Below are 121,896 nucleotides of genomic sequence, written 5' to 3'. Positions count from 1 at the left end.
TTATTATTATTATTATTATTATTATTAATATCAATAATATCATTATTATTATCATTATTATTATTATTAATTTCAATATCAATATTATTATTATTATTATTATTATTATTAATATCAATATTATTATTATTATTATTATTATTATTATTATTATTATTATTATTATTATTATTATTATTATTATTATAGTACGCTTTCCCAGTATTATGTCCACAAAATAACTGAACACGACACACATTATAAAGGCGCTTTGGTTTGACCTAGGCTTTCACTCCAATTAGAAATCAAACGTATACATCTGGCAACCCACATCTGTCGAAAGAGACGCGGCTAAAACGCACGGAACGGTGCGGAACCGCGGCAGTGTGTTCTGTCCCTCTCACTGGATAATCCTCACCTGCTTTTTTCCCCGCATTCTTTCCCCCGACCTTTTATTTCGTCTTATTTTATGGACACATTTGAGAAGACATGATCTATGCGAGCCATGGCAACCCGCCGGACTGATTAAAGAATTTATAGGAAGGGTCGGGGCTTTGAATTCGGAAACACCGGATGCCTCCTTGCGCTGGTTGTCTTTAAGATTGGACATACAGGGAGACAGACGGACAGACAGGGAGACAGACAGGGAGACAGACAGACAGTGGGGTGAGAGATGGCTCTGGCGCTCACCATCCTGCCGTTTTTGTGCGCGCTGGCGGCGTGCGTACGCGCGGACGGCGGCACCGCGGGCGGCAAGGCGCGCAGCTGCGCGGATGCGCGGCGCTTCTACAGCGGCAAGGGCTTCACGCTTAACGGCGTTCCGCAGTCCGAGATCTCGGGTAAGAACAACGCCGGGTGCTGCTTGCCGGCTGCCGGTGGTGGCTTCACAGCCGGTTGCGCTGCGCCCTTAGAGCGCACATTTTTCTCAAGCTGTGGTTCGGCACCGGCACCGACAACCGGGGCGACATCCCTAAAATCAGACTACCGTGTATTCAACCACCAATACGCTTATTCGCCAATACTACTTCATAATATTTAGTCTTTTCATTTATACATTTGTTTATATAATCTCTAATTGTGCCAATTAATTCTGTTTGGTGATAAACAGGTTCACGTGTTTGACACTCTATTGTGATACTGTATGCGGTTGCCAGATTGTATCCTCCCCATGCTTTTTTCAACCAGTCTCTATTTTCTTCTAACTTCCCCAAATCATATATAATCCAAACCGTACACGACCAATGTTGCTCTCATTCTATGAATTCTTTCTCATCTGAATGACTAATTTTTTTTTGCTCCCAACTCCACATCAAACTTACAAATATTAAAGTGCATTAAGGAGATTATGTATCCTTTGTTCTAGAAAGTTCCCCTAGTTCATTATAGAGTGCGATAGACCAAAGAGATAATAGGGTGTAGTTCAAGATGGTATAAAAGAACAGCACATTTGGAAAGGTATGTGACCTAATCTGGCAACCCAGCCTCAAGTTCAGCATGTGTAGTCCATGCAGTGTCCCAAACAAAGACAGCAGAGCACAAAGCACCAGCGTAGAAGAAATCCGAGTTCCTCACTTGAGTGCTGTGGAGTTCATGTGGTTTCTTTATAATATTAATAATAATGGGGATGATGATGATGAGGAGGAGGAGGATAGTGATGAAGAAGATGATGATGATAATAATAATTGCACCTTTTACAATAATCAAGGCCATAAGATCAGTCAACACAAAGCTAGCCCACGTAAATATTTGAAAAGAAAAGAAAAAAAAAAAGACTTGGAAATGTCTCAAAAGAGACCGATTTCTGTTCTTCTGTTCTTTTCTGTGAAGACAAAAATGCAATAATTATTGAAGACTGTTGAGTCGTTGTTGCTGTGAGTGAACACAACCTGGGTAGACAGCAGCTTTTGCACCGCACCTCTGAACTGAAAGTGTTCCAGAATATCGCTTTCATTCACTAATTATCACGACTTAATCCCTGTGAGAAATGATAAAAAAAAAATCAATGCATAATCAAACATGTTATTGAGGCGATGAGACATGGTGCAGCCTCAGCCCTGACGAGCTCCTTGTTTTGACAGGATGTGTGTTTGTGTTGGAAGTCCAAGAGGAGTTTTGGCATGCACCACTGCAGCGCCTGTCTGCTCATGTTCTGCAGTCACTAAATCCCCTGTATCACTTGTGTTCAGACAACTATCAATCAGACGGGCAGTATCGATGCGTGTGATAACTCTGTGATAACACTGATAGCGAGTAATAAAAGTGGATTGTAAAAGGCCATGAATCTCTCAACATAAATTTAATGCACAGTCGGGAATTTTGCACAAACCAGCTGTTTTCACTCGCATTGTCTGCAAGGCGAGGAAGCGTATTTTTCTATTGATAAATGATGAAAATAAATGGTCACAGATGTGCATGTCTGCACAGGAACACACACACACACACACACACACACACACACACACACACACACACACACACACACACACACACACACACAAACACACAGATGAATGTCAGTGTCTGATCTTCAGGCTTGTGCTGTTAAGGGGTGTAAAAATGCTCAACTCAATAATGCTGATTCAGCTGCATTGATTTTGTAACGCTTGAATTCAATTCTAATTGATTGTAATCTGATTCAACAAAGTATGCACTCATTTTTTGGGGCTAAAATCGAATTCCCAGGGAGGAAAAACACTAAATATAGATAACGACTCTACTTCAACACTTTATGTACAACATTGCAGAAGGATTCTTAAAAAAAAAAAAAAAAAGTTTACATTATTAAAATAATCTTTATTAATTAATGATCAAACTACAAATTTCAGAATACTGCCCTACTATAATAAAATAGCTAATAAAAAATATAATAAAAGCCAATAACAGGCCATGACATTAATTAATACATTAATTAGGACTTTATAATTTTATTGAAAAATGATAATTCTTTATTGATTGAATGAAAACATTTGCAAAAATATAAATCGTGCTGCATTGGTAATTACTGTAGCTATAATGGACTATGGTGCAATTAGTAATTAAGAAAAATTAAAACAAGGATGAAGATTTCCTGATCTTCCTGACAAGCAATTTTCACAGCAGACTAACATTAAATTTTCTAAAACAATTAAAAAAAAGGTTTTAAATAATTTTTTGGATATTTAATACGTCTTTAACATCTTACACTATTCATTGTGTCCACAAAGGCGTCCTTTATATCTCGGACCTCCTCATATTAATGGGTATATCATGGCGTCCTTTCCGTGTGTCCTCAGCAAAATGGGCATTATGAGGACATGGCAGAGAGCCCGATGGCCTTGGTGGAGATTTTCAAGGTCACTGTGTCTGTTTCAATGACACCACACATAGCAGGGGAGCCGAGTCGAGCATGTTCCCTCGCCACCCGCCCGTGCCTAAACCATGCAGGACCGTCGTCATGTTTTATTCATTCACTAAACAAGGCACAAGCATCTGCAGTGCAAATACGGGAGTGTTTAGCTCTCTCTCTCGCTCTCTCTCGCTCTCTCTCTCTCTCTCTCGCTCTCTCTCTCGCTCTCTCTCTCGCTCTCTCTCTCTCTCTCTCTCTCTCTCTCTCTCTCTTTTTTCTCTGTCTTTTTTTTCTTCTATTTATGCCAGCTGTAATTTATGCAAATTACAGTTTTCAAGCTTCTGCATGTGGCTGGTGTTCACTGCTGCCGAAGACTCGAATTTGGGAAAATGTGTCATTCATGTGCATGTTGCATGTTGGGCGTATGCGTGTTTTTTTTTTCTGTGTGTGTGTGTGTATAATTGTGAGAACTGAGGTGGAATGGTGTATAAAATTGGTCTCAGGTATCATTTCATTACTTGTGTTACTTCAGGGAGTCTGGCAGCAACCTCACCTAAGGTTGGCATTAAGTGGCGAAGTGTATTACAGAAGCAAAAAAAGAGGATTAAATTGCACCAATAATTTGCTTGGGCAAAGCGTTCAAATAGTTTTTTACAAGAGATTTGTGAAGAGAATTGCTTTTAGCGTTCAGCTCCTCAGATTGAGAATATGAATAATTAATATATTATGCAGCAGTAAGACAATAGTTTGCAAAGGCTGCAAGATCGTGTCAGTGTTTCTCTCCGCGCTGCCCGTTTGAGTGTTTCCTTGCTCTGACACAAAGTCATTTATTGGAACAGTTCAGCCAGAAATATAAGTTCCACTTTGCTGCAAAAGAATACTTACTTTTATTGGCATGGAGTAAGAGAGGACTACCAGTTTAGCATCATTCAAACTGCATTAATACATCAAACTATATGAATTATCACATTGGTAAATCAATTTGCACTTAAGCAATACATAAAACAGGTGCACACTTATGATCACACTTATGATCAAACTCTTGATGTCACCCAAATGAGGATGGGTTCCCCTTTTTGAGTCTGGTTCCTCTCAAAGTTTCTTCCTCATAACATCTAAGGGAGTTTTTCTTTGCCACAGTCGCCATGGCTTGCACGGCTTGCTTGGATAAATACACACAATTCACCTTGACTGTTGATTTCTTTAAAGCTGCTTTGAGACATTGTCTGTTGTGAAAAGCGCTATAGAAATAAACTTGACTTGACTTGACACTTGCAGGTTTCTGGCGATTTATATGACTAATTGTATGTAAAAATCTAATATGAATTATATGAGTATGAGTATATATAATATGAGTCTAATGTGAGTTGTGTTTTTTTAGTACAGTGATAGATTCAGATTTGCTGCACAGTTAGCTCAGGTATCCATCCTGAATTTCAGTCCATCACGTTGTAATGAGCAAAGAAAAAGTAACATTGCTAATGTTATTTTCTAATATGTTTGTATGTGCATGTTAATGTATGTGCAAAAATCACACCCAGTTAAATAGACTTCTAATGTATGCAATAAGCCACACAGAAATCAGTGCTAGTGGTAAGTCAATGGTTAAGTTGGATTTCTGATTGAAACGTTGTGGGTCACTGCACCACCAAGCTGCCCTGAACTGCTCAGAATATCTCTTCATCATGGCACCTGTCAGTGTGTGGATATATTTATTAGGCAGCAAGTGAACCATTGATCCTCAAAGTTGACTTGTTGGAAGAAGGAAAAATGGGCAAGAGTAAGGATTTGAGCAAGTTTGACAAGGACCAAATTGTAACGTCTAGACGACTGGGTCAGAGCGTCTCCAAAACTGCAGCTCTTGTGGGCTGTTCCCAGTCTGCAGTGGTCAGTATCTATCAAAAGTGGTCCAAGGAAGGAACAGTGATAAACCGACAACAGGGTCATGGGCAGTCAAGACTTATTGATGCACATGTGATCCAATCAAACAGACAAGCTCCAGTAGCTGAAATTGCCGAAGACCTTAATGCTCGATGGGCCAGGACTGTTTTGGCAGCAAAAAAGGGGGACCAACACAATATTAGGCAGGTGGTCATAAAGTCATGCCTGTATGGTATTTACATATATGAGATGTTGTAAGTTGTCCTGGATAAGGGCGTCTAACAAATACTGTAAATCAGTGAGATTTAGAGACCTCTATAACCTGCACATCTCTGTCCTTATTTTTTGACAGACACAAATTGTTTGATGCTGAAAGATTTGCCTTTTGTTAAACACCGAACCTTTAAAAAAAAGACAGGAGCAAATTATATATATAAAAAAATGGCCCAGTCATTTCTGATGATTTAACACTGACTCACCGAACAAGAGAGCAATAAATCCCGGTCATGAATGAAAGATCCGCCTTTTTTAACATTGATCCATTGAACAACAGAGAAGCAAATCTCAGTCACACCCGATAGAGTCTCTGGTTGAAACAATGCACTAGTAAGAATGCAAGAAAAGCAGGCGGTATATAAGGAAGACTTTAAAGTGACAAATAACTGATAGATATATAAAATAGCCCTGGGTATAGTCCGTGTTTCATAACGATTTTTTTTACCTCAGTGACTAATTTCCGAAAAGACCAAATCATTTGCCAAGTCATCTACATCCATCTCCTCAATACAAAGGTACTGATTGATGCATGTACACACACACCCACACATGCTTGAACACGTTCAATGAAACTTTATGCACAATTTACTGCTGTTCAACCACCAAAAGTGTAGTCTTTTTTAGATTATGGATAATTCTTTTGCTGTAACACATATTTAGTGTACAGGTCAATGCTGCACTGTGACTGTATTTATTGTCTCATTGTGTTGTGCTGTTTGCACAAATTTGTACACGTGCATTTTGTCGTATTGTGTGTACACCTGTAGTTAGGTTTGTTTCATTTAGTGTTTATTTATGTAGTTTTATGTAGAACATTGGAACTGGAGGAACATTGCTTTGTTTCACTGTGTACTGTACTGTACTGTACTGTATATGGTTGAAATGACAAATGACTTAAATACATGCTGAGGAAGGAAAAATAGCTGTTTGATACAGTGATAGAAACCAAATTAAAACGTAAAGAATGCACGCAAAACTGTAAGCGTCCCACGATATTCAATCTACAATTCCAGTTTTGTCCAAATCATATTCATATTTATTGAAGCACTGGGTAATGAGCTGCTGAACCGAGTCAGGAGCATTGAAGAGCTGCACAACATCGCAGCATGGGCACACCAGACAATCTGTGATTTTTAGATACGACTCTTTGTGCCATTTACCAGACAAACTGGGCACCATGGTGACTGTGTAAAATGTGTCTAGTGCTAGGCAGCTGCTGCATTTTTAAATGTCAGTCATGATATCGTTTTGTTACCTTTTGGATTTTTGGCCTTGGATATTATCATGAGAATGACAATGCAGTAGCGCACAGTCAAGCCCTGAGCACTTCTCACTCAGTGCTAATGAATTTAGCATTGATAGCATGCTAACATGGAGATGCAGAGACCGTTGTCTTGCCTGCTGCTGGGTAACGTGTAAAACACTCAGTGTAACAATGCAGAGAGAACAGTAGTGTCAGTGTGTAGTGAGGTTTCATATAACAGCTGATTTTTTGACAAAGTTGACTGAAGCAGGTAAGACTGTGGTCGTGTGTGTGTGTGTGTGTGTGTGTAGGTGTGTGTGTGTGTGTGTGTGTGTGAGAGAGAGAGAGAGATTTTGTGTGTGAGTCAGTGTGTGTGTGTGTTTTAGTAAACATAATTTTGGCAGTCAGAACTTATAGGGCAGTGTATTGTGCAATAAATAAATAAAAATCTTTCTTTCTTTCTTTCTTTCTTTCTTTCTTTCTTTCTTTCTTTCTTTCTTTCTTTCTTTCTTTCTTTCTTTCTTTCTTTCTTTCTTTCTTTCTTTCTTTCTTTCTTTCTTTCTTTCTTACCTGCCTCACATCCCACTGCTTCCCTTCTTTCTTTCTTTTTTTTCTTTCTTTCTTTCTTTACCTGCTTCACATCCCCCTGTTTCCCTTCTTTGTTTGTTTGTTTGTTTGTTTGTTTGTTTGTTTCTTCTTTTTGATACCTGCCTCACACCCCCTCCTTCTTTCTTTCTTTCTTTCTTTCTTTCTTTCTTTCTTTCTTTCTTTCTTTCTTTCTTTCTTTCTTTCTTCCTTTCTTTCTTTCTTTCTTTCTTTCTTTCTTTCTTTCTTTCTTTCTTTCTTTCTTTCATTTTTTTCATTTACTTCCTCGATTTATTTTCTTTCATGCCTCCTCTTTCTTCCTCTTTTCTTTCTTCATCTTTCTTTTTCCTGCAAGCCCAGTGTAACTCTACCGAGGCGCATTCTTTAGCGGCAGTGTGAATGGAAGAAGGTACTAATTGACCATCGAGGTCTCTGACGTATATCGCTTATAATTTGGCTGTAATTTTTTGGGTCATAATTGTGCTTTATATTGGCTCCTTAGTGCTGTAAAGAAATGGAAAGCTGGTGGATGAACAGTGTTTAAAGGTCAGAGAGAAACTGGAGCTTAGTGCATGTCTGAAGTTACCACAGAGACTATAGTGTCAGCCATCTTTAAACCGTGAGGCCTCTTATTGTTAATCAAATACACGCAGAGACTGTCACTGTGCGCCCTGCAGTGATGTTATACAAAGAAAAGATCACATTGCCAAGCATCTGTGTGTCTGTGTGTGTGTGTGTGTGTGTGTGTGTGTGTGTGTGTATGTGTGTGTAGTTAAAGCTCATATTTTCATCTTTTATTATAATCAGCAAGTCATTGAGCCATGTGCTTTTGCTTTGTGTGTGTGTGTGTGTGTGTGTGTGTGTGTGTGTGTGTGTGTGTGTGTGTGTGTGTGTGTGAGAGAGAGAGAGAGAGAGAGAGAGCGAGAGAGAGAGAGAGAGAGAGAGAGAGAGAGAGAGAGAGAGAGAGAGAGAAAATTTTTAATAAATCGGTTTATCACATTTTTCCTGTCTCATGTCCATGTATATAGTGTGCAATAAAGTACACGCCTTTCTTCTTGATGTGTAAATTGTGTAGTGCACACACCCAGTCGTCTGGCCACACACACTCACCCCTTGATCAGCCCCAGATTTGCTTATGTTCACACATTGTGAGCGGCTCCCAACGGAGTGTACAGGCATTTGCTCATTAAACAGCGTATCTAAACATTCGCGCACAGATCCAGCAGTAGTTCCTAATTAGAACCCGGTCTCAGAGGTGCATAATTCATCTTCAGCCGGCTGATAGTGTAACTAGGGCCCTAATTATTAATAAATGTTGGAAAGACAGTCATTAAAGTACGATATTTATTCCTTTAATAAACCATAGACCAGAAAAAGAAGTGGTTTGCAAATAATTCATGGAGAAAAAATAAAAAATTATAGCCATAACGCATAAAAAAGTACTACACACCGACTCAATTTAGGAAAGCACTCTATTTTCTTTTCTCTCTCTCTTTCTCTCTCTCTCTCTCTCTCTCTCTCTCTCTCTCTCTCTCTCTCTCTCTCTCTCTCTTACTTTCTGCGACCTGTGTCTCGTTGTCTGTCATTCTTCTTTTATTTAATTCTTTCATCTGTTTGTCCCACTTTCATTTACTGTTCAAAGCCCTTCCTTTAATCACTTCACATCTACATGAGCTCATTCGTGTCCGTGTTTCAGCACGAGAGCTTTCTATTGACTTATACGTAATTGCTGCTACATTTGTAATCAGTTGTCTGCAGCTCCTGACAAGTGTTCGTCACGTCATGCTGAGCTCTCGCTAACCCAAGTGTTGTAAATAATTCAGCGCAGAGCCGAGCGATCCTGCTGCCACTTTGCTCTGTCAATATTAATCGCATTTTGTTTTTTGTTTTTTTACATCAACCGGTTCTGTGCCAGGTTCCACCGGCCTGAGACACCGGCCATGGGAATGGGAGCGAGGAGTGAATACAGAGCCATGATTGGTCAAGATTAACACTGAAAGTGTCTCTGTTCTCTCAGAGCTTAGAGGAATCAATAGTATCTGTTTGTAAGTCACAGGGAACTGATAATGTTTCCAAAAGTTTCATAATCAGCAATGATGACTAACTGAACGATATCAATACATGATTAATAAGACACCGAAATAAAGTGCTGACAGGATTTTCATATTTAAAACAATAAATGTTAATAAGCGTTATTACAAACACTAGCGAATGAGCTAACCTAATAGAATTTCTCAGTGGATCTATAGATCATAACACGACACCCCTACCCAGCTAGCTACTGACATAACCTGACAAGAATTCAGTTGTATTTGTAAATGTTTGTCACCCTCAATGGTACAACCAGCCAGCAAGTTTACAAGAAAACCTGACTCTATGAGGTCAGCTGGCCAACTGATGGTAAGGAATCTTGAGTTATATATACAGTAGATACCATAATCACAGTTTTCAATAGACAAATATGTAGTTTGAGATAAGTGCCCTTCTGAGGATATTTAACATTTACTCACAGCTAAGACTAAAGAGCTTACAGTAGTTCTAGTAGTTCTTTTTAAGCTGTATTTATAAATAGAGTCTTTAGAAACAGACAGACAGACAGACAGACAGACAGACAGACAGACAGACAGACATAGATAGATAGATAGATAGATAGATAGATAGATAGATAGATAGATAGATAGATAGATAGATAGATAGATAGATAGATAGATGGATGGATGGATGGATGGATGGATGGATGGATGGATGGATGGAGTGCACCTTATAAATGCACCAAAATTGGGATTCCATTTTTGTTTGTGCTTGTCAATTGTCACTTATTTTTTTACAGTGCATGGCGCTTGCTGTTAAAGCTGCATATAGTTGGCTGTGTGCTGATTCAGGCTCACACTGGCCCTTGGCAAAGTGCCTGACATCAAATCATCTCTTTCTTGCTTCCTTAATCAAGTCAGCATTTAGGGGATGAGTGCATTATCTGCTTCTCTTTAACCTGCCCTATGTAACTGGATCGAATAAAAAAAAAAAAGGACTGTCAGAAAGCATTAGGTAAAAGTGTACAGTTCATCCTTTCACCAGATTGCTGGTGGTGGGGATCTGGATTCTATTTTAAACTCACTTCTGGATGTAAATATGATGTACGTCAATGTAATATTGAAAAGAGCCCAGGATGTTGTGTCAGTGCAGAATATGGAAAGCAGAATAGCAGGTGAATAGCTGAGTATCCACTACAACCACGACATGAATCATCACTACTGAAGACAGCCATATGGACTCAGAAATTGTGATATATATATATATATATATATATATATATATATATATATATATATATATATATATATATATATATATATATATATATATATATTATACAAAACATTTCTTATTAAAAAAAAAGGAATGTTATGTATGAGTGAGAACCTTCATAGCCTTGAACCAAGCACATCCGAGAGTAATTGGTTACCAAATACCCTGGATAATTTGCTATGCTAGATTCTGTATAGCAGTGTAACATTTATTTTAAAAAAATAATAATGTAGCTTACCAAAGTTAAAACATTTATTGCAATATTTTTTTTTACTTTTAATTGTTCGTATCTGTTGTTTCATTGTTTGTTTGATTGCTTTTTTAATTGATTGGTAGCTTTCAAATAGCATTCAGTGTTTCTCTGTTGCGGTTTCTAATTAACATTTATAATAGATGTGGAACACAAAAGTGACTCATTCAGACACTGATATAGTCTTTCTGTCTACCGGTAACAAATACGCACTACTTTATTAGGAGCTAGCTTGCAAGTTGCACTCTATGGTCAAAAATATTGTGATACCTGAAATTTCCAGCCATATGTGGTTTTACCCCAAACTGCACAAACTTCAAATCACATGCCTTTGGATGTTAAATCTTTCCTTCACTTGAACTAGGAGATTCAAACCTGTTTTAGCATGACAATGCCCCTGGGCACAAAGCCAGGTACATAAAGATATGCTTTGCATGGGTTGGAGTGAAAGATCTTGGGAGTCCTGACCTCAGCCCTATTAGGATGAAGTGGAATGCTGGCTGCACCCCATGCCTTCTCACTCTACATCAGTACCTGACTTTGCTAATGCACTTGTGGCTGAATGAGCAAAAATCTCTACAAGCACAATCCAATATCTAGTGCAACATCTTCCTAAAAAACTGGAGCTTATTATAACAGAAAATGGGGACTAAATATGGAATGGCACAAACGATTTTTTATAATCGGGTGTCCACAAACTTTTGTCCATATAGTGTAAGATATCTGGATCCAGGATCTATGAATAAAGCCATCAGGAATTAGTTAAGTCAATAGCAGGCATTAAACATGTCAAACATTTCATTATTAAACACATGTCATTAGTAATGGAGAAGAATGGCATGTTTTTGATCATTTCAAGGAGTATCACATTTCTGGTCCATTACACTTATGTGATGTCATTTTGCATATAAAGGTTTAGAGTTCATTCTGAGCATCACACCTAGTTTGCCTTGAGCATCAAACCTAGAGAAGACAGGAGATGATGGATGTTTTTCCTTTTTTTATTCTCCACTACTCTCATTCTTGTGTCGGTGTCATCTGGATTCTCAGTGTATAACATCAAGCTAGATTTGATATATGAGAATTACTTCATGGTATAATGAGGCTGATCAACAAGACGGCACAAGTTATTGACAAGCTGTTTGTCACAGCAGTTTACTTTGGAAAAATGTTTTCTTTGTAATACTGGCGGATGTACTGCGGTGGCCACGCCTGTGTCTCAGAGAAGTTATTAACAAATCACTGCCTTTCACTCACTCTCAACTCTCACTGGCAGCTCCACAGACATAAATCAAATGCTTGGCATTTCTGCTCGTTGGTGATGCTTCACCTAAATTATCTTTGCAGATATTATCAGATGCACTTTTCTTTGTGCGAGAAATATAATGCTTACATTTTCTGACCTCCATTGAACCCGACCACGCTGGGCGTCTCTCATGATTTTCAATAGGACCCGAGCAACATTTTGTCAAGCTGTAAAATATTCTCCAGGTCTTAGTGGGTTTCTATAATGGATAGTGATCTGTTGTTTCAGAATAATCTTGCACTGCAGAATATTGCTTTAAAATAAAATAATAACAGTCATAAAAGCTGCAGATGTTGCCTTTTTATTTTTTTCCTTTAATAGGAAAGAGATAATCCCTTTGCTGGCTGAATTCCAGAAAGTGTCAAAAAATGGTGTTTTGAACTAAATTGAGCTTTCTGCCCATTTATATTTTTATAAAGTTGACATCAAGAAATCATAATATATTATACCAAAATTATGTAGTAATGTTTACATTTTGGTTACTTTCTATCTTAGCCTTGGTGTATGTGTTGGCACAAGTCACTTTCCCATAGGATGATGCTGACAATCAAAGAGAGAGAGAAAGATTTCCCCATGCAAAACATTAACAGTATACAGTAATTAGGTACAACCTGCTAGTAATGTTTTTATACTAGTAGATTTGGATACAAAAGAAAACAGGCTACACCCCTTGACAACTTGCATGAATGACACAGTAATGCAAAAAAAAAAAAAACCCTATAAAGTTAATTAGATAATTTCACATTTCCACATTTGCATTTGCTTGGCAGAGTGATAGACACCTTTCAAAGTATAAATACATCCGCATATTAAAATGGGTGTAGCGCAGTGCGTATAATTAAATAAGACTGAGTCATATTTTAAAATGTTCTTTTAAACACAATGGATCTTTGTACTCTTGCTGACATGTTTGGCTGTTATTGATTCAGTGTTTACCTGTGAGAAAGTTGCAGTGTGACATATTTTCTGCACAGAGCTGTCACAAGTCCAAAGCTGGACTTATAATTGGGCTTGCTATATCCAAACACGATATCCCAATGTCCAAATAAAGTGTGAGAAAAAACACTAGCAGCTGTGTTACATTAATCGAACACACATTGAATTTTAGTTCATTATTTTTAAATGTGGTTGTGTAGAAGTTGCCATTGTAATAGACACTCTACGGGCAATAATAGTGTTGGGACACCTGACATTTCCAGCTATATGTGGTTCTTCCCTAATCCGTATTCATAAAATTGGACACACAATTATATAGAATGTCTTTGGCTTCCCTTGAACCAGTAGAGCCAAGCCTTTTCCAGAATGACACAAAGCCAGCTCCATGAAGATATGGTTTGAAGTTGAAGATGATGATGTGTGTATATATATATATATATATATATATATATATATATATATATATATATATATATATATATATATATATATATATATATATACACAGAAAAAATTATAATAAAAATAAATAAATATATCTATATCTATCTATAGATAGATAGATAGATAGATAGATAGATAGATAGATAGATAGATAGATAGATAGATAGATAGATAGATAGATATATTTATTTATTTATTTTTATTATTATAATTTTTTCTGTAGAAATCTATGATTGGTCATGACATGAAAGTACCACCTGTTAGATAGACTATATTCTATCTATATTATTACTTATTATTATTATTATTTACTTCCTCAAGTCTGTTCTCTAAACCACGGCTGCTTTTCAGTGGGTTTTTTTTTTTCTTTTCTAAAAAAAGGAAGTTGTGCTTACTCATGTCTCTTAAATAAATCCCATGAATATAAAAAAACTCACTGTCTTTTCAATTAGTATCTAGTATTGTTATGGCCATATCTTTATAAGTGGTCTTATTTTTCTTTCACATGCTCTGTACAAAATTGTTGGTTTAATTTTCTTTGTGTGTATGGCACATATTTTATTACATTTTCATTCACTAGTGTAACATTAGACCTTTTATATATACTTGTACTTATTACTAATGTCTTGGTTACCCTTATATATAGTTTATTAGTATTTTGTGCATGGAAATAATTTTAAACTGGATCAGCATATTTAAGGAATGATTGGGCTCCTAAATTAAAAAAAATGTCTTTATAATATTATTTTAATAAACAAACATTTTTCATGGTTTTCTATTCATACATTATGTCCATTTCTAATAGTACTAAGTGAATGAATTTGTATATATTTACTCTATAATTTCTATAGCTTTTGTACACCTGACTATAAGATATATGTTATTTGGACATCCAATTTTTAATTTAGTCTCCATTTTTCTGTTCATAACCTCCACTCTTCTGGGAAGATGTTCCACCAGATTTCGCAGTATGCTTTTGGAGATTGTGCTCATTCAGCACAAGAGTATTAGTGAAGCTAGGTACTGATGTAGTTATCATCAGTCTGACCTCCTGACAATGGCAAGGTCAATAACCCTCTGTCCTTATCCGAGCAAATTTACAATTATCCTATTTATACACCTAAACAGGTGAGGGTTACAGGCGTTGCTCAGGGGCCCAGCAGTGGTAGCTTGGTGATACTGGGATTTAAACTCCAATCTTCTGATCAACCACTGAGCTATTGGTTGAACCACAACATCCACCTAAGATGCAATTTAACATTTTACGTATTTATTAATAGTGTTTCACTTGCTTGTGTTTGTTGTTATTTGTAACTTTTTTCAATCAATGAACTTGTGAAAAATGTGTTTAAATATGTTAATTGAATGCGAGACTTTAACTTTGATGTTAGTCACTGAATTTGAGTGACAGTTACATATACACTATATGCTCAAATGTTTGTGGAAACCTGGTTATCCTTTCTATGCGTGTATTTTAACATCTCATTCTGGATTCCTTTGCTGTAATAATAAGTACCAATTTTCTGGGAAAGATTTTCAGTTGATTATGGAGGGAGACTGTAGGGATTTGCTTATTCATGAGGTCAGGCACTAATGTCAGGTGAGGAGATCTTAATTGTGGTTGGTGTTCCTGTTCATCCCAAAGGTGTTTTTAGCAAGGTTGAAATCAGTGCTCTGTGAAGGCAACCTCAGTTCATCCACTTTAACACTGGGAAACCATGTCTTCAGGGAGCTCACTTTGTGCATTGTGAGGCAGGAACAGGTTTGGGATCGTCCCATTAGTTCTAGTAAAGGGAAACTTTAATGTTACAGCATAAAAAGATATCTTATACAAATGTGTTTTTCCAACTTTATTGGCAGCTTTGGGAAAAAATATGTTAGCTCAAGAGTCAAGAAGCTTTTGTATACAGGTGTGGTAGGAAGGTGTCCACACTGTTTTCAGTATTGAGTGCTGTAGTGAGCTACCATAGTTTGTCTGGCCATTCTCATCTGACTCTTAACAAGATTTTTCCACCCATAACCTGTATGTTTTTAGTTTTTTACACAATTCTTAGTAAAACTGTTGGCAAATGGGGGTCAACCTGAGCAGGGGTCAACCTTGGCACGGTCAAAGATAATTTTTTTCTTATTCTAATGTTTATGTAAAACCCGCATCTGCGTGATTTCTGCAATGTTCCACTGCCACATAATTGGCTAACAAAGTGGATGATGAAACGTATTCAAGAAGTAAAAAAACCAGAAATATTTTAGACCTCTGTGTCTTCATAGCTTACTAATCCTATGCACACCATAGACACTACCACCACAAGCTAGTTAATATCTGCTCAGTGGCGCTCTTGCCGTGTTAATTTTCCCATCCTTCTCTGGAAAATCTTTTTTTCCAAGTCCAAAGTCTGCGGTGGAGTCTCTATACTGTGTGTATATATATATATATATATATATATATATATATATATATATATATATATATATATATATATATATATATATATATATATATATATATTACAAATCCATGTCTTGTTGGAAAGCTTTCCTTTTCGATTATAGCTGTTGCTGGTGAAGGAATTTACAATCCCTCAGAGCACATACACCGATGCACACATGATCATGAGAGCGTGACAAAAGCACATCTAACAACTCTTCCCTCCGGTTGTCTATGAATAGGTACTCAGATTTCAACAGGTCAGAGGTGTAAGACTGGAACATATTTAATAGCAGATGATGTAAAAGTCATGCAAACCCAAGTCACAGCGCTGAAGGGTAATAAAAATGATTTCTGATTGTTAGGGTTTTTGTAATATGATGCTGTGGTACTGTATTTTCCAGTATTTGTGACACGCATGCGTTAAAATGTAATGAGGTGGCGCTATTTTTTGTCCGGGGCACAAGGTGCGGTGCAGTTGTGGTTAATGTCCCAGTGCTGGAGAGTTCAAGCACAAGCAGAAAATAATAGTTATTCACCTGTCCATTAACACCTCCATTATGATTAATGCAACAGTCGATGCTTGACTGACGCCATGACAGGCAATCATCACTCAGTGTGCTTTCCGATCGCTGACTAAGCACAATAAGAGTCAGTGTCTCTCTCTCTTGGGCTTGTGAGTCCGTAAGCGCTCAACGTTTAGAGGGTTTTACCTAATAGCTGAAGAGGATCCTGATCTCTTTCGTTTTATATAGAACCATCTTCATGGTCTCTCTCTCTCTCTCTCTCTCTCTCTCTCTCTCTCTCTCTTTTTCTGCCTTTCCCTCTCTTGCTCCTTTTTCCTCAATGTCAACATATAGAAGCACCAGTTGAATATTTAAGAGCCAGCAACACCAGAAGCGCTGACTAAAAGTATTACTCTGGGCCCTTAAATCCAGAGGAAATAAGAGCATTAGGGAACCCTCGTGGTCTGTTTCTTTTTGAGTTCTGTTTATCCATACTTTTCTCGTCCTCACACAGACATCTACACACAGGTGAAGCAAAGGGTTGAGTCTGAGCAGTGATGTATTTTTGTATTTTTTCCGGCTTGTGATCGACGTGCCAGTCTGCTTTCCCAAGCATTTTTTTTTTTAGACATATATTATAGAATTTCCAGGTTTTAAGGATGCTAAATCTAAACAATCGATAGGGACAGTACCACTGCAACCAGCAGGATGTCATTTTGGGGGGGGAAACTGTTTTATATCAGTCTCAAGACCTTACTGTAAGGTCAAGTCAGGTATCAGACTTTTCCCAGACTGTATAGTGGCCAAAAAGATGCCACACCTCCCAGAGTACACAAGCTCCTGTTGTATGTGTTTTGCGCATTTCTTTTTACTTTTTTAAAATTTTTTTACTTTGTTTCTGCCTCACGTTTTGGATTTGTTTTCCATCTCATACTGCATTAGCCCCCACTTCACTCTGACATTTACAAATAAGATCTTAAATCTGCATGGAGTTGTTTGGTTATTTAATCAAAGCACGAGCCCCAAGCTTGCAGCCTTCATGTACCGTCTTTACATAGAAAAGACGGTTCCAAATTTGCCTTACAGTCACTACGGAAGCTATGTTTGTATGGTTGCCAAATGAGGATTTGTGCATGTTCAGACAACAGCGTTATATTCAGCAGTTATTGCCGAAACGAGTAATCCGCTTGTGAAAAGGTGTGGATAGATTTTTTATTCTCAATGGTATGATTTCGTTTTTTTTCACTGTTTAGTCATCACGTCAAGAATAAATAAAAGAAAATAAATATTATACCTCATGTTTCTAAGGTTAGATTATTTGTTGATGGCGTCCCAATTTCTAGATTTTTCATATTTCTTATCACACATATAACCCTTTCAGAGAGTCTGATTACTTATTACTGAATCCAATTAAGATGATTTTACTTTTCATAAGTATTTCTGTGTCTAGGTTTATTTAGGACCTTCAATAAAAAAAATTCAAAATTAAATACCATATATTTGGAACAATAACTGTTACAGTTAAAGGAAGTGACAGTACATTACGATTTTAGTTGAATAGTAACCGGAGCCAAAGCAATTTCCTGGATACTGCCGAAAGTGTATAATTGAAGACAAAATGTAATAGTACAATTGATCAAATTAATATAATCATTAACGCTTTATTTTTAAAAAATAAACAAACGAACAATACAGTTAAATGTTTAGTTTTTTTCATTTGTTTACATTGCTCTTGATTTCACATATTGCGTCCTGTTGTAGAGAAGAGTCTGTAAAATGAGACGAGTTTAAATGACACCCTAGAAGTGTCATTTTATTTACAAATTATAACCTGCCTGACGAGTACGCCTTGTTCAATACGGCCGAACAACACATGTTCCGAGCTGCCAACATGTTGTTATGAACAAAGCCTCTTTGTGCTCATTTTGCAATTTTATTCTCCTTCTGGAGATCCAATATGGAAAAAATAATGCTGAAAGAGTGCAACATATCCTGCATTGGCTGTAGCTTTTTGAAGTACACAACAAATCTTTAGACGCACAGATCAGTTTCATTCTGAGCCCGAAATAAAGTTGAGTATTTTTCCCCCTGAATGATGTACTGCTTAAATACAGATGTAGGAAGCGACTGAGTAGCGTCAAGGATTGCAAATGGTGCTCTCTTGTGCACAGAGCTAATGTTACAGCCTCCATTACAGGATCAGAAGGGCTCATTAGATAGCTCTGCTAGAGACTTTATATTTCCCATTTCTCAGCTCGGTTTGTATCTGCGCAGGCCATAAAACTGAATAAACGCATATGGGCGCAGGCCACTTGCATTCTAAATCACACTTTTAACTGGACGCTTATCGCCAGACCACAGACACGAACACACATATCGACAGTAAAACCTGGGCACACACCGTCTCATTTGTGGTAGATGCCGTGGCACAAAGCGCTAGATTAACTTGTTAATAGTCTGATGATTCACAGTGCAGACTCCCGAACTCAATTAGAAAGTGCTTTTGCGACATTTTACGAGACACATCCAGTCATGTCTATTAGCACATAAAGCCAACAGATGAACAAAACTTACCAAAGACTTCAGAGGAAAGAGGGGTGAGAGGTCGTAAAGTCAGAGCAATAGGACAGGGGGGCGTCTTAGACACCAAGCCTCCTTAGCAATGAACCCTCTATATAGGGGAGAAAAGGAAACGAGAGACATTTCGAGCAATAATGAGCAGACAAGGCGGTTGAACGAAAGGTCACCATGAAAAAGGAGGCAGGAGGAGGAAGGTGGAAGGAATGAAGACAGACAGAAAATAGTTTTTTTCTGGATCTTTTAAGGCTAAATAATTCATTTTATAAAGTATGAAATATTGTTCATCGATGTCAAAAATATAAATAAATACACTTGTATTATTAGTCTAACATATAAAGAATAAATAGACAAAAAGTATTAGGACGCCTGACTTTTCCAGCCATATGTGGCTCCCTCCTCAAAAACTGCTGGAGGCACACAATTGAACAATATAAGACGTCTTGGAATCGGAAGATCTTGAGTGGCCTGCTATAGCGATCCGAACTCAACCCTATTGAACACCTTTGGGATGAATTGAAATACTGACTTCACCCCAGACCTCCTCAACTCACCTACATACAACACCCTTGTGGCTGAATACAAATCTTCACAAGCACACTCCAAAATCTAGTGGAACATCTTCCTAGAATAGTGGAGGTTATTATTATAACAACAAATGGTAACTAAATGTGGAATAGGATGTTTAAAAAGCACATAAAATGATCAGATGTCCACAAACTAGCTAAGTAATTTAGTTGAATAAAATTTTTGGGTTCAGCGTGCTCTCTCTCACTTTCTGAAACGATGAGTAGAGGAAGAACCCTTTAGAGAAACCAATCTCAAAAGGGAAGCCATCCTCATCTGGGTTACACCACATATTCATTCAACTGTTCACTAATAGACACTTCGTGCCAACGGTAGCCTTAAGTCATTATTGAATAATTAAATAATTGAACAGAAGAATTAAGTCTGCGCGAATAAACATTTGAGGAGAACAAACCCTATTTCCCAGGATTCTCAGCGAACTCATGCAGTACATAACCAGTCACATGATCTGCAAACTCGTTCAAGTTCCCCAGGCCTCTGATCACCACCACCTGTTCTCAATAAGCCTTTTTTCTTCAAATAACCTGAACTAGAGGCAAGTCTTGCTTATAGTGGGGCGGTAGTGATGTTATTGGGCCCTTTGTTTGTGTGTTTACTGTTTTTACTACAGCATTTTTTTTTTTTACTTTCATTTCTTTCTGAATATATAATATGATAGGATGAGTACACAGAAACATCAAGGTCTAATCACTAGAGGTCTGATGGCAAATGCTAGCATGTGCTGTGAATAGAGCTTCACAAATTATACATTTTAATTGGAAATATTTAGTGTGTGGAGATTTACTTTAATTTACATCTGGTCAAAAATTATTAAAAAAAAAAAAGGGGGGGGGGGGTAATTCTCTACTTCCTGCCTTCACTCCCACTTCCTGCCTTCACTTCCACTCCAGCTAAATTCATCTTTAGAAGTGAAACAATTTAACATTCTGTAAAATTGACAGTAAATCCTGCTAATGACAAGCAAATGGTAAATAAACTGCATTGAACCAGAATTTGTATTTAAATTTTTTTATATTAATTTCCCTTTTTACATTTTTTTTTAGAGAGTTCAGAGCGTTTTCATTCTTGCTGCTGGCGCATCTTCCAAAATCTTATTTCATGTATCTGATGTCATATCTTCAGACATATATGAGACAAATTCTCGTCTCTAATTTTGGCCTACTGGGTAAATGTTTAGGATCATGCATTACTTTTCACTTCAACACATTTGAAAACTCTGACATCCTGGAACCAATTCGAGAGATTTTGTTCCTATGATGTTCTTTTATTTGCTCATTTTTAAATAAAATTTTTAATCTCTCCTAGAAGCAATCATACAATATATTATTTACATTTACGGCATTTAGCAGACACCCTTATCTAGAGCGACTTACAACTGTGCAGTAATGGATTAAGGGCCTTGCTCAAGGGCCCAACAGTAGCAGCTTGGTGGTGCTGGGATTTAAACCCATGACCTTCCGTTCCAAAGTCCAAGCCCTTGACCACTGAGCAACAACCTTATTCAACTCATTTAGTTCTTGGGTTTGTGTGTGTTAGCATGACTGTGCTAAAAAAAAAGTAGCTAAAAAATGAATGTCTTACTGACACTAAAACTATAAGAGAAATTGGGCAAAAATGGAATAGACTCAAAGTTAATAAGATTTCTGGGTAATGTAATGGTAAAGAATGTTGGCATGACACAAGGGTACTATACTTCTTTTCCGCCTGGGGCCCCTGTTAAGAAATAGAAATACCTCTAGTGTTGAAACATATTGAAAGTTTGTGAGGAAAAATTCACCAAATATTACAAAAAATTATTCCAAATTTGAATTGTACACTACACTCTATATATACACTATATAGACAAACGTTTGTGGACACCTGACCATATGTGTTTTTTGAACATCCCATTCTACATTTAGTCCCTGTTTGCTGTTATAATAGGAAGATGTTACACCAGATTTTGGAGTGTGCTTGTGGAGATTTGTGTTCATTCAGCCACACTGGTGTTATTAAAGTCAGGTACTGATGTAGGTGAGGAGGCCTGGGGTGCAATCAGTGCTGCGATTTATCCTAGAGGTGTTCAGTAGGGTTGAGGTCAGAGCTCTATAGCAGGCCACTCAAGATTTTCAAACCATGTAAGCAACTCTGTATGTTCATGGAGAATTTGTGCACAAGGATATGTCCTGCTGAAAGAGGTTTGGGTTTCATGGTTCATTAGAAGGGAATATTTAATGTTACTGGATCCAAGAACATAATATATGGTTGAGTTCCAGTACTTTTGTCCATGTAATCAATCTATCAATCTATCTATCAAAGTTGCATGTGTTCCCCTCATATCCAATTCCCTCTTTCTCTTTGACTTCCATGTGCTTTAGATTGATTTGTCATGTCATGATCTTGTCTTGTACACAATCACACACCTGCTCTTGTGCACGTTGCGCAAACCGACGCCTTGGGCTATTGCACCTCTATCTAAGCATAAGGCTTTCAGGATTTGAAAAAAAGAGAGGGAGAGGAAAAATGAGGAGCAGCTTTGAAGATTGTCCTTCACAGGAACTTCCTCCTGAGGTCTGCTTGCTTTTGTGTGTGAATTTTTTTACGAGTGTGTGTGTGTGTGTGTGTTTGTCTTTCTAACAGAGGTTTGTCCAGGTATGTTGTCAGAAGTCAGTCCAAATGATGGGAGGGTAGTTTTATCCGTCTTGTTAACACTCACGAGGATTACTAATCCAATAATCCTCTTTCTCGGTCATCTCCCGTATGCTTTCTATAACTGGAATTGTTGTTGGCTTAGTTGAAAGGAAATTTTAACAGAAAATCTAATTTGTGCAGTTTCTCCCCATGTAGTTAAAGGTTTCACAGGGGAAAAAAATGCTTGCAGTGTAATTATATTTACTGCCATTGTACGATGTCATCAGTAGAACTATTTCTAAATTCATTAACACTCCAGACGAAGATACCATCAGGTATATAGATTAGAACTGCTGAATATTTCTAATTAGAAACATCGCCCATATTCGAGTGGATATTCCTTTTTTTTCCATGAATTCCTTTCTTACTATGTTTTGTGTATTAGCAGCCTGATGACTGCGCTCTGCTCGGCAGGGTCAGACTTGCCTCTCAGTCCTCCTCCAGACGGTCACTCTGTCTGATTAAATAGCCAATAACTCTGCTGTGATTGTATTGGGTGGTCCAAGACTAACGCCGCTGCCAGCTCAGAGCCGAAGATCTTGGCCGCCTCATTATCCTCGCAGAGCGCCACTGAAAACGGCGAGACGGACCGTCTGCCATTTTGTCTGTCTGTCTGTCTGTCTATTTGTCTGTCTAAACAGATCCGTGACAAATAGACTGTCATAAAGGTTTTCCCCTGTGACCGACAGGTGATTTTTTTCCAATTAATCAGACAGTGATCCGGTGTGTCTGGACACCTGACAGGCGCATCATTCACTCGGTGAATGGCCCGAGACTGATACAGTGAAACAAGAAGAGCCACTTCGTCTTGATTTATTCTCGCCTGGCTTAGAGATATTACAGCCACACCTTGGGTTAGGGACGTCTCTCTCTTTCTCTCTTTTTGTCTCTGTTCCTTTCTTTTTCTGTTCCTCTTACTCTCTTACACTCTGATGTCGTGTCTTCGTGAGTCTTTTGTAAGTTGTCACATTGCATCTGATAAAATGTGCAAAGCTCAAATCTGTGTCAGAGTCCTAATGGCTTGTGAGCATGTATCTGTCTCTGCAATAGAGAGAGAAGACAGAAAGTGTGTGTGTGTGTGTGTGTGTGTGTGTGTGTGTGTGTGTGTGTGTGTGTGTGTGTGTGTGTGTGTGTGTGTGTCTGGTCTCGGCTGGGCTGCTGTATTGATATGCAGGCCACACTGCTGCGGTGCTCACGCACTGAAATGAGGATGCTCTGGCGCGGAGGACTGGGATAAGATGTTTTAATGAGATTGTGGTCTCTTTAGCGGCCATGCAGCGCAGCGCAGAATGTGATCTCAGGCTCTGCTTATTGGTTTATGCACGCCTGTGCTCTTGCTAATGTGTTCACCGCTCCCGTGCAGTGCTGCGTCGCCGCAGCGGGCCTGATTTAAACAAATCACCCTCATGATCGAGAGAGACAAAGAAAAAAAAACCTGTGATAACAAAAAGAAGGCGATGATAAACAAAGGAAGGGAAGGAACATAAGACTCGCGTGTCTTTTACACGAGACATTTGCATGCTGTGTAATTTTCCTAGAAAGATTATTGTGTTGATTGTGCATGTTTAAAAAAAATCCCATTACAGTAGTAGCCAATTGTAGAATAATAGTTTGTGTTGTACAGTATCAGGGGAATAGGATCGGGTGTTCTGGGATTGCATTTGGTTTGTCATTGGTTAGTCGTCTCATTATGATTACATATTATTTCTAAAATCATTTAGTATTCAGTCAATTATGGGAAATATTTCTCTTTGTGGTTTTGCCTACCAAAATGGCAGCCAAGCAGAAGTGAAGAATAAAAAAAGAAAAAAAATCAGCTTCTGTGAAAATCTTACCAGATTGAAACATTTAAGTCTCCTACTTCCTTTTGTAAAGTGTCAGTAATGAAGGTAATCTAGCAGAAGCACATGGTGACAAAGCTGAGCTGCGGTTCTGTAATTCAATGTAAATGTAAATCATTTTTAATACAATCTTCATGAAATTCGTTTAACTCTCCGATGTGATAAATCCCACTGACAGACACAGGATCACCCGAGCTTCCTCTTCTAACTTTTCCTGATCGTTTGACTTCCTGACTGAATATAGTTATGATTCATAGTGGCTGTGACGCTAACTGATTTTGCATCCTTCTGTCAAGCCTAAATGGTGGTTTAGACTTATCTCAATTTTTTATGTAAATCATTACATTTTGTAAATTTTTGTGTAAAATCGTTTTATTTTTTTTTGCTAGCAGGTTGGTGATGAATACACAAAGTCACCAAGATAGACGACATAGACTTCTGTAGCCAGAAATCGCAGTAATCATTCTCTAAGTTGAATTTGATAAACAACTTGTGACATTTAGGATGGTCACAATTAAGTAATCATTTTCAAATTAAGTAATACTATGCTCGTGTTCATTTTAGTGTTTAATTAAAGGCTTATTGTATCAGGTGTCATCGCCAAAAGAACAAAGGAATACATTTAGTCTCCATTTGCTGTTATAATAACATCCACTCTTCCTGGAACAAGATGTGTGCTAATTCAGCTGCGAGGGCATTTACCTCAACAATAATAAAAAATGTATGAATTGACATTACGGTGCCACCCAGATGAGGATGGGTCCTTTTTTTGGGACTGGTTCCTCTTAAGGTTTCTTCCTCATAACATCTCAGGGAGTTTTTCCTTGCCATTGTTGCTAATGGGCACTAACATATAATATTTTTAGGGATATTTGGGACAATATCCTTTGTTATACAAATAAAAGTGAATTGAATTCAAATGAACTGAATTAAAGTCAAGTGCTGATGTAGGTGAGGTAAGATGAGGGGGCCTATTCAGTATTCTTAAGGGCAGAGCTCTTTTTTCAGGTCACTCAAGATCTTCCACTTCAAACCTTGTAAACCATATCTTCATGGAGCTTGCTTGATGCCCCTGTGCCCTGTGCTCCTTCCCCCTAGTTAAAGAGAAGGAAAAATGTATACAATATGTATATATGTATACAAGAATGTATATAATTACAATTGTGTGCCTCCAACTTAACTGGTAACAGTTTTGGGAAGAAACATATATGGCTGGAAAAGTATATATTAATTATTATATTTAATAATAATACATTTTTGTAGAATTATTTTGATGCCGCAAGAAAACTGACAATCTGGCCACCACATAGTTTATAGATATATTTCCAGAAAATCATATTTCAGTTAAGAACAGCAGTACCGTATATGATATTGAAAATGAAAGGTGCTTCCATTTACTGACTACTGGAATTGTAACATTATGTGCAAAAGAGTTTTATTCCTCTTATACCGCAATGAATCCACAATTTACAACCAGTCAGGCTCACAGTTTATCACAATTTTAAAGTAATCTTTTTAATGTGTGACATGTTGACAAAGCCCAGTGCTTTTCACACTTTTTTGGTTAAGTCCATCTTGGAACATTTATATCCCATTCTAAAAGTAAGGGTGCTCTCATGGGGAAGTGATCTTAATGTATCTCTCGTCACTTAGCAGCAGATGTATGGAGGACTGTAGAACTGCTCTGTGGGGAAAAAACAGAGGACTTTTTTTTCCCTCGCTCCCTGTTAAAAAAAAAAATAAATATGGTGAACACATTGCCTTCTTTTTCTAGCAGTCTATGAAAAATGCATGACTATGAGCAAGTCTCATGGTTTCCCTCCCCAGGCCCTACAGACGGCCAGACGGCAAACTTTCTCACTAAATGTCAATGAGTCTGACGCCGTCATGATAGCCTTAGTGACCTTCAACAGATAGCATGTGTGTACGTACGTGTGTGTATGTGTGTATGCTGGAAGAACGGGACCCAGAAGGACAATGAAACTGTAATGTCAGATAATCACTTTGGCTGTCTGATTTGCTGAGATTTAACTCGTCAAGCACTGCAGACTGGCATGTAAATTGGGGTTGATGCATATTTAAATGTGTACATGTCTGTGATGGGACTGACAAATCAGAGGTTCTGAGGTTGTCCTTTTTGAAGTATACACATGTTAAAATGTTCTGGTGTTCTCTAGCACAGTATTAAGAATTTATTTAATATTAGTTATATGTGGAAACCAGAATCAGAGCATCAGTTTTGTGAAAGAGGCTTAAGAGGATTCAAAACCAGTGAGAGAGATGTGATTGATGAAGTAAATTCCCTTTAATAAGGTTTGGCATCTATGCTTCAGGCCCAGTGAAGGAGGTGTGGTCTTTCTGTTTCAGGCCTAGTGAAGGAGGTGTGGTCTTTCTGTTTCAGGCCTAGTGAAGGAGGTGTGGTTTTTCTGTTTCAGGCCCAGTGAAGGAGGTGTATTTTATTTGCCTTTCAGATACCAGAAATATTGCAGAGGCATAGCACAAGAAGTAAATATATGAAATACCAAAAAAAAAAGCTAAACCACTTATAAATCCAATGCTTTATACCTTACTGTCAAACCTAAAAATGTTTATCATTTCACTGTTCTGTCAGGTGAGCATCTGCGAGTATGTCCTCAAGGCTACACCTGTTGCACAAGCGCCATGGAGGAGACATTGTCCAACCTGAGCCGCAGAGAGTTCGAGGGCTTGGTGAGAGAAGCAGGACGCTCCATTCAGGCTTCCCTGAACGCCCAATACAGGAGCTTTGACAGTAAGTAAAAGACACACCCACACCCACCCACACCCACAAACAGACTCTCAGAACCAACAACGGGAAACAAAGAGGCTAAGGAGGTGTGAAGGGGCTCTGGAATGACACTGATCTTTATATATTCCGTCATCAAAGCTTTCATCTGTTTTTGCTTAGCATTTTTATGCTCAGCACCTGGCTAAAGGAATAGTAAAGGGTGAAAGGTGAGCACTTTGAAGCACACATGCTCCCCTCGTTCGTGTCACACTAAGTGCAGATTAAAGTGGGGACTAAAATGTTTTTCCTTCTTACCATGTGGCTTTTCATGGCCTTCCCCAGCAGTGACCCATTAAAACATGATCAGCTATGATAGGCAGACCGTATCATATCCGGCCATAATGATCAGAAACCTAGCAGGAGCCTTTATGATGAGGAGCTTTCATGATGCAGAAAGCCATGCTATCATAATATTACGTATATTTTATACATGCAAGTCCTTTAATGGGTGATTATATTCTGTCAGGGGGGACAGGGTCCTCTTGTGGATTATTGGAGCATACTTAAAAAGAGAAAAAGATACAGTGTAGATGAAAAACTTTAATTTGTAAAAGAAAAACCTAAAGATTTTTAATAATTTGTACATATACACTACCTGGGCAAGTGTGTCACACACTTGAATATTTCCTTTCACCACTTTATAGCATGCAGCCTTATGCAATGTCACATTATATATTTCCATCCAGTGCTGTATTTATTTTTTTGCCTTAGGTCTTGTATTGAAGTCAGGAGAGTCAAGACACTCCTCTCAAGCACATCCCTTTTAATGCAGATAAGGTCAGGGCTCCAGGTGACCAATTTATGTGTGAAAAAATGCTCCCTGAACAACTCTTGCATAATTTCAACCTGGTGAATCTTGGCATTCCTGGAATATGCCTGTGCCATCAGGGAAGAAAACCTCAGTTGATGGAGTAACCTGGTCATACAGCACATTCAGTTACTCAGCTGACTTTGTTTTATTGATATATAATGTTGCTGAGCTGAGACCTGACCAACTGAAGCCAATCACAAAACTGCCTTCAGAGGCTTGTACTGGAGGCACTCTGTATGACGAGTGCATTGCTTCATAAGCTTGATTCATACTCTGATGTGCCATTGATTTGGAATAGGGTAACTCTGGATTCTTCAAATAATAGGATTTTTCCATTGATGCACAGTCAATTTTTTTTTCTCCCCAACAAATTGAAGTTGTTTTTTCCAATTAGCCTTGTTAATTGGAAAAACTAAGTGACTTTCTTGTGACCGAACAGCATTCAGTCCCAATTGTTTTCTCATTGCATTGCTCTTACTTTTCAAATTAAACATTATTTTCTGACCACATTTCCACCTTAATGTTGTCTGCTCACCACTCTCCCTCCACTTAAAGCCGATTTCAGTGATTTTAGCAACCTCCTTAAACCACCAAACTTTTTTATTTCCGAGGTTCAAAAACATCACTTCCACAACCGCTGAATATGTCTTCTGACACGCTTGTTTAAGAAATAAAAAAAAGCTCCACACTGTATCTGTTATGGTGAAACGGAATGATTCAATTACAGGCTCTTGAAGGATAAGCTTATTTAAACCCAAAGAGACACTTTTTTGGCCAGGCACTGTATAATATTTAGCTATCTACTTATCTATCTCTCTATGAATCTTTCTTCACTATATGAAAAAAGGATTGAGCCACCAATAGTTTTCCAGCCATGTGTGTTTCTTCCTCAAACGATATATATCTTCCCCAAATGATACCACATTTAAAGCCAAACAATTGTATAAGACATATAAGCTAGACAGACAGACAGACAGACAGACAGACAGACAGACAGACAGACAGACAGACAGACAGACAGACAGACAGATAGATAGATAGATAGATAGATAGATAGATAGATAGATAGATAGATAGATAGATAAAAGTTGTCTGTTTCAGATTTAAATATATTTACATATAATATGCTAATAGATTATACAAAGTAAGTACAATGTAAATCTAACAACCTGTCTAACAAGTAAGACAAGTGACTTGCTTGTGTTAACAGAATAGCCTTTATTTGTCACATATACATATTTTACAGCACAGTGAAATTCGTTCTTCACATATCCCAGCTTGCTCAGAAACTGGGGTCAAAGTGCAGAGTCAGCCATTATATGGCAACCCTGGAGCACAGAGGGTTGAGGACCTTGCTCAAGGGCCTAAGCGTGGCAGCTTGGCGATACTGGGGCTTGAACCCCCAACCTTCCAATCAGTAACCCAGTGCCTTAACCACTGAGCTACTGCTAGCTGGGAAGTGCTGATAGAAAGGAACACACCACTGAGGAAATAAGGATATTTTGCACATTTACTTATCAATTCAGTCAAATAATAAAGGAGCTGGCAGTGGTACGTGAGTCATTTAGCATATACTTTTGTTCATTTTCTCACATTTATTTCAGCCTGTAAAGCATCAGTGTTATTCAGACACCACATTTCTCATCCTCCAAAAAGCTGAACTACTAAAATACCGTCTGAGTCTCAGACAGAAAACAAGTTATGGCTTTGATCTGTTCAAAGCAAGTTTGGCAGTTCGGATCCAGCGCTCACTGTCTCTCCTGCGGGAGTGTGTTTGAACTGGAGGACAAAGCTCACATATTTTTATCTGCTCCCAAGACACACACGTGTATTTACCATGAATACTTAAAAGAAACTTTCCAAGCAGTACCAGTTTGATTTCTGAAGCATTTATTTGAGCGGCACGAGTCCGAGAAAATATTCTATTTTATGTTTGATCAAAGATTCGAACAATACACTTGAGCATTTTGGCGTTTCATAATACAATTTGTTTGAAGGCTGTCGTCAGAAGCGATTTACAACACATGCATAAACATTGCCCTGAACTGCTCATTCATTATTTAGTTATTCATTTCCTAAAATATTATTCTGTAACTACTCTGAAATGTATGTAATTATATGTGTTAGGAATGTACATCTGGACCGGACAACATGTCTTGAGACATTCAATACATTACATTACATTATATTTTTAAAGCACAGCTTGTTGAATCTGATTTTATCTGAATTTTCTGAAACAGCTCTGATGTTTAACTGCAAATCGAAATGGTATACTAATGCACTTATTCTAATACATTATCAATGACTGTGACTTTGGTGTTATAAAAACTAGCACAAATCTTCGATCGGCTGCTCCCGTTAGGGGTCGCCACAGCAGATCATCCATCTTTATACCCCCCCGTCCTCTATATCTGCCTCTTTTTAAGTCAAGTCACCTGCATGTCTTTCCTCACTACATCCATAAACCTCCTCCTTGGCCTTTCTCCTTTTCTCCTTGCAGCTGACTCCATCCTCAGCATTTCCTACTGATATACCTCATGTCCTTCCTCTGCACATGTCCAAACCATCTCAATTGGGCCTGTCTCAATTTGTCTCCTAAACATACAACCTGATAAATTAATAAACTCTAAGAAACTCGTTTGGAATCCTGTCCATCCTCATCAATCCCAATGAAAATCTTCGACTCTGCCACCTCCAGCTTCGCCTCTTGTCTTTTTGTCAATGCTACTGTTTCTAAACTATACAAAAACTAGCACAAATAATACAAATAAAGGATAATTAAATGTAAAGAAACAGTGCTTGGTTCAAGTCAGAAAAGCAGTAAAAAGAAGAATCCTTCTGATTATAAAGCCTTAGTAGCTCAAATCCTTTTGCCTGTCCGTTTTACCTTTCAGCCATTTTAACTTATTGGTGGTTTGACTTGTATATTTTACTTAGTGTTTTTTCCATGGTGTGATGCTCAGACGATTTTGGACTCTTAGGGATATTAGCACACGCATGAGTGCTGATGGATCCTTTTCGAGAGAAAAAAAAAAGTAGCAGATGGAGCCCTTAAAATGATCTGAAACCTCCAGAGATTACATTAGCTGAATTTCAAGTCAGCCTGTTTCTACATCTAACTTCATTTCAGTTCAGCACATAATCAATCTCCATAGAAATGTGGTCAGAATAAAATAGATGTCCTGAGAATTTGATTTTGTACCATCTCAAAGCTCAGTAAATCGAATTGACCCTGAGCCTGGTGACCTTGGGATTCTGAGTGATACGGTTGCTGACTTCATTTTCTTTTCGACAGCGTACTTTCTGGAACTCCTGGACATGTCTGAGAGCTGGCTGGAGGAATCATTTGTGAAGGCCCTGGGACCTCTGTACACACCCAATGCTGGGGTCTTCCGGGACCTCTATAGTGACCTGCGCCGATATTTCCGAGGCACGTCGCTGAATCTGGAAGAGGCCCTGGACGAGTTCTGGATGCGTCTCCTGGAGCGTCTGCTGAAAGCCTCTGACCCGTCTCTGGTTTCTGATGATTTTCTTGAGTGCGCATCCAAACAAACGGAGACCCTGCGTCCGTTTGGGGACGCTCCACGAGAGCTCAGGGTTCGACTGGTGCGCGTGCTGGTCGCTGCTCGTGCCTTCGTGCAGGGACTCAACGTGGCTGGAGAGGTTGTGAGGAAGGTTTCTCAGGTATGGTGGGTAATTTCTTTTCCCTGTAGATAATGATAATGATTTCGCTTTGTTGTGTATTTGACCCACAATTGTCACAATTATACTTCCAGACTTAAATACCATAAAAAGACTAAAAATCACAGACACCACAAATCCTGGTAATGACTACAGATTCCCAATTGTCTGTTTGATATTGATATTATAATGAATTCCTACACCAGACCAAGAACCTTTTTAGGGTAAAGATAATGATAGATGATAGAATCGGGGTTTCTAGTATCTGGGTTGCCAGTTGTGCATAGCAAAATCACCACAATCGACAATAAAAAAAGGCCAATGTCAAAAGATTCCCAGCAAAACCAATGCCAAATGTTTCAATCATTATTAAAGGAGCGGTTTGTAATATTTAGAACCATGCCTACAATCACAGTTAAAGGGGAAACATGCAACTGAGTGCGAAGTGAAGCCAAATTTGAGCCTGCATGAATGAACCTTCTACAATCTACTTGATTAGAGTATTTTATAAATATCTTTTTCTATTGTAACTTTTATATCTGACAGCAGCTTTGAAGAGTAGTGATTGTTCTCATATGTTATTGTTTCTATAGAAACAGCTTAAACACCACAGATTTGATTCAAATGCTTGACTTTTATTACCAAAGTTAGATGTGGCGATGTTTTCTCTAAGAAGAGACAACTTAAACAACCCTAATAATAAAGTATTAAATGTGAACAAACTTAAACAGCTGTAACTGTTTATGAATTATTGTGGTGCAAACAAAAAAACAGATTTCAGAAATGAACTTTTGGAATAGCAAAACAATGTAGAATATTTCGTTCTCGTGGGCTCACCACCTGCAGGGGGGACCGTAAGGGACCGGTGCTGAGAGGATTGGGCAGCAGTCGAAGGCGGGGGCCTTGACAGCCCGATCCCTGGACACGTAGAAGTGTCTGGGGAATCTGCTTAGACTGCTGCCCCCGCGACCCGAATTACGGATAAGCGGGAGAAGATGAAATGAAATGAAATATTTCGCTTTATACACAGTACTGTTCAAAGGTTTTTTTTGCATGTGTAAAAGGATGCTGTAAAGGAAGTGCTTTTAAAAATAAAAATATGAATAGTTTATTTTTTATCGGTGAACAAATTAAAAGTAAATGAACAGAAGATAAATCAAAATCCGTTCAATATATTGTGTTACCAACCTTTGCCTGCAAAAGAGCATCAGTTCTTCTAGGTACACTTGAACACTGTTTACTCGGCAGGTAGGTCATTCCAAACGTCTTGAAAAACTAACCTCAGATTGACTGTGGATGTAAGCTGCTTCAAATTGCCTGAAAGAGAGTCTTCCATTACCCCATGTTAGTAGCACAGTTTGCCTGTTCCTCACCCAGTATAAATCCCCCTACAAAGCTGTTTCTCTTTCAGAGTAATGCCTATGTTTCATCTTACATATGAAATCGATGATCATTAGCACCTGCTGGGTATCACTGGTTAAACATACACCTTGATCTGATCCTACAAAATCCCCGATTTTTTGCATGTGTAGAAAGTGTGGAGTGTAAGAATTGAAAGCCAAAGGGTGGTCACACCGGATATTGATTTGATTTAGATTTTTCTTCTATTCACTCACTTTGCAGTTCGTATATTAATAAAAAATAAACAATTAAAATATATATTTTTGAAAGCGTTTTCTAATGGGCATTTGTTCAAACCTCCTTTCTTAACAAAATCCATCCTACAGTAATTACAAGAACTTTTACGGCTTAGACATTGTTATAACTGCCAAAGCACTCTAGCACTCTAACCACTCAATAATTAGCGATAATGTAAATATTTAAAACTCCAACTCCCATGGTGCAGGAAGATCTAAAAACATAATTCAAAATTAATTGCCATTCTGGGACTGCTGAGCTTGACTATCTGGCAACCCACCTGGGAATACATGTGTTGATTGTACAACTTTGTTTTACACAAATTCTAGTATAAAAATGAAGGCAAATGCACCAGTGTGTCCTATGCCTGCTAGACCTCTCGAGGAAAAATCAAGCTCAGGTCCTCTCAGGCTGTCCTTCCTGCTCTGAACCGGGGCTCACAGCTCCCTTGATGAATGAGAGCAGGCCGCAATGCGACAGCTCTCTCTGCTTTAAGAGACTAGCAAAAAAGCAGCCATGCCAGTCTCTGGAGATTTCCAGCTGCAAGGCCCTCTTTTCACATTGATGAGGTTGGGGGGGGTCGGGGGATAGAAGCACACAATGGTGCATATGTTGTAATAATGGAGCCAAGACTAGGGAAGTTCTTCTGTTGGCCTTCAAACCCTTTCCAATTATGAATCCACCGCATTAGTTTTTTCCTGCGTGGCCATTCGCTGTTACGCATCAGCTCTGTTGTTTCAGCAGCTGCATCATTTTATTGTCTTTTTTATGGTCCGCTATATAATGTGATGTTACTCTCATTAACATGCGCTCTCTTGCACGTCAACAGCTTCCTTCGCTCAGACTGGTTTTGTTTTGTTTTTTTAATTCGGAATGCGTTCTGCTTTAGGCATTTGCAGTTTGACTGCACATCTTTTATTAAAAAAGTACATCAGACTGTTTGCTGTATATTCTAATTTGAATGACATGGGGGAAAAAAGACAATACAAAATACTTAAAATATTTATTTCAATATTTCATTTGGTTCTTGGGGAATTTGGAGCATATGTATACACTTCAGCAAAACAGTCATATCAAGTTTTTACCAAAAAAATCCCCTTAAGAATACTGTGGAAGGAACACAATGGGTTCGGAAAGTGATGAAAGTGATGAAGGAGGAGATTTTTTTTCTTTTTAAAGATCCATAAAAACATCAACCGCTGAATGTGAGGCATAAATAAAATTAAAAAAACTGAGGGAACAAAAAAAGAGTAAAGAAACATAAACTGATAACTTTTGAAGTTGTGAAAGTGTTGATGTTTAATAATATGGCTCACTCCTACTGTGAAATTTGTTTAGCCGTCGATGCTAAGTGCAAAAAGAGTGTAATTTTAGTATTTTTTATAATTATCTCAGCAATTTTGAGGAAAATTTTGTTGTTCCTGATAGTTATTTCTTGTTTTTTTTGCTGCATATTAAAGACAAGGATGCTAAGGCTTGCTAGCCTCAGTGATTAGCTTGGTTATGCTCAGCTTTATCTTCTCTTATTGAAATTACAAATGAATTTGAAGTGTAAGTGGCAAAACTGAGTTACAGTGTTACAAACACATCATATAAAATTACAAAAGACAACGATAATAGAGTAACGATACACACCGTTGTCAAAAGCAAAAGTTACAAGATTAACAGCAAGACACTGATCACCCGAGAACGTATCAGCGGCATTAAATATATCGTACTCGCATACACACTTTAGAAGACAAACCCCATTTGTAAACACTTTCACAGCCGAATCCTCAGGCGTCTCTTGAAGCCTGTGATCGACTCAGTAGAGCGATTGAGATTTTATTTTATTAGCCTGCATTAGCTATTACATTTACAGCCACTATTCCTTCAGGACTCCATATAAAATTTATGGCAACCAAATGGAACGAGGTAAATATGATGCACATAAACTTAAGACAAAACTTTATGACAGCAACACGGCTTTACAAAAACAAAGAAACGTTTCTGGAGCAGTAGTGGAATAAAAGTGCATGACCCTGCCTAATTAATAGAACAAGGTGCTTCCGTGATTAAAATGATATACAGCATCTCATTAGAATAATGATGATTATAATGATCCGTGTGTGTGTGTGTGTCAAGGTACCTCTGAGCCCCGAGTGTAACCGTGCCATCATGAAGCTGGTGTACTGCCCGCACTGCCGTGGTCTCGGCTCCGCAAAACCCTGTGCCAACTACTGCAAGAACGTCATGAAGGGCTGTTTAGCGAATCAGGCCGACCTGGATGCAGAGTGGCAGAATCTCATAGGTAAGTGATCTCACACTCACACACACACACACACACACACACACACACACACACACACACACACACACACACACACACACACACACACACTGGACACTGTAAATCCCGATGCTGCTAGTGCATTTCTCAGCAGCAGCTATTACCTAAAGCTCCATACCTTCTGCATTGTGTTTGACGTCCTGCTATTCTGCACGTCTTACTGATGGGACCTTTAGCTGAAGATTTTTGCTGGCCATTACAGTCATCATAATGTGTATCTTTTATATATTTTTTTTTAATTATAAATGTAATTTTTTTTATGATTGACATTGACAAGAATAATCATGTCTATTTTTTTTACTATTACTATTACTACATTAGTGTAAATTAGATTTTTTTTTTTTTTTTTTTTTGGGGGGGGGGAGTGGGACAAACTCTACAGCTGACATAGATGTTGCAAACAATTGTTGCTAGTTGATTGATTATATTCTAACAAGTATTTTTGTAAAGAAATTATACTAATTTTATTATACAGGTTTGAAACCGGCATATACACTATGAGTATGAACAATAAAAAATAATTATAAATCCAATTATATTGGATGTATCCAATATAATTTTCAAGCCATTCCTCTGCAAACATAATTTCACCGTTATCAACATTTTGAGTGCAGGTTTGAGTAAAAAAAGAAAAAAATTCTTACAAATAAATGGTATTTGTATTTATTCACTCTAGTTAGTGAAACTTTCAAGGTTATGAAAGAAGAAGACATGTATATCATAAAGGCACTAGTGCTATTTATATTATATATTTATGATAAAACTTTAATGAATAGTCAAGATGATGGGTTCCCTTTTGATTCTGGTTCCTCTCAAGGTTTCTTCTTCATACCATCTCAGGAAGGTGGCCTTGCACAGTTTCCAATGGCTCGGTCAAACTTATTGGCACTAATATATAAATTAAAATTTTTATCTTTGTAAAGCTGATTTGGGACAATGTCCATTGTGAAGTGGGCAGAGCCTGTTTAAGGTTGTTCTGTGGTTGTGAGTGGACAAAAAAAAAAAAACAATACAATAAACGAGATTTTTTAAGCATTATTGTCTATACTTGCTATTGTATTGTTATTGTATTGGTATACTGTAAATCTGAAAAATAAAAAATATTAAACTATCAGGGATGTTGGTTTTGGTGACTCTGGTGAGTGTACTGTACATTATGTAGCTCAGTGGTCCCCAACCCCTGGGCCGTGGACTGGCACTGGTCCGTGGGTCAATTGGTACCAGGCCACACAGTAAGAATACATAACATATTATTTTTGTTTTATTTATTATCTGATTCTGAACGGTTTTATTTTGGAAAATTATCGGATTCTCTCCGCAACATCTGTCTATGACTCACTCTTATTGCATGTCAAGATGCCACATGTCTTACCTCCATCCGCTACCTTCTTAAAGGGGCTGCTCCGGCAGCTAACACATAATACGTTACCGCTAAATTGAAACCCCCAAGCTAGAAAAATTAACAAAAAACAACAGTGGATTCACGTTTATTATATATTTAGAAAATACCAGTTTTCATGCCGGTCGTAACATTTTATTTTGTTGTATTTATCCGCCACACCTTAAAGGCCGGTCCATGAAAATATTGTTTGACATTAAACCAGTCCGTGGTGCAAAAAAGGTTGGGGACCACTGTTGTAGCTAGAACAGAAGGCTTGCTTTTGCTGATAATAGATCACAATAATAGTTGTGAAGATGTTCCTACTAAAGCAAAGCAAAGCAACAAGTAGGTTCATCCAGTTTATAATTGAGAGTCGTGACAGGTCAGTACACACACACACTGTAATGAGCTGGGTTATTTACCTTCTCATCCCTTTGAACAAAATGTATTTGGAAGAGAAACTAAAAGTAGGCATTGCAGACATATTGTGCAATCAGAGTACACATGACGCGAAAGGACAGACAACAAAACTCTGAATTTCGGTTTTCTAAGAAAACATGGCGCAAAGCCAACAGAACATCAGATACTCGACATTGCACTGCTCAACCTGAATAGCTTGATTTCAGAGCACTTGACAGACATTTAAATGGATTTCAGCTTCCTATCAAATATCACAGTATAACAATATGACCAAATCAGCAACTAGTGTGAAGCACAATGGTCATCATACTGTAAACTCCAACCCTCCACATTATTTTCTAATGTGTTCATAGATCACATAGTATACAGTGTTGGGAGTTTGGAAACACCTAGTGTTTGATCATATTTGGAACACATGCATGTTCCTTTCGGCAAAGATTTGCACAGTGGATGATTAGAAAAATGTTCTGTGGACAAATGTGTCCAAATGTTACATGTTTGACTCCAACAGAAGAAGTTATATAAGACGGATAACAGGACAGAGAAGATGTTAGCAGACTGTCTCACACCTCAAACATGGAGGTGGAAGCGTAATGGTTTGGGGTTGTATTGGAGAAGAAGGTGTCGGAGACTTATTCCAGGTGAAAGGCAAACTGAACCAACATGGCTACCATTCCATACTTCAACACCATGCAATTCCGTCTGGACTGAGGCTCATTGTAACTGACTTTACCATACAACATGATAATGACCCCAAGCATACGTCTGAACTCTGTAAGCGTTATTTAGAAGGCAAGCAGTCAGCTGGAGTGTTACCTATCATGGAAAGGCCTGCCTAGCCACCACACCTAAATCTGATTGAACTGCTCTGGGATCAACTGAATCACAAGGTCCGAAAGAAATATTCAACTAGTGATACATTTTTTTCAAGTTTCACAAGAGGCATGGGAAAATAACTCAGGTGAACGTTTGGAGAAATGAACTGTCCGTTTGCTGAGAGTGTGTAAAGCTGTTGTTCATGTGGGGGGAGGATTTTTTTAATAGAAAAGGAATCAACATCTGTACATTTAAATATTTGTTTGGCCAAAGTTAATCTGCATGCTATTAAATAACCGTCTTTGTTGCATAGGGGAAAAAAAAAGAACATGCAGGTATCTCTTAAGAACCTTAAAAGTCCAGGTGTTTCCATGCTTTTGACAGACATTGTGTTTTTAAGTTACCAGCTCTGAATTTTGCCCTTTATAATTAATCTTCAGTGATTTTCCGCTTCACTGTATTTATTTTATGTGCCGTACCTCACTCAAAAAAAACAAATTCTACCTATTTTGATTCTTTAAAAATCACATTCTGTGTGAAGAACACGGTCAATTGCAAGCGAACTGACAGTGAAGGATTTTTACTCAGTAATGTAACTGAGACCTTTACAGTCAATGTGTATTCTCACAATATGGTAACGGCAGTTATTGTATGAATCTTTATGCACTTTATGCACAACCCCTGTAGAGTAAATAAAACAACAACTCTTTCTCTCTGTCTGTCGTAAGACACTATGCTGCAGGTGGCTGCCAGCTTCAGCTCTGAGCCCGGCATGGACGTGGTGCTGCACGCCATCCCTGTACGCATCTCTGAGGCTGTGCTGCACATGCAGGAGAACATGGAGGTCTACACACTCAAGGTCAGCGATTCCCAATCACATATTTACATTATGCAGAAAAAAAAGCTTATGTCTTGGACGGGGTTTGAATGTGTTTGTGTGTGTGTGTGTATGTGTGTGTGTCCAGGTTTTGCAGGCATGTGGAGGGCGTGGAGAGGAAGGGACCCAAAGCTCAGTAGCTGATGAGCCCAAAAAGGGGGTAAAGAGTGTAACAGCACTGGAATATAAGGCCAGCCACACAGCGGCTGTCAGACTGGAAGTGCAGGTGTGTGTGTGTGTGTCTTTTGGAACGTTGTTACTCTCGTATCTGTCAATATCCTGACACCTGTGTTTGTGTGTGTATGTGTGGTCTGCAGGTCTCGGATGTATCTAGTAAACTGAAGGAAATGCAGCTGTACTGGATTCAGCTCCCCTCGGCTTTGTGTGACAGTAAAGTAGCATCCGGTTCCTCCAGCGATGACAACTGTTGGAACGGCATGGCCAAGGATCGGTACGATGCAGTAATTACGACTACGAGTGCTGGTGGGACCGTTCCATCATTTTCCACCATACATGAGCCAGTTTTTAAATCATTGAAAGATCTCCATATACATGCATTATATCCAGTTGTGCTTCAGTGATTATCATACATTTGTTAGATGTTCATGTATGTGACATATTATGCAAATGACATGGATTGTACTTTATGCAAATGACATGGATTGTACTTTATGCAAATGACATGGATTGTATGAGTGGCAGAATTATTCACAGAACATTGTTTTTTTTTTTTACATTTTACGTTTACACTGAAACAGCGTTTCAGTTTCTATGCGTGCATCACGTAGTTGCTGTATCAAAGAAAATGACAAGCAACAAAATGCCATTTGATTTCCTCGATTCTGTTTATATTATTCAAGTGGTGATCTAAAAATTCCAGCCAATCCATTGCTAGCATGGTCCAACATCTCCAAGGTTCTTCACTCAAAAAGAAAAATAAAGCTTGCTAGAAAGTGCCAGAAATGTTAGCATTGGTGCCTCTGTTGAGTATACAGTATGTAGCTAGTACTTACTTACAAGTACTTGCCAGCTTTCTTTGATAATGAAGCTAGAAGACACACAATGTACACAGTGGTAGTGGTTGCTAACTGCCTACATGCTACAGTATGTGTGAACACAGGCCCAACATCGTTATGTAGAGTAATACACAAACAACATAATAAGGCATGCAGTAGATTCAAGTAGTGTAATAGTGAATCAGTGTAAGGAAGTGGGAGCTCAGCGATTAAAGTGCTGGACTGATCATAAGGTTGTGGGTTCAAATCCTAGCACTGCAAAGTTGACACTGCTCGGCCCTTGAGCAAGGCCCTTAATCTCTAACTGCTCAGTAGTATAAATACGAAAACTGTAAGTCTCTCTGGATAAGTGAATCTGCTAAACACTGTAAATGTAAGCATCATCTCAGAGTGACACACACTCTAGATATGATCTCTGTTTGGCCTGATATTTACAGCCACATCCATTTATAGATACAGTATTTGGCAGATGCCTTTATGCAGAGTTACTAATAATTATCTTATTTTTCTTCCAAATGAGTATTTAAGGTTTGGGGCCTTGCAAAAGGGCCCAACGGTAGCAACTTGGCGGTGCTGGGATTTGAACTCATAACCTTTTAAGCCACTACTTTCTCAACTACCGATTGTTTCAAATACATCAGCAGCAGCTGACGAGGCATGTGTATAAATATAACAAGTCCATCTATTTGCCCTATGATCGCTTTCAGACAAAAATGCATTTGAAAGAGAAACTAAAAGTAGACAATGCAGACATATTGTGCAATCAGTGTACAAATGGTACCAAACGACAGATAGAACTCTGAATTCAGGTTTTCAAAGAAAACTGGGCATGAAGCCAACAAAGCATCAGATACTCCTTACATTGCATTGCTCAACGTGAAATAGTTTCGAGCACTGCTCAGATTATTATTATTATTTAGCCTTCTATAAAATATCACAGTATGAAAAATATGACCAAACCAGCAGCTACTGTGACAGTAAAATCTAGCATAAGACCTTTATTAAGATCAGTAGATTTAACTGCTGAGATTATGTTGCATCAGTTCCGTTAATTCGTGCTGAAAGCACTGCAGTTCGGGATCAATGCCTGCAGTCCAGAAGCAGCTTCAAAACAAGCTCGTCCCCCTTTTTCACACTTCATATCAATGCATCGATTGTTCTGCAGGGTTCTTGTACTGCTACAGAACTGCCCCTTATTGACTAGACCTCAGACATGATTAATCGTGTCTGATGAGTTTGTTTGTGGATGAGACCGAATGCTATCATCAATAATCTCTCTGAAGGCGTTGTGTGAATTACTGAATTGCTGCACTCCTCATGGATCATTGTGCAAACTTTGACAAAAGTAAGAAAAATTAAAGTGTCAATAGTGCGTGGGGGTGCAGTGTCACACCCAGAGGCACCTGGTGAACAGAATTGTTTCCTGTAACAATGCTAAATGTTTTGGATATTTGAATGCAGATTTACATATGCCATTTATATGACATAGACCTGATTTCTGTGCTCGCTGGCTGTCAAGAGCTTTAAAGTTGCTTTCACATATGTAGCATTAAGTTTAAGGAACCCTAGAGCATTTCCTTCCATAGTTTGGTTCTTCAGGCAGGTAAGAACATAATAATACATAGTAAGCCCAATAATCCTCAGGGTGTCACTTTTTACACCAGCAAGCTACTAAGACTTGTGTAATTTATTGTGTTTTCACAGGTACCTCCCTCAGCTCATGGGAGATGGTCTGGCCAATCAGGTCAATAATCCTGAGGTGGATATTGACATCACCAAGCCTGACATGACGATACGACAACAGATCATGCAGCTAAAGATCATTTCTAATCGTCTGAAAAACGCCCTCGATGGGAACGACGTGGATTTTCAGGACACGAGTAAGTGACACAAGAAACATTAGTGAAGCGGTTTAGTTTGTTTGAATGAGGATAAGAGAATTATCTCTCAGGGTTATGAACAGTGGAAGAAAGATGTTTTTCTGAACCACAAGACTTTGTTCGCCCTCTAGCAAGTGCCATGTATTCTACAGTGAAACACAATACGAAGTCTGCCATGTTCATTTAACAGGGCATTTACATTGAAATGTCAGTCGCATTTTGGCACTATTACAAGAAGTAAAGTTGCGTTGTGTCATAATTATCCCTCAAGTGAAGACATGTCATATTATATACTTTTTTTTAATGGGTAATTATGTAGAACGTCGACTAGACAGGTTCGTTCCTGTTCTCACTTATGCTATAGCAGCTATAAAACAGCCCTTCTCTATTTTAATATGGCAAAAACTTCATATCAATCTTATAGTTATTATTGTCGATACTTAAAGAAAAAATCCAGGCTACTACAGAAGTCATAACGTATTAGAACTATGGGTCAGTAGAAACCTGAGATTTTAATTAGAGCTGTGATTGATGCCAGAGCTGCTGTTATGATTAACATCTTCTACAGCACTGTGATGGATTTAATATCCATGAACCCCTTTAATATCTGCTTATTAATCATTTATCATAAACCATTGAAACCAATAGAGAACTGATGTGAGAAATCCATGAAAAAGAGGATTGGTGTTTTATTATACCTGACCTGAACTGAAAACTGACAGTTCTGGTCCCATTATGCCTCCAGGTGATGACATCAGTGGTTCAGGCAGCGGCATGTGCAGCGAGAACCTCTGTGTCCAAAGTAGTCCTCCAGTCTTTGGGCCTAAACTGGACAGACCCAAAGTCGACGCCTACAGCCCGGAGGAAAAGCAAGTGAAGGGTGGCGGGAGTCGGATTGTACCATCCGCCTTCCTAATCGCGGTGCTGATCGTGATCAATCTGCTGTTCAGACGATAATACAGTCCTGCCAACAAACTGGACCTGGAGGATTTTTGGGTGGGGTGGGGTGCGATGGGGGTGGTGGTGGGATGTGATGGTTTGCCAAATGAAAATAAATCATGTGGCATGTGGCTGATTGGACCTTCATCTGAATCTCTGAGAGACTGAGGAAACGATGTCTTTTTTTGTAATGTATGTACGTTTTCAGCTGATTTTGTCTTTCTCTGTACCTTTGAATGTCCAAACAAAAGCAACAACATCTTGAAGAAGATGTTTTTTTTTTTTTGGTAATGGTGCACACGACTCAAAACCCTCTTAAGCAAACTCTCCAAGCAGCGAGTCTGTGCTTCATTTTACAATGCTAATTTATAAAACTTCCTTTTTTCAGCACTTAAAAAGTAAAAAGTAAAAAAAAAAACTAAAAAAAACCAAAAAAAAAAAAAAAAAAAAAGATCTACATGTTTGGATGCATGGACATGCAAAGAAAACCAACATCTGTCCCAGAATATAAAATGATTAGGTGAGAGGGAAAATCAATAATCAACTAAAATCGGTTGTTCTGCTTTATCGGATCAGACTGTCTTTGGATCTTTCTGTATTTTCATTCTACTTTAAGCTCCTGTTGCTGGTTGACGTGAATTAAAATCAATAAATATCTGTCAACGTGGGTGTAAAGATAGTTGTTTAATTTCATCGGGATTTCTTTAGCAGCTCGGTAAAGTGTGATATTTCTAGACGTATACGCAGCACGAGAGGACCGTGTGGGTAAATGCGTGCATCACGGAAGAGGCTGAAATGTTTTGTAGAATAGAGACCGGTGTGTCACTTTTTGAACTGTATGGAAATGATTGCATGCTTTATGATCGAATCAGTGGATCCCGCTCTTTTTTAATAAGTTATCGCCACCAAAGTTATGGTCTATTATTAGATTTATTTTGGCTGCTTCGATGTTGAAGTATGACCATTCAGCCTCTAGTTGCTTTTTCTTCTACTTGACAAGAGTTTATTACCTAAAAGACTTTGTGTAATTGGTGTAAGTGTCAAACATTTTTGATAAATCGTACTACTGTTTAAATGTCAGTAGCCTGTGGGAAAAGTAATCAATATTTTCGACATTGTGAATAGAGTTGATGAGTTGTACAACACAAAATGAAATAACTAACGTTTAACTCCAGCGTCATTTAACACCATGATCTCTGGTAAACAATATCTTCAAAAGAAACTAAACGTTAGAGTCAGGTAGGTTGGAAGCAGGGTGCTACAGTCCAAAATTTCATTGTTATGATGAAAGTGTCTCCACATCCGTTGCGATGTGTTGAGTCATTCTTTCACCTACACAATCAAATAAAACTGTAATTCTCTTCAGGGTCATGTTGACGTGTGGGGATATGTGATGCTGCCTTGCCCGAGAATGGTTTATCCATCTTGAAATTTAGATCGGTGCCTTTCCTGGAGCTTTTGCTTGAAAGAAGACACTGCAGGTCACCAGACATGTGACTACCCTCAGGACGTCCACTTTCTGTAAAGAAAAAAAAATGGATTAAAGAATTCATCCTGCCCGAAGGAGAAACACATTTTCGGTATCAGATTAGTCTGGAAATATGAATGTTTAAAAAAAAAAAAGGGACCTAATGGTTCTTTGTGTACACTTCACTATCATGTGTGAGCTCTCTGAGAGTTGCAAAATGTCTGACGTCTTTCTTCTTTCTTTACGTCTTTGCTTTAACATATAATACACACATGGTTAATAGTCCTAGAGCTTTTAAAGGTTATCCTGCCCTTAATGTTCTTAAAAGCCTCTCTCTTATTCTTGAGTGGGTCAGATGAATAATCTTTTTTCTTTTTTTTTTTAAGTGAATCATTTTCAACTGGAATTTGTTCTGGAGATGCAGCTTGGAAAGAAACTGATCTATTCGAGGAAGAGAAAAATGAGAAGCTGGTAAGGAAACGATAAGTCAGAAGTGCTGACGGGTTCTACCTTATCGTGGTTAAAAAAAAAAAAAAGCGGTTCAAGAGAAACGAAGACACTTGTGTATTTACTATTATAGTACATAGGATGATAACAGTAAGTGATCACATGATCTGGCATTATGAGGGATATCACTATTGTTATACCGAGGATTTATTAAACACACTCCCGTAATACTTTGGATTAAGTTTCATGTAAAGTTTTTACCATTTTACGGTATGTTGTAACGGTATGTTACGGTTTTTGTTGTAAGTATTACCGGTATACAACTCAGCAACTCAATGTGGTAAAAAAAACCCAAAGGATTGGAATCCGACCTGGCACACGGACACACTCCTCCTTATGGCGTTCGTTCCAGGCCTTCAGCTTACACGTCTTACTGCAGTAGAAGACTTCGTGGCAGCGGCTACAGGGCGTCAGCGCCACCCACGCAGAGCGGCCACATTGGTAACAGTACTTAAACAAGGGTTTCCTAAAATACACCCACACACACACACACACACACACACACACACACACACACACACACACACACACACACACACACACACTGTAAAGTCTTACATCAGCATGTAAAAGCATCAGCTAAAGCTGTTTTTCAGTTGACAGTGTTAAAACATAGTCTTGCCTCACAGTCTTAACTTTACCTTTGCTCAATGGTCTATAAAAAAAAGTGGAATGGGAAGAAAACTACCCTTTCCATATACATGAACTCATGAGTTGCCCATGATTGGATGGTGTCATTGATTTTTATTTTGTTCTCCTGGCCATGAACATGATTCCTTCATCCAAGATCTACTCAGAAACCCATATTTATTTCCTTGAACTGTGTTGCTTATGCGTGTGTGCTCGTGCGAACCTTTTCTGAGCCGTAGACACAGATTCTCTTTGCTCCTCTACTGTTTTATGGACTCTTGCTCTCTCTGCAGGGGGTATGGCTCCTGTTCTAGTGAAGACAAACTTGTCTGTGGGACTATTACCTGTAGGCAACACACACACACACACACACACACACACACACACACACACACAGACCCATGTCGTTGAAACAGTCTTTACATTTGGCCACCAAGTGTTCTGAATTTCATATTGATCATCAGTGCTCTTTTAAGTATATAAGGAAAATGGGGCATAAACAAAAGTTGTTTTTTTTAAATAACAAAACAAGTCCACCTTTCAGATGTCTTCAGCACCAGTCTCCAGTGTTGGATGTAGCCAGATTTTTGTACTTACTTTTAATACCTTGTCTCTTCTCATTTTCCAAACGCTGCTTCTCCATGTTGGTGGCAGCCTGTCTCGTCAGGTCTGCCATCATAGTGAGGAGCTGACGGCGGGCGTTGTAGGCCTCCCTTTCTTGCTGTTTCAGAGCGTGGTATGGGGTATGAGCAACTCGCCAGTCCTGCAGAGAATAAGACTATTAAATTCCACTTGTGATGCTATGAACTATATACATACACATGTACTGTTGAAACTAGGATTGTAATGGTGTCATAATATGAGGTGGTATCAAAAGCACAAGCACAAGGCTGCACTCAAAGTCACGGGGAGCACAGACTTTCAAAAGTCAGTATACCAAAAGACACCGTCCTGTGACTATGTGAACTGGTGCTATTCTGACGTGCATTACCACGTCACCTAGCTCTCCTCACACGTGAGTTTTTTGCCGAAAACATGATCTTGCTTCCGCATCCACCCTACTTCCCAGATTTGGCTCCTGTGGACGCCCTTTTCTTGAAGATGAAGATGCATTCCAGTGGGGATCGCAGAAGGTTCGAAAAGAAGACTTCCAGGACCATATTCCATATCACAGACGTTTCAGGAGCGCTGTATCGCTTTACGAGGGAACTATTTTGAAGGTGACGGCGTGTAAATGCAGATAAATGAAGTAAACAGAGCTAGTTGCGAAACTTTTTGATACCACCTCGTATGTGAATAAAGAGTTATCTTGTGCCGAAATGCTTTAAAATTTTAGGTTAGGTTGTCGTACTATTTAAATTTCAAAAGTAATACTGAACTGGCACCATTCACAAATGTAGTGTGCAGGGTTTATGGCACTATGGTGAAGCTATAAGCTGAAAGAACAGTCACCACTGATCCATGGGTTACTGATGTGCTGCTGTGTAGTGAAGTATTTCTGTAAGCATATCTACCCTGTACCTCATATGTACCTTGTTAAACATATAATATGCATAATCCACTGCTGTTCCTATACCACTCCTGTTTCTTTCCCCAACCATCACAGGCATCAGGATATTAGCACCAGCCTTTATCAGCTTCTCGACCTGAAGGACATAAAAGAAATCAGATGTCCATGTGACAGTGCTCCAGAGCCAAAGATGATAGTATTGATATATTAATCATATACACTGTGTCATTCTGTGTCAGAGTACCAGTTTGATTCTGTTGTGCGGCCGAGACCCAGAGTTGTAGTGGATGTTGGCAACAGCGCACAATGCACTGCCCACTCGGCAGGTGAGGGGCAGGTTAGGATCGGCTCCTACAGCCAGAAGCTCATCCACGGCCTAAGCACAAGAATGTATACACTGTATCGAATCCGAGAATAAATAGTGAAGTTGGCTGAGTAAAAAAACTCAGTCCTTCACCTGCTTCTGCTTCTAACAGGATTATTTAATCAGGATTAAAAGATGGGTTGTAGCCCTAACAGATGTACTGTACTGTACTGTACTAATTGCTTCTTAAGTGTTTAATTATGTCTATGTATGCTTAAAAGGCTTCATCAAAGGTGACTCACAAAGTCGTTGCCACTGGCGATGGACAGGGAGAGGGGAGAATGGCCGCTCCACAGATGGTCGGTGCTTGCTTTGTGGGAGAGAAGAATGGAGACAACATCTCTGGCATTCTGCAAAACAGGACCTTCGTTTTACACACAATGTGTTTTTTCAAAGCACACATTATAAACAGTGAGCATCCATGGCACTGATATAAGAGGAGGTGGTAGCTCAGTGGTTAAGATATTGGACTTCTGATCAGAAGGTCATGAATTCAAATCCCACCACCAACAAGCTGCCACGGTTGGGCCCTAGAACAAGGCCCTTAACAGTCATCAGCTCAGTTTTATGAATAAGATCATTGTTAGTCGCCCTGGATAAGGGAGTCTTCCAAATGCCATAAATGTAAATATAACCAAGTAAATCAGTTTCTTTTCATTGTACAATTATGAAACAATTTACTTATTTATAGTTCTGTTTATTTTAATACATATAAATGACTATTACCTGTAAAAGCCATGTTGGAAATTTGAGCATTATAAGCTTATTAGCGTATTATGAGCTTACTGTGTAATCCGTGTCTTTTTGGCATGCCACGTGAAGTGGAGTCCTTCCCCCTTCCTTAGCTGCCACTATAGAGAAGGTATAAATGCAGGCTGGGGGTCCAGAACCAAGAGATGACGTGCTTACATCACCCACTTGCTCCTCCATTAAAATCTGTGTAAAAAAGTATATATGTTTTTATTTTCTTTTTCAGATATGAGCTCATTCAAAAATGTAATTATTTTTATACCATAGCACAGAAAATCTGATTGGTCAGGTGTGGATTACTTTTTTTTTTTTGTACAAGTGCACTCATTTAAATACAATAAATTCAATATCATAATAATTTACAAAGGGAACATGTCTTTAAAATTGTATTTTCCTTAAGACGAGTCATTCAAAAAAACTACAAATATAATTATTTTCAAATCACTGCGATAAACTATATGTTTGAAGGGATGTGGACATCTTATCATCACATTTCAGATCTTGTTTCACTTTTACTGTTGTAGCAACCTTTACTTCTCTGGGAAACATTTACACTAGATGGAGGGGGGCTGCTGTGGGGATTTGTGCTCATTTGGCAACAAAAGCGTCTGGTTTTGATGTTCAGCGAAGACGCCTAGATTGCAGTCAGTTTTCCTAATCATCCACAAGGTGCTCAATAAGGCTCGGTTCAGCCAAACTGCCACTCTTGGGCCCTTGAGCAAGGTCCTTAACCCTCTGTGTTTCAGGGGTGCTGTATCATGGCTGACTCTGCGCATTGACCCCAGCTTCCTAACATTGCTGGGATATGTGAAGAAAGAATTTCACTGTGTTGTAATGTACGTGACGAAAAAAATGCATTTATTCTATTCTAGTGTAAGGCGCACAATCCAGTGTGACAATCGGGTGTGCACATATTTTTGCCAAGTGGTTGAAGCAGTTGGTCTGCTTTGTCTGGGTTCTGCATCACACCACTTTTTTTGTAATGAATGGTCATTTTCCTATTACCTCACACCCAGTCATGTTTTGTTGCTTAATTATTAACAAAGATTAGCATCAATGAAATTGAAAAGTGCCCTGATTTTTTACTAAATACAATCGTTACAAAAACGCACATAAATCAGCTTGAGACTAAGAGGTTTTTTTCCGTCTAATTTTAATGATTTCATCAGCTCAATAGTTTTCCTTTTAGTTCTCTTGTTATTCAATGTGCACTACTTGACACATGGGCACTGAAGGACCATCGGGGGTAGCAAGTGACTGGAATTCATTTCATCCTGGTAATTTGGATGTTATAATTCCTGCAGCGCTGCTGATTAACCTACTGCGGTAGTTACTGTGTGAATGTTCCAGGAAAAGTAGTCAATGAGTCAGAACGTGGTCACAGAAGTTCCAATTCATTATCTTAGAGGTTCCTAATGAATTTCTAATGAATTACTGGCAAGGACTTTGATCTTAGAACTGGTAGTAACTGTTAGACAGTGTGGTTAATTGGTTTACGAGTGATTGTTTGTTTTCATTCCTTAATATTTTATGTGAATCAGAAACCAAACAACTGCTCAGAATCAGTGATATTTTTTAGATACAATATGCAATAAAAAAAAGGAAGGCCACAGAGAGAAGTGGTTAGCAAATATGAATTTTCATTTTTTGGGACAGTTTGTGCATCACACTTTCTCAATATAAAGCTGGATATCCACATGGCTGAGTCTCCAGCCAATCAAATCAAGTGGTGAATTAAAAAAGGAAAAACCATTTGTAGTGTCATGAAGTCTAACCTTGTCCAGATCATACACTTCGCCGGCATCCTCTGCTTTTACATCAGGGTCTGCAATAGCATGCAGGATCATCGCTGTGATCTTAGGACCTTCTGAGCCAATTAGTCCAGCTGCTACATGAAGCGGGTACAGGCCCTTTTGCTATACAAACCATTAAGGCAAACAGAGTGTATGAAATTTCAAATGTTTTAATGACAACAAAACAAGCATTCTTACATGCACTAGATGTCAGAATCAGAGTAAATCAAGTGTGAATGCATTTAGCTTTCGGGTATATAAAGGTTGCCCAACCAGACTATAGAAACCTGCTCTCCTGCTTAGTTTAACTCCAACCTACATCTAACACACCTGAGCCAGCTGATCAAGGTATGCAACATTTTTATCAGCAGGTGCATTAGATCTTTATGACAGAGACTTGGATAGTAAAGTTAAAGTCTCACCTCGGCTGTTAGGTGCACGTCTGTGCGAGCGCCACACTCCAGCAACCTTCGCACAGCTTCCACATGGCCTGATTTAATGGCCAGGAAAATGACGGGCATCGGAATGCTGGACGCGTTTGGGTCGGCTCCTCGCTCCAGCAGCAGCTTCATGGTGGCCCAGTGGGACTCATTTCTCTCTCACAAACAGCAAACAAGAAAATCATGAATACTGAGCAATTTAAAGTCACTAATTGGTAAAAAATTTAATATTTCACTCGATATCTTTGAGTATATATGTTTTCCACTAAACTGAACCAGATTCACAACTTGCACATTTACAGAAGAACCGATTACATTTAATAATGCCTACATATTTAACAGAGGACTAAAAACAACAAAATATTGACCAAAAAAATTGTCTGAGGTGTATTGTATGCTAAGCGTTCCAGTAACGCAGCTCAGCCATTGCAGCCTACAGACAAACATGACATAGGAAGACATTTCTTCAATGGATTTGTTTTCTTTTAAGTCTTTTCAATACTTTCAACATCAAATGACCAAATCTGTGTCATGTTAAATCTATTGAAATATTCATGAATGATAGGTTTATGTGTGAAAAGCTCCTACAAAAAAAATCAGTGGTGGACAGTAACGAAGTAAATGTCATTTGTTATTGTACTTAAGTGCTTTTTTTTTCCCCCATCTGTACTTTACTCAGATATTCCATTTGAGGAGACTTTTACTTAAACTTTACTAAATTTTTAAGTCAAATATCTTTTTTTTCTCAACTACATTTCGCAAAACCAGTCGTTCCTTTTTATTTATGAGTGAATAAACACTTAACTGGTCAAGCGCCCAGCAGCCACCAAGCAGGTTAGAGCGCACGCTCTGTTATAAACTTCTTTTGATTGACGCTTGGCAGTGGTACATTCAGGCATCGGCGACATGGACATTTATTTATTTATTGAAAATAAGGTTTTAGGATCATGATAATTAATAATAATAATAATAATAATAATAAATAATAATAATAATAATAATAATTAATAATATTTAATAATAATAGTAATAATTCATAATAATAATAAATATCAATGTTTAACAAATTAATATCGTTCTATTAAAAGATTGGTGTGCTTAAAATTGGCAATATGAACATTATAGCCACAATAAATCATAGTACTTGGATACTTAAGTACATTTGAAGGCAAATACTTTTCTACTTAAGTGAAAGTTTAAAGGGAGCACTTTTAGTTTTACCTGAGTGACATTTGAGGTAAATTTCAAAAGTTATATTTATATTAAGTTCGTAATCTAGCGTACCAGTGTAGATTTATTCATTGCTAGAGACTCAAAGCACTTTTGTACGCCGCTCTGGATAAGGGCGTCTGCTAAATGCTGTAAATGTAAATTTCACTACTGTATCTCTACTTTTACTCAAGTACATGCTTTGTGAACTTCGTCCACCACTGCAAATAAATTACAATTAAATCTGTTTGCATCTTCATTAAAGATGCCAAATGTTAGGGGGGAAAAAGCCTTTTAGAGTCTGAGACTCACTTAGTTTTCAGAAATGCCATCCTATAAGGCATCTCTTGAGTTTCTGCAGATGACACCTGACCAGTTTCAGACTTCTGCTGCACAGTGTCCTCTGCAGAGTCAGTGTGTTTGCTGGCCACAGAACTGGCCAAGTCAAAACCAGAGTCACTTCCTGGACGTTTATTTCTGTAGGTTTTTTCCTTTTTCTCAGTGAAAAAAACATTTTCATTGTCATCATCACTTTGGCACCAGTCAGAAGCGTCTGAGAGCTCTGGTAGTTCAGCCTGTAACACTCTGGATTGTTCATAGGGTGCCTGCTGAGAAACCTTTTTATCTTTACTGGGGTTTATAATTTCTTTAGTCTGCTTGGGAGTTACAGGTTCCTGAGCTGTGTTGTATGCTTCAGGCTTCATGGCTGGCAGTTCTGTATCAACCTCATCTTTTGGTTTTTCCTCAGCAGCAGACCCCTGTGGGCTGTTTGCCAGAGTTGAGGACACACTGATCTGTAAAATAAGCCAGAGGACAATATTATAAAGAAATATATATGTATATTACACCAATAAAGAAATACGACCCATTTGACCTATTTATAATTGTTTATTGTTTATGGTCCACTTTCTAGTGTCTATTCTAACGCCATTCAACTTAAACAAGTTTACTTTCACATGAAAAAGCAAACTGAGAGAATCAGATCTTCATCACAGCTGGTCCTCAGATGAGGAGGTCACAATCCAATGTGAGGTCACTTAAAATAATGGCCTCTTTTGTTTTATTCCTATATCCATATCCTGATATACAGGCACTAATTTAGACTACCTCTGCTTCTGTGGTGACATCCTGAGAAGTCTTTTCAGCCACTGTCTCTTGCAAAGAATGGAGTGGGTAGTAAAGGACACTGCACACTGCCAAAGCAGACATCCCTTCATTATTCAGCTTATTCACGTCGACCCCACTGTCCAGCAGGAAGTTGATTACATCGAGATGACAGTTGACCTGCGCAACAACAACAGAATTACTTACATTTTTTTTGCTTCGTATTTGTAACTACGTGTGTGCAAAAGAAAGAGCTAAAGGTTTATAGCTAAAATGTAAAAGAACACAAGCTGTCACACTTGCTCATGTGGAACAATTATTAAAGAGAGATATAAGTGGCGCCATCTACTGGAAACACAATGCTTGCCATATACAGGAAATAGAAGTTAGGAAGTATCTTTATCAAAGTCATGTGAATATAGTTTCAAGAGAGAAGTAAGAAGAAAAAAAAAACATATACCACATGCTTTTAAATGCTGTAATCGGGCAGAAGGTGTTGCTAAAATGTCAGTAGTGCAGCTACAAATAATAGGCTTATATTAATGTTATTAATAATTCTTATGTTAAAATTACTATATTTCTACAACTAACACATGGAATTGCATAAGCGATCCTAACAATAAGCAAAAGAAAATTGATGTAATGTCCATATGATGTTTAATCTGATTAGATGATTATGTTCCTAGAATAGCAAAGTCCACTAAAGGCGGTAGAGCATTTTCACATTTAGCTCCTAAACTCTGGAATAATCTTCCTGACAGTGTTCGGGGTTCAGATACACTCTCCCAGTTTAAGTGCAGATTAAAAACATATCTTTTTAGCAAAGCCTACACATAACACACATCACACACATCACATCACAACCTTGTGCTCCAGAACATCTGATCACATGCACATTATCAACTTGTGCTGTTAATATCATGAACAGCAGCTACGCTAATTCCTCTCCACTGCTTCTCTTTCTCTCCCCATCCCGAGGCTTCCTGAGGTTTGGCCAGCTCCAGTCACGTCCCACCTCGTGAAGATTATGGACCTATGGATGATCATGGAGAAGTAGATGCCGAGTGTTTAAAGGCCCTGGCATGGAGAAGCTGATGCTGGATCTATGATGATCACAAATTGTTCTGTATTGTTGAAAGATTTATGACCAAACTTTTGATGTCACCCATATGAGGATGGGTTCCCCTTTGAGTCTGGTTCCTCTCAAGGTTTCTTCCTCATATCATCTAAGGGAGTTTTTCCTTGCCACTGTCGCCACGGCTGCTCATCAGGGACAAACGCACACCATTCACCTTCACTGTTGTTTTCTGTAAAGCTGCTTTGAGACAATGTCTGTTGTGAAAAGCGCTATACAAATAAACTTGACTTGACTTGACTTGACATGTTGTAGTTTTAAAAGGAGGCTCCAGTATCAATTCTTCATAAAGCTTAGAGGTAAAAGCTCTCACTGCAGGTTTTCTGACTTCTTAAGACAGAACTTTTCATTTCACAGAATTTTCCTGTGATGTAAACAGCTAAATGTATGGCTTTGTTAACGTCAATACAATTAAAGAGGCTGGTGAAAAGTGCTACATGACATTACTATGAGGTAGTATGGGGTTTGCACCTGTTATAAGTGAAAGCCATTCCTTTAATATACTGCACCTTTAAATGCAACAACAAAAATACTATATACAATATATACAGTTAGTCATTATTTATTAAATAAAGAATAAAAAAATTACTGTGGTATAAAATGTAATGTTTTAAGTCATGAATTTATAGAAAAAAAAAAATCAATTTCCGAGTGATACAATTAACTCTGCTTGACACCAACCTGACGTTAAGTGGTTCCTATAGTATCAATATCCAATGTCTTATTGTGTTTTATTGCATACATATTTAATATTGAGGTACTTTAATATTATTTTTAAAAATATATTTTGTATAATTTTACTTTCATCAATCAATTTCACCATGTGTCCCAATCCAAAACCGGTTCACTTTATTCACTAGTCAGTTATGTTTCATAACCACTAAACTACAGTCTAGAATATCTGTCACACTCAAGCAATGCACGTCAGCAGATGAGTGTCCAATTACAAAACACAACTGCTTTCTCAGATTATTGAGAACCAGATTTTATGAATAAAAAAAATGGCACCATCCATAAACCCACATGTACCTTTAAAAAAAAAAATACACAAAATATTTGTATATGCTGTAAGTGTGTTTATCGTACCGTAGCTGCAATTAGTGCAGAGTGTCCGTTCCGATCACCTACATCCGGGTGAACTTTTCCATATCTAAGAATGCTCTGGACATTCTGGAGGTCACCAAGTGATGCCTCTCTAATGAGCCTTTCTGACCTGAGCTCCAGAGGGCCTTTGGAGCCAAAGTTCTCCCGGTTCATAGCCAGAACGGCAGCAACATCCCAGTCCAAGTCTTCAATCTCAAATCTGTATGGAAGCGGATCAGGGCACATTAAGCATTACATATTGCACAATTCCTAAAATCAACATCCTGCATTACATATTCCAAATTCGGATCTATACAGAAGTCATAATGTCGTCTAGTTGCACTGAACCTGTGTGTGTAGATGTGAGCCTCCATTCTCTGCTCAAGCGGTAGTCCTTTAGGGAACAAAGGCGTTCTGATATCGCTTCTGTTGAAGAAATGCAAGTCAAGTTCTTCACGAAGACGCCGGGGTACAGGCAGATGGTCCGAGTCTGTGGAATATTTTTCAATGCCGGGGGGGAGGATGAACTCGTCCACAAGTAGAGAAGACTCGTCAAGCAGGTGAGTGTCAGCTGTGAAAAACTGACTTTTCTTTGTGAATGAAGGCTGGGATTGGATCTAGCCAGAAGACATATTATTAAACAACAGGAATTTATTGATCATATGTTACTCTTTAATTAATAAATATTACAGTCTATAGATGTCCTCCTAAACCTGTCCTAAACTAAAGAGTGCAATTCTAGTTACCTTCGCAAGATGTTGCTGTGGAAGTCGGGCCATGTGTTCTGGGAAGTCTGTTAAAGTGAAGCCTCCCTTAACAGTGGTGCAGAGTCCCAGTAGCCACTGACGGTACCACAGACCCACATCCTGGAAGCCATCATGATACGACATGACTCCAGGTCCAAAACGCTCATCAGCATGGTACAGACCCTAGGAACACATTCTCGTTTGAAGAAATCAGGAAAGGGTTATTGCATCTACATAAAATATGAGCCTTACCAACCTTAAAAATGGTTCCATCAGGGAAAAGATAAACGCCATAGCCCTCTTTACGATTCAGGTAAAACTTTCCAATGAACTGAGAGCCATCCGGCCAAACGTAGGTTCCTCTGCCATGGCGGTAATCTTTGTAGAAGGAGCCTTTATAACACTTCAGAACAAATACATTTTGAACTTTCCTTAATATTTCAAACTGTTGAAAACATTTAGCTATTTCAGTTTATAATATTATGATGATAAATATAAATACAAATATATAATATAAAACAATAATAAGTAGAAAAGTCAGGTTTAATAGGGTTGGTGAGTGCAGGTGCATCATGCACTGTACAAAATTCAGTCAGAAGTCATGTATGTGGTTAAACACCTTGGCTATGCGGAAAAAACAGAGAGACTCATCTTGCACAATAGGGTGCATAAAGTTCACCCATGTAATTTAACTTATCATTTAGCAATATGCTTCAGATAACATATAACATCGCTTATATTAGTTTAAATCTAAGCTTAATACATATAACCATTATTCAGCATTAATATAGTATAACACTCAGCTTCGCAGAGAACTCGGTGTATAAAGAGAATTCAGACAAAATCAATAATAATGCTTTCTTACCTTAGAGTAAATTTATCATATATAAAATTTAGCATACATTATATGATCAAAATGCTTGTAAATGTAATACATGTTATAAAGGCGAGTGAGCGGATACGGCTGATGGATTAGGTTAGGATTAGAAAAGAACAGCAGTTTTAGAACAATAAGGGGAAAAATGTAGAGGCGCCATGAGTATGAACCGGAAGAGATATTCGAGGTGGAAAATAAAGACGCTTATGAGCACCAATAGTCACTCCAGAAAACAGGCCAGTAGAAAGTGGTGACCACGTAAAATAGAAATGGTAAAATAAGCAAGCAGCATGCGGGCAACATGCATTAACTATACTCAAACAGCATATGCACATATATTCAAAGCACAAATAGAAACTTAAGTGGAAAAATCATATACAAATATTTAAAAATATATATAAAAAATGAGAAGATTAATAGGTTAATAGGCACAACACATCATCAGATAATAAAGAACGTAGGAGAGTAGTTGCAAGAATTTGTATAAGAGGTACAATGTCCAAAACACACAGGAAGTAAGATGTTTCTATGAGAGCATGAGCTTAAGATGCAGGCAGGATGAGAGTAAGACAGGAAATGTTATATAAAGAAGTATTATAGCATAAGAAATAAATTTAAGAAGATTTTAAGAAAAACTAAGTCAAAGATGAGAGCTATGAAAAATAGGAAAAGCATTTGGAGAAAAGTGCTGGTGTGTTAAAACTAAAGCCCTGGTTTGTAACACTTCATAAAAAGTAAAACACATTTCTATACCTATAGACCTACCTATATAAGTCTACACAAAACAAAACAAAGGATGATTTGCAGACATAAGAAAAAAACCCAGACTAGATTTTAAGAAAAGGTGTGAATATTGCAACAGATCACTATCAAGATCAGGGGATTTTTTTAAAAACTAGGCCACTATCAAGATCAGGGGATTTTTTTTTTTTGTAGATTAGAATCGAATGGAGGTGAAAGAGGCCTCCTGGAAATGGGTGGAATTTTACTAAGAATAGGTAGAAACTTAGCAGAAATCACGTAAGCAAAACATGGGATATGCAAAGCCCCGTAAAATGATTGGTGTATGTAAATTGTGAGGGAGGAGATTTTAGACAAAATATGTAAATGTTACTAGGTGTGAGATATAAAAAGTAAGGATTGTTTATATCAAATTCGCACTCGCATTTGAAAACTGACGGGTGCCATTGCTGTCAGGATGGTTCTCCTCCGAGAGATCCATGGGATGAGCCTGAAGTGACTGCAATAAAGCTGATTTGCTTCTTCTTATTCATGACTGGAAGATGTCTTCTTTTGGTTTGTTTATGTATTATTTGAAGTTTTGAAACCTATTGGTAATTGATTAGTGAATAGCTGTAACTAATTTGAATATTGAGCCACTTAATTGTAATGTCTACTCGGACACGGGGTTTGAGTTACGACAAAACGCATGTGCAATTCCAGAAAACATGCCCTATTGCATAAACCAGTGGAAGTAAATGCACAATTTCTGAACTCGTAAGGGTGTGATGTCATATTTAAGAAAAAGCATCAGCATTAGAAAATGATTATCATCCCATTATTTTTTATGGGAACAGAGTGCGTGAATTCACGTGACGTTAATATTGCATCCTGGAAGCACCCGTGCCCGCTGAGTGTTTTTGAAATTTTAGTTAAAATATTTACCAGAAAACCAGATTAATTACCAGTTAACCACGTGTGTGTTAAACAGGTTAGCATTACCTCTCCGTTAGGCCAGGTAAAAGTTCCACTGCCGTGTTTTAGTCCACTGAGAAACTCCCCTTCATATCTGGACCCATCTGCCCATTCCTGCACTCCCGGGCCGTTCTTCTCACGCAACCACTCCTTCATCGTTACCACTGTTCCCCGTTAACACCAAGCTCCACCTTCACCTGCATTCTACACACAAACTACAATATTAAACATGTGAGGCAGAATTTTTTTTTTTATATGTATACAAGTATATAATTATATAATATATAATTAATAATATAATTATGTATGTATTTAAAACTAACAGTAGACTACCACAACACAGATACCACCACTGTTACCGCCGCACAGATACCACCGCAGTTACCGCCGCACAGATACCACCACACAGATACCAAAACAGTTACTGCTACACAGATAACAACACACTGTTAATGCCAAACAGATACCGCCACACAGATACCACTTTACAAATAACACCACAGTTACCACCACACTGTTAATGCCACACTGTTAATGCCACACAGATACCGCCACACAGATACCGCCTCACAAATACCGCCTCACAAATACCACTACAGTTACCGCCACACTGTTAATGCCACACTGTTAATGCCACACAGATACCGCCACACAGATACCGCCTCACAAATACCGCCTCACAAATACCACTACAGTTACCGCCACACTGTTAATGCCACACTATTAATGCCACCACTTCACAAATACCACTGCACAGATACCACCGCAGTTACCACCACACTGTTAATGCCACACAGATAACGCCACACAGATACCACCACACAGATACCGCCACACTGTTACAGCCACACAGATACCGCCACACTGATATCGCCACACAAATACCGCCACACTGTTACCACCACGGTTACCGTCACACAGATATCGCCACACAGATACCGTCGCACTGTTACCGCCGCACTTTTACCGCCACACAGATATCGCCGCACTGTTACCGCCACACAGATATCACCGCACAGATACCAACACACTGTTACTGCCACACAGATACCGACACACTGTTACTGCCACAAAGATACCGCCGCACAGATACCACCACACTGTTACCGCCAAACAGATACCACCACGCTGTTACCGTCACACCGATATCGCCGCACAGATAATGCCGCACAGACCACCACTGTTACCACCACACTGTTACCGCCACACAGATACCACCACACTATTACCGTCACACAGATATCGCCACACAGATACCACCACACTGTTACCAACACACAGATATCGCCACACAGATACCACCACAGTTGCCGTCACACAGATATCGCCACACAGATACCACACTGTTACTGCCACAAAGATACTACCCCACACTGTTACCGTTACACAGATATTGCCACACAGATTACCACCACAGTTACTGCTGCACAGATACCAACACACTGTTACTGCCACACAGATACCACCACAGTTACTGCCGAACAGATACCAACACACTGCTACTGCCACACAGATACCACCACACAGATACCACCACAGTTACTGCCGCACAGATACCTGCTGTTTGGTAGGTTTGCTTGATGTTGAATGACCTGTTGTTCGGTAGGTCGGGATGCTGAATAACCTACTGGTCAGTAGGTTGCGCGATGCTGAATGAGACCACTGCTGCTCAGTGTTCTGGTCTTTTATACTCTTGATGGAGAACGGGGCACTGTGATGTCAGAGGTAACTTATCATGAGTGGTAAACTGTGTGTCTGCCTCTAGTGGTGAAACGTGGAAATACAACTGAATGAGAATCCTTTCCTACACAGATACCACCACACAGATACCACCACAGTTACTGCTGCACAGATACCACCACAGTTACTGGCGCACAGATACCAACACACAGAAACCACCACAGTTACTGCCGCATATACCAACACACTGTTGCTGCCACACAGATACCACCACAGTTACTGCTGCACAGATACCAACACACTGTTACTGCCACACAGATACCACCACACAGAAACCACCACAGTTACTGATGCATTTACCAACACACTGTTACTGCCACACAGATACCACCACAGTTACTGCCGCACAGATACCACCACACAGATACCACCACAGTTACTGCCGCACAAATACCACCACACTGTTACTGCCACACAGATACCACCACAGTTACTGCTGCACAGATACCATCATACTGATACCACCACAGTTACTGCTACATATACCAACACACTGTTGCTGCCACACAGATACCACCACACAGATACCACCACAATTAATGCCGCACAGATACCAACACACAAACACACAGTTACTGCTGCACAGATACCACCACACAGATACCACCACAGTTACTGCTGCACAGCTAAAAACACACAAACACACATTTACTGCTGCACAGATACCAACACACAGAAACCACCACAGTTACTGATGCATTTACCAACACACTGTTACTGTCACACAGATACCACCACAGTTACTGCTGCACAGATACCATCGTACTGATACCACCACAGTTACTGCTACATATACCAACACACTGTTGCTGCCACACAGATACCACCACACAGATACCACCACAATTACTGCTGCACAGATACCAACACACAAACACAGTTACTGCTGCACAGATACCACCACACAGATACCACCAGTTACTGCTGCACAGATACCAACACACAAACACACAGTTACTGCTGCACAGATACCAACACACAGAAACCACCACAGTTACTGCTACATATACCACCACAGATACCAAAACACAGATACAGCTACCACCAGGTTGACTTTGAGGTTTATTTTCCTAAAAGCAAACTACTCACTATGTTACCTTGACGACTGGGTTTTACACGGAGCGCGCGTGCGTCGCTAAGAAAGTTTGCGCGTGCAGCGCGTCTCGAGTCCTAAACAGGCAGAGAGGCGGCGGGTGTTTGAGCGCGAGCGGACAGGGGCAGAACCGCCGGTGAGTCTCGGGGCGTTCAAAGCTAAAACAAAGCTGGGAAATAAATCCTCGTCGACCGTGTTTAAGCGACCGTTGGGTTACTGAGTTACAGCTGAGCGGTACTTAGCAACCAGGAATTCCCTCAGTGACTCTCTCTCTCTCTCTCTCTCTCTCTCTCTCTTCAAGTCAAGTCTTATCCAGTCCCCAGTTGTTGTGTAATTCATATATTTTTTACTAAAATAATCTTGGGGACCCCCATGTCATGGGGGGTCCCTGATGCCTTATAGGGGGGTCCAGGATCCCCCTAGCCCCCCTCAATTCGAGCACTGTATCTATCAGACAGATTCATAGATCTGTCTATTTATTGATCAATCAATATATGAATCTTTTATCTATCTATCTATCTATCTATCTATCTATCTATCTATCTATCTATCTATCTATCTGTCTGTCTGTCTGTCTGTCTGTCTGTCTGTCTGTCTGTCTGTCCTCAAAATCTGTCTTCAGAAGTCATTCCTACTCCAAGTGTCTTATGTTTGTCACTTTGCTCTCAAGTCCTTTTGTGCTTTCGTTCTTTCTCTTACTTTTTTTTTTTTTTACCTCATATCTATTTTGAACATTTAACCTCAAAACTGTTTGTATTGTGAGTGTCAGAAAAAACATTTATCTTTTTAAAAATTGCAGTTAATTTGCCTTATTTGCTGGATTTCTTTCTTTCCTTCTTCCTCTCTCCTCAGAGATAGGTTTATAACGAGCCAATTTATTGAATAACTGAGCGTTTTGCACTCGGGTCACGCCATGAGGTCAAAACATGTCCTTTATTGTGTTCGAATTGTGTGACTCTGTTCTCCCAGAGCGAGTTTATGTTACACAGCAGTTATCTGATAGCTCCAGTGGGGTTGCATCCTCCAGCAGAGAGGCCAAAACCTGATCCTCCGCTTCACCGCACCTTTAACTGAGAGGGAATGATTGATGGAGGGCGTACTTACATTTAGGTCTGGAAGAGTTTAGGTCTAAGAAAGTTAGGATGACAAAATTTTCTGTTGCATCAACCAGTATTATCAATTATCAATATTCCTATTAACACTATTACTGCTAAAAATTCACTGATCACTTACATGCTGCAATTCCATGCATTTATTTTTGTTTATTTACGAATTACACATCAGGATTTTAAACCATTTATATTTACAGATGTTGTGAGAAATGAGTGAATCATTTGTACCCTGATTTTAAGACAGGGATACAGATACAGCTCGATACAGTTCATTAATCAGAAACCAGAAAGTCCAACAATCTCTGTAATAGAAACTTTCATGTGTGTGAAAACAAAGTGCTGACACTAGAGACTCCTTCCATTGAAATTAATGATCTGTGTCCATACAAAACTTCATCATATCAACCATGATATACATATATTTTTTGTATAATAAAATAAATGTCCAGCATTTTTATAATCCTTTTAATATAAGATAGAAATTCTATTGGCGCATCCACTTATAAAAACATCTCTGCGTAAGTTGTTACTATAGAGATGAAACTGTAGTAGAAAAAGTGTATTAATGTAAACCTAGTGCTGTTAAAGACAATTAATCAACACCTTCTGACCAATAAGAAATGAGAATTCATCAGTGGTGTTAGATAACATTATAACAGAGCTGGACAGCTTCTAGAAAAGTGGCAAAACAATCAAATACAGTAAATTCTGTCATTGCCTGAAATTAAATCTCAAACTTCTTTTTAATTTGTCTTTTGCCTCATTTTTTAGTGTCCAGGAGCAAACGGAGGTGGGTTTAGGTATTCCAATGGTAATGTTTCAAAAACACCATCAAACTCTTGGTAGTTATTTTCTTCGTCTACTTGCAGTTCAGCAGGTTTCCCAGCAACTTTGGTTTCATTGATTTTCATGTACATAGGCTCCTCTGAAAGGTTCTTTTTCTTCTTAAAGATCTTCCTGCACTGAATCAGGCCAAGGCGAGCGTGCTTCATCTCCGACTTTGGGACTACTTTGTCTTCAGATCTTCTCTTGTCCCAATCTGTTGGTAAACGTGTAGATCGCTCGCCCATAATGATTTTAGCGATTGCAGAGCGCCATCTGCTGTTGATCTCCTGTGGTGTTAGTATGGATTTTGGTTTGGTTTGTGATGCCGTGTTTAGAGAGCTCTGAAACATATAAAGAAGGCCTTGAGATCATGTAATATACTCAGTCCAACATGTAAATTCCACATGAAAAATCTATAGACATTCCCCTATTCAGCTGATTTAGCAATAAAGATTAGCCATGCCCAGATGGAAATTTTCTGCCTAAATAAACATATCTTTTTACTGGGTTTGCAGAATGTGATTTGTAACACTGATATAAATCTATTCTTATGGCAGAATGGTCCTACTCTTGGAGTGAAACACCAGGAGATCCCATAATTAAGGATTACATTTTCTAAAGGGAGAAACCATGCACCCAATACTGGTAGGGCATGATGCTAATTAGAAATGCCTTTGCTTGTGGAGAAAATTGACTAGCGCAAATAGATGTTGCTGTAAATGTGTACTAGTTACAAAATAAAATAATGTGATTTGAATATGCTGATTGTAACTATCTCTGCCCACATATCATTCGGCAGTGGATTTGGCAGATTTGTGCTGATCACTTACCACACTGTCCAGGTTGACAGCACTAAGCTCCAGCTCTAAGCTGGGATAAAGCCTTGGTGGAAATGAACCGTCCAACGGGATGCTTAGGTCCTGGTTTGGAATTGGGGGTTGGGACACCCTACGATATACTGGCAAGGCAGGGGGCGTGTCTTCGGAGATATTTTGGTCAACCTGGATGGAAATGTTTGAACAGACAGTGATTTGAATCAGTGCACAAGTTTATTTACAATACAGCTGGAGCAAGAGTATTTCAACAATGGAGACTCAGTGGGTTTGAATACAACTGAAGGGACAAAATGTACCCTCTATACCTGTTGGTTTAAATAGAGAAAGTATGAATCTGTCAGTTCCAGTTAAGAAGTGTATCCTCTGAGTCTGTAAATTCAGTAAAAGAGGTGTGGCCTCTCTGCTTATTAACCTCAATGAAGGAGGTGTAGCCTCTCTGTCTATCAGTCTTAGTTAAGAAGGTATAGCCTCTTTGTCTACCAGCTCCTGTAAAGAAAGCATGGCCCCTCGTCCTGCCAACCTCTTTGAAGTAGGCGTGACCACTGTGACTTTGAGTCTTACTAAAGGAGGTGTGGCCACTTTGCCTGTCAGTCATACAAAAGGAGGTGAGGCCCCTGTGCCTGTCAATCTCTAAACAAGGTGAGGCCTCAGGGCCTGTCAGTCCACATGGTGAACTGTGACCTCATACCGTTTCTCTTGGGATAGATTTAGGTTTCTATTCGCCAAATTATTAAAAGTTCCCTCTGTAAGTGCCCGATTAGGGTTTTAGTGAATTAAATAATAATGGTTTGCTTGTATATAATAATGTAGATTGAAGAAAAATCTGACCTGATCGCAGGCTACGGTGAGCAGCTCACTGTAGGGATAAATCGGAGTTCTTTGGTAGTAGGCTACCAGATCATGGAGAGATGGATGCCGCAGATTCTCACCTACAATCTCATACTGGTTTCCTGGAAGCATGTCGATCATAAAGTGTCTGCAGACGTCCGCAGATCTAAACATGAAAACATAGAGGTTTGAAGAACTTGGAAACAATGAAGAAGGTGTGGCCCTGTGCCTGTCACTCTCTGAATGAGCTGGGCCAGTTGTAAACTGTGACATTCATACTGTTTCTCTTAGAATAGATTAAAAAAATGAAATCGAATTTGAATAATAAGCACGTTGATTCGTTTATTATGTTAATTTCTTACATTTATGTATTGGAATAGATGGAAAAATAGATGGAAATGGAATTTGTACTGTTGCTTTATTTATTTCATATTACATTTATGGCATACTGGCTTATTAAATGAGTGACTCACCTGTAGGACAGGGTGTATCCAATTCTGCTTTCACTGATCCGAATCAGGAAGTAGCCTTGCGGTTTGCTCATTAGCAGTTCCTCAGACAGTCTGCGAAACATATACAGGATCTGGTTTTTAAATAATAAGGGTTCTAAATGTAGAGTTTGACCAAGTTGTTTTACTCCAAATGTATCTAAGAAACTAACAGTAAGTTTGGTCAAGAACAAAATGTACACTTAAAATATAGTCCATGGCAATGTGTGCCAATGTGTGCATGCCTCTTATGTTTTGTGATGACTCAGACAGTAGTAGTTGTCGATCAGGTACTCAGTGTGTAACCGCTGAATTGAAAACTCATTACGCATTTCGCTAATTATTTTCTTAAGCCTAAAGCAAAATTCAAAAGCACACCTATGGCCTGTTTTCAATTTTTAGCAAATGCTTTTGTTGGAAAACTAAAGTTGGCTGTTTTATTGCATTACTCATATGATTTCACTGCCTCTTTTTAAACCTATGTAATCTGAGACGCCCTGTGCATGTACGAGTACTTTGTGTACAGGTGATCTGTATCAGTGCTATTAACAGTAGCAGTGCTTACTTCCTGGATATAAACCCATGGAACCACTTCGGAATGATGCCATCCTTCATGATTTGGTTCTTCTGGAACTCTGCGAACCAGGCGATGAGTGGGTAGGGTGTTACCGCTTCAGCCATGACTCTGCTCATAAAAACCTGATTAAAAACAACAACTACAACATCATGGTAACGCATGATCATGCTTGCCTGACATATCCTGTGTTTCTGGTTTCAGGTTTTGCTCACCTTGAGCATCTCACCGCATGGCAAAAACAAACGCAGATAAAGAGTAGCATGAAGCGGAGATACTAGAGCAGTGACAGGACATGTTTTGAATACAAAACAAGGGCAAAGAAAGGAAGAAGTCTAACAGGTCTGCTTAGTTCATTTGAATATATTTTGAATACGTAACTTAAAATAAGATACAGAACCATGTGATGAAAGGCAGAATAAATACAGTCGCTGTCTGGAACAAATTTGCTTGCCTTCCTAAAAAGTCTAATGAGTAAAGGTCAATGAGTTTGCAGAATGTCTCGCTGAAGTTACATTCGAAATTAGTTATTTGCTGTAACTGTATTACACATTGCATAAAATTACACTGTATTACACATGCAAATGCATAAAAGAAAAAAGTTCTCTCTACAGGATTAATTGTGTAAAATACAATTTTTAAGAATGTACACAAAAAGGTACATTCCAGCTTTTTTTATCTCAAGGAACAAAACAAGCAGAACACAATGCCACGATGTTGCTGGGGGACACCTCAAAGAAGTTTATTATAATTATTATTATTATATGCAAATTTGTATCATTACTATATAAAAACAAGCTACTAATGAAAAACTATTTCAGACACTTTGCTGTGACCTTGATGCCAATTCCACAGTCAGTCCAGTTCATCTGCTAGTTATAGGTAAATACCTATAAATCCTACAAACATTCAGCCACTCGTTAGTGAGATATCACACCACAGAGAATCTCAGACGAACAGGAAGATCAAACCCAAAAATAAAACCAACATCTCTAATATTTAGAAATGGAAGCAGCCCAAAACTCAAAACCGGAAATGTTAAATATTCCTTGTGGAGGTTTGATAATTAAATCGATGTCTCTCTTAAGTGTATTTAAGTTCCTAATCAGCATTGGCCCTTTTAGAAAGACCTTATTATCCGATTAGATTTGATTAAATCGCTTCAGATTTAAAACCACGTGGAAGGAGTCTGCAGTGTCAGAGATAAAGCTGGAACTGTTCCAAAAAATAATTTCTGTTTAATCATTAATAGAGGAAAAGGAACACGAGGGAATTTCCGTTTATAAGAACACGTTTGGCAAAACGAAACTGGAAAGGCATAAAAAGTACACATGTGTCACTTTGTAAGAAGTCAGCAAGTCGCGTGAGATCATAAAGTTCCTTGCATGAGCCCATAGAAGACTCCTGCTAGTTCCTTATCTCAGCTGACATTTTGAAGCACATTTTTACACTTTCTCCACACATTGTAGCTCCACGTACTGTATTTCTACATACTGCATCTCTGCATACTGTATCTCCACATATTCTATCTCCATATACTTTAGCTCCACATACTGTATCTCCATATACTTTAGCTCCACATATTGTATCTCCACATATTGTATCTCTATATACTTTATCTATGCACACTGTTTCTCCACATACTGTATCTCTGCATATTGTATCTTCATATACTGTAGCTCCACATATTGTTTCTTCATAAACTTTAGCTCCACATACTGTATCTCCACATATTGTATCTCAATATACTTTATCTCCACATATTGTATCTCCACATATTGTATCTCCATATACTTTAGCTCCACATACTGTATCTCCACATATTGTATCTCCATATACTTTATCTCCACATATTGTATCTCCGCATATTGTATCTCCATATACTTTAGCTCCACATACTGTATCTCCACATATTGTATCTCCATATACTTTAGCTCCACATACTGTATCTCCACATATTGTACCTCCATATACTTTATCTCCACATATTGTATCTCCGCATATTGTATCTCCATATACTTTATCTCCACATATTGTATCTCCGCATATTGTATCTCCATATACTTTAGCTCCACATACTGTATCTCCACATATTGTACCTCCATATACTTTATCTCCACATATTGTATCTCCGCATATTGTATCTCCATATACTTTAGCTCCACATATTGTATCTCCACATTTTGTATCTCCATATATTTTAGTCTACATATTGTATCTCCATATACTTTAGCTCCATATACTGTATCTCTGCGTACTGTACCTCCACATATTGTATCTCCATATACTTTATCTCCACATATTGTATCTCCGCATATTGTATCTCCATATACTTTAGTTTCACATTTTGTATCTCCATATATTTTAGTCTACATATTGTATCTCCATATACTTTAGCTCCACATACTGTATCTCTACGTACTGTACCTACACATATTGTATCTCCATATACTTTATCTCCACATATTGTATCTCCATATACTTTAGCTCCACATACTGTATCTCTACGTACTGGTCCTCCACATATTGTATATCTGCATATTGTATCTCCATCTACTTTAGCTTCACATACTGTATCTCCACGTACTGTATCTCCACATATTGTATCTCCATATATTTTAGTTGCACATATTCTATCTTCACATTACTGTACTTTATCTGTACCTACTTTAAACTCCACCCGTGCCATAATTCAGTGTAAGAACAGGTCTAGAGCGCTTACCTGGTTTAAACACACCTGTGCGAATGCTCGAGCTTCTCACATCGACATCACACTTTACAGTTCACTTCCTCACTTCCCGGACCGACAGCTTCAGGATGTTGGTTAGTTTTTGGAAACGCTCGTGTGTCGTTTGTTTTCTGCGTTCTGCTGCGCGGTTACCGGAAATTGAGACGCGAGGAGTTAACGAGATGATGTCATTGTTCATGTTCAACTGTGAGTCTCTATTCTGAGTGATCGGATGCTGATTGTTTGACTAAATAGATCATCAGCTCTATATTTTATGTATGTATACTCGCTATATCAAAAGTATTGGGACACCCGACTTCTTCAGCCATATGAGGTTCTTCTCCAAACTGTAACCACACAAGTTGGAGACACAATTATATTGATTTCTTTGGATACATAGCTTAAAAATTTACCTTCACTTGAAGCCAACTCCTTGTAGATATTGCTTACATGAGTTGGAGTAGAAGATCTTGAATGGCCTGCTATAGAGCACTGAGCTCAACATTATTAAACACGTTTGGGATGAATTGGAATTTTTTTTCTCCACCCAATGCCTCCTTACCTCACCCTCCTTCTGTACATAACTTTACTCACACCCTTGTGGCTGAATAAACCCAAACCTCACAATCACAGTCCAAAATCTATGGAACATTTTTATAGAAGAGTGGAGGTTATTATAACAGCAAATGAGATGTTTAAAAAAGCACATATGAATCTTATGGTCAGGTGTCCACTAACATTTGGATAATTTGCTGATTGGGCCGCAAAGAGACCAAATTGAACTAATGTAAAATTCACTTATATTCTAGACTTTTTACATTTTTAAAACATCTCTGTTTTAGATGTTAAAATACATTATGAACTGTCCATGAAACCATTTCCACTTTTTACTTATGTTATAGCAGCTCTATAATGATTTAGATCTTTCCCTCACCAGACATTCTTGTTTCTTTTTCATAAAACATAAACAAACCGACTTGAATACTTATATCTACAGCACAAACTCCTTTGATAAATGTTAAAGAAAAATCTCTATTTGATATATATACAGTGAGGAAAATAAGTATTTGAACACCCTGCTATTTTGCAAGTTCTCCCACTTAGAAATCATGGAGGGGTCTGAAATTGTCATCGTAGGTGCATGTCCACTGTGAGAGACATAATCTAAAAAAAAAAAATCCAGAAATCACAATATATGATTTTTAAACTATTTATTTGTATGATACAGCTGCAAATAAGTATTTGAACACCTGTCTATCAGCTAGAATTCTGACCCTCAAAGACCTGTTAGTCTGCCTTTAAAATGTCCACCTCCACTACATTTATTATCCTAAATTAGATGCACCTGTTTGAGGTCGTTAGCTGCATAAAGACACCTTTCCACCCCATACAATCAGTAAGAATCCAACTACTAACATGGCCAAGACCAAAGAGCTGTCCAAAGACACTAGAGACAAAATTGTACACCTCCACAAGGCTGGAAAGGGCTACGGGGAAATTGCCAAGCAGCTTGGTGAAAAAAGGTCCACTGTTGGAGCAATCATTAGAAAATGGAAGAAGCTAAACATGACTGTCAATCTCCCTCGGACTGGGGCTCCATGCAAGATCTCACCTCGTGGGGTCTCAATGATCCTAAGGAAGGTGAGAAATCAGCCCAGAACTACATGGGAGGAGCTGGTCAATTACCTGAAAAGAGCTGGGACCACCGTTTCCAAGGTTACTGTTGGTAATACACTAAGACGTCATGGTTTGAAATCATGCATGGCACGGAAGGTTCCCCTGCTTAAACCAGCACATGTCCAGGCACGTCTTAAGTTTGCCAATGACCATTTGGATGATCCAGAGGAGTCATGGGAGAAAGTCATGTGGTCAGATGAGACCAAAATAGAACTTTTGGGTCATAATTCCACTAAACCTGTTTGGAGGATGAAGAATGATGAGTACCATCCCAAGAACACCATCCCTACTGTGAAGCATGGGGGTTAGGGTTAGGTTTGCTTTGGGGGTGTTTTTCTGCACATGGGACAGGGCGACTGCACTGTATTAAGGAGAGGATGACCGGGGCCATGTATTGCGAGATTTTGGGGAACAACCTCCTTCCCTCAGTTAGAGCATTGAAGATGGGTCGAGGCTGGGAGTGGCTCTGTAAGAAGCATATCAAGGTTCTGGCGTGGCCTAGCCAGTCTCCAGACCTAAACCCAATAGAGAATATTTGGAGGGAGCTCAAACTCCCTGTTTCTCAGCGACAGGCCAGAAACCTGACTGATCTAGAGACGATCTGTGTGGAGGAGTGGGCCAAAATCCCTCCTGCAGTGTGTGCAAACCTGGTGAAAAACTACAGCAAACGTTTGACCTCTGTAATTGCAAACAAAGGCTACTGTACCAAATATTAACATTGACTTTCTCAGGTGTTCAAATACTTATTTGCAGCTGTATCATACAAATAAATAGTTTAAAAATCATACATTGTGTTTTCTGGATTTTTTTTTTTAGATTATGTCTCTCACAGTGGACATGCACCTACGATGACAATTTCAGACCCCTTAATGATTTTTAAGTGGGAGAACTTGCAAAATAGCAGGGTGTTCAAATACTTATTTTCCTCACTGTATATACATACACACACACACACACACACACACACACACACACACATATATATGTATATATGTGTATATATATATATATATATATATATATATATATATATATATATATATATATATATATATATATATATATATATATGTGTGTGTGTGTGTGTGTGTCAAATAGAGATTTTTCTTTTAAAAATTTATTAAAGGAGTCTCTGTTGTTAGGGGTCAGAAATTACGCTGTAGATATAAATATTCAAGTTTCTTTTTTTTTTATGAAAAAGAAACAAGAATGTCTGGTGAGGGAAAGATCTAAATCTAAATCAAAGAGCTGCTATAACATAAGTGAAAAGTGGAAATGGTGTCATGGACAGTTCACAATGTATTTTAACATCTAAAACAGAGATGTTTTAAAAATGTAAAAAGTAGAAAATAGTAAAGAATATAAGTGAATTTTACATTAGTTAAAATTTCATAGCTTCATATCTTCCTAACAGTAAAATGAGGCCTCACCAGCTTTATGTTAGAGGTGACTGATATTACAAGCATCAGGCTGTATTTATTTATTTTTTAAGTCTAAACAGCTACATTCAACATTGAACTCTATTGTACTGCAAATGGGATTGTCTCTTTGTTTATACTTTACTATTTATGTTTTATTGATTATAGAAAACTTTTAAATTAAGACTACAGTAATTAAAAAGACTACAGAGTAATGTTTTCTATTTTTTTTCATTTCTTAATATTATGAAATCATAAATTAGAGAAACTGTGGCAACTTCCATTTTAATATAATATTTTGTTAAAATGAAAATTTTAATTAGATTTTTTTAGCCCTTTAGATTAAAAAGTTTGGGCACCTCTCATCTAGAAGTAAGATATAGGTATGACATGTTCTTTATTATTTAGTAATATTGTTTTTATTGCACTTGCTGATAAATTGCTGTGGTATAAAAGAAATAAAGCACTTTGGGACATATTGTTGAGCAAACATAATAAATGATAATACTGCACTGTGGTCTGAAGTGAAGCGAAGTTACTTTTAACATCAGGTGATTATTGTTCTGCAGAACTTAAAATTAATCAATAAAACAGTTGTACATCATTTCACATTCAAAAGCATAAATTATATGTGCTTGCTACTAAAGAAAGGACAGTGTGTATGGAGTGTGTAAGTTACAATTCTGTATGAAATCTGTGGTTTGATAGAAAAACAAACAACTCCGACTTTAAAATTTTTATACAAATTTATTACATGCAGAGTGGGAAAATGTTTCTTGGAACACAGAAAGTAAAACAGATGTGATTTTGGTCCTTATGAAGAGTGGAATGTCTTCATCTCAGTACTGATCTACATCACATTAAACCTCATATGCAGTAGTTCGATTTAATGTTACATCATGTCTATTCTGAACTTTTGGGCAAAAATAATTATTTTACGCATACATAAAGGAATATTATAATGTATTTTGATGGATTATCATCAGCTTAGGGCACAAATAGAAAAATTACAAATAGTAATCACAAAAATAATTATAAAAAAAATAACTCGAGTGACCACTAGATGTCAGACTGGAGCTATCATATTCCTAGGGACGTTCGTTCACTTTTTCACCATGTTTCATGTTTACCATTAAGCTAAAATTTGGGAAATTCTCAGAGTGAAAACCAAACCTATTAAATTAACCCTCTGTGATCTTTAAAATCGACAGACATGAGGAATTAAGCTGTTTGTGGAATGTATGAAGATGGAACGCCTTTTTTTTCATATGCTGTTCAACTCTTGCAGTGTCTGATCCAGAACTTGATGCATTCCCAGGTTTTCTTCTTTGGCGCTTGCTAATTTTTCTACGAAAGAAAAAGAAGAGAAAAAAATCGAAATGAGAACTTGGAGTCGTTTCGTTTGACGAGTACCGAAGAAAAACCGAGAAAAACAACCGACAGAACACTTCAACAGAACACTTTAGTAAAATAAGTGACATGGTATTGCTTTTTCTCTGTGCTCATTGTTTTCTGAAAAGTGACAGCTCTGGAGCTGTAAGGTTTGCATGCACTGAGTGACAAGTGACAAGTGCGTTTGTGATGCCACAACATGCGCATAGTCGTAGCTTCCACACGTGCACCAGAAACAAAGAAAAAGCATGAGAGTGAAGACACACAGTGGGTGTGAACTTGAGAGGTAAACTTGACCTCACCTGTTGACTTTCGAACCACGAAACAAAACTGATGACTTTTAAACAAAGAATAAGGCCTAATCAAACAAACCGTAATACTATAATAGCTATAAATATGTAACTAATGTGTAGTCATTTGTATTAGAATATGTGTGTGTGTGTGTGTGTGTGTGTGTGTGTGTGTGTGTGTGTGTGTGTGTGTGTGTGTGTGTGTGTGTGTGTGTGTGATAATGTGCTTTGGTGTTAAAATGAATGAAAGGATGAATGAAAGCGTGTTGGGAAACAGAAGAAGAGAGCTTTTATTTTCTTTTGCAGAGTAAAACAGCAGTACAGCAAACATCAGGTAAAACCTTTTAGCCAGCCATGAGAGACAGAGAGAGAAGAAGAAGAAGAAGAAAGCAGCATCTACAGGGAGGTCATATCATTAAGGGCATGGTCCAGCTCCTCCGAGATTGCCTTGTATTTCAGCTTCTGTGCATACAACTCATCTGAAGATCAGCAGGACAAAAAGCAACAGCAGCATTCGTCAAACATAGAGAGAGAGAAGCAGACAGAGAGAGAGAAAAGACAGAGAAAAGGGATTTAGCAGATAAAGCAGAATATGTGTGGAAAAATCCACAGCAGAACATAAAAATGAAGCTGCTGCTATTCTATGTAAGAAACGTGTGCAAATCCAACGGAGGGCGCTGACGGCCTCGTCGTAAATTTTCCGTCTAGCTAATCTGCTCTCGGCTCACTTTTCGGCTACGCAGCTATGAAACGAACTAAAGCCTCTCACAGGAAATGGTGTCTCTCTTCCACTGAACGCAGACATTCTTTATTCCTCTCGGGGTTATAGAAACGCTCGGTCTGCCTCAGCTGATTCCATAAATTCAGCCGAGTAAATAGGCTTCAAGAGAAACACTCCCACATGCTGAAATATAAAACTCCCCAGACCAGATTAAAACAAGATGCGAAATTCTTTATGGCCGCGATGGACAGGTCTGTTCCTGCACTAGGAAATCATACCTGTGCTGGATAACCAAACATGTCATTGAACAGGAAGTGAGAAAAGTGATGAACTTTTAAACTTTCAAGCTTCGGTTACTCAGCCAGAGCTGATCGTTCTGATATTATTGAAATATTTGGAAACACACAGTCTTTTATGGTTGCATGTTCCTTTTGTTTCTATGCAACCTACCAGGGCAAAAACCACACAAAAATCGGACAGTGAATGATTGGATGAGTCCGAATTGGAGGTGGAAGCATGGGGTTGTTTTATGGCAGGGAAGGTTGGAAACTTGAAAGGTATACTGAACCAACATGGCTACCATTCTATATTTCAACACCATGCAGTTCCATTTGGACTGCGGCTTATTGTAAGTCTACGGAAGCGCATTGCATTCACACAGGAAAAAAGAAATCACAGAAAAGGATCTCATAATTATGACTTAACATCTCATAATTATGACTTAGTATCTTATAATTATGACTTAGTATCTCATAATGATAAAATCCTGATCTCATACTTATGACTTACTATCTCATAATTATGACTTACTATCTCATAATTATGACTTAATATCTCGTCAGTAACGTCAGATCTGGTGTTTTGCGCTAAAATGCTCCCCTGCCACAGAACTGCCCCCACTTATCTCATAATTATGAGATAGTAAGTCATAATTATGAGATACTAAGTCATAATTATAAGATCTTTTCTGTGATTTTTTTTTTCTCTTTTTGTGAATGCAATGCACTTCCGTATAAATCAACTTTACCGTACAAAAAGACAATGAAGCGTATGTCCAAGCACTGGAAGCATTATTTCGAGAGCAAACAGTCGGCTGGACTGATATCTATCATGGAATGGCCTGCCCAGTCACCACACCTAAATCCTATCGAAATGCTCTGGGATAAACTGGATTGCAAGGTCAGAAGAAAATCTCCAACTAGTGAACACCTTTGGCAAACCTAATTTGTTGCATAGAAACAAAAGGAGCAGGCAAAACCACAAGATGTCAAGTTGTCCTTAATTATAATATCATTATAAACTCGAATTACTGCTACTGTAGTGTTAGCCTTTAGTTACCAGGTCAAAATAACAAGTTCATTTAAAAAACCTCAAGTACTTTAAGTACCTTTTCACAAAAAAATGTGTGTGTGGCTGCTGAAAGCCTGTAAAAAGTAATCTGAATTTTTATTTTCCTATTGATTTTAGCTATGTTCGGGGTTCGACTTCAAGTTTCAAAGATTAATATGCACCGTGAAATGCATTTTAAGCAATAAACAGGATGCGTATAATAGAAACTGGTATATATATATGTGTGTGTGTATATATATATATATATATATATATATATATATATATATATATATATATATGCATAAACTATATAGGCTCTAAAACATTTCATTAGGGAAAACACATGACATAGTAAAATCATTAAAGAATAATAATATTAGGCCAATTATAGGAAAAATGTTCATACCTTCCAGGTCATCAATGGATTTTTCCAGTTTAGCCACTGTTCTCTCTGCAAACTCAGCTCTGGTCTCGGCCTAATAGCACACACACACACACACACACACACACACACACACACACACACACACACACACACACAACATTGCATAAATAGATGATCAACTGAAAATCTTACACACGCCCCAGTATACCATCATCATTCCCAAAGTATCATTCACAAAATCAGCACCGTACCTCCTTCAGCTTGTCACTGAGAACCTTAATCTCCTCCTCGTACTTGTCTTCTTTTTCTGAGTACTGAAACAGAGAAGATGGTGATGTGGGTATGTATTCATGAACAATATTACCAGTGACAAATGATATGATTTGATAGGCAGAAATGAATCAGCTAAAAAAATCTATATTTTCTTTTTAGGCTGTCTTGTTAGGATGTAAATAGATAATTAATTATAGCATTTTTAAATGCATTTCAAATGCCCTTCTATTTTTTGTTTTATTCATGTTCAAATGGTAGCTTTGGGTTTCATTTCGTGGTTATAATAATCCTGCTGTAAAAACTTTGATATTTTATATTTACTTTGCTTGTGGCAGCTCAGGCCAGCAACATGGGTGTGCGGTAAGCAATATAAACACCCGAGTCCCCCCCAACACACACACACACACACACACACACACACACACACACACACACACACACACACACACACACACACACACACACTTGCATCTAAAGCACTATACCAGACATGGGCTTTATCTTACTTTCTCTGCCTGAGCTTCTAGGGACTTGAGGTTGTTGGTTACATTCTTTAGCTCCTCCTCTAGATCGGTGACTTTGCTGCAAGAAACCAAAAATGCAAAGCGAACCACAGCATATAAGCCGACAATCAGATGAAAACGTATCCTGATACACACTGAGGTAAAAGACTTGAGCACTCACCATTCAGACATCTCAGCTCTCTCTTCAGCTCGTTCCAGCTCACCTTCAAGAATGACAAGTTTACGAGCCACCTAAAGCAGAAATGTCCAGAAGTCATTCACGGTGTAAATGCTGTTAGCTAATGTAAAGCAAAGATGCAGGTGATCTGCTTAACTATCCGAGGTTTGCTTTATTATTTGCTAGCCCTATAAAGCTAGCAATATTTCTGTGTGTAGATTTCCAGGTTGTTTAATGCAGCTGGCTAATGTAACATAATAGGCAGGGATTTCTCATATGCTAGCTACATTCTTTCTGCTTTAGTCATTTTAGCTAGCTTACAGTAGTGCTTGATACAAGAGACACCATTATATGAACAACTCAAATGTAGTGCTCTCATCTTAGACAAATCACAGTCATATATGAGTTCATATATATATATATATATATATATATATATATATATATATATATATATATATATATATATATATATATATATATATATATATATATTCTCCGAAGTTCCTACAATTTAACAAATATCATAGTTTAATTATATATTCTTCACAAGATTTTAACTTTTGCCATGTTTTAATTCAAGCAGAGAAGACAACATTTATGTCTGTAAATCAGAGGACTATATAGATTTGGTATAATGCAAACAGAGAGACAAAATGTCTAACTCTCTAACTAGCCATATTTAGTTAGCCTGCCTTGTGTACACCTTTACATGTTACACGTGTATGTTAAAGTGCAGGAGAAATTCACATTGTCTGTTGTTTCAGCTGGTGGGCTTGCCACGGGCAATTATACTGCTATAATACGCTGAGTACGGCACGCACAATGTTCTCTGGGACCTGCTGCAATTGCATGTTGTCTTCAAGGGTGCTATCATCTGGCTCGAAGGACCATATATAATATAAGGGGGAAGATTTTATAAGAGTAAGGGACCAAAATGTATTCAATTACCCCAAAAAAAAAGTACCCAAAACTTTTTTGCACAGTATCAGAGCAGGGAGTCTACCACAATACAGCAGCCATAGAGCAGACAAGATTATGGGCCTTAGTCAGTCACCCAGAAATGGCAGTTTGAACCACAGACCTTCTCATTAGTACGCTAGTGAGGTAGTAAAATCCAGGTATTTTTCTAGTGCCAAGCAGAACTGTGTATGTTGGTTTGTGGTGATGCTGTGAATTAGGTAGCGCCTAAAAATAAATATGTACATAAAGCCCAAAGTTCCCGAAGTTTTGTTCACATCACCAAAGTAGATATAACAATCAGGTGATACAGCCAGCTAACGTTTAGAGAAAAATGCATAGCCATCATTATTTGTTCAAAGAAATAAATCTCAGTGTCATATCTCCATAGGTAATCTCCATGGCTTTGCTTATCGTAGTGAAATTCCACTGTGGAATGCGGATTATTATCCTCTACATGATTAAATGTAAATAAAGCTCTTGACTTACCTCCTCGTATTTCCGGTCAGCCTCCTCGGCGATGTGCTTGGCCTCCTTTAGTTGCATCTCCTGTATCTCCATCTTCTCCTCGTCCTTCATTGCACGGTTCTCAATCACCTTCATGCCTCTGGTGGACACAGAAAATTTATAACGGTGATTCCAAAGACCTCAATATGTAAACTTTCGGAAAGTTCCAAAGAGCCACTGATATCTAACCTTTAGTAATATAAGGTTAAAAAACTCGACTAGACATCACCTAGACATCAAACCTTCACCTATAGGTTGCTGAGATACAGAACCCCAAATAGTTTCATGTCATTGATATAAAAAGTGTACAGGGAAAATACTTTTATATGGAATAACACAATAAAGGGTTTCCGATTAACAAAAAAAGGGGACCCAATGGTCTATTAACAGCTGCCCACATATCCTTGTGCCATTGAACAGAAAGAAAAATCAGGCAGCCCATCACATCATGGGGCACCTCGAGATCTCCTCACCTCTCACTCTCATCTGCTGCTTTCTCAGCCTCCTCCAGTTTCTGCAGGGCCGTGCCCAGTCTCTCCTGCGCTCGATCCAGCTCCTCTTCCACCAGCTGGATCCTGCGGTTCAGAGCTGCCACATCAGCTTCAGCCTAAAAAACATAACGTCAGTGATCAGGGCTTTATGGAGCACCATGTTAGGAGAGCAAACATAATGTTTCATCCTTAACACATCAACATTTCACCCCAAATTGAGTGATAGTGATCAGCGTATTTTTTTTATGACAAGTTTGTGTTTCTTGCTTTGCCAACAAGTTTTTTAAAATTCAATCCATTTTTATTTAAATATCGCTTTTAACAATGAACATTGTCTAAAAGCAGCTTTAAAGAGATAATGCGATTATATAGTTGTATAAAAGAATGTATAGCTTTGGTGCCTATATGTTTGTTCCTTATAAGTATATCCCTTTTGTGGCAACTGTGGCAAGGAAAAACTTCCTGAGATGGCATGTGAAGAAACCTTGAGAGGAACCAGTCCTGTCTCGTCATACTTTTGGGTTCTAGCCTAATTTTCTAAGTCCTGTTTTAGACATTTGCCTGTTTATTCTGAATCTGATTACGAATCAGTAATGCACAAACGAGCTCATGCTCATTTATTAAATACATAACTGCCTTGCTCTTTAAAGCTTTGCTATAAAATATCCTCATAGTTTCCTCAATGTACTTCCCATTCAATAGTGTTTGGTGTTGAACAATGAACAAGTACAGGCTTTATAAACAACCTCCTATATATAACATACATGCAGTAAGAAGTGCCAAACAGACCACACCTACAGGAGCCAAACTGTGATTTGTCTCTGTTTAGTGTGAATACACTGTAAAGAGCTGCCCTTCAATTTCTCCTCCTTTAAATGTAATAGTATTATGAATAAACAAGGCACCCTGTCCTTATTCTTATGCATACTAAAGAGCAAAAGAACAAAAGAAGTATTTACTCTCTCAGCTCAGCATCGCCCTCTGAGAGCCTGTCAAACAAAGATTCTCCTTGGGAAAAGGACACAACAGTGCCTCGGGTGGCGATTTTCTGTCTGCAGGTAGCAACAATCAAACACTTCCTAAGCTGGTCATTAGCATATAATTACACACAATATCAGTGGGGTTGAACTGCATGCACACTGTTTCTCGGTTACAAAGTTATGGCCGTCTGACAGTCAGGTTATTAAGATGCCGTAGAGAACGCACAAAAGAACCAAGCGCATCTGAGAGCATTTGAGGAGACTTGCTTTTGGCCAATTTTTCCTTCCCTCTGTGGGGAACTTTAGCCTTGGGGGAGTATGCTAAACACTCTCCTGATCATGGCACAAATATTTATTCCTAAATTAACCTAATGCTTTTTTTTTAATGGAGCACCAGCACCACTGTCAGTTTGTTGACAAACCATTACATTCTCAAATGCATATAGTCTTGTAAGCAGACTCAATGGAAAGTAGAGGTCGACCGATTCATTGATTTTGCTAATTATTCCATACTCATTGTTGATTGCTGGAACTATCAGCTATGTGCAAAACCCCATACTAATAGTTTTTCCGGGTTGCAATATACAGTACAAAAACGGGCTCTAAAGGCGAATTACTATTTTTTTCATTTAAAAACTTTTTTTATTCATTTAGTTTTTATTTAATTGGAGTTTTTTTTTTGTTTCAGTTTGAATGCACGCCTTCTATTTTCCTCAATGTTTATTAATATAATTAATATATTCATATTTATTTCATTTAGCACATTTAAATGATTCAGTACTGTTTTTTATTTTTGTCAAAGTTCAGTACTATTATGCATGAAGTGTTTGTTTTTTTTATCCAGTATCCATTTAAAAAACTATCGTTGATTTGCCGTATTTGTCAATCACAATTAACAGCAAGTACGATACAACCTAGTAATCGTTATCAGTAAGTTTCCACTTTCAGTCGACCTCTTCTGGAGTCTATAATTCTATCATTATCATTATTATTATCAATATGGATTATTTTTTACACCAAAACCTTTAATTTGAAGAACATTTTTCAACCCCAGCCCTGAAAACTTATTGTGCCATGGTGTTTGAGAGTTCATATTTTCTCATTGCAATGAAATGAAATAAAGTTCAAATCAAACTAATTTAAATTTTAGCAGAATTCTGGCACAAATTTGGGCGAAGTTATCTACTGCTCTCCAGCATTCTGTCTTATACACAAGATTTAGCTTGAACACCTGAATGGAAACACCGGGTGAAAACGTTTCAGTAGATTTGCATGGTGTTGTGTACAACACAATTACCCATTTGTGACTTTCCCATATTGGTTGTCAGGTAATGTCTCAATGGAAGACTGGATAAGCGCAAAAATGTGTAAATGAACAGTCCGTAATGAACATTAACACACAAGCTGGGGAAGAGGAGGAAGCTGGTGACAAAGAGAGCAGAAAAAAATGCACAAAGGAAATAGACGCACTCAACATCCTGTAGCCTCCTCATCCACAGCCCTCCCTTTTTCCCCTCTCAGGGTCGGAACACTCCTTTCCTTAGTCACTGCGTTCCCCAGATGCCTGGGAATGCATGCCTTATATGGTAAAACACACACATTGTGGTGAATTACCGCAGCGGAGGGCCAGAAAGACATGAGTGTAATCAGTTGGGAAAAAAAGGGGGCTAAATGGATCCATGTGTATCCGACACAATTGGAGAACAGAGACTGGGGAATAGTGTTCAGGTTTGCGGTGCACACCACCGCTGCTTGTTCTGCTCTTAGAAAGCTAAATTTTTTGTATCACACACAGTGACAAGGGCAGATGGACTTGCTGAACTATTCAGTTATACCATTATTATTATATCCCCCCATTTTTACCACAGCAGCTCCTTTAGCAAATCATAGGCTTCTGTTAATGTGTGTAATGTGTTTCACAGACCGTCTGCAACATTCAATCATAATATATAGGTATAATATTTCTAAGTACATTTCAATATCTCTATCCATGCCTTATTCAGCCAATGACACTATCAAAATTTTCACTACAATATACACCGTCAATATCAAAAATCATCTATATGTAGTAATAACTTAATTTACATGTGTTAAATTCTACTAAATATGGCCCTAATTTTGATGATCAACCAAGAGATGATTGGTGATCATCCTACATACAAATCAAATCTTTATAAAATATATAAAGATATATGTGAAAAAAAGTGCATATACAAGGATGCATATGAACAGTAAACAGTAAAATTTAAGATGATTGACGTCATTGTCCTTGAAGTGACCGTGTGCGGTATGGTGTGGTATAAGTTGTATACATACAACTGAGCCTTTAAACTTTGGGACACACCTACTATCTAATTCTGTTGCTCATGCAAAATGATAGCAAACTTTGTGCTTGTGCCATGGAAGCAAGTGACTGGAGCTATGACTGTTCTAAGCTTTCTGATCTCTTACATGATAGGAAGTAATTGTATGATTTGGACATGCACTTTGCACAATACTAAACTGCAGGCTATATGTGTCCATTGGGTTCTTCGTAGGACTTTTAGAGAATCTGCATATTGTGTTTAATCAAAAAAATGTATTATATACAATACTGACTTCTAATATCACCCATAGCTACAGTACTTGTTCTAATTGGTTGATCCAAATATTTTAATGAGCACACTTGAGATACATCTGTCCAAATTATGCCTATTCAGCACAATGTATCTACATTTATAAATCATCCACTAGCTTTCATTTGATTTCATTCGAGCATACACTATATGGACAAAGTACCGGCACACCTGACTTTCCCTTTTTCTTGAACTAGGAGATCCAAACCTGTTCCAGCATGACAATGTCCCTGTGTACAAAGAAAGATCTCAGTGGAGATACGGTTTAACATGTATTGGAGTTGAAGATCTTGAGATCTTCCCCTCAAACCTCTTGAACACCATAAGGATGAACTGGAAAACTGAGGGAACCCCAGTTCTCCAAACCTTACATCAGTACCTGAATTTACTAATGCCCTCGTGGCTGAATGAATTTCCACAAATCTCCACACTTTAAAATCTAGTGGAACATCTTCTAAGAAGAGTGGAGGTTATTATAACAGCAAATGAGGTCTCAGTGTTCAAAAATTAAAATATGGTCAGGTGTCCAGCCCATGTGCAGCTTCTAATAGCATTTAAAGCTAGAAACAGTACTGGGTGATTATAGTCTCACTCAATTGTAATGAAAAAGTAACTATACCCACCTCACAGGTCACAAGATATGTTTTGATATAGTTGAAACTAGAAGGTCAGCATTTATTCATTTGAAATTTTGTGGTCGAAAAACAGATACCAGATTACATTGGAAATTTTCAGAAGCATAACCTGGCAATATTCACAAAGCCAGCTTTCTCACATCTCCATCCATGTAAATGGACCTTCATTTTAGTGCAGGCCAACTTCCTGCCTATCTGCATGTTGATCTTGGTGCACAGGAAGGGCAGATGTGGAACAGGAATGACATCCTGATTCAGCTCCTCAGGGAACACCATAGTCCAGAATAGGACAAAGGCAGCTCAGTGGTGTGATGTTCACCCCTAAGAGACCCTGAGACCTTACCTCGACATTCACTGTAGTGAGGCTAAGCTTTTGGAGTGTTTTTTATTAAGCCCAAAAAAGAGTTCTATAAACCAAGTTAGTCAGCGAGGACTATAAACATTTAGGAATATGACAAATCCTCTCAGATATCCTGCCAAGCCAGTTTAAGTTAGCCAGCTGGCTAACATTAGCAGTGGATATTAATCAAATGAATTCATCACGTCCACAAATCCTCAGCTTATATTAGCTGACTGGCTAATAAAATCAGTAAATGCTAAAAACATCATTCCATACATGGACACACAGACATGCCTAATTTAAGATTCTATGACTTCTAAATAAGGCTTCAAAACACCTCTAAATTTTTTTTGGATTTTTCACATTTTGTGAATTTGTGTTTTTGACAGACAGATATATAATTTCGCTCAGAAATGTTTGTAAGTATCTCGGAAAAAAGACTAAAATGACCCTGTGGCTGCATCCATAATGAGCGAGATTCAACACTGATCAAAATTTGTGAAATTTCCTAATAGAAAGTACCACGCAATTTTGATAGGAATGGCTTGTAAAAAGCCGCCCTCGCTCCATGATGAGCAGATCACAGAGTATAACGATAACCTACGATCATTAACTTCCAACAAACAAGTGTAATGAGAGACAGTTTGAATCCCAAATGGCTGCCTCCTCCCTGTATGTACACTACACGCCCAATAGGGAGACAATTGACACTTAATTTCCTACTTCCTATGCAAATACCCTGCCCATGTAGCTTGTTTTCTTTACGGTGTACTTTCAGCTTTTCACTTTTTATAAACAAGTCCACTACATTTGGTGCATGCTTTAGTGTACTATATTTTCAATAGGGAGCCATTAAACACACCCAAATGGAATCCAGCAGTGGCAGTTTGCTTGATCCATGACCTTTCCATCAGTAGACCAATGCCTTAACCGCTGTTCCTCCACCATTGGCACACATCGAACTACACCCTATCAATCTAAGAGCTACAGTTGTAGTTAAATATCTACAAGATGTCTAGCTAGTGGACTTGACAGTGGTATTAGCTCAAAAAAAAACCTAAAGCTTTAGAAATGGATCTGAATTTGAGCAACGCAGCTGGATGAACATTCCTGGATGAACCAATGTTTAAAGAAGCATTATAGAAAGATTACTTATAGAAGGCTTAAGAAGTGACACCATTAAAGATTACGTATTAATTTAAATATTGAGAGGAAAGTCATTCAGGGTAAAGGGTATTATAGTATACTACAACATACTGTGTAATATAATGTGCCCAATAGAGATCCATGTGGAGATATATCTCAGCACCACTAAGCTGCTATTGCTGGGCCCTTGAGCAAGGCCCTTAACCCTTAACTGCTCAGATGTTTAACTTAGATCACTGTTATTCACTCTGGATGAGGGGGCGTCTGCCAAATGACATAAATGTAAATATGGTACTCTAGGAATCACCAAACCTTGAGAATAATACTTTTCTCACTATATTGTACTTATATTTAATTCTCTAAAGTCAACAGTTCCCGGGGCTTCCAGAAATGGCAGTATCTAGATACCGGAGTGGAAGGGGGGTGTATCCTGTCTTCCCTATGCTCAGGAGCCAGTTCAGCTTAACATTTTGGATGTAATTTCAGGATTTTTTTTTTGAAAGACGACTAAAACTGACCAGAAGCTACAGTCATCCAGAGCTCTTTGTCTTTGTTTCTATCCTGCAGAACAAAAGTCACATTGGACATCCTGTCTGCACTCTTCATGGGGAATAATGCTATGTGCACACCACTTATTCACCCTCACTTCCCATAAACACAGTTGCAGAAAACTTGGGGTAGTTTTACATTTTTTCAACATGAGTCAGGGTTATATAAAAATGTCACATTTAACCATGCACACAGAGTGAAAGGGGGGTTTGTGGCTCAATGTGCCCTGGAATTAAAACATGGGTTGTGGGCCAACTGCACACTGGGATGCTGAAGAGTGTGCAAAAATCTTACTGAAAGACAGGAAGAAAGAAAGGTTTAAGGGAAAGAAAGAAAGAAAGAAAGAAAGAAAGAAAGAAAGAAAGAAAGAAAGAAAGAAAGAAAGAAAGAAAGAAAGAAAGAAAGAGAGACAACAAGCAAGCAAGAAAGAAAGAAAGAAAGAAAGAAAGAAAGAAAGAAGACAGCAAGTAAGAAAGAAAGAAAGACAGCAAGCAAGAAGAAAGAAATACAGCAAGCAAGAAAGCAAGAAAGCAAGAAAGAAAGAAAGAAAGAAAGAAAGAAAGAAAGAAAGAAAGAAAGAAAGAAAGAAAGAAGGAGAGACAACAAGCAAGCAAGCAAGAAAGAAAGAAAGAAAGAAAGAAAGAAAGAAAGAAAGAAAGAAAGAAAGAAGACAGCAAGCAAGTAAGAAAGAAAGAAAGACAGCAAGCAAGAAGAAAGAAATACAGCAAGAAAGCAAGAAAGAAAGAAAGAAAGAAAGAAAGAAAGAAAGAAAGAAAGAAAGAAAGAAAGAAAGAAAGAAAGAAAGAAAGAAAGAAAAAAAGAAAGAAAGAAAGAAAGACAGCAAGCAAGAAAGAAAGGAGAGACAACAAGCAAGCAAGCAAGCAAGCAAGAAAGAAAGAAAGAAAGAAAGAAAGAAAGAAAGAAAGAAAATACAGCAAGCAAGAAAGCAAGAAAGCAAGAAAGAAAGCAAGAAAGAAAAAAAGAAAGAAAGCAAGCAAGAAAGAAAGAAAGAAAGAAAGAAAGAAAGAAAGAAAGAAAGAAAGAAAGAAAGAAAGAAAGAGAAATTCCTTTCCAAGGCACAGAAAACCATCAGTGCTTTTCAAGAATAAAAAAGGGTGGTTCCTGGTAGAACTTTGACTGCCAGGACCAAAGAACCCCAGAGGAACCCTTTTTGCACAGACCTCAGACTGGAATTAAAAAGGTTTTAAACAGCTCAGAGAAGGAAAGGAGACAGGAAGTGGACGGCGTTTAAGTTTTTGGTTTGTTTTTTCTCCATCGCTCACGTTTTCACGTTGCTGTCGCTCCAGCTCGAGCTCTCTCTGTAAAGTCAGCGCGCGATCCTCCGCACCATCAGCCTGCGCGTGAAGCGCCTGGATCTTCCTTTTCACCGCGTCCAAAGACATTACACCTGACATGCTTTTCTTTTCTATATGATCTGATACCAACAAAAAAAAAAGACAAAAACGAACCTAAAAAAAAAATAGGTCACAGTCTATTTAATTATAATCCCTAAAAAAAAATGGATGAGTGCAAGTGAGTTAGTAGAAGTTGACACGAATTAGATTTCTTCTTGTGTCCTTCAAAGTTCCGTAAAAAAACATAAAAAAAGTATACAAATATAAAAGAGTGTGTTAGAATTAAGCTCCTGGATCACTGAGTTTGCAGGAATGTAACGGAAGAATCGCACTGAATCCAGCCATTAAAGAAAACGCCTGGCGGGGGGAAGCCTGCTGCCCAACAACGTCACCGCGGCCGTCAAATAGAAAGTGGGTATTCGTGCATATTTTAAATATGGGCGGGGTTAAGACGTGGCTTCAAACTGAAGTTTACTGACTATATATTATTGAATCTATCGACCATATAAGACTAAATTAAACAAGATTTTTTCAACAATATTTTTTTTTACTTGTTATATATATACAATACAGCACAGTGAATTTTTTTGTTGCATTTCCCAGCGATGTTAAAAAGCTGAGGTCCGCCATGATCCATGATAAAGTACCCCTGGATCAAGGGCCCAAGAGTACCAGATTGACAATACAGGGGACTTGAAATCATCACCTTCCAATAAGTAACCCCAGGCATTAACCACTTCTCCACTTCCCTACTGTTACCACTGTTAAATTTGACTGTATTTAGGATAGTGTTCATAATTATAATTATAAAAATAAATTAATAAATTAATAAGGTTTCAGACTGATACAAGAAGGACAATTGAACCAGCATGGCTACCATTCCATACTTCAACACCATGCAATTCTGTCTGCAGCTCATTGGAGCCGACTTCACCATCCAACAAGACAACGATTCGAAGCATACGTTTGGAGAGCAAACAGTCGGCTGGTGTGTTATCTATCAGCCTGCCCAGTCACTGCAAATAAAATCCTATTGAACTGCTCTGGGATAAACCAAACTGCAAGGATAGAAAGAAATCTCTAACTGGAGAAATCCATTGAGAAATTAACTTTCTGCATTCCAAGAGTGTGAAAAGCTTAATCATGCTATGTGAGGATTTTTTAAAATTAAAATAAAATACATTTGTACAATAAATCGTACCAATAAATGAGCTAGTTTGTTTCATAGAAGCATAAGGAACATGTATGCATCTCCTCAATCTGTTTGGAAAAAATTAGCTTACAAACCTTTTGACAGGCGCTATATGTCTTACTGAAACAAATCATATCATGAGGAGAAGATGTGATCTGATGCATGCTTTGTTTGCTAAACTGTTTAATGTATTTTATTTATTTTCGATCACATTGCATGCGCTGATTGTTAAGAGAAGTTGCACCTCTGTATTTAAATGCAACCGGAGTCAGGGGGAGCTGATTTCATTACACACAGGAGTGTGGCCTCTTTTTTTCCCGTTTGTTTTGGCTGGATTCTTAGAATTCCAGGGCTGTTGAGCTACATGTCTTCTCTTGCACCCCCTATTGCTTCTTGCACTTATCAGTAACAGGCATTAAAAAAAATACCCTGCTCATCCCCCCCAAGTCAAAAGGTTTTGTTTGCTGTGAGGTATTAGCTTCCTCTTTTCTCCTCTTTTGCAGTTGGGAATTCAGATGTATAATTAGTTTATGGTTTTGCCTAATTCATGACATGTGGTATGGTGGACTGAACCAGATTTCCAAGGTCCATGTTCCAAAGAAAGTACTGGAAACAGCAGCATTTTCTGACTCTTTAGGCTTTCTTGCAGTGAGGTTACATTAGAAAAAAAAGTTTAAGGAACCAAAGAAGAGCTAGGGTTGTCTTCAGAGACCACAAAGCTATTTTCCTAATTGTGCTGTTTACTAGTACAATTATATGCAGACTTCATGATATAGTCGGAATGCGCTAGGACTTTGTGGCTTAAGTGGATGAGAAAACACAGGATTGCGCCGAGACGTTTTAGAGAAACTCCAGGCTTCTGTGTTCAGTTCAAGCAATCACTCACTGAGTTTTTCTGCTGCAACCTCCAGCAAAAACAGGGCAAAAATAGATACTGAATTTAAATAAGGCCACATATATAAGCGTAGATTACACACACTGTCCCTGCTTTCTTTGGGTGAGACTCATTAATGAAGATTTGATGCTCTATGTTAATATATACAGCTCTACATGTGGGGGTTAACAGGAACATACTGCATTGAGCTTCTGTAAACAGTCAGACTAATGATCAGGGCCAGCTGGTATAAATGTACTAGCAAGTCTTCTCTTTGTTTCAAGGAAAAATTACATAAAATAAAATGTACATTGCCTTATTCAGTGTACAAATAGCCTAAATCTTTTGTTTTTGTGAAATTAAGAAAAACAGCACCACTAAAGATTATAAATAAAATAATTTACAAGGATATGAAGATGCAGGTTTAGTCCAGACTTCTTTCTGGCCAAGACTGTAAATCAGGGACAGTCGTGTCAGGCGATTACCCAGACAGAAACCCCCCTAGATTTTTGTCTGCATTTGGGCTGATTTGTTTCATCTTGGGTTTTTTTGACACATGTGTAAACCTATTTTAATACTAACAAGAAACAAATCTCTTGTGTCACTCTTGTGTAGTTTGTCTCTTGCGAGCTGGCCTGTCCAGCACTATTTAGATAATAAAAATAGCATTAATATGAGTTTTCTAACACAAATTTATTAAACACAAATATAATAATATTATATTAAGTACTTAAGTACATAAGTACTGTGCAATTATGTCATGTGAAATGTGAAATGTGTGTGAATGTGTTGTTTAATTTGGATTGCAGGCTCTGTTTCATACGCTAGTCAACCGTAGATTAGCAAGCCTAATGTACTCGAAGTTGCACCAGCAATTGCTGATGATTCTTTAAAAGTTTTCTGACTGGAGAAAAGAGTCTTCAGGTTTGAGATTTGCAGACAGTAATGTATTTCACCTTCTGCTTCTCATGATCACATGCATCTGACTAAAACCAGCTCACATCATTCAAGATTCATATGAGTCTAAATCTTACATTTTACACTTCATTGCAAAAGATGCTAAACCTGAGGCCATCGAACAAAACATCTCACTTACATCAGCAGCCTTCTTCTCAGAAAGTTCCAGTTTGTCTTGGGCATCCTTTAGGGCTTCAGAATACTTGTCCAGTTCATCTTCAGTCTGCTTCAGCTTTTTCTGCAGGCCGACCAGCTCATCATCCAACTGGATAACACACAGTACATTACTTTTTTTAGGCTATTATCCGTCACTGATTCCTTTAACTGGAAAATAAAGTTCATACTAAAGATTTTCTGAACAAAGACAACATTTCAAACATTAGACTCACATTTTCTAAATGTGCATTATAATAAGCTGGCTTTTAAATAAAAGGATACACTATACGGACAAAGGATTGGGGACGCATGACCATAAAACTAATGTGCTTTTTAAATGTCCCATTCAACATTTATTCCCCATTTGCTGTTATAATAACCTTCACTTTTCAAGGAAGATGTTCCATTAGAATTTAGTAAAGTAAGGTGCTGATGAAGGTGAGGTGAGGTGAAAAGGTCTGGGGTGCAGTCAACATTCATATTCATCCCAAAGGTGTTCAGTAAGATTGAGGTCAGAGCTTTATAACAGGCCGTGTCATATCTTCCATTCATGTAAACCATATCTTCATGGAGCTGGCTTTGTGCACAGGGATATTGTCATGCTTAATCAGGTTTGGGTCTCCTAGTTCAAGTCAAGGAAAAATGTCATGCTCTCGCCACCAGTGTTATACTATATAAGTGTGTACCTTCAACTTTGTGGTAACAGTTTGGGGAAGAAACACATATGGCTGGAAAAGTCAGGTTTCCCAATAAATTTGACAAATGCTTAGATTCATATATACTGTATATACATATAGTTATATAATATATAAACAACATATAGGGATGTGTAACGGATTTTTTTCCAGAGCCGCAAAGGATTGCTTTTAAAATGACATTTCTCCGTTTAGATCATTAGTGATTATCACCTGCTGGACTCATGAGCATACTATGGTGTAGTAAACAAAAACCAATTATAAACACTTGTATGTTGAAAGGGACATTATTGCAGATAAGTAAGCGATACATGTGAGAACATTCCACTAATGCACTCATGCCAGTTAACAAAGCCAGGTCTCGCACATCTGTAAGCTGATAATGTGACTTATTTTTAGTCCAGGTTAACAACCCTGCTGGCATGTGGTGTTCGCAAACACTCAAATCTGAGCCTAATCAGTTTGCTCGCGTTCCTGTGGTGCTACAGAAGAATCTGCCAAGATTCCAGGAAGCCAAACGAGTAGCTCACTCAGGAATGTGCTCAGTAGCCTGGAATGGCGAATGGTTTATGTTCACCAATTTGTAAAGGAATTAGACAATTTAGCATGAGTTAGACATCCTTTACACTACAGCACTGTTGAATTTGATCAGAAAGTATTAAATAACTGCAGCACTGATAGTAGATTTCACTCTGATTCAAACAATATGTATATATCTATTAACTATAAACCATAGTAACAGCTTGTTCACATGAACTTGTATTGCAAACACCCTACATAAGCTCAGCTGGATAATAACCTAATAAAGCTGTCTTTAATGAGATGATTATTTAACCTTTATGGGAGGAATTTGAAAGGACTTTGGGCTTTCTTGTGTTTTTAGACTTAAAAAAAAGGGGAGGGGGGATGTGGTGAGGGAATGACCATTTATAGCTACTATAATTATAAACATTTATAGCTACTTACTTACTTAAAGTAACTATAAAGTCACACGTTTAATTTCTTTCAAGAGCACAGCCCATCAGTTTAATCCTTAATGGACATCCTATCCAGGCTTTTTTTACTACAGTAAGACTTGATTTTTACTATTGTAGAATATAGTAAATGCTCTTTCATTTAAAAAAAATGTTCTTGCTACTCCTAATATCAAATATCTCCTAGATGTGTAGAAGATCATCTTTCCCTTTATTCATACCTGCTTACACTTCTCCTCAGCAGCTTTCTGTTCCGTCTCGGCCTGCTCCGCCCTGTCGATGGCATTCTCCTTGTCCAACTTCAGCATCTGCATCTTCTTCTTGATGGCCTCCATGATGACAGTTAGACTTCAGCTAAGCCCAGTAATGAATCAAAAAGTCAAAGCAAATCTGCAGGTTCAGAGAGCTAGAAGAGAGGAGGAGAGCTGCAGACACAGAGCTGAAGTAGACCACAATGCCTGATCTTGCCGTCCTGAACCTTACCAGACATAGCGTTCAGCCCCCTCCCTTCCTCCGGCTCCACGACTTCATATCAGCCCACTTGGATGGAGGAATGGCTTGGACCAGAATCATTTACAGCAGCTCAAATCCCTTGTCCTTATTTGGAGCTCTTGTATTTTGCTTTTTAAAAAAAGTGATAGAGGCCCGTGAAAGGAACTGCTTCCAAATTTAACCCTGCGCTAGAACACATTGGGGATGTGGTGTGAGGGTTAGAACATATTTAAGTAAGGTCTTATGATTGGAAACATTTGTTTTTGCAGATGATTGAAGGTACAGATTGTCAGGTACTGATTGTCAGGACTACTTAAATCTCTCAAAGGTTGGTATGATGTAAATGTTAGAAAAGTGTGAAAAAGAAACTGGTCTTCTCAGTAATAAGGTGCAATTTTCTTGATGGACCATTTTCACACACTTATATGCTCTTGGTGAATCTGGAGCCGGTCCCAGGAACATTGTGTGTAGGACAGGAATGCATTTGGAATGAGATGCTGGTCTGTCTGTATTTTAGGACTGATATCCTGTGGAACCCAACAACAAAAAAAGTCACACAAGCAAAAGGTTATCATTTTCATAAGCTTGCAGGACCAAGTAGACCACACTGTGCGATGCATTCATTTATGACATGTTGACATACATTTGCGTAAAGCATCAATATTTGTCCATACCCATGTTCATTAGAGTATTAAAAACTTGAAAAGTATTAATTTAAGATACATTTAAAACAGATAAACGTGTGATTAAGTTGCGATTAATTGTGAGTTCACTCATGATATCATGCAATTAATCATGATTCAATATTTTAATTGATTGACACCCCTAATATTAATATGATGTGAGGACCAGTTACCAGTGTGACACCAAAACAGGTAACAATAATGGCTACTTTTTACTTGAGTACATGTCAGAGCCCAAACTTCTTCACTTTAATTTGAGTAAAGAAAAGTATAGTCAGTACTTCAACTTTTACCAGAGTCTTTTAAAACATGAGTATCTGTACTACTTAAGTGAAAGATGTTTGTACTTTTGCCATCTCTGTATGACTTCAGTTAAATCTGGGGGAAGTGCCATCTCCAAAAAAACCTTTGTGGATGCCAAGAAACTTTTATTTTCCAAAAAATAACCTTTAAAGAACTGCTGGGCATCAACTTAGCAACTTTTTTAGAGATAAAAGGCCATTGCCTTTGTCTACACCATGGTATTAATTCTCAGATTAATTTTGCACAGTGTGATGTTTTTTTTGCTTGCTAGTTTTTTCTTTTTATGGCTTATGACTACAACTGGAATGAACAGTTCTGCATTTAAGTGCCAATCAAAGAAAAGTTCACTGAAGTACACCTCAACAATGATAAAACTATAGTGAATGGACATTGGGTAAGTGGTAGATATTGGAACATTGTGGTGGACTGTAGGTAAGTAGTAGCCACTCGGATGTGGTAGCTCAGTTGTTAAGGCTCTGGGTTACTCATCTGAAGGTCGCGGGCTCAAACCGAAGTTTCACCAAGCTGCCACTTTTGGACCCTTAACTGACTGACTCCAGCTTTCTACCATCTCTTGTATATTCGAAGAAAGAATTTCACCGAGCTGTTACATACATGTGACAAATAAAATGCTTTTTTACCCTTTAAAACTGCAAATACAAAATCTGTTAGTAGTCTAAAATTAATAAATTGCAATCTACAATCAGGGTTCAAATACCAACCTGTAGGTCAACAATGACAATAAAACCTAAGCACACTTTCATAGCTATATTTATGTACAGTCATAAGCAACATACCTAACTACAGTCAAATATTCCTCTGATGAAACTACTGTACATACTGTCAATTTATTACATTTTAAACTTCATTCTATTCAGAGTATAACCACAATTCCCATTTACTGCTTATATAGGCTGTCTGTTGCAACTTAAGTGACTTAAATCAGTCTTTATTGATATTTGGATTTGCGACATTTGACAGACGCTCTTATCCAGAGCGACTTACAAAAGTGATTGGAATTTTCAATCAATGAATACATTCTGATACTGGATTAGGACTAGCATTAGGACACAGACAAAGGATTCCATTAGTCTAAAAAATCTTTGGGTGAGAAAATATTTAGTAAAGCATTTTTGTTTTTAAATATAAATGTTAGATTGAGTACAGCTTGAAGAGGAAGGTTCTTGTCATTTGAAGAATGCCAGAGACTCAACTGTTCAGTCATCTAGTGGAAGTTTTGTCCTTCACTGAGGTTCCAAAAGAGTCTTGAAGCATGTCTTCCTAATGAGAACACCCCCATCCCCAGTACACCAGTAGTTACTTTCTTCTTTTGCTTGTGTCAGTTGGCAAAATATCAGGTAATATTAGTACCAAGAAAGTGTTTTAGGTCTTATTTAAATAGATTTTTAGCCTACTAAGCCTTCTAAACAACAACAAAAAATGGATTTGTGTCAAAATAATACATAAAATTAGATTTGTCTCACTATAACCAGGTAATATTAACATCTAGTACATTTGTGAGCCACGCTTTAACAAGTGAAGCAAATTTCAGACAGCAAACATGTATGTACTATAAACAAAGGAAAACCCATGAAAGGAAATGTTTCAACTTTTAATCGCTCTGAAATAATACAGTTATAATTTCATTTGCTTTGGAATTTCTTATAGTTTTTAATTACGTTCCACATTTTCTCACAAAAGAGGTATGTAAACACCCTTGACCTAGGAATGTGGGAATGTGCCAAACTTCACAATGTTCCCGTTGCCTTGAAGACATGAGCTATCTGTCCTCACGTGTCCTCTCTGAGTGCTGAATGAGCTCATCATACACCTGGAAACGTCATGACGTCATCTCAGCTGAACACCTGAGGTTGGCCAACACCTCTGTTACTCAGACATGGTGAACTCACAGCCCTCAGGCGTGTGCAGGTGTGTGGGATTGTTGTTTTTTTCCCCCCCAGACATTATAAAAAAGGTGGAAAATGCACCGATGTCTTCGCATATTTGTGCTCAGTATGTATTGGCACAACGTGTCACAATGTCTTTATCATTTTCATATAAATGACCTAACAGCTACGAGCTAGCTAGGTAAAAGATTAGCAAGTCATTATCTAGTGTCCAGGTTTAGCTGAGTATCTCGTTATCTAGCCTCATGACTCTAATCATTAAAAACGGTGAAAGGTTTTTTTTTTTCGATTTTACAATTTAAAAGCATCAGCATGTAGCATTGGGGTATCATTAGGGTTACTTTGGATTTGTCAATAAATGTCTTCAGTTGGACGATTAGCAAAGTGTTTGCGCTAGTTCCAAGAAGGGTCAGAGGTTAAATACCAGGAATGCCAGAAGACCAGAGTTGGATTCTTGCTTGTCTCTTAACTTTTATGTGCTGAACAACATTTGTTTATGACTTACACCACATCTGGACATAAACGTCTGTCAAATGAACAACAGTAAATATGACTGTAATGCTCATAGACTCCAGGATACAGTATGAGTGATGACAAAATGGCTACGAAGAGAACTCCGGTATGACTTATTTCAGCTCACACACACTCTGCAAATGTGTTTTTCTTCATTGTATATTCATGGCTTCAGTTATGGGATTAGACGTGTGTACTGTGGCTGTATTTGAATCATTTGTCTTACGGCTCTGACATTTCGACATGTAAAGCAAAGAACTCTAAATGTGCAACACAAATATTAACTCTGTGCCACTGTGATGAACACACACACACACACACACACACACACACACACACACACACACAAAAGTTCTGCTGGTGTAAGAGATGTGGCTTAAAAAAAACACAACTGGAGATAAGTTCTGTGAGTTGTGTGTGTGTGTGTGTGTGTGTGTGTGTGTGTGTGTGTGTGTGTGTGTTGTGTGTGTGTGTGTATGTGCGTGTAAGAGAGAAAAAGAGATGGTACCTCCCACAGGAAACAATGTTGGTTCACTCTGGCCTTTTATGGTAAAAAAAAATTCTCCTGGAAAAGCAGCATGCCTGTGTGACAAGAGCTGACAGACAGAGCCTACACACACACATCCACCCACTGACACACACACACACACACACACACACACACACACACACACACACACACACACACACACACACACACACACACACACACACACACACAGTAATACCTCTGCAGGAATGACAATTCATCAATGTAGCCCATCTTGACCAGTGACAAAGCAAAGCACAGGTTTTAATATAAATATTGCTATAATATGATTACTATTAACATTTAACAGATGCCATTATCCAGATTAATTTACATTTATCTCATTCATAAAAGTGGGCAGCTATGAGGTTAAGTGCTTTGCTCACTATAATATTACTAATATTATTGACAATCATTACTATAACTAATGCTGCTTTTTTTAATAGATTCTGGTTCCTCTCAAGGTTTCTTACGCAGTTTTTTCTTGCTACTGTCACCACCGGCTCACTCAGTAGAGATAAACTTATAAGGAATAACGTATAAAATAACATTTTATAACATTTTTATATCTGTAAAGCTGCTTTGGGACAGTGTCCATTGTTCATGGACTGGACTGAATGGACTTTAGTCTTCTATTTGATGCTGCAAAATGATATCATATGAATAGACCACTATAACCATTTAAAAACCCCACCCATTGAACAGTCAGTTGTGCCTCCCTCAGTGAATGTTCATAGACGTCCACTTCTCACAACCCTACCATTTTTTTTACTTTTCTTCCAGTCTCTTGCTTATTTGGCCTTTGGGAAAATTTTTGGAGGACATTTTGCTAAAAAAAAAAAGTGTTCATGTTTACCATATATGGAGACCTTTGGATCCCCCACTACACTATTAATCCGACATGTACACTAGTACATTTGCAGCGTTTGGCCAACACATTTTCATTCAGAGCAAATTACATTTACCTCACTCATACATCTGAGCAGTTATAGGGTTAAATGCTTTGCCTAAGGACCCAGATGTGGCAGCTTAGTGTGGCTGGGATTTGAACTTACAACCTTTGGATACAAAGTCCAATGCCTTAGCCACTAAGCTGCCACCGCCCCCTAGTGTACACTTACATTATGGCATTATGCGTGCTAATGGTCTAGCATGCCTATCCTAAACTCTCTGAAAAGAAATCAAACTAATGTTACTTTTGGAATAGCCAATGAATTAATAAACTTCTAGAAATGCTCCTAGAAATCACATGCTAAATATATAAAGAATAACAATGAAACAAACTTGCTCAAGTACCATAACAATGTAAAAACTACATTTAGAACAGATAAAAAGCGTGATTACGTTGCGATTAATCACGAGTTAACTCATGAAATTCATGCACTTAATCGCGATTAAATATTTGACAGCCCTAGTAAAAAACACAAACCGAACAAACTTATGGAGAAAAATTGTCAGGTTTTTCCTTTGCTTTATTCCCTTTGTCCACTAGGTGTCCCCATTTTCCTCCTTGTTATTTTTTTCCCCTCTGTGCCTTTTTGCTATTGTCCTCAGTTCAATATCTACTGGATTTTAACAAGTTTTCCCACTGTCTCCGTGTTTTTTGGACATTTCTATAAAATATCATATATAAAATATCATAAAAATCATTGGAGCCATCACCCAGTTTGAATCTGCCTTTGCACATGGGTACCCACATACCCTGTGGCACATTGTAGACCCTGTCTTTTGAAGAAGCAAATGTTAATTTTGGGATATTGTTTGTATTGGGTGTGTATGTGTGTGAACTCTGTGACAACACAGCAATGCTTTAGAAATACCAGAGCTAAAGGCCCAGCCTGATATTTACTTAAACAAGCCTCTTCTTTATTAAGAGCAGCTTTTATTTTATGTCTCACTGAAAGAATAAATGTTGTGACAGCATAAAAAACGCAAGCTGAAATAATATTACAAACCACATCTGTTCTGAGTGTCCGGCTGGGTACATAGACAGTCACAAAAAACATGTTCGTCCAGTGCACCAATGTCCAATAAATTGAGCCCAATACGGAGACATTACAGTGCCCGAGGAAACAATTCAGTGTTTTATTGCAAGTGAGCAAAAAATAAATAAATCTCTAGTTTGTAAAAGCTGCTACACATTTTATTTAATATAAACTTGAGAAAAAATAAGGTATGTAAAGGAACTGTTACCACTTTGTTTTGTTTTCCTAAAAAAGGACAATATGAAGTGTTTTATTTAATTAATCCTACATCAATTGAACACCGATGACAATAAAATGTGTATGTATATATATATATATATATATATATATATATATATATATATATATATATATATATATATATATATAAATAAAAATTGCTCAAGTAAAGTTTACACATGTCAAACAATTAGGGTTGTCAATCGATTCAAATCTTTAATCGTGATCAATCGTATGATTTGTCATGAGTGAATTTGTGATTAATCACAACTTAATCGCACATTTTTAACTTAACTTTACATTTTTACTTTTCAAGTTTTTAATACTCTAATCAACATGGGCACGGACAAATATAGATGTTTTATGAAAATGTATGGTTATTATTAGTGAAACTTTCCTCAACATAGAGCAAAGTATTTCTGTTTGAAATGTTTGAAAGTAATTATGGTGTTTTAAATTACGAAAATTATCAGGACACCAAACGGAACTTTTGCTATGTTTCCACACGGACAGTTCTAATGTGTGCACCATGCCAGATTTTGGTGCTTTTTGCAATGAATCACTAATAATCACATGTACATTATTTATTATTTTATGGACAATTTCTTCAATTTATTGACAAAAGTATTGGGACATCTGACACTTGCTTCGTCCCCATGCTGTTACCACAAGGTTCCAGCATGACAATGCCCCTGTGCACAAAGCCAACTCCATGAAGAAGCATTAGCTACATAAAGCTGAGGTAAGGTCTCGTCTTACTGTTCTTGTCCAATTTGTTACACAATAGTTCTTACAATGCTTGGTTTTGTCCAATTTATTAAGTGTATGCGGTGTTTGAAAATGTAGCCCACCACGTGCAGAATACTATTGTTTCTGTTTAATATAAGTTTAAGTGTGTGTGTGTGTGTGTGTGTGTGTGTGTGTGTGTGTGTGTGTGTGTGTGTGTGTGTGTGTCTGTGTGTCTGTGTGTGTGTCTGTGGTGACAACTTGTACAGGCACTTTCATGTAGCACAATACATGTAAATATTGATTAATAAACAGATTGAATCAAATAAACAAACAAAAACCCCAGGAAAACTGATTAACCCTGAAATGTTATTTTGTTGTTCTTTAAAATGTTCATTTTCCAATTAACCCACTAAAGACCCATTAAACAAGTCATGTGCATCAACTCATGACCTTTTTGAGAGATAAAAGTGCATTGCCTTTGTCTACACCCTGGTGAAGGTGAATTCTGCACAGTGTTATGGTGCACTATTTGAAATAAAAAATATGGCTTAGGAATACAACTGGCACAAACGTGTTTTGGATTTAAGTGCCCAATAATGAACAGTTCACTGAATGATAACAATGAATAAACAATGAAATCTGTGGTGAATTGACAACTGGTAGACAATAGGACACTGTGGTGCATTAGGTAAATGGTAGTCATGGGGAAGTGGAAGCTCTTTAGTAAAGGCTCTTGCTTGCTGATTGGAAGGTTGAGGATTCAAGCCCCAATATAACCAAGTTGCCACACTTGGGCCCTTAAACAAGGGCCTTGGCTGTCTGTGCTCCAGGGATGCTGTATCAAAGCTGGGATATGCAAAGAATACATTTCACTGTAATGTATATGTGACAAATAAAAGCCTCATGTTCTGTGCTACCCAGATGAGGATGGGTTCCATTTTCAGTCTGGTTTCACTCAAGGTTTCTTCTTCCCACCCTCCCACTGGCTTGCTCATTGGGAATAAACTTATATGCAACAAACATATAAATTCAAAGTTTTTAACCTATTTATCTCTGTGACGCTGTTTTGGGACAATTTACATTGTTAAAAATTGCTGTACAAATACATATGAACTGAATTTTGCCTCATATATGGGACTAACCTACGTGGTATAGAACCTGTGAGGGATTAAAACATAAAACAAAGTTCCTCACAGGTTCTTTACCACATATGTTATACCCATGCATGTCTGAACCTTAAATTGTGGGAAGTTTTATGACCAGCAGATGGCGTAGTGACACAGTTGCTAAAATTCGGAGTCACATTGCTTAGCAATTCGCTGTTTTCATCTTCAGATGCAAAATAAAATAAATAAAACTGAGAACATTCCAGAGATCTAACATTCTTGGTGGACACATTCCTAATAACAAAGTCAAAAACTGATGAATACATTCAGTCAATGTATTCATCAGAGTGTGGTGTTTCTCCAAAAACAAATCAAATGTGGTAAAACTCCACTTCCATGTGCTTGAAGAGTGTGGTGTTTCTCCAAAAAACTAATTAAATGTGGTAAAACTCCACGTCCGTGTGCTTGAAGAGTGTGGAGTTTCTCACAAATCAACTCAAAGAATCTGCCTAAAAAATCACCTGCAGAAACCGTTCCACGTCTAACGTCTGACGTCAGAGCAAGAGCTTCTGTGGGGCAAAGAACCCAGTGTGACCTCTGGAGTAAAAAAAAAAAAGAAAAAGCAGCATGAACAATGTGAAGGAACCGCCCACCATATTCGGATATTAAGACAGGGATGTATGTAAGTAACCCAGCCATTAGGGGGGCACAAGCCAGTGCACTCTTAGTGCCGGTCCCAAGCCCGGGTAAATGGGGAGGGTTGCGTTAGGAAGGGCATCCAGCGTAAAACATGTGCCAAATCAAATATGCGGATCACAAATGAGAATTTCATACCGGATCGGTCGAGGCCGGGTTAACAACGACCGCCACAGGTATCGTTAGCCGACAGGGTACCGGTGGAAATTGGGCTACTGTTGGCCGAAGGAGGAGAAGGAGCAGATATAGAGGACAGGGTGGTATGGAGACGGATGATCCGCTGTGGCGACCCCTAATGGGAGCAGCCGAAAGAAGAAGAAGAAGAAGAAGAAGACAGGGATGTATGTAAGCGAGAGCTCTAGCATGTCAAGGAGGCTAAAAAAGACAACCGAGCCATATCAAGTCCAGCTCCCAGGGTGCCAACATAGAGAAGACAAAGCTGTCCAAACATCCTGATGGGATTTCCAAATAATCCATGCACGTGAAGATTTCAGCTGTGGGAAATGCAGGAGCTGGAGTGCAAAACTAGGGGGTAGATGTTTGGTAAAAGGGCCGCTCACCAGCAACAATTGGAATCATGCACTATTAAATGAGTGGCATTGTGAAAATGATGGAGGGGAAGCCGAGCTCGCGGTCCCCTGTGTGTTTTGCCAATCAAGTTGCACAACAGAGCGCGCGTAACCGGATTCCAGCTCCTTCACACTATTGTTTTCAAGGACGCTACATGTGTGATTTTATCACTACGTACATGCTAAGCTTTTTTTTGGCATTTCTGAATGGTGGAAAAAGAAACAAGTTTTTCCAATGACAAATATGTCTTCAAAATCAGTTTGTATTCACTAATTTATAAACATATTAAAATAAAATTGCTACTTTCGCTTAATAACCAAACAAGAAAACACTCAAAGGTGGAACGTTGCAGGAGATGACGGTGTGGTGCGACACTGTGCGATACCAAGCTATACTCCACATAATGTAACGCCACTATTTTCAGTCATTCTATGCTGGCCATGAAAGAATTTAGTGACACTAACAAGTGCACATGTCCCTTATTTGTCAGTTATTTTTACACCTTTATAACCATGATGAGTTTGTCCTTAATGACCCCTAACTATATGATGAATCCATGAGGAACTTCATATTTCAGTTTGTATTTCAGGTGTATAGATATATTTAACAGTAGATATCTCTACAAACTAGCTATGAAGAGATGTGGGGGTGCCTTGCTTTCGGTCTTCTCTGATTCTAAAAGGAAACAAAACAAAAACTTGGGAAACACCTGGACTTTTATGGGTTTTTTACATACACATGCATGCTCCTTTTGTTCCAATGCAACACTCTAGGTTATTTTAATGGTAAGAGGATTCACTTTGACCAATATATATTGGTATAATATAATAATTATAATTATATAATAATATATATAATTATAAAAAAAAATGTACAGATGTTACATTTTATTTTCACTGAAATTCACTGAATCCTCCCTTAGCATGAATTACAGCTTTAGACATTCTTAGCATCCGGACTGTTTGTTTCTTTAAACCAGGGGTCACCGGCCTTTTTGAAACTGAGAGCTACTTCTTGGGTATCATTAATGTGAAGGGCTACCAGTATGATAAACACAGTTTTCAGTTTGATCTGAAATAACAAATTTGCTCAATTTACCTTTTATCATATGTTATTATTAATAATTAATGATATTCATTTATGTGAAGACACTGATCATGTTAATGATTTCTCATCATAAGTATCAACAATGATTTAACCTGGTGGTCCTACTCATTTGGGGCACCACGTTGGTGACCCCTGCTCTAAACGATCTGAAATACTGTGCCATGCCTCTTCTAAAACTTTTCCATAGGTATTCTGCTGTATAGAATAGTAGCCATATTGGTTCAGTATTTCTTTTATTACTTTACCTACATATACCGTACATGTATATAATAAGTTAGCATGTTCTCTGAATATAAACTGAAACATATGAAGTGGAACAGGACATACAGTAGCTACATGTATTAATGGACTGTATTACTGTAATAAATGGACATTTGGTTCCCCCCAGATTATAATAAGTTTCCTTTTGAGTCTGGTTCCTCTCAAGGTTGCTTCCTCATTCCACCTCAGAAATTTCTTCGTTGCCATTGTCTCACTTATTATGGATAACCTTACAATTATAAGGAAGTAACTTATCGCCACTAAACTTATGTTCTTTTATACCCAGTTTATCTCTGTAAAGATGCTTTGAGACAATGGCCATTGTTCAAAGTACTATACAAATACAACTGGATTAAACTGAAAAGGAACATGCATGTTTCTTCCAAAAAAAACATAAAAAACGAAATGTTTGCAAATCTTTCACAGGCACTGCAGATTTAGATCTGTATTACACAAGGCAAAGACTCCAGTGGTGAGAAAATTGTCTTTGAAACAACATCAGAAGAAATTTTGAGAATAAAGAAACTCTCAGCCTCTGTCTCTTGTCCTTTAGACCGGATGTTGACTGTTACAGTGAGCATAACTTATATAGTAAAAATGTTATTAGTACATGCTTTTTTTCATTATTATGCCACTTTTGTTTGCTTTCTTTTGTTTAAATGATAGTTTAGGCTTCATGAGGAGGACATATCTGAAAACGTGCCACATTATTGCTCATTTCAATGTTAAATACAAATCATTTGAGTAATTCGAATTCAAGGGATTTTTTTAAACATGGTTTCTGCAGGACCAGTGCCTAAAATGAGCCTGCTTTCGTGTGTGTGTGTGTGTGTGTGTGTGTGTGTGTGTGTGTGTGTGTGTGTGTGTGTGTGTGTGTGTGTGTGTGTGTGTGTAACACTGAGTCGTGAGAAACATTTGGCCAAGCAGATGTGGCATTTTTAACAGAGGGGGTTTTGCTATGAAGGAGGGGGAATCGCACACACACACACATTGTACATAACTCATAGAGCTCATGGACAGGCGTGTGATGAGAGGATTCCCTGAGGCCTGTTTGTCTCTGTGGCACAATGATGATTTTCTTTAACGTCACTGAAGATTTTCAGTCGTTTGGAAATGTCGGAATAGTCCGAATAGCTGGAACGGTGGTGCAATCTTGAAGCTGATTATTATACAGAATTATACAACAGGACCTGGACATAAGATCAGAGTCTGAGAGATACATCAGTGACAGAACACTTTTTTTTTAACTATACATGAAAAAAACAATAACAAAAAGTGTGCAGTGTAAAAATCACAGAATTGTGAACTTAACATCACCAAAACACCGCTACTACTTTATCTTGCAGGAATGTTCGCACAAAATACTGATTTTGTTTACACAATATAATAGGTTAGCCAAATGAATGCTAAACGTAACATTCAACTCATGTGCTAAGCTCCAATGTCTCCAATAGTAACTGAGATCACTAGCAACCTAGCTAAAATAAGAGATGCTAGAATATCAGGTAATTACAGCTGACTGGTTTGCTTTTTGGTTTTGATGAAATTAGATTTTTGATAGAATTCTGCTTTTGTTTGCACTTAAAGGTTAGGGCCTTGCTCATGGGCCCAACAGTTGAAGATTGGTGGTGTTGGGATTTGAACTCATGACCTTCTGATTCAAAGTTCAACATCTACTGAACTACCACTTCCCTAAGCATTTGGGTTAGTAGCCTTGTTTGCAAGCTAATGTACTTGAAATAATAGGTGTGCAATTAAATTTGGTAATGTTTAATAGCAAACATTGGGGTTAACAATGTACTGTGTCGATCATTATCCAAGTGTGTCAATACACTAGCTAATTTTTGTGTATATAAAACTGATTGACACGTTTGTTAGCAGGCTAGAAAATGTCAGGTTACCCGTTAGGTTAACATAAAAAAAAAAATGGATGCAGCTAGTATTACACATTCCTCTGCCTAAAAAGATTCCTTTCAGGATAAATGACCAAATCTATGAATGTAACTGCATAACAGACACAAACGGCAAGCAGGCTATCTAACTGCTAGTTAACTACTGTAGCTTGTGTGAGTCGAAGTTGTCAAGTTCTCAGATTGAGTTCACATTAGCCACACGAGTCAATAAAATAACCTACTCAGCTGGCATTTTGTCTAGAGCTAGCATTGGCGAAGTTGCTGACTTAGCATGTAATCAGTTTTGCACATAAAGTTAATACTGAGAAGGTTTCTCTGTAACTGTAGTGATGCATTGAAGACATTTTGCTTTAACCATTTTTTAAAAAGTTGTCTTTTTTTTCTGAAGGACTACTTCAAACTGCTAATCATTACCTCTAATCAGTGGTGCAATCCTCCTGGGTGTGTCCTCGTGCTATATCTGCTACAGGATTGAAAGTTTAAAGGTTCCCCTCCATGCCTGACTAAAGTAATGGCAACCAGCCTACAGAGAGCCATGTGCTAGAGGAACTGGGGGAGTGTTTCTCATTATGGAGCAGCCGTCTGAGAAACAGCTTTTAACAGAGATGACATCAGAGTAGGCTCCCTTCAAAGTCAAGCAGCTGTTTCTTAAAACGGCACCCTGTGGTTGAGCCTGCAAATCTAAAAAATCAAGCTTTTGCCAACGTGTTTCTGTGCGATGATATTTAGAAACCAGCTTAGTCTTACTTCACTTATCAAACTGACATTTTCTCAGGTTTGTGTCTCACTGACAAAGCACGTAATCTGGAGAGAAAATGGAGGAAAACTAAATTGGAGGTATTTAGAATTGCGTATAAAGACAGTATGCTTAGCTACAGACAGGCGCTAAAAGCTGCTAGAGCTAAACACCTGAGCAAACTCATAGAAAATAACAAAAACAATCCCAGGTTCCTTTTCAGTACAGTCGCTAAATTAACAACAAATCAGGGATCTGAAAAATGTGTTCCATCACAGTTTAGTAGTGAAGACTTTATGAATTTCTTCACTGAAAAAATAGATAACATTCGAAAAACAATTGTGGCAGTTCAACCTCTGACAGCATCTCCCGACACAATCGTACTTACAACCCCACAACTACACTGTTTTACATGTATAGGACAGGAAGAGCTGTATGATGCTATTATGAAAGCTAAATCAACAACATGTCAGTTAGATCCAATTCCCACTAAACTACTGAAGGAAGTGTTATATACAGCTGGTGAGCCTCTTTTAAATATTATTAACTCCTCACTATCGTTAGGTCGTGTCCCTAAATCCCTCAAGTTAGCAGTTATTAAGCCCCTCATTAAAAAACCTAATCTGGATCCAAACACGCTATCGAATTACAGACCAATTTCAAATCTCCCATTTATGTCTAAGATTTTAGAAAAGATTGTCGCTGCCCAGCTATGTAACCACTTGCAGGAGAACAATATCTTTGAAGAGTTTCAGTCAGGTTTTAGGCCCCATCATAGCACAGAAACTGCTCTAGTTAAAATCACTAACGTCCTGTTTTTAGCTTCAGACCAAGGCTACATCTCCCTATTAGTTTTACTAGATCTTAGTGCTGCGTTCGACACTATAGATCATGATCTTCTCCTCGATCGCTTACAGAATTACATCGGTATTCAGGGACAGGCATTAAGCTGGTTTAAATCCTACCTGTCCAATCGTTACCATTTCGTAGATTTAAATGGAGAGCTATCCAGGATAATGCTAGTAAATTATGGCGTGCCACAAGGGTCAGTTCTGGGACCCCTGCTTTTTACAATATACATGCTTCCATTAGGAAATATTATTAGAAGGCATGGAATTAGCTTCCATTGTTATGCTGATGATACCCAGCTATATATTTCATCCAAACCAGGCGATACAGCTCAATTAGCTCGCATAACTGAGTGTGTTGAAGAAATAAGAGATTGGATGACCCATAACTTTCTGCTATTAAATCCTGATAAAACGGAGATTTTGCTCATCGGCCCAAAAAATAGTACACAGAAGCTCCAGCATCTCAGCCTGCATTTAGACGGTTGTTCTGTAACTACTAGTTCAACGGTAAAAGACCTGGGAGTTATTTTAGACAGCAACTTATCTTTTAAAAATCACATCAATCAAGTTACAAAAACAGCCTTCTTTCACCTTAGAAATATTTCTAAGCTAAGAAATATGTTATCTATATCTGATGCAGAGAAGCTCGTCCATGCGTTTATGACCTCTAGAATAGACTACTGTAATGCATTACTAGGTGGATGTCCTGCATCATTAATAAACAAGCTTCAGTTAGTTCAGAATGCCGCAGCAAGAGTTCTTACTAGGTCAAGAAAATACGATCATATAACCCCAATCTTATCGTCCCTACATTGGCTTCCTATTAAGTTTCGAATAGACTACAAACTACTGCTACTCACTTATAAAGCACTAAATGGTTTGGCTCCCATGTATCTATCCAGTCTCTTAACACGCTACAATCCGTCACGCTCCCTGAGATCTCAAAACTCTGGGCTTCTAGTAGTTCCTAGAATAGCAAAGTCCACTAAAGGCGGTAGAGCATTTTCACATTTAGCTCCTAAACTCTGGAATAGTCTTCCTGACAGTGTTCGGGGTTCAGATACACTCTCCCAGTTTAAGTGCAGATTAAAAACATATCTTTTTAGCAAAGCCTACACATAACACACATCACACACATCACATCACAACCTTGTGCTCCAGAACATCTGATCACATGCACATTATCAACTTGTGCTGTTAATATCATGAACAGCAGCTACGCTAATTCCTCTCCACTGCTTCTCTTTCTCTCCCCATCCCGAGGCTTCCTGAGGTTTGGCCAGCTCCAGTCACGTCCCACCTCGTGAAGATTATAGACCTATGGATGATCATGGAGAAGTAGATGCCGAGTGTTTAAAGGCCCTGGCATGGAGAAGCTGATGCTGGATCTATGATGATCACAAATTGTTCTGTATTGTTGAAAGATTTATGACCAAACTTTTGATGTCACCCATATGAGGATGGGTTCCCCTTTGAGTCTGGTTCCTCTCAAGGTTTCTTCCTCATATCATCTAAGGGAGTTTTTCCTTGCCACTGTCGCCACGGCTGCTCATCAGGGACAAACGCACACCATTCACCTTCACTGTTGTTTTCTGTAAAGCTGCTTTGAGACAATGTCTGTTGTGAAAAGCGCTATACAAATAAACTTGACTTGACTTGACTTGACAAAGCCATCAAACAGCTATTAAATGTTTGTCTGCAATTTTCTTTCTTTCGACTTGCTACTCATATCACGTCTGTATTATCAAGTAACTGTGAATTTTTAACAAGTATAACAATTAACTAATTTAAACATATGTGTAGGACAATAGGAATGGGACATACTGACAATCACTATATGGACTAAAGTATTGGGACAGCTTTCATTTCCACCCATTTGTGGTTCCTCCCCAAAACGGTTACCACAAAGAAGGACGGACACAATTATATTGGACGTCTTTGAATGCAGTTGCATGAAATTGCCCCTTTATTTAAACTAAGCAAACCAAATCTGTTCCAGCATGACAGTGCTCCTGTGCACAAAGCCAGCTTCATGAAAATATTCTTTAAATGGGGTGGAGTGAAAGATCTTGAGCACCTTTCTATAGAACTCAGACTGCAACCCAATTAAACACATTTGGGAGGAACTGGAATGCTGACTGCACCCCAGGCCTCCTCACCTCACCTACACCAATACCTGACTTTACTAACAACCTTGTAGCTAAATGAGGACAAATCTCCAATATCTAGTAAACATCTTCCCAGAAGAGTGGGAGTTATTGTACAGAAAATGTGGACTATTTATGAAATTGGATGTTCAAAAAGCACATATGAATCTTATTTGTGTCTGGTGTCCACACATTTTCCTTTCTCTTGCTGCCAAAGGAGTCTCCGGTGTCAGTCCTCAAGTTTTTTAGCATAACAAGGTCCATAGTTTTGCTTTGTAAAGAGAAAGAGAAAAATTCTGCAAACTATTTTAGCCAGTATATCATCAAAGCTGCAGTGCAGTACTTAAGATACAGCTGTCACACAAATATAGACATGTTTGCTAGCAAGCATGTAAGCAAGTATAGTTGCAAATACACAATGTTATGAAATTCAAAATCGTTGCTATTATATTAAAGAATACTTTGAAATAATTGATTATACTTGAATAGTTCAGATAGAAAAATATTGTATTGCTTAAAACCCTAAAATAGTGTCTTTTAATTTCATTAAAAAAGTTAAAGCTAATCAACATCCTGCTACATGCATCAGCAAATGTCTCTGTACTACATAATCAGTGTTTTGTTCTTTTGCTGACTGTGCACTTTGTATATGAATTGTCATTAGTGCATTCACTAAGGAACCGTTGCGCTTGAGGACTCTGGAGTTTTTTAGCCAGACATAGTTACGCCACTGGCTGCAGTCAACGACTGTACATGTCGCATCCACTGGGAAATAATATTGCAACAGTTGATGTTTCAAAATAGTATAGCCTTTCTTGCAGTTCTGTCTATCTTTTACTCTCTGTCTCTTACACACATGCACACACCAGACATCTCAGTGGAATTACATACAACATTTAGGGCTAGTGATTTCTACAATCTGTTCGGACTTAGCTGTGAACCCTGTGAGCTGCCAAAACATTCAAAGGTTCAAACAGATGGCTTTTATTTGCACTACTTGTAAATGTTTTTATCGGCTTTGTTGGGTTTATAGGAAACTGATGCCTTTTATTACCAAATCAACATAGGTGTTTATGTTGTTATTTATAGCTGTTTAGCTAAGTAGCTTGATTAGGAATGTTTATTGGCAATAAAATATACCCTTAACTATGAGTACATGTGAGTTTTGGATATACAATTGGATGCTGAGTCCGAGATCTTGCTCATGCACATCTCAAGACGTGTTGGCCGGAAACCACAACTCATTTTCAGTTCTCTCTGAAAACATAATGTCTTGTAATTAGAGACAGAAAATACTTGCCATTTGTTACATTTGAGGATCAGGCACTTGTGTGAGAGCGAGCCATTAAATATCCAGCAAGTGTGTGGTTTTGGTGTGTGGTCATGGTAGCTTGCCAAGAGCTATGCTTAGCCCAGCCCTAAGATAGAAACTACAGTGTGCATATGTACAGAAAAGAGGAAAATCATGTTAGATTTTTCCCTATCATATAAGTGCTTCCAGCTCAGGGAGGAAGAGGGCAAGCTCCGAAATCAGTAAAATCAGTCACCCGCATCTTCTTGAACTGAGGCTCATGCTGTTTAATTGGGCAGTAGAACACCACTGGAGTTCTTGGAGCAGTTCAGATGAGGATAGATTCCCTTTTGAACCTGGTTTCTCTCAAGGTTTCTTCCTCATCTCAGTGAGTTTTTCTTTGCCAAAAAGAATAAATACAATCATGAAGAAAAAACTTATAGGCAATAAGCTTATACATTCTACTTTTAATGAAAGTGGTAGCTCAGTGGTAAAGGCTCTGGGTTAATGATTAGACAGTTAGGGGATCAAGCCCCAGGTCAGGGGTTCAAGCCTCAAGTCAGGGGTTCAAGACTCAGGTCAGGGGTTTAAGCTGCCACTCCTGGGCAAGGCCCTTAACCTTCTGTGCTTCCTTCTGTGGTTCTGTATCATGGGTGACCCCAGCTTCCTTACATCATTGGGATATGCAGAGGAAGAATTTTACCATGCTCTAAGGTACATGTGACAAGTACAAAGCACCTTACTCTTAACTTATAACCTCTTTATCGCTATAAAGCTGTTTAGGGACAATGTCCATTGTATAAATCACTATTCAAATAAAACTGAATTTTTATTCTTTTTTTATTCTTCAGTAGTTATTGGGATTCAAACCCTCAATCACTGGAGAATATGCCCAGAAACCTTTCTGTTGATCTTATTTTTGATTGATTTTTGTAGATGCATACAACAATGTTTAAATGTAGTGCTGCTATGCAAAGTGTACAAAGGTTGAAAAAGCTGGCTTAGTCCAATACTATGCCATGTTTATCTCTTAGCAAGATTGGCAAGTCCCATTAAAACCAAATAAAGTTTATCCTGAATTCTTTCTGATGAGCAACACGATGACCAGTATGCCAAGCAGCTTTATTTATTTGTGGATATACAAATCTCTCTTTAGTAATATGAAAAAAATACGCATCCTTGTTTTTTTTTTAGAATGGGGCTTATTTCGATTTCATCATATATTCAAACTAGAGGAATTGACCTGTGTAGAAAATGTAGATATTTACTTTTGCTTATTTATTTACTAGGTCAGTAAAGTCCTGAGTAGGACTTACTGACACACTTTCTTTAATGGTGACATTAACCCCTTAAACATCTGACTTATTATTCAGGTTTTGGGATACAATTTTTTTTAGTAGCCACTACGCTTTTAGTAATTGAATAATAAGAGGAAGAGTGAGGAGTGTTGCCTCGCCAGCAGTTTCAGCTGTTAGCTTAAATTTAAAGTCTGCTTATTTCTATAAAGAAACTTTTATTTATAGGAGCATAAAAAGCATACAGTAACTGAGGTGGGAAAGTCCACTCCTCAAATATTATTTCCCTCCAGGGGGAAAACCTTAAAACATTATTGTAAAGCATACAACAGAAGAAGCCCACAGCCTTTTGGAAGCCAAGAACCCTCAATTACGTAACACACCCTTATGGATTTACTAAAGAACTATGTATGCATACTTAAGACTTGCCACAACATTGAATTTACCAATAAACAAATGGAATTTTTTTAAAAACTTGAATTGTTGGTGGATTGCTGTGGCGTAAGAGAAATAAAACCAATTTTATAAGAGAATAATCAACTAAGGAGTGGTTAGATTCACTTTAACTTTAGCTTTGGGCTGGATCACATTTCCGCACTATTGATTATTATTATTATAACTACATAACAATTTAAAAAAGTACTAAAATGCAATAAATGAAACATTTCCTGATTTCGAACATGGAGGGTTTTAATCAAAATGTGAAGATTAAAATATATGTGAAGGCATTGATTAACGTCTCAACTACCCAGAAATTATACAAATATACATAAATATAAAACAATAAATTGCAAGACTGCAGTTACTTTTCACTTCTGAGTATGACTTCTCTCCTTACCCTGTGACTTCATTACAACATTATAAGGTTCTTTTTGCATTTTTTCAAGAGTTGCAATTGCAAACACATTCAAAATGTGTTTCAAAAAAGCTTTTTGCCACAGTGTTTTTCAGTGTATGTGTTATGTGTATGTGTGCTCCCATGATCACATAATACCTCGCATGGTATGTAGCCAAACTGGAACATGGTCCGACAAGAAAACCCCCCACATGCTCACATAACATCCCCCACTTCGCTCAGGGCCCTGGTCAGAGTGGGATTAAAAATGTCTGGACTCAAACCATCCAGCCAATCAGCTTTAGTGTTTTCTCACACACCCACTGACCTGCTCCCCAGAACTTCATGTCTAAACTTTGTGACATTTTCTCTTTTAGTGGCCAGATCAGGATGGGCTCCTCAGTACAGATCAGTCTCCACACTGCACCACTGCTGATCCTGCTGGGAAACTCTGCTGCTTTTCCATTGTTCCAGGAGCCAAAATGTGATATGATCAATTAAATAAACAGTGTGGCACTTGGCAAAAAAAAAAGAAAAAAAAAAAGAGATAATAATCAGGATGAACAAGCATTCACTCAACTGAAATGTATCTGCTGATATTTGTAAAGCATAAATTAACAAATCAAATAAGCAAATAAGGTATGTGCATTTGTATGTACATATGATTGTAAAGATATAAGTAATAACACAATAAGTAATGATGACAAAATGTACAGAGATACATTTTCAGTATAAAAACTTTTAATTTCTTGATACAAAAATAAAAAACAATTGTCCTGAGGTTTCATAGAATATAGATAGTTAGTAGATAAATACTATTTAAAATGAATAATATTTTAACATTTCTGCACATGTCAGCAGAAGTACACTTTATTTTTTTTATGAATTTTATATTAATGAATTGATATTAATATATATAATATTTTTATTCACTTTCATATTTGTCTATATATGCATATGTGTGTTTATGTGGAGAAAAAAAAATTTCTGTAGATGTTATGTATAATTTTAATACAAATATAATTATTAAATGAATACACAATTAATAAGAAAGTCTATTTCTGCTGTCATTTCCAAAAAATATTATTTTTTAATTATAACTAATTGTTTATCAATTGTAAAGTTATTAAAAAATATATGATTTCTACATAATAATAATCACAATAATAATAATAATAATAATAATAATGATAATAATAATTATTATCATTATTATCATTATTATTATTATTATAATTATATATTGTTTTCCTTTTCTTCAATATTTAAAAATTATTAATTGTGTAGAACTAATTGATTTTCATGAAATATATGCCTTTGTGTTAGTTAATTAATTAAGTAATTTATTTATTTATATATATATTTATTTTTCTATTATAAAGTTTTACAGCTCGCGCTCAAGCAGTGACTGATTAAAAGACGAGACGGGGGCGGGGCGTCGAGGGTTTTGTTTGCTGCTCATGCCACGCCCTTCTCCTCCAAAGAGACCAATCATTTCACATCTTATTTGCATATGGGCCAATAGAAAGTGAACATGAAGTCCCTCTTACAGCATAAAGACGCTCTTAAAGCGGCGACTCTTTCAATCCACTGCTGGAGACCTTCTGGACATCCTGGAGTAAAGTCCTGTTTGCAGTTTGCAACGATCATTTCCTACAAACCCCGAGTAACTATTAAAGCACTTGTTGTGAAGAGAATATGGGAAAGCAAAACCTTCTTCTGCTCATCACCTGGATGTATTTTCTGAGCCTTGCCTCCAGTTTTTCAACCACAAGTGCTCCAGCAGTGGAAACAAGCACATTCAGTAAGTAGCAATGATTGTGATTTTATTCTTCTGTTTTACTATTTCCTTCATATTGCAGTAACATGTGATTTGGAGTGGAAAAAAGTTTCCCCCTCTTTCTGGCTGCTGTACATGTAAACTGAGTAAAAATGAAGTGAGGAGCTGAGATGAAAAGAACCAGATTGTGGAGCCCACAGTGCTGAGTCAGTGTGCTGGGGCCCCATGCATACACTCTCTGATTTCATACAAATGCAAGCAAGACATCAGAAATACAGAAATCTGGTTTAATACTGGAAAACTTTCTTATTGGTGTATGCAAATGAACCAATTTGCAAATGCAAATTTTTACGAATGAACTAAAAGTTTTATTTGAAGCAACCGTGTGTGCATTGTGTTACAATTTAAATAATTCTACACAAAACAAAATTCTACAAGATCTCCATGAGCGCGTGCATGCTACCAAAAATTGTTAATCATTTTGTTTAATGATTGCCCAGGAGTGTTTGCGAGAGCATTATGTTGTTTGTATTGTCGTCTTGTTGACGTTGTTTGTCATCTTGTATTGCAGTAGGCAACATCTCAAGCAACTCAACAGACTGGATAGCAGATTTCAGTGACATCGAGTCCAAGTTTGCTCTGAGAACAATCGAGGAACCTGAGGACGATCTATGTTACGTCGTTCCTGGCCAGCGGGACACCATTAAAGAGTGCAATTTCAATCCAGACACCAAGACTTTTATAGTCATTCATGGCTGGACGGTAAGAGATTAATATTCATGAAGCGATTAAAAGAAAAAATTGAGTGTGAATGTGTTTTTATTCACACTGATCACTTGCTCTGTTTTCAGGTCACTGGCATGTATGAGAGTTGGGTTTCCAAACTGGTGACTGCTCTGAAAGAACGTGAGCCAACAGCTAATGTGATCGTGGTGGACTGGCTGGTCCGGGCACAGCAACATTACCCGACTTCAGCCGCATACACCAAGCTCGTGGGCCGCGATGTGGCCAAGTTTGTCAACTGGCTACAGGTCAGACACTAAGCTCAGACTTCACCGATCTGTGAATAGATGCAAAGTAGCCGCATATGTACGTTAAATATATAGTTTAATGACCATTATATCAATCCAGTAGTATTTTATGTGTAGCTTCTATGTAGTTATAACATAATTACATTTATGTCTTTTGCTTTTATGACCACCTACAAACTCTTTGGCATTTCTTAGGATCTTCTCATTTATAAGATTTACTACTTTTGCTTGAAAATACTTTTCAAAATTATTTTCTAAAGGTTGTTTTAATGATCTATCTATCTATCTATCTATCTATCTGTCTGTCTGTCTGTCTGTCTGTCTGTCTGTCTGTCTGTCTGTCTGTCTGTCTGTCTGTCTGCCTGTCTGTCTGTCTGTCTGTCTGTCTGTCTGTCTGTTCATCTGTCTGTCTGGTTGTTAAATTATTGTATGTAAAACTTAAATATAGAAAATATTAAGAAAATATCTTTTTGTAAATTATTTTACCCTCGAATGCATTCTTTTAGTTTGTAAGTGTATTGTGAACTATTACAAGCTTGAAAACACTCACACTGTACCTTTAAGTATGTAGTGTTTAACTAGACAGATACATGAAGTAGTAAAGTTTCTCTGAAATAATTAGTCTGTTTTCAAGGTTCACTGTACCCACATTTCCAGGTGAAAGGCTTTGTACGTATTTTAAAAGTTGAACGATGAATGGGTTTTCTCCCAGTTGCAAAAGTTATACTATAAGGTTGACTAGAAATAGGTTTTTCTCTGTTACACAGTTACATATAAACTATTTTGCTGTGCTCATTTCTGACAGGCCGAGCTGGAGTATCCATGGGAGATGCTTCACATCCTGGGCTACAGTTTGGGTGCTCATGTAGCCGGCATCGCAGGACTCCTCACGAAGAACAAAGTCAGCCGGATCACAGGTAACTCATTAATATACAGTACATCTGCTCTGCTGGCCTAAACTAAAAAGTCATTATTGCACTAGTAGAGTTATATTAGAGCTCTGATTAATATAGTTTATTGGACTTTTTGTGTGGTTTGTTTTTTCTTGTGAACTCCTAAATTTCATAACCAGCCAGGATCTGTTATTGGTTTCAGATGTACAGTCCTCACTTACGTATCTGCATACAGGGTTTTTTTAGTGTAGTTAGTAAAAATCATACTGTGACTTTCTCTATGTAACGAGCTGCATCATTTAAAAATATGATTTATATATAATTCCATATATTTTCAAATAAAAAAGTGTACATAGTTTGTTTTTGATGGTATATTGTGTAGTTTGCTTATATGAAAAATACTTCAATTATTCCATATTAAATGCAGTAATTCTGTAGAGGATTGACATTGGTGCTGAACAATATATCATTTATTAAACATTATTGCAATAATCACAGAACCACCACCCTGTGAAGGTTCCGAAAAGATTATACAATGGTGTTTAAATTAAAAAAATTGAATGTCCCTCATTCTGTTACAGCCAGTTTTGCGGTTTGACTATCAATAATCGTCTGCCATTTTTTTCCGTAAGGCATGGATCCCGCCGGCCCAAGCTTTGAGTATGCTGATTCGCAGAGCACACTGTCCCCAGATGACGCCCAGTTTGTCGACGTGCTTCATACAAACACACGTGGCTCTCCCGACCGCAGCATTGGCATCCAGAGGCCCGTGGGTCACGTAGACATCTACCCCAACGGAGGGACGTTCCAGCCTGGCTGTGATCTGCAGAACACCATGTTGATGGTGGCCACCACAGGGTTGAGAAGTGTGTGCCTTTGAAATTACACATTACTAAATTTGATTATTAAATACAAACTGCTTGTAGCTTATCATGGACTTCCACTTCCCGTTTTTTATGCAAATTTTTTTTTTTACAAAATTTGTAATTGTAAATGTAACATGACACCGTCACGGTACAAATAAAAAGCTTTCTTGTCATGCAGACAGGATTGGGGGACCAGATATAAAACTTTTCTGGGCACAAAAGTTAATTTTTTTGTTTGTTTGTTTTTTTATGTGGAAACACTGGGTTACCTGTGTGTCCTACAACTGCAGTATTCATTCATTGGGAACTGCTTTATCCTGGTCAATAAACTGTACTCATGTGTAGAATTTTGGCAAACAAAACTAATTTCATTAAAATATTTCTGCAGCAGGAGCTGGATTGGACCAGGAGCAGATAAGAGTGGTGACATTTGCTTCAGAAGTGGGTGGGATTGGTCAGACTTTCTGTGGGAGTGGGCATGATTTGTGAAAGTGGAAAGAATTAGTCAAAGTTTCTGCAAAAATAATAGGTGAAATTTTAGATCAGTCATCAACTGTGTTCCTGTTTTTTTTCTGTTCAATAGACATGGACCAGATTGTGAAATGTTCCCATGAGCGCTCAATTCACCTCTTCATCGACTCCCTGGTCAACATGAAGCAGCAAAGCATGGCATATCGCTGCAGCTCCAAAGAGACTTTCAACAAGGGTGTGTGTCTGAGCTGCCGCAAGAACCGCTGCAACAAGGTGGGCTACGAGGTCAACAAGGTGCGCAACCGCAGGAACACCAAAATGTATATGAAGACCAGAGAGATGATGCCGTACAAAGGTAAAACATCAGGCTTGTAGCTTTAGTGTGAATCCTTAGTGCAGAGCTTTGACACGTGAGGTTATTAGTAACAGTAATTTGTATTAATATGTTTGAGAAATTAAAAGGCGTGTCTAACAACAGAGGCAACTGCACCAATACAATAATGGCTGCAAGCCAGCTGACGCTTCCTTTCTAGATCATTCTGATGACTTCCTGTCACTACCTGGCAGGATTTCCCCATGTCTATTTCTGTTTCTCAACAATTTTTCCATTTGTATTCTGTACAGTCTTCCACTACCAAGTTAAAGTCCATTTCTTCAGCAAGAGCAAGATAAGCTATACCGACCAGCCCATGAAGATTTCCCTGTATGGCTTCTCTGGAGAGAAGGAGAACATCCCTTACGTCATGTAAGTCGGATTCAGTTTGCCAGGCCACATACCGAGCAAAGCTGCCTGTCCATGGTGGTGTATTTCATGGTGTTTGTGTGTTTGATTCGACCATGCAGGCCTGCCATGAAAACCAACAACACCATCTCCTTCTTACTCACCACGGACGTAGACATCGGCGAGCTGCTGATGGTGAAGCTGATTTGGGAAAAGGACACCATCATCGGCTGGCCCTGGTGGAGCCCGGACACTTTTCACATTCGCAAGCTACGCATCAAATCTGGGGAAACTCAGTCCAGGTGAATATTAGATGTGGGTTGTAATTGATATTTATAAAACCTGTATTGAATGGGGCGTGACCTGTGTGTTTTTTGGCTTCTTTGAAGGAGGCATGGCCTTAAACTCTTATTTATAAAATTATTATAATGCATTGTATTGTATTGTTAGTGATTATTGGTTACAATTCAGGGAAAGTTTCAAGTTTGCACATATTTTATACATTTCATATTCTATATATTTTACACGTTTCCAGGGTGATCTTCGTCGCCAAGGAAGGTGAGTTCTCCTACCTCGCCCGTGGAGGTGAAGCTGCCGTGTTTGTGAAAGACAAAGAAGCCCAGTCAAGCCACAAAAATAAAAGGTAAACCCTTGGTGATTTATTTCCCGACTTACTGTAGCACATCCCGAAAGATTTCCTCATTTAATGTCAAGCAAATTGAACATAAAATGTTAATTAGCTGAAACAATTTTTTTATATTTCGTACTAATAGGTGAATGTGTCATTGTCTTTGACAGATTGCACAAGATGAAGATGCATGGCAGCTCATTCCAGAAGCCTGCCTTAGAAAAAGGCGTTTAAAGATGCCCCTCACACCTCCACCGTTTCGACAGAACCCAAGAGGAACCTGCTGAAACCGGACAGGGAGAGAAATACGGTGCAGTTTCTGTACATTCTGATCCAAGCGTGTTGCGGAATAGTAGCAATTAAGTGACCTTCGCCCATAAGCACATCCTGTAAGGAACTTTTACATGTGACAGCCTTTAACTGCAGAGCAGTTTTAATGAAAAAGCCTAACTTCTGATTATCACGCAGTATTATCAATTAGCCCAACCTGATCTGAGGTCACAGAGGAGCTCAGAGAAGAGCTACAACCTCACGTGACTGGAGCCTCACAACTTCGTATTGGCTCTAAATAGACATGTGCCGGTGAAAAAAATTGGATTTGAGCTGGAACGTACATCATGAACATTAAGCTGCTGAGGATTGTTTATGGCTGAAAAGTCTGACCAATGAGTCCAGCAATGATGTTATGGTAATAGTGATAGGCAATAATGATAGGAAACCCATGCTCATGCCTAGATGCTAAATATTTCTTTAAATGAAAGATAAGAATTCCTTTATTGTTATGCAATATATATATAAATATATATGTGCGTACATGTAAGTAAACTGTTACACTGTTATAATGTGTGTATTGACTTTCTCTTAGCTTTGACCCAATTGAAGCAAAAGTAATAAACAATATAGAGTAAAGCCGGTGTCACGCGGGGCTGCACTTAGCTGACTGAATGAAATCACTCACTGAATCACTGACTGACTGACTGACTTGCTCTGAAGGTGAAACCACCTGATGAAGGGAAATCAAGCAGGATATGTATGCCTCTAATTATCTACAAAACAATCAAACACTGAGTGTCCTCGATCACAGTGAAGTGCTTGATGATGCCTTATTGAGAAAGTTCACAATACAGCGATTCCTAGTGTATGACCTTTGTGTATAAGATGTCGTAGTGAAAATCTATGGAGAAAAAAACCACTGTACAATGAAAAACTGTGAAGCCGTCTAATACCTATATACTACCTATCAGATATGCTGTAGATGCTGTAGATCTACATACAGGAATTTGAGCAGTCCACTTTTAACAGTAGTGTTCAGATAGTAGTAGTATGTTGACCACTTGCTAGCACGGGATCAAATACTCTAATAGTTGAACTTATATATGAAAATTATAAGTGTAAATAAGTTTACATTTTCTCTATTTGGAAATGTGTAAGTTGGAAGTTTTTCGTGTCTGTGTAGAGTTACTGTGTTTGGCACAGGTCACTTTATAGGCTTGGATTAGTTTCCTGTTTGACCCATTCATCACAATCAGGTGCTTTCCTTCAGGTGACCAGTTGGTCACATTTCAATCAAAATAGATTATATTTGTCAAACTTCTTTTGAGGCATGAAAAAATTGACTGATTTTCGCCATTTAATCGTGCACTTCGCATCGCCTTATAACATTGATTATCATCTTCCAGATGGGTAGTATTATCATAGTTCCCAGCATGCACCAGAAACCCAGCGCTGACTAATAAATGAATCAGAAATGAAATGGGCTTGATAAAAAGAACACCTGGTGGAACTTCCACCATAAGACCCATAAATACAACAAGATTATTTATTAATTGTATATATTTGTACATAGCCTTGTATAAACCATGTATAACCTTGGGATTATTCACGATATTCATATGCAATGCACTGCATAAGCATATTTTAATAAAGAGAATGTTGCATTATAATCGTTTGAATCTCTTTCTTTGAGTTTTGAGAGGAAATTTATACTTCATGATGTAGTCTGACTTGAAGAGCATAAGGTGAAAAGAAACTGTAGTTGTTTTTCATGCATATGCAGTGAACCATTTAAATGCATATGCATATGCATACAAAACAACTGTAGTTTTTTTAATTTCATTTAAATGGTTCACTGCATATGCATGAAATTTAATGTGATACATCGATTTAAAAAATTGTGCTTCAACGTATACATAATTTGTAATATATTTGCATAGATCAAAAAATATTTGTTTATGTAAAATTATTAGTTAATGCGCTATACTTTAATTATTTAGAAAGTGACCAATAATTTGGGACTAATATTTTATATGTAGATTGATGACTCTGTTTCTCAAGCCACTGCTACTACGTCAAGTCAAGTCAAGTTGCTTTTACTGTCATTTCTACGATACACAGTGGTACACAGTACACAGTAAAAACAAGACAACGTTCCACCAGAACCCTGGTGCTACACTAAACAACAACATAGAGCTACAACACATAACACAAAGCTACATAAAGTGCATCGAGTGCAACCGAGTGCAAACAGTGCAGACGAAAAACAGTACAGACAGACAGTGCAGACAGACAACACAAGACAAAACACATAACCAAAGATAGCTCTGACCGTACACCTACTGTACACTTCGATTATACTGTACTGTGCAGAGTAAACTGTAAAAACTATAACTGGGAGTAAATATAAATAGACACAATGCAGTGCAAAAAACAGCAGTAGAAGCAGTCAAGAGGTGCAAAAAAACAGCATGTAAACAGTATAATATAGTCAAAAGGTGCAAAAAACAGCAGGTAGTGTAATGCGGTCAAGTATAAATAATAATAAATAAATGATGGTGGAACGGACTGAGATAAGTAATAAGTGTGTTACGTGACAGCAGGAAAAGATCATTTGGTTTTATTTGATTTTCTTTTTTTTTTGCGCTACAATGGCCTGTGTGTGAAAAGGCCATAAGTAAGAAGTCAGAAGGCACATGAGTAAATTAATGATTTGCTTTCTGTCTGAACCAAAGAAATAAAAGTGAATTATCTCTACCATACTAAATTGCATAGCATCATATTTATTTAATTACATCATATTGCATTGAATCACATTGCGTTGAACTGCGATCAAACTGCGTCGTAACATATTGGTGAATCGTATCACATCACTCGGTAGCTGCTTCATATGTATCTTCACTGTATCGAATTGGCCTTAGTTATGGAGATGAACATCTCTAATCTACACCCTTCCACATACAGGAGAAGCCTTATATTGGCTAACTTTGGTCCTTAATCTTTGGTTTGATTTCAGACAATGAATACAAAGTATCTGCTTAATGATCTAATGTCAAAGGCAAATGTTCTAAAAAAAAAAAAAAAAGGTTTTGCAGCATCTATCAGTTTTACTGAAGTTTGTTTGCTAAACAGGCATTGTTTCCTGCAATTCTGGGAACATTTGTTCTCTAAATAAGACAGCAAACTAAACACACGTTGTAAAATTTGGCTTAAACCCATTTAGTCCTGTTGGTGGAACTAAACAGCTTCCCTCAAAAACAGGAGGTGATTCTTGGCAAAGATCCATATCACATGCCTTTTATTGGGCTCTCTATATGGAATTCTTGGAAAGCCTGGAACATCAAGGAGGACTGTGGATTTGTCTCAGATCTTGGCAAGACTCAATGTTCAGTTCGGAAACAAAAACTCTCAAAAGGCCACTTGCTGTGTCTCTACACAAACACAGAAGAAACCGATGCAGCCACCTGACATCCAGCAGAACAACAACATCAACATTGTGACTCAACTGCATGTGATGTAAACATGGTTGTAATTAGGAAGAAATTCCTCTGAACCTGTTTTTTCAAGGAAAATGGAAACTTGCGTTGGGAATGAATTGTCTATTGAAGCTGGTTATGTTGAGGTTCAGTGCAGAGAGCACTTCATGTGTGCATGCTTTAAAATAGAAACTGAACCAGAACTGCCAGGACTTTCATGAAGTCAGGAATTTAATCGTAGGATTTGGATTGGATTTGTTTCATTATCTTGATTATGTTACTAAATAAAATTGCTCTCAGCAGCATCAGAAGCAGAAGCAGTTTCAGACTCCACTACCAAACACCAAATAGTTTTGCTATCTTCATCCCAAGAGTTGTCATGGCTGAACTCACCCATGATTGGCTTGTGTCAATGTGATTGATATGAGAGAGAGAAAAGGCCACAGATGGCATTGGCACAGGAACAGGGTCACCCAATATTGCTTTACTTAGAACAGTGGTCCCCAACCCCTGGGCCAATTGGTACCGGGCCGCACAGAAAGAATACATAACTTACATTATTTACGTTTTATTTATTATCTGATTCTAAACGATGTTTTATTTTGGAAAATTACCGGATTCTCTCCACCACATCTGTCTATGACTCACTCTTGATGCCTCGGTCATCCGCTACCTTCTTAAAGGAGCTGCTCCGGCCACTAACACATAATACATTACCGCTAAATTG

General features: G+C 38.1%; 5 protein-coding genes across 17 annotated transcripts in view; 2 read left to right on the top strand and 3 right to left on the bottom strand.

Moving 5' to 3' along the window:
- The first annotated feature begins 313 nt into the window (after positions 1–313).
- Positions 314–43,407, top strand: gpc1a (glypican 1a). Its single transcript, XM_083559229.1, has 9 exons — positions 314–818; positions 26,750–26,908; positions 31,051–31,439; positions 35,199–35,364; positions 38,749–38,879; positions 38,986–39,123; positions 39,215–39,348; positions 41,618–41,793; positions 42,539–43,407. Exons 1-9 carry the CDS (start codon positions 653–655, stop codon positions 42,748–42,750), a joined length of 1,671 nt encoding a protein of 556 aa, XP_083415355.1. The 5' UTR covers positions 314–652; the 3' UTR covers positions 42,751–43,407.
- Positions 43,408–43,712: 305 nt separating this feature from the next.
- Positions 43,713–61,137, bottom strand: ankmy1 (ankyrin repeat and MYND domain containing 1). Of its 5 annotated transcripts, none has more exons than XM_083559067.1 (18): positions 60,873–61,137; positions 58,071–58,247; positions 55,728–55,874; positions 55,472–55,654; positions 55,074–55,342; positions 54,729–54,945; positions 52,511–52,687; positions 51,716–52,197; positions 50,177–50,348; positions 49,737–49,877; positions 47,998–48,147; positions 47,454–47,561; positions 47,092–47,223; positions 46,870–46,983; positions 45,935–46,100; positions 45,561–45,681; positions 45,019–45,173; positions 43,713–44,251 (listed from the first exon to the last, which is right to left on the bottom strand). In XM_083559067.1, the coding sequence occupies exons 2-18, from the start codon at positions 58,197–58,199 to the stop codon at positions 44,073–44,075; spliced, it is 3,042 nt and encodes a 1,013-aa protein (XP_083415193.1). In that variant the 5' UTR covers positions 58,200–58,247; positions 60,873–61,137; the 3' UTR covers positions 43,713–44,072. The 5 variants fall into 5 exon arrangements, with proteins under 5 accessions (XP_083415193.1, XP_083415191.1, XP_083415190.1 ...); XM_083559065.1 differs by having other exon boundaries at positions 60,881–61,137; XM_083559064.1 differs by lacking the exon at positions 60,873–61,137 and adding an exon at positions 59,601–60,309.
- A 973-nt stretch (positions 61,138–62,110) lies between these two features.
- On the bottom strand, positions 62,111–68,396 carry hsh2d (hematopoietic SH2 domain containing). Of its 4 annotated transcripts, none has more exons than XM_083557972.1 (6): positions 68,262–68,396; positions 65,531–65,664; positions 64,951–65,040; positions 64,478–64,643; positions 63,644–63,814; positions 62,111–63,154 (listed from the first exon to the last, which is right to left on the bottom strand). In XM_083557972.1, exons 2-6 carry the CDS (start codon positions 65,656–65,658, stop codon positions 62,756–62,758), a joined length of 954 nt encoding a protein of 317 aa, XP_083414098.1. In that variant the 5' UTR covers positions 65,659–65,664; positions 68,262–68,396; the 3' UTR covers positions 62,111–62,755. The 4 variants fall into 4 exon arrangements, with proteins under 4 accessions (XP_083414098.1, XP_083414099.1, XP_083414100.1 ...); XM_083557973.1 differs by having other exon boundaries at positions 68,277–68,396; XM_083557974.1 differs by having other exon boundaries at positions 64,951–65,060; positions 68,262–68,382.
- A 3,693-nt stretch (positions 68,397–72,089) lies between these two features.
- tpm4a (tropomyosin 4a) lies at positions 72,090–91,396 on the bottom strand. Of its 6 annotated transcripts, none has more exons than XM_083558074.1 (9): positions 91,084–91,396; positions 89,177–89,302; positions 78,377–78,510; positions 77,886–78,003; positions 76,440–76,510; positions 76,262–76,337; positions 75,734–75,796; positions 75,504–75,573; positions 72,090–72,709 (listed from the first exon to the last, which is right to left on the bottom strand). In XM_083558074.1, the coding sequence occupies exons 1-9, from the start codon at positions 91,195–91,197 to the stop codon at positions 72,627–72,629; spliced, it is 855 nt and encodes a 284-aa protein (XP_083414200.1). In that variant the 5' UTR covers positions 91,198–91,396; the 3' UTR covers positions 72,090–72,626. The 6 variants fall into 6 exon arrangements, with proteins under 6 accessions (XP_083414200.1, XP_083414203.1, XP_083414199.1 ...); XM_083558073.1 differs by lacking the exon at positions 72,090–72,709 and adding an exon at positions 73,311–73,523 and having other exon boundaries at positions 91,084–91,389; XM_083558072.1 differs by lacking the exon at positions 72,090–72,709 and adding an exon at positions 75,237–75,321 and having other exon boundaries at positions 75,422–75,573; positions 91,084–91,342.
- Positions 91,397–112,580: 21,184 nt separating this feature from the next.
- The window catches only part of LOC310736199 (uncharacterized protein), a 22,284-nt gene continuing 12,968 nt past the window's right edge, over positions 112,581–121,896 (top strand). The window contains exons 1-10 of the mRNA XM_083559571.1: positions 112,581–112,834; positions 113,382–113,572; positions 113,662–113,841; positions 114,647–114,758; positions 115,367–115,600; positions 116,184–116,426; positions 116,696–116,816; positions 116,915–117,094; positions 117,328–117,435; positions 117,591–117,648. Of these exons, the coding sequence (XP_083415697.1) occupies positions 112,729–112,834; positions 113,382–113,572; positions 113,662–113,841; positions 114,647–114,758; positions 115,367–115,600; positions 116,184–116,426; positions 116,696–116,816; positions 116,915–117,094; positions 117,328–117,435; positions 117,591–117,648 (1,533 nt within the window). The 5' untranslated portion in view covers positions 112,581–112,728. The remainder of the gene's footprint in view (positions 112,835–113,381; positions 113,573–113,661; positions 113,842–114,646; positions 114,759–115,366; positions 115,601–116,183; positions 116,427–116,695; positions 116,817–116,914; positions 117,095–117,327; positions 117,436–117,590; positions 117,649–121,896) is intronic.

The sequence above is a fragment of the Silurus aristotelis genome (assembly GCF_946808225.1).
Source record: "Silurus aristotelis genome assembly, chromosome: 13".
Classification (NCBI taxonomy): Eukaryota; Metazoa; Chordata; class Actinopteri; order Siluriformes; family Siluridae; genus Silurus; species Silurus aristotelis.
This window is presented reverse-complemented; position numbering and strand designations above follow the sequence as displayed.

Bases quoted from the DNA above. Each gene is read 5' to 3' on its own strand.
- gpc1a (XM_083559229.1), top strand. From the start codon at position 653: ATGGCTCTGGCGCTCACCATCCTGCCGTTTTTGTGCGCGCTGGCGGCG. The intron at 26,909-31,050 runs GTAAGTAAAAGA...TCTTTTCGACAG, and splicing joins CCAATACAGGAGCTTTGACA to CGTACTTTCTGGAACTCCTG. The intron at 38,880-38,985 runs GTCAGCGATTCC...GTGTGTGTCCAG, and splicing joins TGGAGGTCTACACACTCAAG to GTTTTGCAGGCATGTGGAGG.
- ankmy1 (XM_083559067.1), bottom strand. From the start codon at position 58,199: ATGAAGGAGTGGTTGCGTGAGAAGAACGGCCCGGGAGTGCAGGAATGG. The intron at 55,343-55,471 runs GTAACTAGAATT...TCTTCTGGCTAG, and splicing joins CACAGCAACATCTTGCGAAG to ATCCAATCCCAGCCTTCATT. The intron at 47,224-47,453 runs GTGAGTCACCTT...TCTTGTGCTTAG, and splicing joins TCGCCAGTGGCAACGACTTT to GCCGTGGATGAGCTTCTGGC.
- hsh2d (XM_083557972.1), bottom strand. From the start codon at position 65,658: ATGAGCAGAGTCATGGCTGAAGCGGTAACACCCTACCCACTCATCGCC. The intron at 65,041-65,530 runs GTAAGCACTGCT...TATGTTTCGCAG, and splicing joins CATGGGTTTATATCCAGGAA to ACTGTCTGAGGAACTGCTAA. The intron at 64,644-64,950 runs GTGAGTCACTCA...TTTCATGTTTAG, and splicing joins GGATACACCCTGTCCTACAG to ATCTGCGGACGTCTGCAGAC.
- tpm4a (XM_083558072.1), bottom strand. From the start codon at position 91,197: ATGGAGGCCATCAAGAAGAAGATGCAGATGCTGAAGTTGGACAAGGAG. The intron at 78,511-89,176 runs GTAAGTGAGATG...TATGTTTTTTAG, and splicing joins CTGAGAAGAAGGCTGCTGAT to GCTGAAGCTGATGTGGCAGC. The intron at 75,574-75,733 runs GTACGGTGCTGA...GTGTGCTATTAG, and splicing joins TCAGTGACAAGCTGAAGGAG to GCCGAGACCAGAGCTGAGTT.